The 144,179-nt window shown below is 44.6% G+C and overlaps 1 protein-coding gene and 1 long non-coding RNA gene across 2 annotated transcripts; one reads left to right on the top strand and one right to left on the bottom strand.

Moving 5' to 3' along the window:
- Positions 1-46,137: 46,137 nt before the first annotated feature.
- Positions 46,138-78,226, bottom strand: LOC146776480 (uncharacterized). The gene is made up of 3 exons (XR_014972196.1): positions 78,043-78,226; positions 47,224-47,369; positions 46,138-46,327 (listed from the first exon to the last, which is right to left on the bottom strand). It is a non-coding gene; the product is annotated as an uncharacterized LOC146776480 (long non-coding RNA).
- Positions 78,227-79,165: 939 nt separating this feature from the next.
- On the top strand, positions 79,166-101,291 carry FOXF1 (forkhead box F1). The gene is made up of 2 exons (XM_085637808.1): positions 79,166-81,060; positions 99,781-101,291. The coding sequence occupies exons 1-2, from the start codon at positions 80,088-80,090 to the stop codon at positions 99,939-99,941; spliced, it is 1,134 nt and encodes a 377-aa protein (XP_085493934.1). The 5' UTR covers positions 79,166-80,087; the 3' UTR covers positions 99,942-101,291.
- The last annotated feature ends 42,888 nt before the right edge of the window (positions 101,292-144,179 follow it).

The raw sequence follows: 144,179 nt of genomic DNA, 5'->3' as shown, positions 1-144,179 counted from the left end.
TCAGGAAACTGGAAGAGTGCAGTGTTGGCCACCAAACACTGAATTGTGATATACACACTTACAGGATGTCCACACATATTGTAATTAATCAGGCCACTCATAATGAGAACCTTAGTGTCGAAGCAAGCTTAACTATAGGCAAGTGAGTGCTGACCAATAAAGAAACAAGCATTGACAAATGCAATAGGTCTTGCATTGGACAGTCTTTTGGCTTTGACAGTGCTTTTTTGCTGTGGTTTCCGCAAAACTTAGTTGAGGAAGATGCAGGGCCCTCATCAATCTAAAAAAAAAGATGTTTAAAAGGAAAAAAATACTTGGTCTCAAAAAGCACACATCACCGTAGTCGTGTCTTGCACTTAAGGGAACTGGGATGTGCTCCTTATGCAAGGGTGTAATGATATCAGTCATAGTGTAGTCTTTGCCTATGGCTGAAGTGGGCTGAACCAATGCTGTAGGGTGTAGAAAGCAGAGGAAAAATGTGAATGGCACAATAGCAGACAAATGGAAATGGATCAAGGGGACTGGCTGAAAACCCCCTATATCATACAAATAATTTTAGTAAAATCAAAAGGTCTTGCCTAACTCCAGACCTAATCATTTTAGTGAAACCTAAAGGTCTTGTCCAAAAGCAGACCTAAATAAACACCTACCTGTTCATCCTCTTTAGAGCCCCCAAATCGACAACACATCCTTTGAAACAAGAAGCAATTGGCTGAATTTTAAACCTCTGAACTTCTTCTTTGCTGTATACGCCCTGACTGTAAGCCCCATAAAGGTCAACATTTGGTGAAAGCTAAAAGGACGTTTCTGAGGCAGAAAGAAAGGTTGTTATTCTCACAAAGACGTGCACCGGAGAGAGGAGGAAATATTACGAGGAAGAAAGTAAAATCTGGAACATCCCGTTTGACAAAAAAAGTCGCCTCCCCATTTACTTGCACGAAAGGCACATGACGAATTGCGAACAAATGTGAACATGAACAATGCAAAAATACAACAAAGCAAGGCGAAGTTGCGGTGTGCATGGACCTACACTGCATGCAGCTCTGCCACACCCAGGAATACCCTCGCCCAAAGAACAAACTGCAGGAAGAAGCTGCCTCAGACATGTCTGGAGGATGTAAGGAGGGGTCGACGGCAGGCCAGGCCTGGCCAGGCAGCCATTGTTCCAGGGTCGTCCCCTTTACATGGTGACATTTCCTTTTGATGTTCCCCACTAAACTAATTAACGGAAATACTGTAAAGGGTTTGTGGGTGAGACGCAATGGAAACTCTTATCAGCCACATCTCTGCAGCTTTAGGATGTCTTGAAGACCACCTCGTATTACCCATCTGCCCAACTGCTACTTGTGCGTTAATTAAACTCGTGAGTGGCGAACGCAGCTCTCTAAAACAGAGCCTCCCTTCTAATGCTGCCCACGTTTACAGCAAAGAAAGGTCTTCCTTACACATTTGCAATTCCGCTATTTTTAGGATATTAAGTATTTATTCCAGCGCAAACACCACAGAGCTTAGTGAAAAACATTTCCACTGCAACGCTTAGAAAGGTTATTTAAATTAAAACATGGACGAAACCTGATGAGTCTTCCGTAGAGCGCCTTGAGGCAGATGTGCCATACAGTGTGCACTACTGTGAATGTGCACTAACCTAAAAAAAAAAAATTTGTGTCACAAAACATCAGGAGCCTTAATTATCAAAATCTGCATCTGTGCAAAATTAGTTTGCGGTGTAATAGCTGTGCTCGTTTTTGTACCTGTGCCGATAATGTTTTGGGGTCCGATTTTCCCCCTTCAATTTAGGTATTTTATTTCCCTTTGGACACACTGGTCGCAAGTAATTGTGGGAAAGCACATTTGTTTAGCACATAGTAGAAGCGTTTTAATCATGCGCATATCGCGCAAGGGCACTTAAAGAAACACTCAGCTTGCATGCGCTATTGATTCTTGACACTGATTTACCCTTTTTCAATGCGAGTTCCACATTTGTTGACAACAATGTGGAAAGTTAAAAGCACCAGCCACACAATGTTCTACGCGATGGACTACATAGATTGCAGTTTGTAGCAACATTTTTCAGAATCAGTGAGAAAGGCAAATTTGTTTTTTGGTTCATCCCTAAATATCACCAACTTATCACAAAAGACTGACACAATTAGTAGGTGTCAAACACAATCAATTTTTTAGATAATAAAGAAAGCCCTTCTGAAATATGTCTTTTTATTTTTGAATAATGACGTTTTAATCGCTTTTAAATCAGGCTTCTGAGGCGATCAAAGTGTAAGACCAGGGAAGGAAGAACAAGGAAGACATTCTAAGGAAATATCAAAGCAAGGGGAGGATGGGAAAATGACGTCACTAACAATGCATTTGGCGTGAGCTGGACAGAAACCCTGCAGTGGAGAAGAGAAGGCAGAATTCACAAAGAACTTCCTAACGCAGCACTGACTTATTTATACTTATGTTTGGGTGAAGATAGAGGTATGAATTTCTGAGCTGCTTTGATAGGAGTATGTTAGGAACAACTTTCAGAATCCTGATTTACGCGAATGCAAAGGAACTCCTGAATGTGTACTTGTATGCAGTGTGCAATTAAACATGCTTCTCATGAGTACTAATGCCGACACTCTTGTTACCTTATTATGCTTTTCTCCACTTTGGAAATAGTTTTCCGTTTCTGTACACTTTTGCTTGTTCTGGAAAGTTGCACCTCATTCCCACCCTCAAATGGCATTTATCCTGCCATTGACATTAATGTAGCTCTGCCTTTTTCGAAGGAGGGGACAGAACGGAGTGGGGGGGGGGGGGGCAGAGTGGAACCAAAACAACTATCCGCAGATGTGCACAAACCTTTCAGGGCATCACCAAATCACCGCCTAGGAACTTGCACTTCCTGCCGACAGGAAGAGAAACTTCCACTCAATACAGCATCATACTTTAATTTTTATCCATTTCATGCTTAAGGTGAACTTTTAAACTCAGGCCCAAGATTTTCCAAATACTTTTGTATTCCTAATTAATGCATCTAATCAATGTTCAATTTCAAGCTTGAACTCTAAAACCCCGTACTGGGGATTCTCCTAACAGTCACTGTGTTTCTGAGGACAGAATATTCACCTACATGCACGTGGCTCAGTGAAACGTCCCCAGGGATGGTTGAAGCATGAGAGGTAAGTAATGGAGCCAGGAAGATAAAGCTGATGCTGGTGGAGACATTCTGCCAGGAGCTTCTGAGCTGCACATAACTCCACAAGTTATGTTACTGGTCGCCAATTACCAATAAAGAGAGAGTTATCAAATTCTTTCCTTAGCCCTTCTCTCTGTAGAGTCCAAGACACGTATGCCAGTGTTTTATGATGTGTCGCTGATATATTAAGCTAATTGGAAATGTTGTAGGTGACTTTTTAAAGTATTTGAAACAAAATCCTGATTTTGTTCTCGGTTCACAAACATGAAGGATGGAAACTTGGAAACCTGGATTAAACTTCTACATTTGAGGCTAATGTCTGACGTCACGAGATACAAACACGATGTCTGTGGGGCACCTGCTAATCTACCCCAGTCGAAGTTGTACAGAAGAACTCAAATAGATATTATTTGTGCATGCACAATTTAAAATAGCTTGGATTTTCCACAAATGGAAATGTGATGCAAATGTTCATTTCCACATTTAACATTTGTTTATTTCTTCAGCGAGAAAATGTTTCCCTAGAACACTGCTCCTCCTTTACCCCTCTACTGCAGGTGAGAATGTTCCCATCCTTTGCCAACCCACAGACACACTTACACCTGCCCCTGTCTTGGGTAAATGTGAAAGCCTTTCTTGGCTAAAAGGAGTATGATTATTTGCCAACTGTAGCAGTCAGGACCTTTGCAATGCCCACAAGCACACTCCTGTCCTGAACCCATGACTGTGGAAACCGTGCCATACGTGTGACATGTATGCATCCCCTAATCCCATTTGGAATAAACAGAAAGTAGATTTTGCTTGGTTTTCTTTCTAAAAAAAACACTAGGGACAAATGTATGAATTGGAGGGCACACAACAATGCATCTCAATTTGCAACAAGTATTTTGAATACAAGTCAAAAAAATTACAAACCTATCTATAGGTTGGTCTGTAAAATTACAATTCGGTGCGGGTCATAATCCGATCTACCTCATGAATTTTAATGAAATAGGTTGCAAATTGTGGCTCGCTCCAATTTTTGGCCATCACAGGGATGGCAGTCTGCTGGGGACAGTGTATCATCATGTTTGTGGTTGCCTTTAATTAAAGTAAACTTGTTTTAATGCAGTCTGTTTTCCTTAAATGAAACAGGGTTGCATTTAAAAAAAAAGTTTTCTTTTTTTTTAAATCTTTTGTTTTGAGAGATAACAGTGGTCCAGTGGAACATTGCCTAATGCCCAACTTTTTTTTTTTTTTTAAGATCACAGAGAGGAAGTGGTTGCCTGCCAGCCTGAATTCCAAAAACTTTGTTACATCTCATAATGAGTGGTCTTTGGAAGGGATGCCTAGAACAGGTTCCTTCCAAACAGCGAATAAGTATGGTCACAATCCCATTTTAGTAATTGATAAAAGTTTACCAAGTCCTAAAATAACATTGATAGATGTAAAAACCCTATTTTGCAGTGGCAGACTCCGACTCGGAGTATTTACGGCCATAAAATAAGCCAGAAACAGATTTGTTCACCCTTTTCTTACCTTTGCAATCCAGATCACATTTGCTAAATTTGTAAATATTTAAACAAAAGCTCTTGATATCGGAATATACAGCTTGACAACGTCGCCCAGTCCTTGGCTGTTCCACATAACACCAAAACCATATAGCAGATACAGAAGTTTGGAAGGCCAAAGTCGCCTGGAATCGTTTTTGTCACTTTTCTATAATTCTGATTTTGTCATGCTTTCGCTTTTCTCTGATGAAAATAGTATTATTCTGACCAACCAAATAAGTATTGCCAATCTGAGTTCCTTCTGGGAAGACTAAAAACCACAGAAGAGATGCATTGACAAAGCGTGCTGGAAAGAAAAACATCTACTCCCTTAGGCTTGCACCTGCATGTAGACTAAATGTCTGACTTTTTAGGAAATCTCTATGCATGTTAGGAGTACTACAGCAATTCTGTGTTTTTTGCATCTTCCCAAGAGTACTCACTAGTGGCGGCTCCTCCACTAAGGCGGAGGAGAGTCGCCGCACTGCTCGTTGAGCAGTGCAAAATAAAAATAAATGATAATAGCAAGAAGTTGTTATCATTTTATTTTTCGTTCCACTCAAAACCATGTTAGGTGTGGGGCGGGGCTGGGCTCCCTGCCGTCAGAGGGAGCAGGAGTGGCTTGCACTCCCTAAGTGCACATGGCGGCTTGGTCTGTCCTCTGGGCCGGCCAAACAGTAATGCTCACCTTGCATGCTGTCCACAGCCCAGTGGAAAACATGCCCAGACTCCCAGGTACTGCCTGGGCAGCCAAACAGATCACTTAGACCAATCAAGGTGCTGCTCATGCAGCGTCATGATTGGCTGGCAGAGCCCGGGGTGCTTCCGGAGCTCAGAGTGAGGACGGAGGTGTGACAGGCGGCGGCAGTGCGAAGAAGAAGGTAAGTTTATTTTTTTCATCCCTCCCCCTGCCTCACCACCCGGTTCCAAAGCAGCCACCACTGGTACTCTCATGCAAAAATATTTGCGCTTATAGAAATGTAGTTAATGTGCATTTAGACATGCAGCAATTGAACACTACCTATATTCTAGTTTAAAAGTTTAAAAAATAAATGTTCTCCATATATTTACATAAGGAGAAACCAATTCATCTATACCCACATGAGTATTTGGGTGTTGCCACCCCAATAATGCATTTACTCCTGCATTGCCAAGATTAAACAAATGAGTCCATTTGGTATCGGAAACTACATGCCAGAGATGAGTGAACTCCAACAAACACGTGAATTGTCAGGTGTTTGAAACATTTGCTATGAGACCCACCCAAGCACACCCACACACCTTCCCTGGGAACAGACATACTCCCACAGAAATCTATTGTAGTGGCAACCTTTTTAAGTCAGCAAATCTCTTTTATGAACGTAAAATCTCACCATTCCTTGTTCTCTGGATTGGGGGTGGGATTCTACCCTCGTAAATGCAGCGATTTGTTCTGTCAAGGGGCCCAAACAGTTGAACAGCACAAGGAATGGGTATTGTGTGTTGCTTTAAAAATATTATTTCGTTTCTACACCTTACTAAATTTCAGTGCTGCCATGCAACAGATTTCATATTCGTAATAAAGGCTCATATACAAAAGAACGTGGAAGCCTGCCTTGCCATGTGGTTGTCTGTAAGTTCGAGTTAATGCTAAAATAACTACCTGTTTAATATATCATTGTAATCAGTCAAAAAGGTAAATCCATAGGCATTCTTGTGAATACATTTCATTCGCGTTTACTGGAGATATTTAAGGCCCACAGCAAATAAGAGAAGTGTCAGTCTGAGGCCTGTGAGTGCTGACCGAAGTGGGTAAATTCTGGGATCCAAAAAGGCAAGAGGAGCGGTAATTATCAAAAAAATTGAACTTTATCCAACACTTTTAATCTTCAATTAGGTACCGGACAAGGGTGTCTTCTCTCCCCCCTACTATTGTTATTAACCCTGGAACCACTCCTTATACAAATTGAGAGAACCCCTCCATTCCCAGTATCCCCTTCACTGCCGGCGCTCAGAAAGTGGCTGCCTATGCAGATGGCATCCTCCTATTGTCTACACAAACAGATTTAGCTCTGCCCAACATCATGTCCACCACCATTGACTATACCTAGGTGTCAGGCTACTGCCTCCACAAAGACAAAAACGGAGGTCCTCCTTCTCAATGTCCGCTGTAACAGCTCTATTATCGGCGAACACGGTCTTAAATCAAAATACCTGGGGATCTGATTCACCCAAAACCTCAAAGATTCCACCGAACACAACAAAAAATGACATTAAACAAAGTGAACGACATCTTAGATAAATGGTCCTCCAGATTCATCACATGGTGGGAAGAATAGAAATGATGATCACCCTTCTTATTAATTTCTTAGTCAGCATGGCCCCAATATACCTCTCAGACACTTTCTTTGTCATTAGCAATGAAGGAAACACTAGATAGAGAGAAACAACAGCAAATGCTAGAACAAGCTAAAAAACAAATATAGGAAAACATAGAGCAAATAGAAAGGGAATTCAAAATGAAAAGAGAAAAGTGTTTCATATCGCAATCAGATAAAACGTCCCAAAATGAAGAAGACCTATTTTTAACAGTCCTTTTGCATAAGGCACCCCGTATAATATGGCCCGACTACCTGCACCCCGTTACCCGAACAACGGATTCCCCCACCAGTGAGGAGTGCTCCAAATGCACCTCCAGCACCTCCTCCACCTGTTTCCATTGTGCCAAATGTTATTCAGGGTAAACCTAAAACTAGGATACCTGCGAGTCCCCAGATAGGGTGAAATTGTATTAATACAGAGAGTTGGAGATTCTGTCTCCTCCTAGTCTGGTGACTTTACTCAATGGTCTCCCCTTTTTTAGTGGTCTGTAAGTAAACATAAGACACCCATGAGACTTTCCTCGTTCGATGCAGGTACACCAACGAATACCCGTGGACAACTAGATAAACACAAAAAGAGAATAATTAGGGCAATGGCTTATGAATGGATAGAAAAAGGGGTAGTAACGAAGGAAAATGCATTAAATACATTCTAAAAAATGGTGCTAAGAGATAAAAATTATGGGGCATATTATCAAGCACGGCGTTAAAATTATCGCCGCTTTAGTGGCAGAAAACTGCCGCTAAAGCGGCGATAATGAGCTTGATAATATGCCGCAGAGAATTCCAATAGAAGCCCATGTTGACACCAGAACATGGGCTTCTATGGGAATTCTCAAGGTCATATTATCAAGCCCATTATCGCCGCTTTAGCAGCAGTTTTCTGCCGCTAAAGCGGCGATAGTTTTAATGCCATTTCTTGATAATATGCCCCGATTTTCTTCAATGTGTGCATATCACCTAATTGATTTATTTAGAGAATTAGAGACAAGAAGGGGAGGTACTGAAGCAATCCCACAATAATTAAGACAATTATGGAGGAACAGTGATGTTTTCCATCATGTGAATGTGAAGATTGACTTGAGCAATGTTATGCGTGGCACGCATGTGCCTGCTGTCAACTCATGGAAATTCCAGATTTAGACTATATAGCAAGTAGGAAGATGTTAGTGCAGAATTGTTTTTGCCGATGAGGTCAATACACTCTTTACCCCCTCCGGCTTGACAAGTAAACACTGTCCCACAGTTTTTTCATGCATCTTGGACAAAGGCAGAATTTATGGCAATGAAAAGGATCTCCCAAAGACCCCAAGGGATTCTTTGACAATTTGGAACAAGCCACTAATCTTGCCCCCATGACCCACAAAGATATTGATATGTTGTTTGGTTACGTCGTCACTCTGGAAATATGGGATGAGGTGAGACGGAATGACCTTGAACAACTGAACGTAGTTTGGACTAACTTAGAACAAGATGATAGAAATAGACACGCAGGAGATTTGCCCCACAAAGTATCTTACGGTTTCCCCAACTATTGATTACGAGATTGCAATTGATTTTGCCCAGAGAAAAGGTTGATTGGGATAAATTAACAGCATGTAAACAAAAGGAGAGTGAAGATGTAACAGATTTCTTAAGTAGACTTGAAGAAACATTCAAGGCTCAGAGTGGGCAGGCTCTAATAACAGTAGCGGGGCAACACATATTTGCCATTCAGTTTGTTAACAATTGATTGACTGAGTTGGGAGACAGCATAAAAACATATGAGAGCACATGGACAGCAAAGAGTCCAGCAGAAATATTAACTATGGCGAGTTATTAAAAGAAAGAGAAATGCTGAGAAGGGGAAAACAGATAAGAAAATGAAAGAGTCAAAAATGAAAGCATGAATGCAGCAGGTATATCCAGAAAGAGGTAGCTTGCAGGGATGCTAGAAGTAATATGATGGCAAGAGGAAGTAGTAGCAGGAGGAGCGGAGCACAATCAGCTCCGCCGCTGCAGAGAACTGGAATACTACACAATACTTGAGTCTATTGTTTTCAAGAAGGACACTGGAAAATGAATGTCCTTCTTTTTAAGGAAGAGGACATAGGCTACAGATAGAATTAATGAGAGGCAGAGGTAGAGGCTGAGGACAGATAGGGATAGAAAATGTAGGACATGATGTGAGTGCTAATTGTTTTGATGGTTGCAACAACGCTTTTCATGCACAAGATTATTTGGCTGAGGATTAATATTGTGACTGCACCCAATAGGGAGGCCCGAGAGAGAGAGAGGAGCGAGTATCACTATCTGTAGACCAAACTGAGCCATATGTCAAGATGACAGTTGATGGTGAACAGCATTAATTTCTAATAGATATAGAGGCTACTAATACCTCTATTCCCCACCGCTCGCTCCCTCATGCATCTCTCTTGGGAAAAGTAGATAAATCATAGGTTTCTCTAATATTGTTGTGACAAGTCCCATTTCAAAACAGCTTGATTTTACTATTGGTCCTTTGATTGGACAAATGCCATTTGTATTAACAGACAAATGCTCCCTAAATCTGCTAGGATTAAAAGCGTTAAAAATGATGAATGCCACCATACATTGTTCCCCGGATGGCGTGTAGCTGACATGTAAAAAATATGCACTAAATAAGAGCTATGTGGTTACAGGGAGAAATTATTTGTGCCAAGAAATGTTGTCCATAGATCCAAAATTATGGGTTCAAGGACCTAATGGCACTGGTTATATGCAAATAGACCCAGTCCATATCCAAGTGAACAATAATGCTGTCACCTCCTGTCAAAAGGAGGGAGAAGACTGTCACCTGATCACATTAAGGTAATTCAAAACATACCTCAACCTACCACACACAAAAATGCACATTCCTTTCTAGGCATGGTCTCATTTTGTAGACAATGGGTACCAAAGTTTTCCTTGATAGCAAAGCCTTTACTGTCCCTAACACATAAAGACATATCTGAACCAGTTCCATGGCATGCTAAACATCAACATAGCTTTATCACCTTGAAAGAAGCTCTTTGGAATGCTCCTGCTTTTGGTACCCCTGATTATACTAAATGCTTTCCTTTATTTTTGCATGAAAAAGATGGCTGTATTTTGGCTGTACTAACACAAAAACAAGGAGAGAAGAATAGACGATGTGCCTATTTTTCTTCAACATTGGATCCAAGTGCAAGAGGCCTACCAAGTTGCCTCCAAAATATTGTGGCAGTGGCAGCAGCATTAAAACAGATTGATTCAATTATTTTGGGACACAAGGTTACAGTATATGTACCTCTTTCAGTAGATGTACTATTGAATAAAACAAAAAATGCAATATTTAACTAATGTCAGATTGAAGCAATATTAACTGACACTGATGGCCCCAAATGTCACTCTGGAATGATGGAACTCAATAAACCCAGCCACTCTGATGCATCTTCCTTTGGAACAAGATGAAGTACAACATCACTGTGTGATTGTTACTGAAACTGAAACAAAGGGTCAAGTGGACCTGGTGGATGTATCAATGCCAATTGTTAATGGCAATTTATTTGTAGACGGCTCTTGTCTAAAGAAGCTTGATGGGACTATCTCAGCTGCCAATGCAATTGCCACTAATTACACTGTAGTTGAGACATGTAGAATAGAACAAACATCTGCACACGTCACAGAGTTGACAGCACTAACGAGAGCATATGAATTGTCAGAAGGGCTAAAAGTTAATATATACACTGATAGCCAGTATACCTTTGGCGTGGCTCTTAATTTGAGCTTCCTACGGGCTGAAAGAGGATCTATTACCTCTAGTGGAGCTAAGATACAGCATGGACATCTCATTTCTAGACTTCTGAATGCTATCACTCTCCCAAAAAGATTAGCTATCATTAAATGCAGTGCACACGAGAAAGTAACAAATGAGGTGGGACAAGGAGATGCTTTTGCAGATGAGATAGCTTGAACTACAGCCTTGGCAGAACAGTCAATAATGTACATGGTAGTGAGGACTGATAGTGAAGGAGAAGTGTATGACCCTTATGCAGAAATAAAAGAAGTGCAACATTTGGCAAATGAGGAATAAAAGAAAAGATGGCAGGAAAAAGGAGATGTGTTTGATCAACACTTTGAGGCATGGATGAAAGGTCCAAATGGACATAGATGGATTCTACTAGACAGTTTTGCTTTACCTATGGTCCAAATGGCACATGGACCTGCACATATTGGAGCAGATGAGATAGCAAACACAATTTCAAGAATATGGGAAAACAATACGGCCAGAAAGGTGCCTATAAATATTTGGAAAAATGGTATCTTTTGTGCTCAGCATAATATGGTAAAAGAAATGTCAGTAGAATCAGGTCATTTTCGTATGTCAGAATATCCCTTTGAATGCTTGCAGATGGATGTTATCCAAATGCCTCCAAACAATGGGAAGCATTATGTTCTAGTTGTGATATGCAGTTTTAGCAATTGGGTTGAGGCATTTCCTTTAAAAGACAAACAGCTTTTAGTATGGCAAAAGTATTACTAAAGGAATATTTTCCAAGGTTTGGCTTGCCCTGGAACATTTGAAGTGACAAGGGAGTACAATTTTCAAATTAAATAATGGACTTGGTATGTAAAGGTTTAGATATAATGCAGCTGCAGGTTTAATTGAATGGTGTAACAGAGCACTGAAAAACAAGTTGTCAAAAACATGTGCATCTAGTTAATTGAGTTAGGTAGATGCACTACCCTTAGCCTTGTTCTCCATGAGGATGACACTAACATCTAAGAATAAATTATCACCATATGAATTGGTGATGGGTAGGCTGGCAAATGTCCACGGGTTTGCATCTCTTTTGAAATTATGTGATATGCCACATCCTATATTGCTGGATTATTGTAAAGAACTAACTAACAAACTATCCGAAATCCACCAACAGGTCAGAGACACCTGCTCTCCACCCCTGGAAGGACAAATTCATGTAATCAAGCCTGGGGACTGGGTGTTGACTAAGAACGTCTTGAGAAAAAACAGTTTGCAACCCCGGTGAAAAGGCCCAGTCCAGGTCTTTCTGACAACTCAAACTGCAGTGTGGTGCGGTGGACACAAAGACTGGATCCACCTTTCCCATGTCAAAAGGGCACCACTATTCTGACAGGAGCAGCCTTTGGAAAGAGATGGTTTAAGTCTCAGGAGAGTGTCAATTCCTGGAATAACAGACAATGCACTTACTGCACCACGCTACAATCTGCATCCAAGAAGACTGAAGGATTAGATAGGAAAGTGCTTAGGACGGAACAAGCACCAACTGCCAGGTGCACAAGAGTGCCATCTTTAAGAGACTAACTTACGCAGTGAAGTAAGTAAAATAATGAAAATGTAGACTATGGTTCGCTTGGAGATGTATCCCTTTGGCTGACCAGTCAATAATATTGATCTAGAGAAAGAAAACATGTTAGGAACTACTGAAGAAGAAAATCTAAAGAAGAAAAATAAATTGACAGTTGTTTTAAAGTATTGATTATCTGCATTATGACATTTGCCTTAAACTGGTATCCCGATATTTACCTCCCAGTACAAGTGATAATGGCTAAAACTACTTCTGCACCTACTCTCCACCCGTTAGATCATCAACATAATTTTTTTCTGAATTTTATGACAGTGTAGTTATTCAGATGGCTCACACCAATTACAAATGAATATCTCACAAAAATGTTGGGTATGCATGAAACTTCTAGCGCATACTGCAACAGGTATGCCATTTCTGTCACTGTCATTGACTTATAATGATTCCTGTTTTATTATTTTTCGGACAGTAGAGCAGTGGTACATTGCAGATGGAATAGATTTCATGCATTATTTTAGAGATAATATTATGGCCCCTGCATCCTGTAATATTAGCGGAAATAATTCACCTTCTAAAACCCTTTTTAATAATTCCTTCATGTCCTACCAATATATGAAATTCCTTACTAGACTGAACACTACTGCTCCACCCCCTGGTTTAGCAATTTCCTCACCACCCTCTCTCCAGGTAAAAATATCACCTGGGTAAATATGCCTACAATCTAATTGTTCCCTGTTTTTAGGTAGTAGTATTTGAAAGGTAAATATTTCAATGGCTCGTGTATCTAATATTCATTATGCCCTCACGCCATGTGAAGGGATACATTTTATATGTGGTTCCAAAGCTTACTTATCGCTTCCACCAGGGTGGAGGGATCCTGCTATTTGGGTTTGGCTCTTCCTCACATTCGAGCCATTCCCTCTGACCTTGGCTTTGCTAAATTACAAGCTTCTTGTGATCACCACAAAAGTGGCACCTCAAACATTTTCTTAGTAGATCAGGCAGATACTACTAGGCAACAAGCGTATGACTTTGGATTAGACATACTACCTATACTTTAGATATCTACAAATTCCCGTCGTATTAAGAGATTGTGATAGCTATTGAAGGCTACTATAAACAAAACAATGTCAGCCTTAGATAATATAGGAGTAGAAATGGCGGCTATGCATTCTGTACTTTTACAAAACCACATGGTCCTTGATATGCTACTCGCAGAACATTGAGGAGTAAATAGGGTTTTGCATACCGAATGTTCCATGTTTATACCGGGCAATTTCAAAAACATACATCAGGCCATTGAGAACATGCATAGCATTGCCCAACAGGTACATGCATATGTCAATGAAGACATTTCCTCCCTTTGGGATCGTATTACCTCAATCTTCACTAGCTGGGGCTGAAAAGTATTGATGGTAGTGGTTGTAATAGGGAGTATGGCATTAAAATGTTGCCTCTGCGTACAATGCTTGCCAATGTGCTGGGGTATACTGGCAGCAACTTGCCGCCCTTCCCCCACACTTATGCGGCAGGCAAACGCAGCAATGATTCAACAGGAGGAAGACTTTATGTTAATTCAAATAGATGAAAAAGTATTCTCCAGCGAAACTTGTGAACAATTCAACTAAGCACACACTGATAGTTTGGGTTGGATGATACTGAAATGTTCAGAACTAATGTTCTAAGCGTCGATTGTGAAAAACGTATTTTTCTTTATTAATCTGAACATCAGCTCTTCCATTTTGAATTACACGAGATGATGAAATTATGAACTTTGGTGCCATTCTATTTTGCTTCAAATCAGCACAAACTGACATGTTTTTGATCATGTCTTCTCCACACCAGGTGTTGACCTACCTGCTCTTCGCCCGCCTAGGGCTTAGCAATGTTCACATGTAATGTTTACATTGTGATTGTTTGATTGTCTGTCACTGTATGAGAAGGGACAAGCAGTGTCCATGTGCAATGTGTACAGTCCTTTGTTTGATTGTCCATCTATGTATGCATAGGAACTTGCAATGCCTACTTGCAACTCGTTTCTACGAATGTCTGTCAGGAACAAGCCATACCCTTGTTACCTAATCAGGATTGTTCCTTCTGTAAATATTATACACACCCACAGCATGTGCATCCTGTATAAATAACATTGCAGATCTTTATACGATATCCACTCTTGTCATAGCCATCTTAGAGCTGTGATTCTGTGCAACCGCACAAATTGTATTAAATGCGAGTTACTTTGGCAGACCTCTGACTACTGGTCTCTTTGTTTGTAAAGTGGAGACTAAAGTAATGCAATTTCCACATGTCTTCAAACTTGGTAAAGAGACAGATCTGACTCTCCAGAGCTGAGGTACCTCTTCTGGTTTGGGTACGTAGCGGGTTTGGTTCCTGCGGGAATGATACCTTCACTCAAAGGGAGGTTCTTGGCAATTTCTAGAAGACTGGAGTTCTCTGAGGTTTTCAGAGTTCCCACAGGTCCAGAACGAGACTGTACAACCATGATTGTGAAGTCCTTGAGGCAGCAGGAAGGGTTGGCACCAATTTCTCTGCTTTTTTGCACGCCTCACGAGGCAGGAAATCCAATTATCCCGGAGTCTCGTAATTGGTATCAGGTGAGACTTCCTAGTTTTTTTCCCTCCCCACCATCAGTACTTAAGCAGTACGTTTACTAGTGACTCCTTAGATCAAGCGGTGGGTAGACCGAGAGGCCATTCCTTCAGAACCCAGTATATACGATCGATCTTTACGTTGCTAAGTACGTTTTTTTGAGTATCCTTACTGTACGGTAGATGGTGAATTTTACAATCTGATAGCTGGCATAGCTGTTACCTACTAGCACGTGTTTTTCTATATTCTTCCAATATACTAGCTGTTGTTAGCATAAATCAGGATAGGCTCATTGTAGGCTGTTCTTGTTTTGGAATACTGACCTGGCCCTAGATTCTACCCAATATATAAAGGGATTCTCTTTTTGAGTTCCCGTTATAGTAAGAGGGAGGGCTCTAACTATGCGTACTTAGCGATATACATCTTGTAGAAAATAAATACACTATAGGCTTCCTTATCGCTTTAGGGTCGTATATCCCAGAACTGCTTAGTTCTTTGTTATATTAGCCTGTGGATAATATTAGATTAAACTGAAGTTCTGCTTGCATAACAAACTCGCCCTCTACTCTAGCTTTGGGTTATCAGTTCCCCCTGTACCATTAAGGATTATTGTCGCGCTTCTCTCTATAGATCTTCTTGAACAAAGACTGAACTTTGATTAGAATCATAGCAAGACGGCTTGTACTTATGCCATTAGCATTCTGACTCTGCGAGCAGGAGCTTTTACCATCATGAGAACCACACCAGTGTACCATGTAAGTTTCATGTATCCGTTCACAACCTCTATCATATGTCTCAAACTATTAGGATAACTTGATTAGATCACACCCTTACCTTTAAGTTCAATTATTTACAAAGGTCTTCCTAGGCTTATTGATCTTTTTCCTTCTCAGCCCTTGGAAATACACTGTTGAACAGGAACCAGTTCTGGGATCTCAAAGCTTCGCATTTTGTACCCGAGTGTACCGTGATTTTGGGAATTTCTTCACCTATCCCCCACCCCTTGGCCATTTTGATCACGAGACTTCTTTTGATGATAACAAGTGTGTATTATGCTTACATTATTCATTCCTTTTTAGGGGTCACATGTCCAGGTGTTTCTATATTTTTCCTTGCTTTTCACTTATGGTTTATGATTTTTAATATATCTTTTTAGTTATTCGTCTTTATCTTCCTTTTCTGTTTTTTATATAAAAAAATTCTTTATTTTTTCTTATCTTTCTATTCCTTTTTTCTCCAACTCTCCCTTGATTTTGGCATCCCTGAAGTACTTTGGCATTATTTTATTATGTATTTTATAATTGGATTACATAGGTATCTCTTCTTCCACAGATAAGATTGACGAGGCATGAAAGCTAATTTATGTTAGCCATCTCTGATCAATATGTCGATTTATTGTATTACTTTGTATTTATTTTTGCCTTTTGAAATGCCATCAATGCCCTGAGGAAGGAAGACTCCGAAACGCGCGTCGGCGCATTTGTTGGTTGGCTCATTTGTTCGTTTGTTTCTTATGTTTTTACACTGTATTGTGTATATATTTGTATGTGATTATTTTCTATAAACTGCACTGATTGTTACGGTTTATATGTTATTCTGTTTCTGTAATTTGTATTGCTTCGTCGATTCTAGCCTGATGAATAGCTGGTTATAAGTGAATATTTTTGAACAAAAAATGGAATGATTTATTCGAAAAAAAGAAAAATTGATTAATAACTCTATAACTTTATATTTTTATAATAAAAAACGAAAAAAATGTTATAAAGTACTGTTTCTTTTCTGTGGTTTTGAGAGGTTATCTTTCTAATAGGGGTACTTCTTTTGTATTTTGAATTGTGTATTCCCTGCTACCTCACCCCGATATTTCTGAGTACAGGGACCTTCTGATGTTTTCATTGTCTCATTCACCAATTTCTCTGCAACTGGGCTTTAGTTCTCGGGCAGCAGCAAGTCTTTGTCAGTGTCATCTTCTTGTCTGTTGAATGTAAAGTTCAAGGTCCAGGGATGGCTCCTAAATACTGAATTTAGGGGTGTTTAAGGAGGAGACAGGTGGTAGCCAATGGGCTACCTACCTTTAGGGTGCCTACACCCTCTAGGTGACCAATTTCTCTGGGAAGAGGCACGACCCTAGGCTAGATATGTTGCTTTCCCACCATCTCAAGATGGTGGATTTTCAGAAGGGGGGTCAACATTGCCTGCCACACCTTAAGGATGATGCTGGCTGACTATGGGCACACCTTCTCATCTAACTATTTTTCCCACCCTTCCTCCTACCAAAAGTGGAGCAGGAAAGGTGGGTTGGCATCCTCCACTATCTGGAGATACTTGGGTTGCATTTCACAGGTGGCTTCCCTATTCAAGCTTCCCGCTTCGAAGGTCATCCTGTGCTGGGGAGGTGTGAAGCACCTCATCCCAGATCAGACTGAGAGCACTGCCCCTCTCCCCATGAGGTTAGAAACATGTCTGGTGGTGGCAGTCTGGCTGAAACTAGATGAGACCAGTGCTTGGTAGGTTTTATGGGGACCCTCTAAAGGATCTCCTGTGTACATTTACTAATAAATCCAACACTGACATCAGTGAGGATTTATCAAGCCAAGATGTTTGGTAACAAACATCCTAGGGTACAGTGAAGTCATCATGGGGCTAGGAAACTAGTAGTGACAATTATCCAGCCCATGCACTCTCTATGGTTTCCCTGTTCACTTACAATATCCAAGACTAGACTTAATATTTGGTAGGGTCATATCAGCTCAGGCAGATAGGTCCACACATGGGATATAGTGTACCCTGCCATAGGGCTGTGAGGCCTGCAGCAGGGGTGACTTACCTAAACCTCATGCAGTGTATGGGGACATGGCACATAGGGCTGTATGCTATGTCAACTCATCGGTTCTCTGCACCAAGACATGCACCTTTCAGTGGCAGTTTTCATGGTTTTGGTGAGGGGTCTTTAGGGTTCCACACTTTGTGCTGTAGCCCTAGTGAACCCTCTTCAATCCCAAAGCCCTATGTACCAGGGGTACCATTTACTAGGGACTTATTGGGGTAGCTGAAGTGGTGACAGTTGTGGTACATTTTTAGGGGAAAAACACTGGTAATGGGAGCCTGGTTGGCAGTGACCCGGTATACCTCCGTCAAAGTTGCATCAAACACCAGGCAAAGAGTGGGGGACTACAACAGCCACCCAGTTTCTCACAATGACCCACTCAGACACTGATGCACCCACTCACAGGCCCACTGAAAGACTCATGCACCCAGTCAGACACCCACTCAGAGGCGGATGGCCCACTGACAGACCCACTCACAGATTCATGTACCCACTCACATACCCAGACCAACTTTCATGCAATCACTCATAGACCCACTCACAGATTCACACACCCAATCACAGAACCACTCAGATACTGATGCATACACTCACAGATCCACTCAAACACTCATGCACTCACTCAGAGACCCACTCGCATTCTCATGCACTCATTCAGAGACCCATACAGACACCCAGGCAGTCACTCACAGACCCACTCAAACAGTCATACACCCTCAGAGACCCACTGAGAGACTTGTGGGCCCACTCACAGACCCTGTAAGAGACTGAGATACCCTCTCACAGACCCACTCAGATACTGATGCACCCAGTCACAGGCCCACTCAGAAACTCATGCACCCAGTCACATACCCACTCAGTGATGGACACGCCCACTGATGGACCAACTCAGATGCTGATTCACCTACTCACAGACCCTGTCATATGTTCACACACCTATTCACAGACCAACTCAGAAACGTATGCACCCAATCAAAGACTCATTCAGAGACTCTCACACACACCCACAGACCTACTCTGACTTTAATGCACCCACTCACAGACTCACTCACTCAGAGATTCCTACTCATGGATCCACTCACAGGCCCTCTCAAAACACATACACCCACTCAAAGAGGCACTGAGAGACTCATGCAGAAACTCACAAACCCACTCAGAGAATAACACACCCACTCAGAGACAGACATGCCCAATGACAGACCCACTCAGAATCTCATGTACCTACTCACAGATTTTCTCAGAGACTCATGTACCCACTCACATACCCTGTAAGACATTCATGCACCCACTCACAGACCCACTCAGAGATTCACACACCCACTCACAGACCCATTCAGAGACTGACTCATCCAATCACAGATCCACTCAGACACTCATGCACTCACTCAGGGCCCCACTCAGATTCTTATGCACTCACTCAGAGATGCATACAGACACTCATGCAGTCACTCATAGACTCATTGATATTCTGATGCAGTCACTCACACACCAACTCAGATACTCACAGCCACTGAGAGATCCACTGAGAGACTCAATAATCCACTCACAGACCCAATCAGAGACTCATGTACCCACTCATGGACCCAGTCAGGCACTCAAGAACCCACTCACAGACCTGCTCAGAGATTCAAAAACCCAATCACAGATCCACAGAGAGACTGATGCATCCACTCATAAATCTACTCAGACATTCCTACACTCACACAGAGCCCCATTCATATTCTCAACCAGAGACCCATGCAGACACTCACACAATCACTCACAGAACAATGAATATTCTGACACAGTTACTCAGAGACCCACTCAGACACTATCATACACAAGCTAAGAGACCTACTTAGAGACTCATGCATCCACTCACAGACCCTGCCAGAGACTGAGACACCTTCTCACAGACCCACTCAGACAGTGATGCACCCACTCGCAGGCCCACTCAGAGACTCATGTACCCAGTCACACACCCACTCAGAGACAGACGCACTCACTGAAAGACCCACTCGGACACTAACTCAACTATTCACAGACCCATTCATACACTCACAGACCCCCTCACTGACCCACACAGCCACCCACACACCCGCTCTCAAAGGTGATATGTTAAAGTTTGGATAAAAAAGTTTAAAAAACATAGAAATTCACTGAAAAAACAAAGAATGGAGGGACATTATAGTTAGGAAATAGTAATAAAGAAACCATAGAAATTCTCTGAAAAAAACAAAGGTTTCAGGAACGTTATAGTTAGGCTCAGATTTTACTCATGCAAAACCAAAGAAATTCAGCAGTTATAGTTACGTGAGCTAACTATAATTTATGCCCCAGCAATTTACTACTTATTAATCAATCAATCAATCATCTTGTAAAGCGTGACTACTCACCTGCAAGGGTTTCAAGGCACTGTGGGCTATTGCTGACCTGTCAAAGGCACTGTGGTTCAGTGAATAGAGACAGGTGTTCTGGTCCTTCCTGAATTGAGGCAGTGACAGTGATTGTCTGAGGTGGAGAGGCAGGGTGTTCTAGGTCTTTGCTGTGAGGTAGGAGAAGGATCTTCCTCTGTCTGTGGTCTTGTGAATTCGTGGGACGATGGTCAGGGCTAGTTGGGCGTAGCAAAGGTCTCTGGTGGGTGCGTTGAATGTGAGGCGTTGGTTCAGGTATGCAGGTTCCATGTCGTGCAGGGCATTTTAGGTGTGTGTGAGGTCTCACAGGTGGCCACTGATGTGGCTATGGTGGGGGATGTTGAGGACAAATCTGGGGGATGTGTTCTCAATGTTCAACAGTTTCTTGAGGAATTTCTGGGTGATGCCAGTTAAGAGTGCATTGACATAGTCGATTCTGCTGCTGGTGGGTGCATGGGTGACCATCTTTCTGGACTCGGTAAGGATCCACTTAAAGATCTTTTGGAGCAGGTGTAGCGTGTGGAGCAGGATGATGAGAAGACATTGATCTGGCGGTTCATGGTGTGAGAAGTTGGCCTGGTATATGCTGGTCACTAGTTATAGTGGCCACCTTGCACCAGTCCAATTCGACTCTTGGTAGATAGGTTTAAAGACAACCTTTTAAAGAAAGCTATCCTAGTGGTAGCTGTGGAGAGCAGCCTTCAGGCTAAGTCTCTGAGGAATGTAAAGCAGCTTGTTTTACCTTATAATCTCTTGAATTACCAAATGAAAAGACACCACACAGGTATATATATCAAATATATATGTATTTATTTCTAAATATACTCTACTAATCTCTTTATGAGATTAGAGCCAGGTAAACATTCAAAAGATCAACAGTTCTCAATAAATTAAGCACAAATATGGCTGTAGCCCTAGGGGCGTACCAGACCATATACTAAAATAGTGGTTTAAAAATCTCGACTTGCAAAAGTAAGAGGCCTAGGGCCTTGGGAATCGCTGGGGCTTCACTTCTGCAGTGTTAGTAGGTAAGTAATCAGCCCACAGGAAACGCGTGCAGTGTCTAAACACACACGCGGGTTTTCAATGCGTTTCAATGGTAAATGCCGCGGTTTGTATTTTACAGTTCTAGGGCACTTCGGAGTGGACAACAAGCAAACAACTTACAGGGTAAGTACTTCGAGAGCCAATGCACACTTGGGCACCATAATGAAAGAGTTACCTCACCCAGGGAAGCCGGGTGCATACGTGTCCTTTGGTGTCGAGTCGCGATGCTGTTTTCAATGGAGATCGCTGAAGACTTGCTGCTTGCGTCGTCGAGAGAAGTGTCTGCTGGAATCTGAAGATGGATTGGAGTTGCAGAAGACCTAGAAATTGAGGGGACAGAGTTTAAAGTCACTTGCCAGTGACCGGTGGCCAGCAAGATGGATGACCACAGCTGTTGCGTCTCTTCAGGTTGCTGATGTCGTTTTGTCTCTTCACTCACGAGCACCAGGAGGGATTGAGGAAGACCAGCAGCTGGATTCTGAGGGTCCCACAACGTCTGCAGCTGTTGACAGTGTCGGCACTCGGTTTGGAGCTAACAAGCCTTGGCAACTGCAAGTCTCGTGTGGATGGAAGATTGTCAATGGAGTAGACCAGCAAGGTCTGATGGACTTACCCAGCAAGGGTAAGTGAGGGCAGGCCCAGAGCAACCAGGCGAGCCCTTGAAGGTGATGTGGAAGTCTTCTGGAGAGGCACTAGCCAACGGGCAAGCAACCGCAAAGATGCCTTTGCAGGAAAAGTTCACCAACAGCCCACGGTCACTCGGGAAGGGGTAGGTCGCTGATCTTCAGTACTAGACCTGCTTGGGACTTGGACAACAAGTGGTCCAAAGCACAATTTTGTTGGACGTAGTTTAGGGCTTGCACTTGAAATCAGTGCACGGTTCCCTGGTATTGCTGTTCCTCATCACTCGTGGGGTCCAGATGCCACAGCTTCGCTGGGGACTCAAAATGGGCATCGAGAGGTCAGGAAATCCCCTTCAGGGGATGCAGGGACTTCGGGCTCCGGCGGGAGCGGTAAAGTTTGCAACCGTAGTTCAGTAGTTTTGGTGCCTGCCAAGCAGGGGAGTCACTCCTTGACTCCAAGGGAGATCCTTTGGTCTTCTAGAGATAGTAGAAAGTTGAAGGGCCAGGATTCTTCTTCGTAGAGCGTCGTCCAGGTGTAATCTAAATTGCATTGGCAATGTGTGGTATCTTATTGTGAAAAGATGGGAGGGACTAGCTCTATGACCACTCCTCTAGGAGGGTCAGGGTAGTGGGTGGTTACACCCACTTCCCTTTCTCCAGTTTCACGCCAGAGCAGGGGCAGGTAGCCCCTGAACCGGTTTGAGCTGGCATATGCACAGAGGAGCCTACTGCTCCCCCAGTGCAGGACTTCAAAGCACTCTAAGAGTGCACCCACCCAGCTCCAATACACTAAATCCTGTCTGGGAGGTGGTGACACCTCCCTGTGATAGTAAACCCTTTGTTGAGCTCCCTCCACTGCGAGTTTCGGTCAGCAGCAGGAGGGCAGCCCGGTGTCTGTGCTGGTGGCATCCATTTTGTGATGCCAGGGCTCTAGATGATTTCTACTGTGTAGTACAGTGTGTACATGTCGTCCCCTCTAGAAGGGTGGGATCCTACTCCCACACCAGTTACTGGTGTGGGGGTAGGATTCCAAGGTGTTTGACACCAAACACAACATGTTTTGATGCAGTCATCGGACCAGATTGCCTCAACTCTCGACTGTCCTTCTACACCCCCTCCCGCCAACTACGGTCTTCCAGCCAAGCCCTCGCCACTGTACCTCGCATCAACAAGACCACCATGGGAGGCAGATCCTTTTCATACCTGGCTGCTAAAACATGGAACTCACTCCCCGCTTACCTTCGCCTCACCCAGAACCACCTAGCGTTCAGAAAGCAGCTTAAAACGTGGATATTTGACAAATAATCCTCCTCCCCTTCCTAAGCGCCTTGAAACCCTCTGGGTATGTAGTGCGCTATACAAATTTTATGACTTTATGACTTTAGTCATTCCAAAGTTAGCATTTACCACGAGGTTATAATGCATGTAAGAGTATATGGTTTAACCGCATCCACAAACAGCAGCAGAGAATAGACTCTGCCAGCTGCAGAGGGGTCCTGCTCAGGCAGAAGCACCCCCTCACATGGTAAACCATGCACCCTGCCCTTGGGATTGATAGGGCCTACCATAGGGGTGACTGATAGGTTTATATGTGTGTGTATGGTGAGATATAGGAACTTATACCTCTGTGAGGAGTGCTAACACTACCTCACACAGGCTGCAGTAGCAGGCCTGTGCTGTCAGATTGTGAATGCTTCCCAGGGGTGGCATAATACATGCTGCAGCCCCTGGTAGGCCTGTGAAGTACCAATGCCCTAGGTACCTAAGGTACCATATACTAGGGGCTCATAAGGTACCACAGTATCCAATCACTAGTGCATCTAATATGCACACCAATCATTTAAGGGAGTAAGCAGATAGGCCGGGGTCCTGGATAGCAGGATCCCAGCCAGACTAGTCAAAAACCATTCAAACACCAGGAAAAAAGTGGGGGCAACCATATAGTCAGATTCCACCTTCCTACACATGGTGAGAGAGGAATCCAGGTTGATGCCAAGGTTTCATGTGTGGTCTTTGGGGGTTGGGGAGTTCCAAGTGCTGTGGGCCACCAGGAGTCATCCCAAGTGGAGGGGGTGAAACCCAGGATGAGGATTTCGGTCTTCTCTGAGTTGTGCTTGAGGCAGCTGTTCTTCATCCAGGTGGTGACAGACTTCATCCCATCATGGAAGGTGTTCTTGGTGACTGTGGGTTTGTTGGTGGGGGAGATAATCATCTGGGTGTAGTATGCATAAGAGACAATGTTGAGTCCATGGTTCCTGACAATGGCTGCGAGCAGGGCCATGTAGATGCTGAAGAGAGTGGGGCTAAGGGAGGAGCCCTGAACATTACCACAGCTGATGTAGGTTCAGAGTGAACAGTGGTAATCCGACTCTCTCTGTTCGGCCAGTGAGGAAGCAGCGGATCAATTGCAAGACTTTGTCACGGATACCAGCGTCGTGGAGTCTTGCGCATAGGGTGTGGTGGGAGACGTATCAAAGGTGGCCGAGAGGTCCAGGAGGATGAGGGCTGCTGTTTCACCTTAGTTGAGAAGTGTGCGAATATCATCTGTGTCACTGAGTAGTGCAATCTCAGTGCTGTGGTTGCTTTGGTAGCTGGATTGGGAGAGTTCGAGGAAGTGGTTTGCTTCGATGAACTCAGAAAGTTAGATTCTGGATGACCTTGGCTGGTAAGGAAAGCAGAGAGATGAGTCTTAAGTTCTTGAGGTACGTTGGGTTGGCAGAGGGTTTCTTCTGCAAGGGGTTGATCTCTGCATGTTTCTAGTCTTCTGGGAAGGTGGTGCAGTTGATAGAGCAGTTTAAGGGGTGGTAGAGTTAAGTGATGGAGGAGAAGATGTGATGTGGGCAGGGCTTCAAGGGTGTTCATGGTCTTGAAGGTGTTGTCAGTGGTGAGGAGCGTCCAGCTTAGTAGAGTCTGCCCCCCGTCCTGGCCAGCACTCCTCCCCAGCAGCTCCGACTAGCAGCTGGTCCTTCCAGAGCCCGTCTTCAGCAGGGTTCGAGCCGGCAGCCCGCCCCTGCGTATCAGATTCTCCTTGCTTGCCGTTCCGTTTCCAAATAGTAATTTTTCTCCTTGTGCCGTCCGTCTTTATTTGCCAAATTTTTGCCTAATTCTTGTCTATTATGTTTATTTTGTTGTACTTCTCTGTACTACTGTGAGTTTTTCTCCCACTGTTCCCGCCGCTGCTGCCCCTGTGGCCCTGCCCACTGTTCCTGCCCCCCTCCCCTACTAAATGGCGCCCGATGTCGCCTTCTTCACGGAAACCTGGACCAACGCCACCTCTGGCCCCAACATCGCCACAGCCATCCCCGATGGCTACAAGATCCCGAGAAAGGCCCACCCGCACTGCCCAGGAGGAAGACTCGCCATCGTACACAAGACCCACCTCCGACTCTACCTCCCAGGAACTCTGCGACAAACTCAGCTCCTACTTCCATCTGAAGATCAAGGTCCTCTACGACAACTTCAGCGAACCAGCACCGGACACCACCACCCTACCCACTGCCACTGATAAGCCGACCATCACTTCCTGGGACCCCGCTACAGTCGAACTCATCACTGTGACCATGAAGAAAACTTACTCAGGAGCCCCAATGGACCCCTGCCCACCGCACATCTTCCACAGGGCCGCCACCGTCATTGCACCTGAACTAGGACAGACGATCAACGCCTCCCTCAGACCTGGCATCTGCCCTGATGACTGGAAATGGGCGGAAGTGAAACCCCTCCTCAAGAAACCTACGGCCGACCCAACGGACCTGAAAAACTACCGACCCATCTCTCTCCTCCCCTTTGCGGCCAAAGTCAACGAGAGACTCGTGAATGCCCAGCTGACCACCTTCATCGAAGAGAACTCCATACTAGACTCCTCCCATTCTGGATTCTGCAGCAACCACAGCACTGAGACCACCCTCCTCGCCGCCACTGATGACATCTGCATGCTACTAGACCAGGGACAAACTGCGGCCCTCATCCTTCTAGACCTCTCCACAGCCTTCAATGCCATCTCACATCACACGCTCACAGCCAGACTTCACGATGCGGGATACAAGGAGCTGCCCTCAACTGGATCCACTCCTTCCTCGCCGGCAGCACCCAGAGGATTCGACTCCCTCCCTTCCTCTCTGAACCCACAGAAATCAACTGCGGAGTACCCCAGGGATCATCACTCAGCTCCACGCTCTTCAACATCTACATGGCCCCCCTTGCCGCCATCATCAGACAGCGTGGGCTCAGCATCGTATCCTACGCTGATGACACACAGTTCATCCTCTCACTCACGAAAAATCCCGAAGACACCAGACTCTGCTTCCAGGAAGGAATGAAGAACATGGCAGCCTGGATGAAGGACAGTTGCTTGAAGCTCAACTCAGAGAAGACCGAGGTCCTCATCCTTGTACTCGGCACCTCCGCCTGGGACAACACCTGGTGGCCCTCTGCCCTCGGGAACCCACCCACCCCTACAGACAACGCTCGGAACCTCAGCATCATCCTTGACTCCTTCCTCTCCATGGACCGCCAGATCAACACCGTCGCCTCCACTAGCTTCAACTGCCTTCGCATCCTCCGCAAGACCTTCAAATGGATCCTCCCTGACTGCAGAAGGACCGTCACCCACGCACTCATAACCAGCAGACTGGACTATGGCAATGCCCTCTACACCCGAATCAACAGAACTCTTCTACACAAACTCCAAATCATCCAGAACGCCGCAGCCAGACTCGTCCTTGGGACACCGTGTCACGAGTACATGACCCAACACCTACGAGGCCTCCACTGGGTCCCTGTTTAGAAGAGGGTCACCTTCAAATTCCTCACCCACACCTACAAATCCCTCAACAACATCGGACCCAAATACCTCAACGAGAGAGTATCCTTCCACGTACACAAGAGGAACCTCCGCTCCATCGACCTCGCCCTGGCAGAGGTCCCCCGCAACAGAACCGGTGGGAGAGCTTTCTCCTACATCACAGCCAGAACCTGGAACAAGCTCCCTGTGAACATCAGACGCTCCCCGACCCTGCACACGTTCAGGAAGTACCTCAAGACCTGGCTCTTCAACTGATCCGGAGCCGCTCCCCCCCCCCCCAGCGCCTTGAGACCCTCACGGGTGAGTAGTGCGCTTTACAACCCCTGATTGATTGATTGATTGATTGATTGATTGATTGATTGATTGGGGTCCGGTGTCTTCAGGTATGTTGCAGAGGTCTTAGGAAGGTGGGATGTCTGCTGTCTCTGTGATGGGTTTGACTATTTCTTTGATAATGGCTAGGCCTGGGCGGCAAATTCCGTTCCGCTCGCGGAATTTGCGGAATTTGCGTAATTTCGCATTCCGCGGAGAACGCGAAATTGCTCAAAAGTCTGCTTTCCGCGATTTCGCGAAATTTTTGCTTGTTCGCGTTCTCAAAATGCATGTTCGCAAGATGTTTCTCCTCGAGCACGCAAACAGCAATTGCGAACAGGAAAAAAGCATCGCGAACAAGCAATTCCGCGTGTTCGCGGAATTTCTGCGTGTTCACGGAGATTTTTTACCGTTTCGCGGAGATTTGCGTAGCGCAATTACGCAAATTCCACCCACCCCTAATAATGGCAAAAAGTTCTTTACTATTGAGTGCATTGCTGTTGATCCTTTCTTGTAAGGGCACTTTTGTTGTTGTTCCAATGAGGTGGTGGTGTATTGTGACAGAGGTTTTGAAGGCTGAGTGGTCATCTGGGGTCTTGCATCTCCTCCATCCCTTCTCGAAGCCCAGGTGCGTCTGGACTCGTGAAGGGCGGGGGAGAACCAACTGGCTTTCTTGGAGTGTCGCTTGGCGAGGGCTTTCCTCAGGGGAGCCAGTGTGTCAGAGCAGTTGGAGATCCTTCAGTGGAGGTTGCATGCTGAGGGATTAGCGTCTGTGGATGTCAGTGGAGGGGTTTTGCTGAGGAAGGTGGTGAGCTGTTCTTCAGCAACCTTATTCCAACTTCTGTGAGGGTAGGGGTGGGTATGGTGGTATACAGTGTGTTTGGTGAAGGAGAGGTGGATGCAGTGGTGATCGGCCCACAGGAGCTCAGAGGTGTGGCTGAAGGCAATGTTGTCGCTGGCAGAGAAGATGGGTTAGAGCGTGTGTCCTTCTGAGTGGGTTGGGGAGGTGACCAGTTGTTTGAGTCCCATGGTGGCGAGGTTCTCCAGCAGGGATGAGGTTGTCCAGGTGAAACTTGAGGTCACCAAGGACGATGTCGTCTGTGGAGGTGAGAGAGTGGGGTGCGATGGAGTCAATGATGGAATCACTGAAGGGTGGGGGGGGTCCAGGAGGCTGTAGATGAGGGTGCTGCAGAGGGTGGTGCTTGGGTTGGTCTGGACCTGGAAGTAGAGTTGCTTCATGTTGGTCGAGTGGGTGTCCAAGTGGGTGGTGAGGCAACGGGCGCTTTTGTGTACAATGGTGATGCCTTCACCCGTTTTTTTGATGCAGTCCTTGTCAATGATCTTGTAGTCATCCAGGATGACAGTGGTAATGTCTGGGGCAGAGGTGGAGTTCATTCAGGTTTCCAAGAGGAAAGCAAATTCGGGGAACATTGAGTTGAGTAGGTCCCAGATCTCCATGGCGTGTTTGTGGAGGGAGCATGTGTTGAGCAGGATGCAGCTGGTGGTTGCAAGGCATGCAGTAGGTGGGACTGGTGTGTGGTGGAAGGCGAAGGTGCATCTGCAATTACTGCAGGAAAAATGGCCCTGGGTGTCATTCAGCAATGCCCGATGGCAGGCGCTGTGGTGTGTGGTGTCTGGTGGTGAGAGCATGGAGGAGACTGGTGTCATCGCAGTGGATGATCTGAGAACCAGGGTCTGTGTCACTGGGCACGGAAGGGTGCAGACAGGCTTGCCTTTGGCACACTTCGGCATGCCAGAAGCACGGGTCGCACAGCAGCTGCCATTAAGTAGTGTGAGGGGAGGGCTGGACAGCTGGGAGGTGGGAAAGTGGGAAGCAGGAAAGCGGTGCTGGAGGAGGGCAGAGACGAGCAGCGGCAGGGACACAGAGGAAAAAAGGCACAAAAGGTGAAAAGAGGCAAGAGTGATAAAAATAGGGACAAAAAGTGACAAAGAGCAAAGAAAGATGAAAGGAAAGAAAAAGAGATTAGATAGGCATAAAGCAGGGAAAAAGAGAGCAGAGTAGCAGCGGAGCAGAGATGCTTCCCACAGGACCAACAGGGATGATGTGCAGGTGGGTGCCTTCAAATGGAGGGGGGCCTTGAACTCAGACCAGCAAGTGTCAAAGGCAGCAGCTCCCTAGTGTGCAGGAAGGGAAGCAGTTCACTGACACGGCGTATGACCTCACATATTACATCACTCATGACAAGGTCAGTGACATCACTGATGGCATCACTAATGACATCTCAAATGACATCACTAATGACATCATCCACAGAACCACTCATACACCCACTTACACCCCCATACAATGACTCATACACCCACTCCTCCTCCCACACAACCACTCACATACCCATTCACAAACCCATACAAATACCCGTCCACCCACTCACTCATGCATAGAGCCACTCAGACACCCACTCACTAGTACAGACACACACATAACCACTCACTCACCCATACAGATACTCAAACACCCATTCACTTATTCATACAGATACTAACACATACTTAGTCATCTAAACTGTCACTGGGACAACCACATACTCTCCCATAGAGCCTTGCTCATACTCCCTTACTCACTCATACTGCCAGCCACACAACCACTCATTCACCTATACAGTCACTCACATACCCACTTACTCACCCATATAGCCACACATGTATCTTCACAATCACCAATACAGACACTCATATGCCTGCTTACTCACTTACACAACCACTTACATACCAATTCACACATCCATGAAACCACTAGCACACCTACTTACTCACTCTTATACCCAGTCACATACATATGCACACTCCAATACAGGTACTCACACCCATTCACTTGATTATATACACACTCAAACTACTCAGTAACCCATACAACCACTCAAACACCCACTGCCTTACCTATACAGCCACACACAGACTCACAAAGTCACCCATACAGCTGCTCACACACCCATCCACACACCTATGCAGTCACAACTGGTTTATTCATGAAACATGCATCTTTCCATCTCGACGTATAATCCCTCGGCCATGCGCGTTTCGAAGCCTTCGTGCTTCTCTTCAGAGGCCACCGTGAACCTACCTGACAGCGGAGTGCGGCCTCGTATCTGAGCACATTTTGGATAAATTGTTATCACAGCAGCTCCGGCCGTGGGGGCTACGCACCGCCTAGAAAACAACTGAAGGTCCGTAAGAGTAATAAAGATCCTTTCTGTATCGGCGCTGCAGGTGAAAGCATTTCAAACAAGCATAGTTTCATCTGGGGCCCACTGGAGGGCTGCAAAATCTATCCCAAACTAAACACGCAAGAATCAAACCCACTGGAGGGTTAAATGATGCAAAATTATCTACATGCCCCAGCATGCATTGTGAAAATTAATTGACTGTAAGGGCACACTGGAGGCCAATGAAAGTAACTTAAGAGCATGCAGAGGGGATATGGAGGCAATGATTCCTTGATTCCTGACGGTGGCCTCTGAAGAGAAGCACGAAGGCTTCGAAACGCGTAAGGCCGAGGGATTATACCACGAGATGGAAAGATGCATGTTTCATGAATAAACCGGTTGTGAACCTAACTGACAGCGGAGTGCAGCCTCGTATCTGAGCACCCTTAATATAAAATATAAATATATATATATATATATAAATATATATATTTCATCACCAATATCCAACAGGATTTAACAACGCACTCCACGGACTCTCTTTCTTCAAACGTTTCATTTATTAAGGGCAGACCGGTTTCGGCTTTCCGCCTTCATCAATGCCTCATTTGCATGTCAATCACAAAGCCCCCATTTAAATATCCATGTGTATTATCCTATTGGTCAGGAAAATACGGAGAGTGATGACGGACTCCAATGCAGATAGTCTTGCTTGATTAATGTTCCGTCTTACATATCAGCATGTTTGATCTTGATACACTCTAAGTGAGAAAGTCTGTATGTTGAAACAGGTCGTAGATCATCACGCTGCGTTTCACTCACCATGGGGGCTGTTTGAAAATCATTCCTCGCCCTGCCGTTCTCCACTTAGGCACAGGGGTAAGTTCACAGCTATCAGTTTTGTAACCAAATTGCTCCATTTCTTGTAAACGGCGACTCAGTGTCGATGAGGATCACCTTCCTGGTAAGTGGCGGCGGTTCTGGCAGGCATTTAAATACTCGTCACCAAATGCCACTTCCTGCCGAACAACTTGCGGGCGGGTGCCGTTGGCGCGACAGTGACATTCACGCATAATAATTCATCACCAATATCCAACAGGATTTAACAACGCACTCCACGGACTCTATTTCTTCAAACGTTTCATTTATTAAGGGCAGACCGGTTTCGGCTTTCCGCCTTCATCAATACCTCATTTGCATGTCAATCACAAAGCCCCCATTTAAATATCCATGTGTATTATCCTATTGGTCAGGAAAATACGGAGAGTGATGACGGACTCCAATGCAGATAGTCTTACTTGATTAATGTTCCGTCTTACATATCAGCATGTTTGATCTTGATACACTCTAAGTGAGAAAGTCTGTATGTTGAAACAGGTCGTAGATCATCACGCTGCGTTTCACTCACCATGGGGGCTGTTTGAAAATCATTCCTCGCCCTGCCGTTCTCCACTTAGGCAGAGGGGTAAGTTCACAGCTATCAGTTTTGTAACCAAATTGCTCCATTTCTTGTAAACGGCGACTCAGTGTCGATGAGGATCACCTTCCTGGTAAGTGGCGGCGGTTCTGGCAGGCATTTAAATACTCGTCACCAAATGCCACTTCCTGCCGAACAACTTGCGGGCGGGTGCCGTTGGCGCGACAGTGGCATTCACGCATAATAATTCATCACCAATATCCAACAGGATTTAACAACGCACTCCACGGACTCTCTTTCTTCAAACGTTTCATTTATTAAGGGCAGACCGGTTTCGGCTTTCCGCCTTCATCAATGCCTCATTTGCATGTCAATCACAAAGCCCCCATTTAAATATCCATGTGTATTATCCTATTGGTCAGGAAAATACGGAGAGTGATGACGGACTCCAATGCAGATAGTCTTACTTGATTAATGTTCCGTCTTACATATCAGCATGTTTGATCTTGATACACTCTAAGTGAGAAAGTCTGTATATTGAAACAGGTCGTAGATCATCACGCTGCTTTTCACTCACCATGGAGGCTGTTTGAAAATCATTCCTCGCCCTGCCGTTCTCCACTTAGGCACAGGGGTAAGTTCACAGCTATCAGTTTTGTAACCAAATTGCTCCATTTCTTGTAAACGGCGACTCAGTGTCGATGAGGATCACCTTCCTGGTAAGTGGCGGCGGTTCTGGCAGGCATTTAAATACTCTGCCCTTAATAAATGAAACGTTTGAAGAAAGAGAGTCCGTGGAGTGCGTTGTTAAATCCTGTTGGATATTGGTTCCTGAGAAAATAGCATTTAAATCAATATATATATCTGTGGCAGCGCTCCGTGCGCTTACCGTGCGCTTACGGTAAGCTTACCGTACGCGTACGGTGCCGTGCGTGAGCGCGTTTCTGATTGGTTGTTAGATCAAAGTAAACATTCGAATTGGTCGAAACCAGGCAGTGACGGCCGCCATTTTCTCTCTCGCACTCTGAGGTGGGGAGGAAAAACAAAGTTGGATAACATGAAAAGGGGCAGGCTAGACAGCTCCTAACCACCTAGCCATGGTTAGGATGTCCCAGAAGGACCCCCAAGGCCAAAAATTATTATTTTTTTTTTTTGAAAAAACGCCGAATGCGCTTACCGTACGCGTACGGCAAAAAATTAATTAAAAAAAAACAAACTCCACATATTCCCCCCCCCGTGTGCAAAAGGTGCCCTCAGGGCACGTTTTGTCCATGGCATATCAAAAAATTTGATCATTTAATAGATAACCTTTCACAACAAAGCGCATAATATGTCCTCCGTGTGCGGACGGTGCGCGAAGCGCATCGTGCATACATGGCCCACCGTGCGTGCACGGCACTAACTGCGTAAAGTGGGCGCGCGGTGCGCGAAGCGCACCGTGCGCGCACGGAACGAACTGCGTGAAGTGGGCGCGCACGGCACGAACGGCGTAAAGTAACTTAGCATTTAAAAAACCGTACAAATTCACTGAAATAACCATAGGTTTCACACACGTTATAGTTAGGAATTAGCATTTAAAAAACCTTGCAAATTCACTGAAAAAACCATAGGTTTCACACAAGTTATAGTTAGCTGTACATTTCACTCGTAAAAAACCAATGAAATTCCACGTTATAGTTAGTGCAGGCAACTATAACTCACGCGACCGCAATCCTCTGCTGATGCTAATACTGTATTTAGACACTTATTTGCCCATGTCTTCTTCCATTAAATTTTAGCTATACATATATTACAAATATTTTTTTTTCATAAAGACACATATGTCATCAGCAGAGGATTGCGGTCGCGTGAGTTATAGTTGCCTGCACTAACTATAACGTGGAATTTCATTGGTTTTTTACGAGTGAAATGTACAGCTAACTATAACTTGTGTGAAACCTATGGTTTTTTCAGTGAATATATATATATATATATATATACATCAAAGAAACACGCATCCAACGCCGATCAGCGCACAAACAGATGCAACGGACTCCGGAGTTGTGCTGTGCCAAGATATTTGTAAGTTTAATCTGTGCTCGTGCTGCCCATGACGCGTTTCGGCCAAACAATGGCCTTGATCACATTATATATATATATATATACATATATATATATATATATATATATATATATATATATATATATCTCTTCGCAAATTTTTATATATATATATATATCCACCAAAAAGAAGCACCCAACATTTGAAGGCCTCACACCGGCGTGACTTGTATAACTAATTTATTTGCAGGCAGCATTCCAACAAGTCTCGTGCAGCACAGCTCAGTAAAAACAGCCACCAATTCGTCAAACGTTTCAGGCATCATCGCCCTTGCTCACTGACACGGCTGAATGTGGAAAAAGCGGCACATCTTGCTTTGTTAAATATACTGATGATGTCCCGCCCATCGGGCGTTATCGCAAAGTGCATTATGGTTCTTGAAGTTTAGATCACAATATTTTCATTTCAGGTGCCGCTCAACCAACTCTTTCTTAAAGTTTTTAAAGACCACAGTGGGTCGCTGGGCAACTTACGAAGCTGTGGGAATGCTGACTTTTGCCTGACGAAACGTAGCACGTCATTCCACCTGTGCCGCTTTAGTAACAGCACTGGACCCGCTCTTCCGCGGGGGGGGCCTTCCCGACCTGGCGCAGGCCATAATAAATATATATATATGTATATATAGTGCTACCAGTTCCACCGGGTAATCATACCCATCAAGGATGACAGCACTCAAGGGGGTGAGTTCCAAAGATTTATTCACAAGTGAACTCAGGGCATACAGACACGTTTCGGCAATCCGCCTTCGTCAATGTTTGCACGAAGCGCCGGCGCCGCCATTTCTTTTTTATATGCATTTCCTATACACAAGCATATTGTCAATTTCCGGGTAAAACAAAACTGTGAAAGGTCTAGTCCACATCACATTGCATTATAACCAGCGAACGTGCCACCATCTTGTAATAGCTATGCTGAAACTGCGGTGTGGTACATATATATATGATAATGACCCACCCGATGAATTTCACTCGTCAAATGGCTTATACAATTCATGTAATTCATATGGTTTTTATAATACATATAAACAGCACTCAAATTAATGCACTGAATGGGCCTTCAATTCTAGGAACAAAATGTATCTACTCATTTCATAAATTTCGCCAAGATGGGCCACGTTCCCAAATCATTTTTCCCCGATGCAAATATTGTGTATAGCATCATACTTCAATTGAATCACATACTTCAACCCCATAGGCATGTGCCACCGGGAAATCATAGAATTCAACAATGAAAAAACATGTTTGATTCATTAATGATACATGCCCAGAACAGAAAGATTAAAAAAGGATTTGTAAAGATATATCAGGTTACAAAAGTAACCAAAAACTTTAAAGTTGGTAAACCAGACAATCAATCTCCCAAATGTATAGCTAATTCTTCGCTACTATTAAGGCCATAAGGACTCTTACTCTGTAGATCTATTGTGTAGCGTGATTCTAGGCGTCTCAACCTCTGTATCCTATCCCCTCCCCTGGGATTCACTGGGACATGATCCAGGCAATAATATGTCAGAAAATCCCTGTTGCGATTATGTTCTTTATTAAAATGTCCCGCTACAGGGTAGGACTCATCAGCATTGGCAATTGCCCTCATGTGTTCCAGTATTCGTATTTCACTGGATGGATCGTGCTCCCAATATATTGGAGCCCACAAGGACATGTTAGACAATAAACCATGTAAGGAGTGGTACAGGTGAGAACTGTCATGATTTTCTTGGATTTACTTAAACCTGGAACAGTATAAGAAAAAACTTGTTACTTTTTTGCAAGCCTTGCACTTGCCACACGGAAAAAATCTGTTGAGTGTTTCGAGGCTGTTCTAGTTATTTCTACATTATGATAATTGTGGACCAAGTTGTCTCTTAAAGACCTGGCTTCAGTTGACCTGCATTGTCCGAGAAAGTAGTAATTATCCTGAAAGTGCCATTGTTGGACCTTCTGGCATTATGATTGCTACCATTATGTTGATCGAACAACAATACCTCTCTTTCGATAGAGTTTACTCTTTGTAAGGCATGTAAAAGGACTGCTTCGCTGTAACCTCTTACTCTAAAACGTTCCATACTGGATTTCGCTGCCTTTTGAAATTCTAAATCATTGGCATTATTCCTCTTAAGTCTTAACAGTTCCCCATACAGGATGCTGTTAATTAGTTTCTTCGGATGACTACTTGAGGCATAAAGGATAGAGTTCCCTGTGGTAAGTTTTCTATAGAGTATAGTGTGCAGTTGTCCTTCTTCTATATACACTGTAAGATCTAAATAGTTAACTTCCTTTGTGCTCACTTCACCTGTAAATTTCAAATCGATGTTATTACAGTTCAGTACCTCTAAGTATGATTTTGCCAGCTCTGATGAACCATTAAACAAAATAAAAAGATCATTAATATAGCGGTGCCATGCTACTATCCTTTTGTTCCAAGTCTGGATGGGTCCCGCCCAGGCCACCTGCTCCTCCCACCAGCCCACAAAAAGATTACTGTAGCTGGGGGCGAAGCAGGTGCCCATCGCGGTTCCTGATACCTGTCTAAATAGTTGATTCTGGAACAAAAAAATATTATTCTTCAAGAAAAAATAAATTAATTCAAGTAGCATACGGTTATGTTCAGAAAACTTCAGTGCGTGAAACTCTAAAAAGAACTGTACAGCTTTCAGACCATCAGCATGTACGATACAGGTATAAAGACTGGTGATGTCTAATACTACCAGGCAGAAGCCCTCCTCCCACTGAATGTTGTCAATACATGTAAGGAAATATTTTGTATCCTTCAGATAAGATTTTAATTTTATCACATGTTGGGAGAGAAAGAAGTCAATGTACATAGACAAATGTTCAGCCAGACTGCCCTGTGAGGCAACAATCAGTCTTCCAGGAGGGTTCGTAATGTCTTTATGAACCTTGGGCAGGTAAATGAATGTGGGGATTACAGGGTTCAAACATCTTAGGAATAAGTGTTCCTCTGACATAAGATGATAATCAGTAATGCTCTTATTATATGTTTGTTCGTTCATCCTTTCATAACAACTAACGTCCTCAAGTTGACAACACACTTCTGTCTTGTACTGCTCTTGTGTCAACAGAACGATATTGCCCCCTTTATCCGAAGGTTTACAGACAAGGGAGCTGTCTTTACATAAATCATTCAACGCTAGTTGTTGTTGTTTAGAAAAAATTGTTATTTTCTTATGGTATTTACTATCGTTACCGAAGCGTATCAGGTCCTTTATGATAGTTTCCGAAAAAGTATCGATAGTATCTGTTGCCATCTGCGGAAGAAATACAGAGGCAGGTTTAAATGGACTCAGGCCCCCGCTTTGTTGAATTTCCAATTTGGCCATCAGTTGAGTAGGGCCCATAGTCTGATCATCCGTCTCTGTTGCCTCAGACCTTAAACTTACAAGTGTTTTTAAGGTCTGAAAGTCTTTGCCTATTAAATTGTCTGTCTCAGTTCTTATGGGACCTAAGTTTTCTGATTTTGTTGTCGATGGTTTCAACTTAAAATATTTATGTAGTTTCAACTTACGAGTAAACTTGAAAAGATCAATGCGAGTTTGTTTAAGTTCCATATTCTTCTGTGGACAGAATGACAAACCAAGTTTCAAGACTGATTCTTCATCCGTAGTCAAGACTCTAGGTGTTAGATTTATTATAGTTAAATTGTCTTCTTCTTTTATTTCCTTTTGTTGAAGGACTTCTTGCTGCGGGTTACGGGTGGTGAGCACTCGGTTTTTGCAGCCCCCGCATCGTCTTCCTCTTGCTGCCCATTCCGGAGGCTTGCCCCTGCCTCCCTGTAATTTTTGTTTCCTGATGAGTCTGAATTCCTCGTAAAAAGGAGGTGTGGTCGCTAACGACCCACTGTCACCTTCCTCACTTGATGATTCTCCCCCTGTTACCTCTGATTCTGAGGTATTCTGGACATCTGTCAACAACTTCATTGTTTTTTGTCGTAGTTCTTTTCTGGAGTTGTCGTATTTCCTGGCGAAAGTCAATACCCTGCCTTGGCTGTAATCTTTCTAGTCGCGATCAAATTTCTGCTCCTTCCACTGCTTGATCTTTTGTTCATAGTTTTTTAATCTTTTTTTCATCTGTTCCCATTTTTCTTCCAGTTTTGTTCGATCTTCTTCTTTTAGTAATTCTTCTTCCAATTCCTTAATCTTTTCCAAAGCCTTCTCACGGTCACTCCATGCGAACTTTATGAGTATCTCCAACATCCCCTTACAGGATTGGGAGGGTGTTCTGCCCATGCATCCAGCAACAGGGGATCAGGGTTTTCTTAAGCAGGGACAGTGTATATACGAAAGCCTATGGGGACTCTACCGACCTCTATGTAGAGAGGTCGCTTGACACCATTTTCTAATTTCCCCGCTCATAGAGGCGTCCTAGAGCGGACAATTTTGAGGCCAAATTAGATGTCACCAAAGTCCCTTCGCTGTTATCCGTCTTATTAGTACCATTCTGTTTTTTGAAGATGTTCTGTGCTGCCTCCCGGCGTTCCGACTCGCAGAACATAGTGGCAGTTCTTGTGGCTGTGTAAACACAGCTCCGATGATATTAGCCCTTCTCCCCCTTCGTTCTGTGGTTATGCGTTTAAATGCTAATGGGAGTTCAATGTGCCACCGGTACCTTACCGGGATCTCACTTTGCTGCTCGGACCTTCTGCCACACCAACCCGACAGCGACCTCCCAGCATCAAGGATGTCGATTTTTATCTCCGGTTTTTGATCTTCAATGTTATACACCATCCACAACCACGGTGCAGCAGGAAATAAATCAATTACAGCTCACTGTACACAAACTTGCTGCACTCGTAAACGGGTGCCTGTCAGGCGGGGGTGTTCCTGCCTTAGTATTGAGCTACCGATTCCACCGGGTAATCATACCCATCAAGGATGACAACACTCACGGGGGTGAGTTCCAAAGATTTATTCACAAGTGAACTCAGGGCATACAGACGCATTTCGGCAATCCGCCTTCGTCAATGTTTGCACGAAGCGCCGGCGCCGCCATTTCTTTTTTATATGCATTTCCTATACACAAGCATATCGTCAAATTCCGGGTAAAACAAAACTGTGAAAGGACTAGTCCACATCACATTGCATTATAACCAGCGAACGTTCCACCATCTTGTAATAGCTATGCTGAAACTGCGGTGTGGTACATATATATGATAATGACCCACCCGATGAATTTCACTTGTGAAATGGCTTATACAATTCATGTAATTCATTTGGCTTATATAATACATATAAAAAAGCACTCAAATGTATTATTTTTTTCAAAACTCCTCCACATCACGGACAGGTACGCTTGCCTAACGCATTTCGATGTAACAACATCTTTCTCACAGGCTTGGTTGAAAACAAGTGGCAGAACAGGCTCATTTTTAATTGAACAATTTGAATAGTTCATACCCACAGTGGGTGTGGTTCATACCAATGCTCTTACAAAGTCTTTTGGGATTTGTAGTTTCCCTGGAGCCATTTGTGTCATACCGTTGTAGGTTTCTGCCCTCGTTTTAATTGTAACCGCTTTTTTTTCTCCTTTTTAGGATTCACGGTGTTTCGGAGCCACACTTTACTTCTGGCATCTCGCACAGTACAGTTAAGGGAAATCCCTTCCACAGCCCCTTCTCATGGAGGTAGTTCACCCACCCACAGCAGGGCAGCCGCGTAGAAAATTAATATACAATCAATCGCCCAAAAGCATTGGCGGGGAACTCGGCGAGTTGTCGTCACACAGGACCTTCTTTTTCGAAACTCCTCCACATCACGGACAGGTACGCTTGCCTGACGCGTTGCAATTAAACAACATCTTTCTCACAGGCTTAGTTGAAAACGAGTGGCAGAACAGACTCGTTTTTATTTGAATAATTTGAATAGTTCCTACCCACAGTGGGTGTGGCTCATACCAATGCTCTTACAAAGTCTTATGGGATTTGGAGCTTTCCTGGAGCCATTTGTGGCATACATTTGTAGGATTCTGCCCTCATTTTAATTGTTACCGCTTTTTACTCTCCTTTGTAGGAACCGCGGTGTTTTGGAGCCACACTTTACTTCTGGCATCTCGTGCTGCACGGTTAAGAGAAATCCCTTCCACAGCCCCTCTTCATAGAGGTGTTTCACCCACCCACAGCAGGGATGCCGTGTCGAAAATTAATATACAATCAATCGCCGAATGCATTGGCGCGGAACTCGGCGAGTTGCCATCACACAGGACCTTCGTTTTCAAAACTCCTCCACATCACAGACAGGTACGCTTGCCTGACGCATTTCGATGTAACAACATTTTCTCACAGGCTTGGTTGAAAATGAGTGGCAGAACAGGCTCGTTTTTATTTGATTAATGTGAATAGTTCCTACGCAGAGTGGGTGTGGTTCATACCAATGCTCTAACAAAGTCTTTTGGGATATGTAGTTTCCCTGCCATTTGTGTCATACCTTTGTAGGTTTCTGCCCTCGTTTTAATCGTAACCGCTTTTTTCTCTCCTTTGTAGAATCTGCGGTGTTTCGGAGCCACACTTTACTTCTGTCATCTCGCACAGCGCGGTTAAGGGAAATCCCTTTCACAGCCCCTCTTCATGGAGGTGGTTCACCCACCCACGGCAGGGCAGCTGTGTAGAAAATGAATATACAATCAACCGCCCGAAAGCATTGGCAGGGAACTCAGCGAGTTGCCGTCACACAGGACCTTCTTTTTCAAAACTCTTCCACATCACGGACAGGTACGCCTGCCTGATGCGTTTCGATGTAACAACATCTTTCTCGCAGGCTTGGTTGAAAACGAGTGGCAGAACAGGCTCGTTTTTTAAAAAATAATTTGAATAGTTCCTACCCACAGTGGGTGTGGTTCATACCAGTGCTCTTACAAAGTCTTTTGGGATTTGTAGTTTCCCTGGAGCCATTTGTGTCATACCTTTGTAGGTTTCTGCCCTCGTTTTAATTGTAATCGCTTTTTTCTCTGCTTTGTAGGATCCGCGGTGTTTTGGAGCCACACTTTACTTCTGGCATCCCGCACTGCACGGTTAAGGAAAATCCCTTCCACAGCCCCTCTTTATGGAGGTAGTTCACCCAACCACGGCAGGGCATCCATGTAGAAAATTAATATACAATCAATCGCCTGAAAGCATTGTCGGGGAACTCGACGAGTTGCCGACACACAGGACCTTTTTTTCAAAACTCCTCCACATCACAGTCAGGTACGCTTGCCTGACGCGTTTCGATGTAACAATATCTTTCTCACTGGCTTGGTTGAAAACGAGTGGCAGAACAGGCTTGTTTTTATTTGAATAATTTAAATAGATCCCACCCATTCTGACATACGGATCTGGCAAAGGAATTGACAACATTAATATTCAAAGTATTGAGTATCCCAATACCTCTGACTATGTTGCACTTTTTGTAGAAAATTCTATTTGATTAAGCCCTGTATAAGCGGTGCTTAATAACTCTTGCGTGAAGGAATTCATGATGATGCCTACAGAGATTGTAAACATCATATAGATCTATTTCAATGTACAGTACAAATCTAGTGAAAACCTCATATAAGGTGCATATGCTTCCTATCTTTTCTCAAGCATCATTAGATAACGGAAAATAACATCCTAAGAATTCAAACACAGCCCCAATGATAAGTAAAAATGAAGAAAAATAAACTAAGTGTGCTACCCTAACTGGTCACGATTTTTATTTTAGGAGTTTTATATAGCGCTGGCCAGGCCCGAGGGTATTGAAGTGCTTTACAACAGATTATAATGCAGGAGTACCAAAATAAGGCATAGGTATACATATTGGTTCTTAAAGTCCCGGCGTGTGGTGCGACAAAGGAGGTAAGGCAGTCCTGGGAGCCTTGCACCCTGTCTTGAGCGGGACCATTTACAGGGAGGAGGGTATCAGGGAGGGTGTAGTGGCACTTGGAGGAGGTAGTTGATGGTGACAATGTGGCATGGTGCTGCAGAAAGTCGGCAAGTGCCCAACAGTGAGGGTTAACTGTTCGGGAAGGCACGGTTGAGGAAGACGTCTTTTAGGAGTTTTTTTAATTTTACAAAGGACGGGATAGTCCTAATGTGAGCTGGGATGGAGTTGCAGATTTTGGGTGCATTTCCAGCGAAGGATCGTGCTGCAGTTTTTTGTTTGCGTGTTTTCATAGGGATGAGCAGTAGGGAGCTGGAGCTCCCGAGGTTCCTTGTCTGGCCGGCCTTTTTGAGTTTGGAAGCCAGGTATTCCGGTTTCCCTATGTGGAGGGCTTTGTGCACGAGGCAGGCAGTTATGAAGCTGGCACCCATCTCTACTGGGAGCCATTTTAGTTATTTGAGTGCAGGTGCAATGAGCTCAAATTTCCTGACTCCAGTGACCATTCTGGCTTCTACGTTTAGAGTAGTTTTGAGTGGGATTTCGCTGTACCAGTGAGGATAGCATTTCCATAGTCGAGTCTGGATATCACCAGGGATTGGGTGGCTTGTTTGAGGTCTTTGGGTTGGATGAAGGGTTTTATTTTGTTGAGAAGCTTCAGATTGAGGAAGGCACTCTTCGCGGAGTTTTTGATGTGTCTGTCCATGTCCAGTTTAGGGTCTAGGGTGATTCCTAATGATTTTATGGAGTTGGCCGGAGTGAGCTTACCGTTGAGAGCATCAATTGCTTTGATCCATTCCATGGTTTGGGGATTTTCTTCTTTGTTGGAGATGAGGAGTAATTCGGTTTTGTCTTGGTTGAGTTTGCGGTGGTTTATGGCTAGCCAATGCTGGACTTCTTTGAGAGTATTGTTTAATCTCTGAATATCTTCAAAAGAGGAGGTTTCCAGATAGATCTGGGTGTTGTCTACATATAGGTGGAAGGTGATGTTGGCTTTTTTAAGAATGGCGGTGATGGGCTCCATATAAATGTTGAACACTTGAGGGGAGAGCACTGATCCTTGTGGGATACCTCTGTTGACAGGGTGTGAGTCGGATGTGAAGGTTTTGAGTTGTTTTATTGGGAGCGTTTTTGTAAGAAGGAGGAGAACCATTTTAGGACCACCTCTTCAGCTCCTACTCTGTCTTGCAAAGCCTTGATGAGTAGATTATGATCCACCGTATCAAAGGCTGCCGATAAGTCCAGGAGGATGAGTAGGCAGCATTTGTTGGTATCTAGGGATTTGTGCATGTCATCCACGATGTTTAGGATCGTGGTCTCAATGCTTTAGCCTTTTTGGAATCCCGATTGGTGGGGATCTAGTAGGTTGTGGATGTCAATGTGCTGAGTTAGTTGTCAAAGAACGTATTTTTCAAGGATTTTTGCAAGGAGGGGAGGTTGGAAACGGGTCTGAAGTTGTTCAAATCATTGGTGTCAAGGCCAGGTTTTTTCAGGAGAGGTGTGACTTGGCCGACTTTGAAGAGTGACGCCGGAACTCAAGGAGCTGTTAATGATCTTGCACCAGAATGGAGCTATGGAGAGTTGCAGATTTTTAGTCAGTTGGGTGGGTGAGATGCGGGTTTGGAGGTGGCGATCAGTTTGAGAATCTCGTTTTCAGGTATGGGGTTGAAGGATTTCCAGGATTTTGTGGGGTGTTTGCATGTGTTGCCTTTGGTTTCTGGGGGTGGGTTAGTGCATGAGGGGTTAAGGTTGATGTCAAGTGAGAGCTCAATATTGAAGATTTTGGGGCAGATTTATGTTCCCTGGCGCATCCCTGCAAATCAGCATGGATGCGCCAGGGAAGATGCGTCATGCAAGTTTGCCCTTGCGCCACCGCAGATGCGCCGCATTTACAATGCGGTGCATCGTGGCGCAAGGACAAGCAGATGCTTGACGTATCTTCCGGCGTAAGGTTGGCACAGTGCTGAAGTTGTGTCGCAAGCGCGACACAACTTCAGCACTGTTCCAACCTACCCCATACCTAACATGGTGCATCAAGCCTTACGCCTGCTTCAAGCAGGCGCAGGGTTTTGACGCATCAGCGTTGGGAAAGTGATTCTTATCTTATAGATTTCACTGAGTCACTTTTCAGGGGTTTCCTGCAACGGAACGCCCCCCCCCCCCTGCGTGGAAACGCTCACATGAAACCTGACGCAGGTTTCATGTGGCGCAGGGCTTTACACCGTGACGCATCTCCATAGATGCGTCACGATGTAAATAGGGCACAACGTAGCGCAGGGTTTACGCCGCCGCTGCGTCACAAAAGTGACGCAACGGCGGCGTAAAAGTGGCGCAACTCCAACATAGATCTGCCCCTTTGTCTTTCAAGAAGTTGCATATATATGTTAACTTATATGAACCCACATTTCTTCTTCACTGTTCAGACTGTGTGGGGTAAGGGTCCTCAACTCTATAATATATATAGATTCCAATTGGAGTAAAATACTCACCCTACCCCCTCCTCTCTCTGAAATAGGCATGTGATCAATACAGTAGAAAACTTCATTGAAAAAGCTATTTCAGGGAACAGTTAAGGTGATCCTCAAGAACCAACATATATTTTAATAGGGAATAAATTAGCAGCTTTAAGAACCCTACATTTACTACACGGTTTTCCAGCAACATTTTCAGATGACTCAGCAGAATGTGGTCTACAGTTTTTAGAAAAAATTGATATTATCCAGAAAAGCGCAGAAGGTCAGTTCAAAATTAGGTCAAAATTCATCCCCAAAGCCTCATTTGACATGATCGACAGCCATGTCATTTGAGAAGTCATCAGTGATGTCATCAGTGATGTCACTAACCGTATCATGAGTGATGTAATATGTGAGGTCATGAGCGGTGCATTGCGGGGGCGTGAGTTTTAGTTAGCTGAGCTAACTATAAGTGCTGAATTTCTATGGTTTTGTATGAGTGAAACCTAAGCCTAACTATAACGTCTCTCCAACCTTTGGTTTTTGACTGAATTTCTATGTTTTTTTAATTCCATTTCCTAACTATAACATCCCTGTAACCTTTGGTTTCGTCAGTGAATTTCTAAATTTTTTAAATGCTAATTACTAACTATAATGTCCCTGTAGCCTTTGTTTTTTTTTCAGTGACTTTCTAAGGTTTTTTAAATAATATTTTACAATTATAACGACTCAACAAACTTTATTTTTTAGTGATTTTTTCATTTTTTTAAATAGTAATTCCTAACTATAACATCCATATAACTTTTGATGTTTTATGTTAATTTCTAAGGTGTTTTAAATTCTGTCCCTAACTACAACATTACTGTAACTTATGAGTTTTTTATAGTATTTTAAGTTTTTTAGTTTATTTTTTTCTATCTATAGTGGGTCTTTAACATGTATTTTTATAACCTTGTATTTTCTTTAGTGGCGTAATATGTGTTTTTTGTCCTTTAATTTTTTATATGCACAAAGACATCACGAAAACCGCGGTGGCAATGCAAAAGTCGCATATTATTGAAAACGTATTAAACATATACATAGACAGAGTTTACTTAATATCATACACTAGTTGTTCATTACTGTAGAGTTTAAATTTGAGTTTGTTTGATGCTTTAATGAAAAAAAACCACTTTGAAGTGGTGTTTTATATATTCGCGGTGAATCCAGAGACCACAGCACTATCTGTAGTCAAGAAGTGTGCATGATTATTTAAAACTTAGAAACACACACTTACACATATTTTAATTATTATTTGAAACAAGTTTATTAGTGTACTCTTTAACTTTTATTAGAATTTTTCAATTAAATGCCTTTTACTTGGTGTTTTGCATGATCGCAGCGACGCCGGAAGTCACAATGACTTCGGTAACCTCGAAGAACAAGTTTTGTGGTGAAGTCCATAACACATAATTATACATATTACATTGTATAATCTACATTTGGGGTTTAATATCAGTCGATTAACCTTTATGTTTGACTACTTATTTTAAATGAAATATTATTGTGTTCAATTTCCGGTCTTCAGGATGATGCTGATCATCAAGATGATCATGTGACCGGGAAACAAAGAAATATGATGGGATGCTACACTTTTCAACTATAACATTGGGAAGAATACACCCATATACCTTTCTGGTTTATTCTCTGAGAGCCCTTCAGTGAGACAAGGTGTCTGCAATTTTCTGGTGTAATTTTGACAACTTTATTAAACGAATGGCAACTTAGACAACAGAACAACAACAGGTGGAAGACCACGAACAACAGGAAGTCCAGGAAGTCCAGGAAGTGGATTCTGAAGAGTCTGAAGATGAGTGGCCTCCACAGAAAGAAAAGCAGCATCGCATGAGAGTTCTTTGCAATTCCTTCTGGAGAATCGAAAACTGAGGCAAAAATTGTGCAATGCACAATTTGTGATAAGAAGTTAAAAAATACTCTTGTGGAACAACTTCAATACTCTACCCTCTGAAAACTTTCCACAACAACCGATTGAAAGCTGCAAAGAGACAACAAGAGGCTGAACGTCCATCTACATCTTTAGTATGTGCAACAACCCCTGGACAAAGAGTACCTTCTAGAGTTCAACAACACCCTCAAGAAATCGCACCTGAAAGTAGCCGGGTGGCTACTTATATGGACTGTGGAGCTGTGGTTAGTACTGGTGAGCAGAGCATAACACCTTTCCGCAACAGTTGCAAGACTCAAAAATGTTGATTTTGTACTTGGGTCCTTGCAGTATTCTCATGTTTTAGAGAGCTTCTTCAAGTTTTTCTACTGCCAGTGGCAGTAAATTTATGCTTCAAAAAAGAAAACAAAATTAATAAGTTGAAATATCACCAAAATAAAACTCCCCAAAAAAACATTTTTCAGTTATAAAAAAAAACTGAATGAGTGTATAGGTATCTCTATATTATTTGAAATAGTGAATGACTGGATGGGTGGCGTATTGAAGAATGAGCGAATGCAAGAGTGGTACATGGGTAATGGAATGAGTGCATGGGTAGTGCTTGAGTGAATAGATGAGTGCATGGGTGGTACCTGGTTGATTCGATGAATGTCTGAGTAGTGCCTGGGTGATTGAATGAGTGTAAGAGTAGTGCCTTAGTGAATGGATGAGTGCATGGGTAGTGCCTGAGTGAATGGATCACTGCATGAGTAGTGCCTGAGTGAATGCATGAATGTATGACTAGTGAGTAGGTGATTGGATGAGTGCATGAGTAGTGCTCGAGTGAATGGATGAGTGTATGGGTGGTGCATGGGTGAATGTATTAGTGCATGAGTAGTGCCTGAGTGAATGGATGAGTACATACTTAATGCCTTAGTGAATGGATGAGTACATGAATACTCCCTGAGTGAATGAATGAGTGCAAGGATACTGCCCGGGTGATTTGAGAAGTGCATGGATACTGCCTGAGTGAGGATGAGATTATGGGTAGTGCATGGTGATTGGATGAGTGCATGGGTAGTGTATCAGTGAATGGATGAGTACAGGAGTATTACCCGAGTGAATGGAAGAGTGCATGAGTAGTGCCTGAGTGAGTGCATTAGTGCAAGGGTACTGTCTGGGTAATTGAATAAGTGCATGTACAGTGTCCACTCTTATTGTTTCTCATAGTCATAATTGTATTTTCTTTATTTTGTAATCTTCGCAAATGTCCACATATATTTTTAAGAAGTGACTTTGTCCTCTTACCAGTAGCTCTTTTTTCTTTCATAACTTTTTCTGCATTTTGCTCCTTTTGTAACTCATTTCTGCAGAGATACTGTAGTTGCTTCTGTTACTTTGTCCTCCGAGCTTTTGTAAGCATTCTAATGGTGTGTCGTTATGTAGATGTTGTTCTGTAGAAACAAAACAAGTATCTTTAAATTGTTATGGGAAACAATCTTTACTATGCAGTTTTTACATGGCAATACCATCACAACGCGGTTGTTACATCGACCGTGTTGTTACCAGGCAGTGCCATTACAACACAAGTCGTTACAACAACTTGCGCTAGATGGCACTCTAGACTAAGGAATAGTATGATTTACTATTACAACACCTTGCCTAGTGTTGCACACACTGGAGTTGGAATAGTATATCATACTATTCCTAATTCCAACACGCCATCGTTGTAACGACTTGGTTGTAATGGCACTGCATGGTTAACAATGCGGTTGATGTAACGACCGCGTTGTGATGGTATTGCAGTGTAAAAACCACGTAGTAAAAGTATATATTCAATTTTTACCCTAGCCAACATACCTCGGAAGCGTGCTGGCTGGTTATGTTCTATGATGCTGAGAGTTTTCAAAGAAATACAGCAGGCTAGCTCCTCAAATTAATAGGGTCCTGAAGAAAGCCAAAAGAAATAGATGGAGCTGGCTGAATCATGCAGACAACTTCACCCTTTTAGGATGTGAGAGACCGTCACTTCTCTTCCACGTCCATCATTAATTTTTAATCCTGCTCCAGGAACCCTATAAATAAAATTTGATTAACACCAATTGTACTGGTATCCTGGAGGTAGTTTTAAGGTTTTCACTCACTCACCTCACCTCCTCACTTCAAAACCAAACCCACTGTGCTGTAATCAGGTGTTTACCTAGGAGGCACTCGGCGCCCTAGGAAGGGAACCCATTGATGAAGCAGGCCACCAACTAGGTTGATGGGTCAGGGTTCTTTTAAAAACCTTATTGGTTTTTCCACAAGGGAGACTACCTCTATAATACAAAACTAATCATCTTACCACCACAAGCTTGATTACTAGGTTTGGCAAAGAGGGTTGAAGTTTCATCAGTTGCTGGCTTTGGTTAAATAAATTGTGGATTCCTGAGCTCCTCACCTCATGATTGTGTGCTGTGGTGGCAATGACTTAGGCATATTGACTGGGGTAGGGCTAGAATTCCAAATAAAAGAGAAACCTTTTCAGAACTGATGTCGCTTTTCCCTCATACTGTCTTGGTGTATTCTAATATATGCCATAGATGGAAATGGAAATGGTCAAAACAATTCTGTCCACAGATTGACAAAGCCAGGAAACATGTTAATAAAACTGTTTCTGCATTCCTCCGAGACCATCGCATGGGCTGTATCTATAAAAACATTCTGCGTTTGGACATGCATGTAAATTATAGAAATGATGGAGTGCACTATACAGATGAAGGTAAAAAGGGTGTTTCTAAGTAACCTGAAACTCTGCATCTGGTCTTAAGTGTAGCAGCCATATACACACAACCAACACAATGGCTCTTGTCAGAGCCACCCTAGTACCCGAAATATTGTGAAGTTTTTTTCTAAAGGTTTTTTTTTTAGTTTTGACAATCTTCGTGACGGTGTCGCGATCGTCACAAATAAATTGCAAAAATAGAAAACAAAAGCAGACATTCAATGGCCACCAACACATCCAAAAATAATATGTAAAAAAATCCTTTCTCAACATTGCACTACACATATTGCTATATACATACATCTTTTAAAGCATGTTTAAAAACCATCTTTCAGACCTATTTTCCATTTTTGAGGTTAATTGGGATGTCGCGATGACGTCGTTAACTGTGATTATTGTGCCTTTTCCATAAAGTCTAAAACACATTTATCCACACATATTACAGTATTTTACACACTAGGGGTTTCTTACAGTATTCTCCATAGTCATGTTTTTCTAAAGAGTTTCTATAGAAACCATCTCTAAAACCTACTTTCTGTTTCCGCGGTGATGCCGGAGATTGTGATGACGTTTGAGCCTGCGATCATTGCGGATACGTTATGAAAATGCAAAGCAAAAGCAGCAATTCAATAGCCACCACTACATTCATAAATTATAACCATCTTACTAATTCTAACCATCACACTGGATAAATCACTATCTAATTAACTCTATAAAAACATTTATCACTATCTCACTATCTCTATACCATTCTGCATTAATGATTCACTCTGCTATGTAAGTGCATGCATAAGTCTCTGAATGGGTCTGTCACTGCATATATAAGTCGGATATCAGAGTAGACTCATGAGTCTTTCAGTAAGTGTGTCACTGGCTGCATAAGTCTCTGAGTGCATCTCTCTATCAGTGAATGTATGAGTGGAAGTATAAGTCTCTTAGTGACTGTGAGTCAGTATGTGATTGTCAGACTGGATCTGTTACTGGGTCCATCAATTTCTCAGTGGGTCTCAGAGTGGAACCATGAGTCTCTCGGTGTGTCTGTGAGTCAATACAAGGATGTCTGAGTGAGTCTTTGACTGGGAGTGTGAATGTCTGAGTAGGTGTTTGAGTGGGTCCATGAGTGTCTGAATAGGTCTGTTTAGTGGGTGTAGGAGTCTCTGACTGCTTATGTGAATGGGTACATCAGCCTGCGACTGGATCTATTAGTTGGTGCATAAGTGTCTGAGTGGGTTTTACTATCAGTGGGTGTGTCAGTGGAAGCAAAAGTCTCACACTGGATCTGGAAGTGGGTGTATGAGTGTCTGAGTGGGTCTGTACATGGGTGCATCACTCTCCAAGTGAATCTGTAAGTGTGTGCATGAGTACCTGAATGCATATGACAGTAGGTACATCATTATATAAGTGGGTATGTTACTGGATATATAAGTGTGTGAGTGGGTAGGTGAATGGGTGTATAAGTGTATGAGTGAATATATGAGTAGCTACAAATGTGTGTGACAGTCACCGGCTAGTGTGTACAAATTAAAATATATACTTCTTTTATATTCACCACCAATATTCGTGATGACTTCGGTAGTAGCCACGACCATGCAATGTAACACGGGGGTCATGCTGGCAGTTATGTTGTCATCACAAATATGGTGTTTGATTAAAATAATCAATTTTGGACACATAACTTGTGTCACTATCACTAGGCCTGGGCGGTAAATTCCATTCCGCTCGTGGAATGTGTGTAATTTTTCGCGTTCCACTGAAAACGCGGAATTGCCAAAAATTCCGCAATCCGCGGCTTCGTGGACTTTTTGCTTGTTCGCGCTTTCAAAATGCGTGTTCGTGATATATTCCCCCCACCCCGAGCACGCAAACAGCGTTCGCGAACAGGAAAAAAGCATTGCAAACGGGCGGAAAAAGCAATTCCATGTGTTCGCGGAATTTCTGCGTGGTCGCGGAGATTTTTTACTGTTTCGCGGAGCTTTGCTTAGCGCGACTACGCAAATTCCGCCCACCCCAAACTAACACCCCCTTTTCTCAAACATGGGGTCAGAGCATCTCCACTCTGATCCCTTAAGTTAACTTTTTCATAAATTTTCAGCCCCGATAACTGTTCCCGATCAATAAAATGGTGGCCGCAACTTTCTTTTCAGGTTCCGTCCAGCCTATCAGAGCATTCCCGCACAGAATTGTCGTGAAATATCCACAATATAGCCTTAGGGAAACACCCAATAAACCCTTGAGGGCTTGGGCAGATTTGATTGAAAAAGTAGTGTGCCAACAAGGGATTTTGTTTGGAAAGGTTAGGTTGTTTTGTAGATTATGGAAAATTAATTTTTAAATGAGTTCAAAGCTGATACTCAACCACATATTATTTAGCTGAAATAATCAAAGATATACAACACACACGGGGTATCTTTTTCGTGAAAAAATCACTGATTTTTTTATATAAACAATCAATAAAAAGGAGTACAAATAAACAATTGAATGTGCAGTGTAACATGAAAAGAGAAAGACTACATTATCCATTTCCACAACATCTATGTACAGTTGATTGCTCTCCTAATATGAGATAGATCTCTGTGTTCTTTATTGGATTGGATATTTTGTTTCATGAACTGTGGATAACATTCAATTCTTTCTCTTTTCATGTTACACTGCACATTCAATTGTTTATTTGTACTCCTTTTTATTGATTGTTTATCTAAAAAAATCAGTGATTTTTTCACGAAAAAGATACCCCGTGTGTGTTGTATATCTTTGATTATTTCAGCTAAATAATATGTGGTTGAGTATCAGCTTTGAACTCATTTAAAAATTAATTTTCCATAATCTACAAAACAACCTAACCTTTCCAAACAAAATCCCTTGGTGAAATATCCACAGCCAGAAATATCACTATAATTTGTGGCATACATTTCCCAAAAAGTACTGAACAATTCTACACCAAATAGACAAAGCACACTTCCTTGAACCAACATCTAACTGTCTGCCACATTTGGTGTAAATCAGTTCAGCAGTTTGGGCTGTAGGTGTGGCTAAAGTTTCCTATAGGAATTAACATTACAACGCACCCTTATTTCATGCCCCAAATTTTCAGTCCCCACTGCATAGATCACCCCTAACCTTTCCAGGACAACCAGAACCTACCTTGATACTTTTTAGGGAAAGTTTTACATAGTCATTTCCCGAGTAAAACCATAGAGAAACCAAAAGTAATGTTTTTTTTCCCCTTGTATGAAATGCAAAGCATGCAGAAGAACTGTTAAAATCAAGGACTACCCAGCCCCGGGCAGAGATACCAGAAAACCCATAACCAAGTTGCTCAACTTTAATACCTGCAAGCAATTACCAACCAAGACAACAGTTATCCAGTTGTAAGACATTTTGCGTCCCTCCACAAGAGCAACAGCAATCTCTTACGTTTTTATTGCATTGATCAAGTACCTATTCCCGAAAAAGGAGGGGATAGGTTGAGGATTTTACATCAACTAGAATCTAAATATATTATAGAGTTGAGGACCCTACCACACATGGGCTAAACAGTAAGGAGGAAATGTGGGTCCAAATAGGTTAATGAACACAACTATAATTCCACTTGTCTCACTTCCCACAAACAATTACTTTTACTGTAGAAGGTTTTTTCTGATTTGTGTGTAATATTAGATTGGGAGAAAGGGACGCGCACGTTACAGTAGACAATCACAGGATTTGTATGATACAATGAAAAAGTTGTAACCCTTGTATATTTCAGAATTGGAGCAGGTACTTTTAGGAATGTCATCATGTAAGAACCATCAAGCATTGCCCGTTCAGGGCTTAATTAAATATAATTATTGATTACAAAAGCACAGCAGTTAGAGTCTATGCAATCTCAGATATAAAATAACCGGATGGTATGAGCTGCTGCTGTGTGCGCCCCCAAAGCTTTAGCATTTTGTTGGAACATATTCATTCACGGTTGGCCTTGACCGTGGGGGGTAGAACCATCCTGCGACTACTGAAGGAGGCTGCGGATTGGAACTGTTCCTCCCTATATTGCAGCACAGCAACTCAAAGTGTGTGCGCCCCCAAAGCTTTGGCATTTTGTTGGAACATATTCATTCAAGGTTGGCCTTGACCGTGGGGGGTAGCACCCTCCTGTTAGTACTGAAGGAGGCTGTGGATTGGAACTGTTCTTCCCTATATTGCAGCACAGCAACTCAAGGTGATTGTAACTTGCGGAATGTTTGGGATATATTGTGGACATTAGAAAATGCTTTTAAAACTATAGTTGCACTCACGGACCTACTTAAGGAAGATTAAAGTGCTCTGTATGGGACTACAGTACCCAGCATGCAATAGACACTCATGCACTCAGCGTAGCCCACTTGGGGCAGTATTTTAATAAAGAGCATGCTTGAAATCAATGTTCACGAAACTTCCTGTGAGTGCTAACATGACCTTTGATAAAGAGGTGTTTACCTTGAAACGCGTCAGGTCGGAAGCGCAAATCCTGAATAGAGAAGCAAGTTAGCTTATAAAATAACCGGATGGTGGTACGAGCTGCTGCTGTGTGTGCCCCCATAGCTTTGTCATTTTGTTGCAACATATATATATATATATATATCTATATATATATAGATATATTCCATTCAACCTTTTTTCCATTGGATTCAGGTGAGACACGAATCCGAAAACAGGAACGGACACCTCTTATTTAGTGCAATTTGTTTTATTTTTGCTTGATGCGCTATGCCGCCATGACGCGTTTCGGTCCCCCAGGACCTTGATCACATGACGCGCTGACAACACTCCCCCATTTTTAAAGTGCTAGTGCAATAAACATAGATATATATAAATATATTTTCATTGTTGCGCAAAAAGCCGTACAGGCTAGGTTAGGGATCCTCAAAGTACGGCCCAGGGGGCCACATCGAAGACTCCTGACCTTTAAATGTGGCCCCCTAGTGAACAGCAGCATTTGGCAGCTGTTTACTTGCCAGAGTACGAACATTCAGAAAGCTGGACAAGCATTTATTTGCACATTGAATAAAGTATAGGAAAAGAAGCAAAAAGGGTGTCCTGCACAACTTATCTTCAGGAATACCTTTAATTTTACAGTCATCTTGCACTAAACATGTAAAAATGTCATTAACATGCAGTAGTGTTTCACCTTAGTATATCAGATTATATCACTGCTTTGAAAGGCATTTATTATAAGCAATAATTTTCAAACATGAACTTAGAAACATTCATGACTCCCCTTCTGACAACAATGCCTTTACTAAACCAAGATGTGTCATTTGTTAGGTGCACCCTCTGCGTTGTTTAGTTTCTTATTATAATTGAAGCAACAATATAGTTTATTAAACGAACCAGAAGAGATGGTTTTGTACCGCACACATCCTCAACTCAAAGTGCTCTCTTATGTGGTAATGAAGAAAAAACAGGCAAAGTGAAATAAAATAATTGCCTTATGATCGCACGATTTGGTAAAGTGGGGAAGCCGGAATTGATAAACAGAATTTCTAGTTTCACATTGTACAATTGAGCCACTAGATGAGTATCTATTTTCTTATTATGTTTTACATCAAAAGTTAATCATTTGTATTTAATTCTTGGCACATGAGGTAAGAGTGTGGGTGGCAGATAGAAGCCACATGAAACCTCAGTTTTGTTGTCCACCCATGAAGATGCTTTGTTTCACTTTACGTCCATGTTACCCACCCAACCCACACCTTGCTGGTAACAATGTGGCCCTCAGTCATGCCACACACCATACTTTTAGCCCCTGGGGAAATCTTTGCAAGTATCCATGGGGTAGATATAGATGTAAGATTAAAGACTTTAGTCCTACTTTTATTTCTGGCCTGTCCCGGTTTTTGGCTCCCAAAATCTGGTCACCCTACTCTTTTACCTCATCACTTTTTTACCTCAACCCTTAACTTTGGACAATATTTTTAGGTCATGTATATCTTTTTCAGAAAAGTTTTCATGGGTGGTTCACAGCTGTAAGCTATCAATGTTTACTCCTATAATGGAAGTGAAGATTACAACAGAACCGCACTATTGCTACTACCACTGACTAATATTTTATATACACTAGTTTCAAGCAGGCAAAACAATCACAGTTAAAATTTCCTGCATCCCATAAAAAACCCTTTCTGGGATTGGTCTTATCATTACTTTTGTTGTTTAAAGCATGCACTCCTTCCACGTCAATAACACTTGAGGGCCTAAATTATTTGATAGCACATTCTCTAAACATACATTTCTGATGTAACATACGATCTGGTGTCCGGGATTCCCTGCTATGGAATCGGATCCCAGTGAAACTGAAGCATTGCGTTGTATGAAAAACTTTTGCTTTTGTGTCCAGGACTCCTTGCCCTTTAATCACTCAGTGGAATTGAAACATAATGTAATATAAACATAATATGAGAAAATTATATTTTGCTTCTATTGTTACATTTCAAGTGATGACATTCACAAATCATTCCCTTTTCTGGCTTATTACGTCACCAGAGTCCCACCCCTAGTATCCAATTGCCATTAATCAATCAAAGTCACTAATTAACTTTCAGTGCCCCCTATGAATATGTTTTAATGGCTAAAGTTATATTAAGGCTGCTACATAATAAAATGTAATTCAGCCAAACTATGGGGCCCATTACAATGGCGTAACAAACACGACCGTTACGTCATCGTAACGTGAATTACCCACCGCCATATTATTATGGTGGTGGGTATCGCGGCAGACGGAAAGCCTGTCCGCCTCTTTTCCGCTGGTCAGCAATCGTTACGATTGCCGGCCGGGCAGAGCAGGGGCTAATATATGGTGGCGGTGCTTAGCAGGCACCGCCAGCCATATTAGGATGTAGAGATTTTAAGGCCTTTCCATGGCAGCGATGCCGTCATGGAAAGGCTGGCAGGGATTTGCTTTGGGGGCCCGTTGCGGGCCCCCGTGGAGGTGCACTTGGGGGGTACCTATGATACCCCCCGACATGTCCATGCACAAGGTGTCAGGCACCGCGCGGTGCCTGCCACGTTGTGAATGGAAATGCACAACAAGGCATTTTACCATTGCGGTGGGTGCTGCTGCCAGCAGCACCCGTCACAATGATAAAATGCCAGATGCGACCGCCGCGGTGGCGGTCACATCATAATAAGTGGTGCGGGACCGCCGCATGGCAAGCGGGCAGTCCCGTTCCCGCTCAGGTCCGCCCGCCATCCTAATAGGCCCCTAATTGTTAGGAGGGTAAGCAAGCTCCAGGCGCCCCTAGTGAGACAAAGATGATGAGGCTATACAGGGTGTAGGAAGGTGGATATCTGACTATGGTTACCCCCAAATTTTTGCCTAGTGTCTAGCTGGTTTTTCGACTTAGTTGGCCTGAGATCCTGCCATTCAGGGTCTCAGGCTGTCTGCTCTCTCCTTAAAATGGACTCCATGTACCCTAGGTGCATACACAATTGGTAAGGATCACCTTATTGGACCCTGTACAGTGTACCCTAGGTACCCAGGGCATAGGTGTACCCTAGGCCTCCCAGGGGCTGCAGCATGTATTATGCCACCCCTGGTCTGGCCTTCCCATCAGACACAACTGGCTGATCACTCAGCTGGGGCAAGGTCGTGTAATCACCCCTTGGTTAGATATAGTATATCTATATCTACCTTATATATAGACACATGTGTACCTATCAGCCACTCCTATGGCAGGCCTTAACAATCCTGGAGGCAGAGTGCTTGGTAACATGTGAGATGGTGCTCTAGCATGAGCTGAGCCTGTCTGCAGCTTTCGGAACCATGTCCTTATAGCTGTTCTATGATATAGCCTACCATATACTCTTAAAGTGCCTTATAATCTTAAACGGTTATGGTAACTATGGTTTGGCTGTATCAAAACATGTTGTGTAAGGTGTCTAACACTTTGGAATAATACCCCCATACCATTTCTGGTGATGAGGATATTATTCCTCCCTTCTAGAGGGAGAGACATGTTAAAATCCTACTTTGCTGTTTAACTCTAACCAAAGCCTCAGCATCACAAAATGGATGCTGCTGCCACAGACACAAGTCTGACCTCCTGCTGCTGGGAGTTATCCCGGCAAGGGAGGCTTAGACAATAGGTTTCCTGCTTGGGGAGGTGCTAGCACCTCCCCAGACAGACTTTAGTGTATTGGGGCAGGGAGGGCTGAAAGGAATGAGACATGCCTGGGGCACACAAGGTGTCCCATGCATAGCCCAGTTCAAACCGGTGCTGGGGCACTCCAGCCCCAGTCCTGGCGCGAAACTGGACAAAGGGAAGGGGGTGTAACCACCCCCCTCCCAGGTCCCACCCATAAGGCGTGACCTAGCAGGTATCCCAGCCCCCCAGATTAGTATAAGAGTGGGAGTTGGGCCTCAAGACTTTAGATTATCCTGAACCTGCAACTTGAACAGAAACTCTGGACCTTTGACATTCGACGAAAGAAGAAGACTGAAGAATCTCCCTTGTGGCCAAGGAGTGGCTACCCTGTGCAAACAGGCACCATCAAGAGACTACCCTTTGCTTTGCTCCAGTGCTACGAGGGACCGACTGCAGAGCCCGACCAGAGCCTTGACTTCCAGACTTCTCCGACCCTGATCCACATCCACAGCCGTGCTAAGATCCGTGGAGGCGACGAGAGACGTGGGACCGGCTACCTGGGAAAAGTGGCTAGTATCTTCAAGCGCAGCTTCTGAGGCACCCTCGAAGTTGTGCACCGGGGATTGAGAAGCCCCAACCCCAAGCACCATCTGCACCGAAGATCAGCCCCCCACACTCCACGAGTCCTGCGTGGGGCCCTTCTGCATTTTCCTGCTTGCCGCGTCTGTCCGGTTGCTTGCCCGCTGGCTAGTGGCCTTTGAGACAACGCACCCTGAAATCTTCAGCGCTGGTTTGCCTCCTCCAGACTGGCTCCCACTTCTCTGCAAAGAAGAAGCACCCCAGACCTTCCTGGTCTGCACCAGAAGCAAGTCCTCCGTTCTTCGTGGGTTCCGCTTGCCAAGGCTTGGTGAGTCCTAGTCCAACTTCGACGCCGCCGACAGCAAGAGCCTTTGTGGGACAGCTCGCCTCCTGGTCCTGGTCATCCTCGACGTTCCCTGGTCCTCGTGGCTGCAGCGACAAGCTTCACCTTCACCTGCAAATCTTCACGACATCATCTGGTTCCTTCCTGGTTCCACGTGGTCACTGGCTAGTGACCTTGACTCTGTCCCTTCTGCTTGCAGGTATCCTTTCTTCCTGATCCCGGCCTTGGGATCCACCGGACACTCTTCACTGACTGCCTGTCAGCATCTTTCTTCAGGCATCCATAGGAGTCGACGACGAAACCCGACGCAACTTCACCCCTATGCACCCGCAGCCTGTGGGCTAGGTAACTTGGGTACTCCGGTGCTCATCAGGATAGTGACTATCCTAGTGTCTAGTTTTGCAGTCTCGACTTCCTAGCTACTCCGGAAGTGTCCTAAATCTATTTAATTCAAAACTGTACTATTTCTATCGATTATACGCATTACGCGTGAGTGTTTCCACTCTGCACCTGAATCCCGTGGGCCTCCCACTTCCTAACCTTTGGTAGTCTAGTGTAGCCCCAGCGATTCCCTAGGCCTAGGCCTATCCTATTTCCGTGACAGTGGTCCTTATACCACTTACTTAGTATATGGTTTGCGTGGCCCCTAGGGCCTAACTGTATTACTTACCTGTGTGACTTAATGTATGCATAAATAAGACTGTGTTGTACTTACCTCTAATCTCATAAGGAGTGCTGAGGGTTTGTCTAGAATAAATACACTTTATTTTATATATATATCTGTTGTGGTGTCCTTTCATTTGGTATTCAAGGGATTATATATGGTATCACAGCTGGCTTCACATGCCATTCAGAGTTTAGCCTAAGACTGCTCTTGTCCATGCTACCACTAGGATAGCTGGTCTATAAGGTTGACTTTACAACCAATCACCATAAGTGTATTTGGACTGATATAAGGTGTACACTAGAACTAGTGACATCATACATCAGGCCAACTTCTCACATTGGTGAGCAGCGGTTGGGATCTGAGCTTGCTGTTGTAATACCATTGTAATCTTGAGATACTAAATTGAAAGATCACACAGATATTGTTTAGGTACATATAACATAGATTATAATACTTAAGTCCTTCTGGACTTAGTGGTTGTAGGTTGAAGGGAGTAACACACCCTGACTACAACTACTAGAGAGGTTTAGTAGATACAACTAGTGTAGGTAGGTGTACACACCACACCCTCACTAGAATCATGCCCCTGGATGGAGATCACACTGATGCTCCCTCAGGAGAGGAGAATCCTAGACAGGTTCCCTCTAGGTATGATGCATTCACTTTCCAGGAGATGAGACAACTGTGTACCTCCAGGAGATTAAAACAGGGTTCCAACCCTACCCTTAAACAGCTAGTGGAGCTTCTGGAGGCCTATGATGCTGAAAGAGCTGCCCAGGATGGGACCATAGCTATAGATAAGGGTCTACCCACCACAGAGGAGTCAGATGGGGCTTCAGATGGAGAGGTAGACAGCCAGGGCCAAGTAGGAAGACTTAGCCAGGCTAACCTAAGTTTACATGGGAGTTTGCATGGGATCCCCCCATACAGACCCCCAAGTGGGCTTAACCAGAGAAACAGGAGGGACAGATCCCCTTCAAGGGAATCTGTCCACTCCCATGTCTCTAGCATCTCTAATGTTTCCTCTCACAGGGGAATGACTTCCCCTGAGAGAAGGGAGCATGAAGCCAGAATGAGGGAAGCTAATCTGAGGATTCAGAGGGAAGAACTTGCCCTTGCCAAAGAGAAGCTTGCTCTGGCTAGAGAACAAAAGTTAAGTGGGTTAGAACCCACTGGTGGCAGCAACATTCCTAGAGATAGGGATAGGTCTTATGACCATAGAAACCTAAGCAAGATAGTCCCCCCATATCAGAATGGGGATGACATCCACAAGTGGATGACTGCTTTGGAGAGGGCCTGCAAAGTACAGCAGGTACCCCAGAGTCAGTGGGCAGCTATCTTGTGGCTCTCCTTTTCTGACAAAGGTAGAGACAAGCTCCTCACAGTCAGTGATGAGGATGCTAACAATTACAAAGTCCTGAAGAGTGCTCTGATAGATGGGTTTGGCTTAACCACTGAGCAATATAGGTTGTTGTTCAGAGACACCCAGAAGACACAGACACAGGACTGGTCTGATTTTGTGGATTGTGCCACTAAGGCTTTGGAAGGATGGTTGACTGGCAGCAAGGTGCAGGACTATACCGGATTGTACAACTTGATTATGAGGGAGCAGATCCTTAGTAATTGTCAGAACCAGCTTCTCCATCAACACCTGGTAGACTCAGATTTGACCTCTCCCCAAGAATTGGGAAGAGGGCAGATAAATGGGTCAGGACCAGGATTAGGCCTAAAAATCAGGGTGGTGACCAAAAGAAAGATACCACCAAGCCTCAAGAGAAGGGTGGGGATAAAACAAAAGAGAAATCTTCCTCAGGGCCCCAAAAGTCCACACAGGGTGGTGGGTCCCAAGCTCCCTCCTCTACCACAGTTAAAAAGCCTTATTGCCATGAGTGTAAAACTCCTGGGCATTAGAAAACTGACAGCAGTTGCCCAAAGGCTAAAAACAAAACTGTTCCTCCAACTACTCCTGTCACACCACCTATTACTGTCAGCAGTAATCCCCAAGGTGGTGGGAGTGCCCCCAAAAATTTGGTTGGGTTTTCTTGGGGAACACAGGGGGACCCTGGCTTAGCCAATTCCCCTACAGCAGCTACTCTTGTCTGTGATGGTGGCATGGGGTTTGCCAACTTCACTGCCTGTCCCAACACTTTGGGTAGGTACAGAGAGGAACCCTACATCAATGGTAGAAAAGCTGAGGCCTACAGAGACACTGGAGCTAGCATCACTATGGTGGCCCATAGGCTAGTTCCCTCTGAGCAGCTTTTGCCTGGTTTCTCATACCAGGTAACTAACATTGATGGCAAACAGAACAGTCATCCCATGGCAGAGGTATGTCTCAGCTGGGGAGGTGTCACTGGCCCTAAAAGGGTGGCAGTGTCTCCAACCTTGCCTGTGGACTGCTTACTGGGGAATGACTTAGAACTCTCAGCTTGGGCTGGAGTTGAACAAGACACCCATACTAAAATGGTAGGCCTTTCAAAAAAGGGTAGTGGGGTTGTGCCAGTCACAACCCCTGTCCAAGTAGATTTCCTCCCTGAAAAGGTTGGAAGGGCAGTGGTAGCCACAGCCCAGGCAAAGACAGACTTCCCTGTAGAGATTGGCAGAGCTGTGACAGTCACAGCTCAAACCCAAACTGAGTGCCTCCCTGAAAAGGTTGGCAAGGCTGTAATGGTCTCAGCCCATACTCAGACTGACATAGGTGTAGTGAAGCCTGAAACTATGGATCACTCCACACAAACAGAGAGTAGTGGGGAGGAAGAAAAGTCTCCCTCTCCCCAGACATTAGGAAAAGGTCAGCCTCCTCAGGGATCTGACCTCACCCCTTGTGAAGGAACTGCCCCAGAGGTAGCCAGGCCTGGCCTGGCAGAGCCTCTGATGTCAGTGGCCCCTTCCAAGGTGGGACCCAGTCTGGTGCAGGTAGCCTGCCTCTCTCTACCCTGCCTCAGTCAGCCCAGGGCTGCAGAGGTCAGGGAGGCCAGTGGACCCCAAGAGGGCCCCTGTCCACAAGAACCCCCCCCATCAAAAGAATGAGAATTGCCTGGTTAGTTGCCCTAGCCAGGTGATGGGTAAAAACATTCCTGAGGGATCCCCTTTACAGGTAGTTAGGGACCTCCCCCAGAGGGATTCTGTTGGGCACAGGCAAACATGGGACCTTAGGGCCCCAAACCTGACCTGTCCCTCCAGTAAGCCCACAAAAGGGACCCAGCCTCCAGCTTTAGGTAGCCAGAGGCTGACCCTGAGGGCACAGTGCAACTCTGTTACAGAAAGAAAGGCATCCATGGTGGAGGATGATTGGAGGAAGCTGAGGCCTCACTTTGAGGACACTCACTTCAGTACTCCATCTCAACACCAGCCTTTTACTTTGCAAAGACACACCCAAGGTAGAGATTCCCTATGGTGGAGACCCTATGATACCTTTAGGATGAGGGATTGCTTAGTGGACCATGAGACAGGGGGTAACCATGCCAGTGCTGGTTCTTCCTTATATGGCCACTTAGGCAATAGAGGCTTACCTTGTCAAGGCCAGCCTTATCTCCTTTCGTTTGGGGGGGGGGGGGTTGTGTAGGAAGGTGGATATCTGACTATGGTTACCCCCAAATTTTTGCCTAGTGTCTAGCTGGTTTTTCGACTTAGTTGGCCTGAGATCCTGCCATTCAGGGTCTCAGGCTGTCTGCTCTCTCCTTAAAATGGACTCCATGTACCCTAGGTGCATACACAATTGGTAAGGATCACCTTATTGGACCCTGTACAGTGTACCCTAGGTACCCAGGGCATAGGTGTACCCTAGGCCTCCCAGGGGCTGCAGCATGTATTATGCCACCCCTGGTCTGGCCTTCCCATCAGACACAACTGGCTGATCACTCAGCTGGGGCAAGGTCGTGTAATCACCCCTTGCTTAGATATAGTATATATATATCTACCTTATATATAGACACATGTGTACCTATCAGCCACTCCTATGGCAGGCCTTAACAATCCTGGAGGCAGAGTGCTTGGTAACATGTGAGATGGTGCTCTAGCATGATATGAGCCTGTCTGCAGCTTTCGGAACCATGTCCTTATAGCTGTTCTATGATATAGCCTACCATATACTCTTAAAGTGCCTTATAATCTTAAACGGTTATGGTAACTATGGTTTGGCTGTATCAAAACATGTCGTGTGAGGTGTCTAACACTTTGGAATAATACCCCCATACCATTTCTGGTGATTAGGATATTATTCCTCCCTTCTAGAGGGAGAGACATGTTAAAATCCTACTTTGCTGTTTAACTCTAACCAAAGCCTCAGCATCACAAAATGGATGCTGCTGCCACAGACACAAGTCTGACCTCCTGCTGCTGGGAGTGATCCCAGCAAGGGAGGCTTGGACAATAGGTTTCCTGCTTGGGGAGGTGCTAGCACCTCCCCAGACAGACTTTAGTGTATTGGGGCAGGGAGGGCTGAAAGGAATGAGACATGCCTGGGGCACACAAGGTGTCCCATGCATAGCCCAGTTCAAACCGGTGCTGGGGCACTCCAGCCCCAGTCCTGGCGCGAAACTGGACAAAGGGAAGGGGGTGTAACCACCCCCCTCCCAGGTCCCACCCATAAGGCGTGACCTAGCAGGTATCCCAGCCCCCCAGATTAGTATAAGAGTGGGAGTTGGGCCTCAAGACTTTAGATTATCCTGAACCTGCAACTTGAACAGAAACTCCGGACCTTTGACATTCGACGAAAGAAGAAGACTGAAGAATCTCCCTTGTGGCCAAGGAGTGGCTACCCTGTGCAAACAGGCACCATCAAGAGACTACCCTTTGCTTTGCTCCAGTTCTACAAGGGACCGACAGCAGAGCCCGACCAGAGCCGTGACTTCCAGACTTCTCCGACCCTGATCCACATCCACAGCCGTGCTGAGATCCGTGGAGGCGACGAGAGACGTGGGACCGGCTACCTGGGAAAAGTGGCTAGTATCTTCAAGCGCAGCTTCTGAGGCACCCTCGAAGTTGTGCACCGGGGATTGAGAAGCCCCAACCCCAAGCACCATCTGCACCGAAGATCAGCCCCCCACACTCCACGAGTCCTGCGTGGGGCCCTTCTGCATTTTCCTGCTTGCCGCGTCTGTCCGGTTGCTTGCCCGCTGGCTAGTGGCCTTTGAGACAACGCACCCTGAAATCTTCAGCGCTGGTTTGGCTCCTCCAGACTGGCTCCCGCTTCTCTGCAAAGAAGAAGCACCCCAGACCTTCCTGGTCTGCACCAGAAGCAAGTCCTCCGTTCTTCGTGGGTTCCGCTTGCCAAGGCTTGGTGAGTCCTAGTCCAACTTCGACGCCGCCGACAGCAAGAGCCTTCGTGGGACAGCTCGCCTCCTGGTCCTGGTTGTCCTCGACGTTCCATGGTCCTCGTGGCTGCAGCGACAAGCTTCACCTTCACCTGCAAATCTTCACGACATCGTCTGGTTCCTTCCTGGTTCCACGTGGTCACTGGCTAGTGACCTTGACTCTGTCCCTTCTGCTTGCAGGTATCCTTTCTTCCTGATCCCGGCCTTGGGATCCACCGGACTCTTCACTGACTGCCTGTCAGCATCTTTCTTCAGGCATCCATAGGAGTCGACGACGAAACCCGACGCAACTTCACCCCTATGCACCCGCAACCTGTGGGCTAGGTAACTTGGGTACTCCGGTGCTCATCAGGATAGTGACTATCCTAGTGTCTAGTTTTCCAGTCTCGACTTCCTAGCTACTCCGGAAGTGTCCTAAATCTATTTAATTCAAAACTGTACTATTTCTATCGATTATACGCATTACGCGTGAGTGTTTCCACTCTGCACCTGAATCCCGTGGGCCTCCCACTTCCTAACCTCTGGTAGTCTACTGTAGCCCCAGCGATTCCCTAGGCCTAGGCCTATCCTATTTCCGTGACAGTGGTCCTTATACCACTTACTTAGTATATGGTTTGCGTGGCCCCTAGGGCCTAACTGTATTACTTACCTGTGTGACTTAATGTATGCATAAATAAGACTGTGTTGTATGTACCTCTAATCTCATAAAGAGTGCTGAGGGTTTGTCTAGAATAAATACACTTTTTTTATATATATATCTGTTGTGGTGTCCTTTCATTTGGTATTCAAGGGATTATATATGGTATCACAGCTGGCTTCACATGCCATTCAGAGTTTAGCCTAAGACTGCTCTTGTCCATGCTACCACTAGGATAGCTGGTCTATAAGGTTGACTTTACAACCAATCACCATAAGGGTATTTGGACTGATATAAGGTGTACACTAGAACTAGTGACATCATACATCAGGCCAACTTCTCACACAGGGCACATTTGATGAGAATGCTGGGAAAATGCAAAATTACTTCAGAAATCATATCACTATTAACAAGAAAGATCACTGGAAAAACAAAATGGTTAGTATCAACGGTATAATTGTTTTCTTATACCATTATGATGAACCAGTAATTCATAATAATACAACTATTGCATTGTGTGATATGTTGCATATTTAGATACACTCATGGGCTTTGAAATAAATTGCAAATTGCCGGGTATGTAAAGAAAAGACGTGTGAAATGATAGGTGCAATCCAGATGATCATATTTCCCACTGTGGCTATCTGCTCTTGATGCCATCAGAATGCCAGGATCCAGAGGCATAATGCCATTAAGGGTAAAGGTGGGCTCTGTTACAGGCAAACATGGCGGCTGTCCAAGGATTTTGGGTTGTATTTTTAGAGTTATATAGTTTCGTGTTGCCCCTAATACCTCAAGATATTTGAGAAAATGTTCTACGGACATGGACATGGTACAAGACTTCATCAGTGGCACAAATGAAAACTTTGTAATCAAATGACCATTTCCTTTTGCAGGTTCTTTATGTATCACATATATGTTCTGTTGCACACAGACATATCTTTGAACTATCAGCATGCATAGGAAATAGTCTTACTGTTCAAGTCATGTTTATAGAAAGTATTCCGCTCTCTATGCAGAAACAAACAAAGGTTTGCGTACACTTGCTTTGTCATTCTCGCACATACAAAAGTGGGGTGTTGTTCCTACCCATTGTAAAAGTGTGTTATTGCTAATAGTGATTAGTTGTATTTTTCATTATATATTTTATCTATTTCTCATTCTATTGGGGCATTTGTAAAGCACAGAGAGGCGAGCAGCATGCAGTACATATTGTTTACTTAAGCCAACATATGAGAATACAGTGACATGAAGGCATGTTTACAATTTGAACTTAGTAAAATAAGCATGTACCGAAGAGAACAGAAACATAGCATATCAGTGGGTGAGATGGGGATGGGTAGGGACACAGCCTGGATGGTAGGAAAATTGTGAAGAAGTGGGTTTGGGTTTTGAAATGTTGTCAGAATTGTACCAGTAATGGAGGAAGGCTAAGGCGAAAAAGGGGGTTGTTGATTTTTTTTTTCTTAAATAATTTCTCCTACTTAAGAAATAAATTGTGAATGTGTGGTACCTGACATTAAGTTTGCTGCCTTTTGTGGGGGGTTTTTCTTACAATTTAGCTGGGCGCCCAAAGAATTATTGGTGAATCTAAGTCTAGAAACAATTGTGTCTGTCATGTTACTGGAATAAATATAAATATATATGTATATATATATATATATATATATATATATATATATATATATATATATATATATATATATATATATATATATATATATATATATATATATATATATATATATATATATATATATATATATATATATATATATATTTCCACAGACTAACCCCAGTCCATAAGTTGTATATCCACACAAATTGCTCTAAAGTTGCATTCATATGAAACCATTGTACTGAGCAACATACATAAATAAGCAAGTACATCCGCAAGTATATAAATAGGTGTGCAGTGTAATATGCTCTGTATTACCATTTTTGAGCACAGGGAGTGGCATGAACCAGGAGAGTAATCAAAAATAACAAGGGAGTTACCCCGATGTGACACACACAAGGGACGGGGTATCGATATTCAGCAAAACACAAATGTCCCTATCAGAAAAGGCCTACGGGGTTGTCCTCAGCCAAGTGTCTAAATGTTCACAGACTCAATAAATTATCTCAGAAAAAAGGTTTGCCCTCCGACCTGTACACAGTAACTTGTATATGCACTGAAGAAAGCCTTTTAGAAAAACGTATTCTTTAAAATCAAAATTATTTATTATTTTTTTTAAAAAGCCAAAATGAATCATATAAAATATCTTTCCCTCCCAAAATGGGTTACAATCTTTAATGAGTACAATTAATCACAATAAAATTAGTCATCATGAATAAAAAGTCGACGCAGCGTTTCGGTGATTTCTTAATCTTTCACCTTCTTCAGGACTAAAACAGTTTCATCAAATCTCATTTGTTTTTAAAAAAGGGGGAATAGACGTTTGAATAGACTATCCAAGGGGAATGACCCTTCAAATTGGTAGTTTCTGCCTGCTGATTATTCAGCCTTATTATTAGTTTAATTCAAATATTTTATCCGCAAGAGCCACCGTAAATGTATTCGTTTGTCGAGAAAAGAACACTCTAAATCTTTTAGGGACTGTTTTCTCGCAATGCTCGGGGACGTGTAAATCCTTTTCTTTTCTTCAATTCTTGTCATGTAATAAGGAAGTTACATCTGATAGGTCTAAGGGAGTGATTATTCTCAATTTTTCACTTTCCTGTAATCGATCCTTTTAAAACAAAATCGGCCTCCCTGTTCTTGCGGACCCTTCGATAATGGCAGGAGAGGCCAAGCCTCAAATAGGCTATTCTGATTCTTCCCTCCCTCAACAATGGTAATAACCTGCATGTTACACTCTGGCATCTTCATAAATGTTTTATACCATGGTGTTTTTCAATCTGCCAATGATATTGCGTTATTTAACCAAAACTAGGGTGCACTGGCTTAAAGTTGTGTACGGAATTAATTAAAGAGGACGCATGGCTATTAGCAGAGCTCTTTCTCAATGCAAAGTGATTGCTCCATGCAATATGTGAGTCAGTTTAACTGTACTGCAGTAATAACATGACATTTGTAATAAGATCAAGCCTCTATAAATGCAGACATTTTTCCCTCTTTTATCCCTCAACTATCCTTCTCAATCCAAAAATAACTAACATAGCCACCACTCAAATTACCTTCATATTTTCACTATACTAATTCACCACTAATCCTTTATGGGTTCTGGAGTAGCGTGCTACTCGCCGAAAAAGCACGTTCACGCCTCATCAGGGGTAGTAAGAGCTATATAAATGCAATTACAATCCAATACAATATGTACCATGATGGAATCTACTGCTGAAAACACAATAATTCAATAAGAATTGAACTTATACCCGTGCCTTCTTGGTCTGGCTTTGAGAATTTGGAACCTCCCAAAATCAGATCTAACCCCTCGATTGGCACATTGAAAAAAGAAATCAAAGGATTTCTCCTGAATTACCTGCAACCATAGACCTGAAGCCACCGGAACTAACGTCTACTTCTGTTCTACAGCTTTCTTTTGGATGTTCAGAGATGCATTTGTGCTGCTGTATACCTTCTACTGTCTGGAGTAGATAGTGCTTTCTGGCGTTACCATTTACCTGATTACTTACATGTTGAACTTGCTACCTTTCCTGCTCATGTTGCATGCTTTGTGTACAGCGCTCTGACACCCAGACGGGCCATTTTCGCGCTTTATTAAACCTTTCAAATAAATAAATATTGGTTTGGTGACATGCTTCCATCGCACCGTGCATCCATGGTGTCGTGTGGTGCGCAGAGCAGCAGGAGTCTGGCAGCGTCATTGCCGTGTTGAGTCCCCGCGCCCGCCCCTCCCTCAGAGGGCGCCCCCTGTCAGCACCCACGGGTAGCATCAATCACGTGTTAACGCGGTGCCAGCCTCCCTCGTCCTTTCGCCGAGTGGCCGGAGTGGGCCTTCCCCCCCAAGCCCTCCGGCCTAATGTAAACGTTTGGGGATCGGTTTTCGGGGGAGGGGTGTCATTCGGGGAAGGGGGCGAGGGTCTGGAGTGAAGTCACACTCGTGTTAATTAAAAGCAGGACTGGCAGAGGGGCGCACGCCTGTCTGCCCCCTCCCTGGGTGGTCCGAGCTCTGATAAACACAGGGGCCGCTCCCAGGGCGCCCCCTCGGCCCCCCTGGATACATTTCATGCTCACATTACAGCCTCGGCTGCAGCAGAGTCTCTTTCACTTAAGCAATTAGCCAGTAAAAATACTTTGCTCAGGGAGAGGAAGAAGAGCCGCATTTGTCTGTTTTTACACGAGACGCTGGACTTTTATTGGAGGGAAAATAACTGCATTAGACTAGAGAGCGAGCCGGGGCATTATCTGCTCAGCTCCAGCCCAGGGATTGGGATCCAGGGGGGCTTCCACAGATACCCGCGCGCTGACCTCTGAACTCACGTTATCGGTACGTGGCGCGTGAACGAGAGCCTCGGATCGCAGAGGGCTGACTAGGCATCTCCAGATTAAAAGATTCCAGTATTCCTGATCCGTAAATCTCACGCACGGTCCGTTCTGCACTGGGAGGTATCCGTGCGCTAAGGTAGTCCTTTAGGCGCTAGAGTGTTTGAAAACATATATGGTGTTTGTCATGCCTACGAATAATTTCATGAAAAGACACAATAAACTCGTGTTCAAATCGGAGAGGTCTGTTTATCAGCTTTTTAAAATAATTTTGTTCAGAATACAGACAATTACATTAGCAGAATCCTGTAGTAACAGAAACGCGAGGCAACGTATGGCAGAGTGTGTCAGAAGTAAGTACAGCGAAAAGAAACAAACATTGTCAAATTCAATAGCAAACAGTAGTGAGCAGCACTTGATACAGAATAACTGCAAATGTAAGCATGGCCCAAGGAAACAAGCACTCTCCTAGCAGAAAAAATGTTCCAGTAGAATAAACAGGCAGACCAGAGCGAAGTCTGAGGAAGGAGACATCTTGTTTTAATCTAATATGACATAATTCCTAAAGATATCAGGTTATGAATGAATGAAATGTATTGTTCAGTTAGTAACAATTTGCAATATGACGCATTTATACACACTTCATATGTATTATCATTGTTAAACAAAAAAACTGACCTATCAGGTATTATAGCCTAGCAGCGAATTGTTATGCTTTCGGGGCATCTATACACAATTCTGCAAGTGGGCTCAATTTTTATAATCAATAAAAGAAGGTGGCCAGTTATGCATCATTTAATTTTGAGTTTCTATTGGTGGATGGTTATAACCTACTAACACAGTCCTCTGTCTTTGTATTTTCCTGTTGTAGGGTCTATTTCTCTGTCTGTATTAGTCAGGCAGTCTATCTATCTTCACCTACATCCTCCATTCAACTGGACAACTAAGCTTACGCTGCTCCTAGAATCCTGAAAAGGTTGCAGTGCTGGCTCCAGAATGCACTAAACACAAATGGACGTCTGTGTGTGTGCGCGTGCCTGCTGGTCTCAGAGTGTATTTAATTACATTGTTGATATCTTTATATAAATGTATATGATCTAGCAAATATAGTGCATGCATGTCACCTATCTTTAATACCGATTCGGTACATATCTATCGTTGCATGGAAAATAGATGGACGGACGGAAGTGGGTGTTGAACAGACAGTGGGCTGGTAAATGGACGGACGGATAAAGGTGGTTGTTGGAAGGACAGAGTGTCGGTGGACCTACTGAGAAAAGGTTTTTTTTAGAAAGACAGAGGGTGGTTGTACCAACTGAAGGAAGTGGTTTTTGCATGGACAGAGGGTGGGTAGATGGGCTGACAGGCGAGGTGGGTGTTGGAAGGAAAGTGGGTGGGTGGAAGGAAGGAGGTGTGTGTTGGAAGGAAAGTGGGTGGATGGAGGTAGGTGTCAGAAGGATAGTGGGAGAGTGGATGTACAGACGGACGGAGGTGGATGTTGGATGGACAATGAGTGGGTACACGGATAGGCGAAGGGGGGTCTTGTAAGGACAGAGGGTTGGCAGATGGATAAGTGGGTGAATAGATGGATAATATATGCCACAAATCATAACATAAAGTGTGTGTGTGTGTGTGTGTGTGTGCATGTGTGTTTGTGTGTCTCACTATATACACTTGACATTCCTTTGTTGCATGTAACAGCAGGTACTGCCTCTATTTCACATTCATGTGCTATTTCGTGTTATTGCACCTGCTTCGCGAGCTAGCATGGTCCATACCCATGATAGTGTGTGCCCTACATACATATGATGCTGGGAGGAGAAGGTGCTTATGACATATGATCAATGCGTACCGTTTGCCTCTCTAGAATCTGAGGGTCCACAACCGGCATGCTGACTCTGCGGACTCCCTGCTGCAGGGAGCAGTGAGATATGGGGCAGCATCAGATTGGTAGGGTGGGCACTCGGGCAATGCCCGAGGGGCCGGTTTCCAAATTCCAGCTGTGCCCTGGTTTTTTGAGCAGCCTGGGGGGCCGATTTGGGCGGTTTCTGCGTTGTACTATGCTGCCAGCAGCCCAGTGGGTGCCTGAGTTGCCTTTCTGGAGGTCGATGGGCATCCATGACCTCCTTTTTATCAACTGCAGAGGTGTAACTGGGCCAGCCCATTTATGCATGTTGAGCGGGAGCAGGGGACCTGAGCAGAAGTGGCCTCACTTGTTTTCAGGTGTGTTTCACCACTGTAAACTAATCTTTGCATTTTTTTTAACGCTCCCCCCCCCCCATTTTTTTAATAAAATTTCACCGAAGCAATGTTTCGCAGAAAGGCAATATGCAAATGTAGGCCACCATTTTTGAGTGTGCCCGGTCTGATTTTTAATCCCAATCCAACCCTGGGTGTTGGCACATATTGCACAGTGAAATGCTGGTCTGTCTTCAGTCCCTCGGACCCATGATGTGGGCCTTGAAAACCATTGCAGAAGCCTGTCCTGCGGTACTGTCACTGGCTTAGCATCTGCATGCATTTTACCAAAGGGCTAGAGGTCAAGATGGCATGACTTCATAAAAGTATAGAGTAAGGTACAAAACAAAGCGGGGAGAATTCGAAAAAATATATATAACATGAGAATAAAACAAGAACATATAGAAAAGGCAAGGAGCATGAGGAGGCTGACATTTGGAGTATTAGACAAAAGGCACGTAAAGTAGAAAACAGAGAAGACGCACACATAGAAAAATGGGAAAAGATGGGCAGAAGGCAGGACGGGAACAGAGACAGAGAGGTCATTGGTCACCAAAGGTAGGCAGAAAAAGTTAAGATAGATAGAAAATGAGAAAAGACAGACAGAAAGCAATGGTAAGAAGGGATACACGCATATAAAAAAAATGAAAATTACAACAAGGGGACAGTTACAGTCAGCTGTGGCTAAAGTGGAGGCAGGCAGATAGGAAAAAGGCAAAAGGATGAACAAATATTCAGAGGGACAGGTGCCATGCGACAAAGAGTCAGAAAGGCAGATACATGGCGGAGAAAAGCTAGCTACGGAAAAAGTAAAAGTAAACAGAGAATGACAACAAGGCGGACAGACAGTTAAAGAAGGGATACACACAAGTAAACCGAGAGGGTGAAATGCAGAAAGGCACGATAAGGGACCGATACAGTAATATAAAAAAAAAGCAGGCAGGTAAAAAAGCAAAAAAATACGTTTAAGCAGTCAGACAAAGAATAAGACAAAGGCGAAAGACAAACTGAAAAGTAAAACAACAATTAAGCGAAATGACAGGGAATGGGCAAATGTCACACAAACACAAAAGGGTAAAAAAAGAAATTCGGTAAAAGAGAGATGGAATGGCAAGCGTACCCGCACAAAGGCAGAAAATGGCAAGCACACATTCAGGCAGCCATGCACACCTTGGACAGAGAAGAGTCGGGCAGACTGAGAGAAAACACAGAAAACCAGATAGAAAATATCGGAAAGACAAGCCTAATGATGGGCAGCGGATGATAAAATGGGGAAAGATAGGTCGGTTAAAAGACTTAAAAAGCAAAAAAGCAAAAGACAAGCTTCTAGATCGAGGAGAGGGCAAATGGATTGAAAAAAGTTAGCAGACAGTGGATGGCAGAAAGACAGTTACTAGCATAAAAGGGAAATTGAATAAAACCAGACTGAGATGATAACAGAAAGGCCGGTGTGATGTGACTAACAAAAAATACTCCTAGAAAGAAAAAGACAGACAGAAAGAAAAACAACCGAGCACTGTAAGAAACAAAAGTACATTTTGCAAAGAATGAACGAGTTGTGTGTAAAATACCAAATACACACCCTACTCTCAAATCACTCTAGATTTAGAATACAGAAACTTTATCAAAAAAAGATTAAAGTCCCTACTGAAAATATTGTGCCACGGCAAAAGGTGTGGGTGAGTTTTTCGCCTTCTCATTCTTTGATGCAGACATGGTGTGCCTTCTGTCCCCCTACACATTCTGACCTCTGGATATTTTTTTGCTTCAGTCATGAAAAGAATGCAGCATTTCATAATGTGGGTAATATATATATATATATGTATGTATGTATGCGCCACGGTTTCTTCCATTTGATTGACAATCATAGCATATGAAGGAGTCTATGGAAAGCTATGGAATACTAGTAGATGTAATGCCCCTGCGCCCTCCGAGCAGCTGCTAGTGTGCGGCGCGCGGTGCTGCACTGATAATGCAGGGGTACTGCCATGTGACACGTATCACACGGCGCGTGGGGGCGAAGGGAGCAGCTCGAGGAAAATCAGTGAGCTCAAGTGCGGTCAAAACTACCGCGAGTTTGGGGGAAAGTAATAAAGTAAACACTTTAAATGAAGAACAACAAGCACAGAATAGTGAAAGCAGTATTTACAGAGTAGTAAAAGGGGTCGGAAATACAGGGGAATAGAAATTGGATAGCCGCTACGGAAGTTAAAGAGGGAGTTTGCGTCTAACATGTCAATAAGTGATTGCACAAAACATGGGGTAGAGTGGACTTCATCATCGGATTTAACATTTAGCTAAATCATTGGCTGGTTTCATTTAATATTTTACATTTTAATGTATGCAGCCATACAAGGGGCATTCTACATATTTTAAAACAATTTCCCTCAATGGCTTAGTGTGCGGCATAAATTGTACAAGAAAAGAGGAGGCAACCCGGGCTTGTCCCCAAGTTTCAGGTGAAAAGAAATATATATATATATATATATATATATATATATACACGCACACCCATGTATATATTTATGTTTATATATTTCATTTTTCTATTTAGACATCTAGATTAAAAATAACCTTTCTTTCCCTCCACTCTCTGACTCACTCCAAACCTTTCTGTTATATATGGCCTTCCAAATATGCTTCCCAAACTTTTCCCTCTTTTCTATCCAATTCATCCCAATAACAGGCACACATGTTCACCACTCCTAATAACATCTCACGTCTTCCCTATGAAAGACTCAAGAGTGAATGTATGAGATCGCACGAACACGAACTTAAACTTTCCAAACTTAACATACAAGGAAAGGGAATCCCATATTATTAACACACGTGTAACTTTGGGTTCTGGAGAAGCGACTGTGCGCTGGAGTAGTAAGCGCTACATAACTACAATTACATTAATATAAAAAAGTTGTGAGCCAAAAAAAATGATTAACCCCAGATAGGTAGCACAAAGCCGCACATGTCTTTTGCCTGCAGACCCTCGACCCCGTACGCTGCTCCCTGGAGGAATTCCACTTGACTAGGACTACAAACGCTGCGTTATCTGAGGAAAATGTTTACGGCAGCAGTAGCGCCCTGAAGCCGGATTCAGCTACGTCTGTGTGAGCTATGCCAAGGGAAGCTCTGATTCTGCTGTCCAAGGAGGTCTATAAGAGTGTCATTACTAGACAATAGGATACTACTCTCATTAAACTGTCTGTGGCCTATTGGGGACCCACGGCCCGTGGGTCACGGGGTGACCCCTTACTCTCTGTTCTAGGAACCGCCATAGAGAGAGTCTTGGGAGAGGCCCCTGGTGCGACATCTTACCTAGTGTGCGAGGGAGCGTCCACTGTCAGCTCCAAACAGGGGGAGACCCACATAGTCTCTGTTCTATGAACCGTCCACTGGGACAGAGTTAAGGGATGTCGCGGTGCGACTATAGTAGGGACTATTCACCCTCAACTCCATACAGGGTGGCCCTGGGGTGACTCTTATTGTCTATTCTCAGAATTATTCCCTGAGGGAGCCTTACTGGAGGTCCCTGGTGCGACCTCCTACCTAGTGTGCTAGGGACCGTCCACTATCAGATCCAAAATGGGGGGCGGTTCTAGTGTGAACCCATAATCTCTTTTCTAGGAACCGTCCACTGAGCTAGCCTTGCGGATGTCTCCGATGCGACCTATAGCAGGGACAGTCCATTGTCAGCTCCATACAGGGTGGTCCTGACCTGGTGACTCCTACTCTCTGTTCTAGGAACCATCCACTGAGAGACCCTTACTGGAGGTTCCTGGTGCGACCTCTTACATTCCATTGTAGGAACCGTCCACAGTAAACGCATACAGGGGAGACCTGTGGTGACCTCTTATTGTCTCTGCTAGGAACTGCCCACTGTCGGTGCCATATAGGGGGGCCCTGTGGTGACCTCTTACTCTCTCTGCTAGGAGCTGCCCACTGTCTGTGCGGGGGGGCTTCTTCCGCCAGGAACCCTGCACTGAGAGAGCCTTGCTGGAGGCCCAGGGGCCGTTCGATACGAGTGGGGCTCGGGCAGCCTCTAACCTAGGAAACCAGGAACAATCCACTGACATTGCCTTACAGGGGGAGCCCTGTGGTAACCACTTTCTCTCCATTCTAGGAATGCCCCACAGCCAGCGCCACACCGGAGGGATGGAAGGGGGTATAGGGTAACTTCTCAAGCGCTACACTAGGAAATGCCCACTATTAATGCCTTGCAGGACTCGGGCCCTGGGATGACATTTTACTCCCCGTGCTTGGATCTCTCCACTATCAATATGGGATTTCCTGGGGTCACCTTTAACTCCAAATACTTCGAAGTGTTCACTGATACTGCGATGGGGGGAGGGGGTGTCCTCTCACTACTCTCTGTACTAGGAACCCCCACTGAGAGAGCCTTCCTGGAGGATCCCGGGGTGAACTCTTACCTAGTGAACAATGGACTGTCCCCTCTCAGTGACATATATGGGGCCCCTGTGAGGAACTCTTACTCTCAGTGCGAGGGCTCCTGGAGTGGAAGATCCTTACAGGTGACCCCGGGGTGAACTCTCAATGTCACCAATAGGAACACTCCACTGTCGTTGTTGCACAGGCGAGCCACGGGCGACATCTTACTTTCTGCACTAGGAACCCTCCATTGAGAGTAGTTTACTAGTGCCCCCTGGGTGACCTTTCACGTTTTTTTGTTGTTGTTTTTAGTAGCAAATTGGACTCAACCTGAAGGTATTGGAGCGCTTTAAATGAGCCCCAGTTACCTTTCACAGAGATACAATTATTTTTCGTAGGCGCGGGGAGATTAAGTAATTTGCCCAGAATCACACGATACTGAGCCGACGCGAAGCCTCGAACCTGGTTCCTCAGCTCCAAAATCGGAAGCTCTGGTCCTAAGGCCACATCCTCTCCTTCGAGGAATGCTCCACTGTCGCAGTCGTTAGGGGGGTGGGGGCATGTGGCGATCTCTTACTCTGTATATCAGGGCACCCCTCCCCGCTCTATACTGGGAGTACTCATCGTCCTGTGCCTCACGGAGAGCCCTCACGGGACCTCTTATTCTCATGCCAGAATCCCTCCACTATCAATGCTCTGACTTTCGGTGCATGATGGAGAACCCCTTGTGTGTCCCATGCCATGTCCCATGCCATTATGTGCCTCACTAAGAACCCCTAAAGATACCGCTCATTTTCTGACCCTTACTGGAAGCCCCCCTCCCCACCTCTCAATACCGTTCTATGAGCACCCTGTTTTATTGGTTTAAGGGGAGGGGGGCTGGAATGCCTCTCACTTCCCGAGGGAGACCCTGATATGTCTGGTACGAGTCAGCCCCTCCCGCCCAACCAAGAGATGTGTCTTGCTAGGTATACATACACCCCACCCCCTCCAAACAGACACATACTCCCTTTCTATGGATTCGAGGGAGGACAGGGACCCTTGTCCAAACCCCCGTCAACCCACCCTGCCCCCAACACACAAACACTCTCATCCCCCAAAGGAACTGACAGGTGGGTTCCCCTATATATTTGGTAAGAACGAACCCCTTCTTGGTCAGTTTAACCCAGCCCTGCAACCCCAACGCCCTACACCCACGCACCCTCAGCACACTTAGTATCACCCAGACACCCAGAATTCCGCTTCAGCGCGCCGGATGCGAACTTCTGCCGATCAGCAGCGAGTCCTGTCCGGTGTCGAGACCCGTTCGGTGGACAGAACAGACGTACACATAAAATATATGCGCCCGGCGATTGACTACAATAAATCTATGGATTGTGTATATTAACATATTACCCCTCAGACCCAGAAAGCCCGGTGGCATGCTTCTGCGGCGTGTCGCAAAAGCGCTTCACCTCCTCGTCCTGAGTAGTGGGCGCTATATATTATCAATACAACTCGATACCGTTTTTGGAAATGAGCGAACCCCTCTGGTTGTGTGAGGTGTGCTGGGCGCTCGCGGGGCCAGCGGTGCAAGGCTGCGAGGCAGCTTAACTCGCGAATCCGCTCTTAATATCCTGGCTGTCTTTACAGAGCAGGTTATCACGGCACCATTAGACAGAAAGACCATAGTTGTAATTGTTTCGGATGGGGGGACGAGCTCTCCATCCGCTATTTCTACGCATTGATATACTGCACCCCTCCGAGTAAAGACCAGTAGCTGTATGGCGGCCAATATGAGCGCCTAAGAGGTGTGAAAGGACGAGGCATTTCCAGATTTTTTTAAAATATATATATATCGGAATTTTTCAACGCTGCTTCCGTGCATAGGGGAGTTTGTGCTCTGGGGGTGTAGCGGACGCAACTGTGCCGCGCTAGGGTCGACAAAGCGCTATACAACAAAACAACCCTTTTTGTTTTAATTGTCCACCCGTGTGCATTGTGACGCAGAACGGAAACATGACATTGGCTGATTTTGAAAGGGAAGGCGCCTTATGAGTGTAGAAGTAAACAGGCGCTCAGTAATGCAATTTTAACTAACACGAGCGGAGTCTGTTTTCTAGTTTACAGATGTGGATGTGCTGCCTTGGGCGCAATATGCCATCACTACGTCACCAATACAAACATATACGCAAAACCCAAGTGAAGCCCCTGACAGGATGGCAGATGTTGTCAGACTGTCGGACACGGCTGAAAAACCTTGGTAAATCTAGGCAAAGATGGGACGATATGTTTTTTTTTTCTGTGGAGGGTGAAATAAGGGATCACATACATAAAATAAGAATTTACCCTCACGCGGTTTTTCCGTTTGTGCATAAAAAGAAGCACTTTTATGTGCTAAGATCTGAAAAAAAAGTTTGGGATGGGCAGGATAGATAGAATGCATTTATGTAACTGTTGCTCATATAAAGCGCCCCAATACTTTCGGGTCGAGTTCGCGCTATAGAAAACTGGAGAAAAAAAAGTCAATCGGACGTCTGGGGAAGGGGTGCGTGGGGTGTATCTCGTCAGTATCATCCAGTGAGATTCTGAATCACGACCCCAACCCTCTCCCTGCCACCTCCCTCCATCGTGTGTCCAAATGCCACCAGTGCACAGTCCCGCCAGACTTACCGTGCTAGAAGCGCACAGACACCATGCCCAGGATCAAGCGCGCGTGTGAGGCTCTGCCGACCCTTCGATACTGGTGCCACGGTGTGTGGTGAGCCCGGAGTGGGTGGCAGCGAGTTGTCTGCAGTGCTAGTCCGGGCAGCCTTTATTTACATGTGTAAAATGTAAACAAGCAGCAGGCAGTCTGGAGGGCTATTTTACACGGAGCAGAACAGGGCACTATACGGTCTAGCTGGGGCTTTAGCTGTGTTTTTTTTTTATTAAAGAACAGCAGAGAATATGTTTACATTTTACTGTGTAAACATCCCGCCCGTGTCCCTGCCTGCTTTGCTCCGAAACCAGAAAGTGTAGTTTAAACGGGCAGACACCCCTCCTGCTGAACCAGAACAGGGGCAGCATTACGCAGGGGGAAATTGTGTAAAAATGTGTAAAATTGCGATCTGAATATCACAAATACTCGAAACTGTTGGAATATGGCACGTGTATATCTGGCTCTATCTGTGGTAAGCAAGAAATATATTTTTACATTAAATAGGCAGAACATTTAATTTTACACGATGCAGTCTAACCAGAAATGTATATTTTGAGAAACAGCTACAAAGAAAAGCAAAACAGTAAAAATAGGTGCAAATTGTAGTGTATCGACCCCAGATATGTTTTTGCAGGGAGGGCGTCCTCTCTAGAATGTGCATAGTAAACTGACGGGCGGAATTAAAATAATATATATATATATACAGAATTAAAAAAGTAAAAAATACCCACAAAACACGCGCACTTTTGTTTAATGTGCTAAACAAGTGCACTTTTATTAATAATACTGAGATGAACAGGTTGCGTTGGAGTGGTATTTGGCTAAATAATGCCAATACCTTACAGCTGATTTTAAGGTTCCCATTCGAAACGCTATTAAGAAACATAGCACCGAAAATTCACAGATTATGGGTTTTCGATGTCTGTAGGTGGTGTATAGAAATGAAAGCCCCCGTCCACCCACCCCAGTGGTGCGCTCCGTGTGCGAGGCCCCTTTAAGTGGCCACCAGGGCTGCGGAGGGGGCGTGGAGAGGGAATGGGGCGGGACGGGCGAGAGCTGGGCCCGGGACTCCTCTCTCCCCACGTCCTGGCTGTCAGAAGCCTCAGTCGTCGCTGACACGAGATAAGTAAAGGCGGTCCTCCCCGGGCGGGGGCAGAAAGGCGCGCCTCTGGGATGAGGAACATCTGCCCACATCTGCAGCATCTCAGAAACGGGGGCCGAGCCTGCGGAGAGGGTCCGAGGACTGTCCAGTGAAGGCCAGCGCGGACCGCCTCTGTTAACCGGGGCAGAGAGCAGCGGTGCCCGGCCGAGAGGAGCTCAGTCAAGCAGAACTCAAAGGAGAGGAGCTCGCGTGAGGAGCCCTGAAAAGAGGTGCTCAGTCCAGGAGCTCAACTGAGAGGATTCCTGTCCGGAGGAACTCAGTCAATAGGAGCCCAGTCAAGAAGCGCTAGATCAAGAAGAGTTCAGTCAAAAGGCGTTGAGCCTACAGGAGCTCAGTCAACAGGAGAGCAACAGGACAGCAAAGCTCAGCCAAAGAGTTCTAGCAAAGCAGCGCCAACACATGGAAGAAACTACTTCCACAGCGACCTGAAAGCTCAAAAACGCAGTCAAGAGGAACACAGCAGAACGAACAGCTCGGCAAAGGCCAGCAGAGCTGGGGTTTATCGGAGGAACCCCGAAACGAGTTCAGCCAAGTGGACTCCATCCAGTCCATCAAAGTGCAACGAGTCCAGGGGAGGAGGCCGAGCCCTGTCCAGCAGAGCCCAGCCTAGCAACGGAGCCCAGCCTAGCAACGGAGCCCAGCCAAGCACCAGGAGCTGAGCCAATCCTAGCACCCAGGACCTAAGCCCACCCTAGCACCAAGGACGTGAGCAGACATAGTACTCAGGATCTGAGCGCAGCCCGTGCCAGCCCCAATTCAGGCCACCCACCTGTGGTGATCGCAGACCCCCTGAACCCCGGGTCAGACTGGTCCAGACCCACGTCAGACGCACAGGGGCACCCCACAACCCACCCAATGACGGCCGAGATCCAGCAGCCCTCGGCGCAGCCCCCGGCCCAGAGCAGCCCCATGTCCGCTGCTCCCGACAAGCACCCGGGGGGGCCGGCCCCCGCCCTGGAGGCCGCCTCGTCCGGCGCCGCCAAGGCCAAGAAGAGCAGCGCCGGCATCCGGCGGCCCGAGAAGCCGCCCTACTCCTACATCGCGCTGATCGTCATGGCCATCCAGAGCTCGCCCAGCAAGCGGCTGACGCTGAGCGAGATCTACCAGTTCCTGCAGTCGCGCTTCCCCTTCTTCCGCGGCTCCTACCAGGGCTGGAAGAACTCGGTGCGCCACAACCTGTCGCTCAACGAGTGCTTCATCAAGCTGCCCAAGGGCCTGGGCCGGCCCGGCAAGGGCCACTACTGGACCATCGACCCGGCCTCCGAGTTCATGTTCGAGGAGGGCTCCTTCCGCCGGCGGCCCCGCGGCTTCCGCCGCAAGTGCCAGGCGCTCAAGCCCATGTACAGCATGATGAACGGCCTGGGCTTCAACCACATCCCGGACTCGTACAGCTTCCAGGGCTCGGCCGGGGGCCTGGCCTGCGCCCCCAACGGCCTGGGCCTGGACGGCGGCATGGGCATGATGAACGGCCACCTGTCTGGCAACGTGGACGGCATGGGCCTGGGGGGCCACTCGGTGTCCCACCTCACCTCCAACGGGGGCCACTCCTACATGGGCGGGTGCACGGGGGGCTCCGGGGGAGACTACTCCCACCACGACACAGGCTCCCCCCTGCTCACCGGCGGAGGGGTGATGGAGCCCCACTCTGTCTACTCCAGCTCGGCCTCTAGCTGGGGGCCCTCGGCCGCCGGCGGACTGTCTGGGGGCCCTCCCTACATCAAGCAGCAACCCCTGTCTCCCTGCAACTCGGGGAGCAACCCTCTGTCCTCGCACCCCTTGGAGCAGCCCTACCTTCACCAGAGCAGCCACAGCACGGCGGACCTGCAAGGTAAGATGCCCGCCTCATGCCAGCCTGTGCCGCCCCCTCTTCCTCATATCAGGCAGTATGGTCCCGTTGGGACATCCCTGCACCTCTCTGTGCCACTCACATTAAGCCAACATGTGCTACCTTCACGTACAGTCAGGCAGTGACATCCCATCTCTATACCTCTGTGTGCCATCCACCTTATGCCAGCCTGTGGTACCTCCATATCCTACTGCCAGGCAGTGGTTCCTAATTGTTACACCCCTATCACCCTCTGTCCGTCTCCTTCACTTTATGCCAACCTGTTTGTCCTGAACATAACATTATCAGGCGGTGGTTCCCAATTGCTACAAGCTATGCTAACCTGTACTATCTCCGCCCTCGCATCCAAGGGTAAGGCAGTGGTACCACATCGCTAGGGCCAAACTGGGACATAAAATGAGCCAGGGCACCACCATTAAATTGGCACCCGTTAGCGAACCAGATAGCTAGAAATGGGGCCCATATTTGCAAATGGGGCACACGTTGAACTTGGAAAGGCACTCTGGGAGTATTTTGCAAGGTGTGGGAGGCTGCATGCAGGTATGTTTGCTGCAGGCACTGTTTGTTGTAACATCAGGTAAAACAACAGTAAAAACCAGCCCACCTGGACATAAAAAGCCCTCCAAACAGCCAAAAGCACAGCCCACACTGACCTGCAGACCAGCTCATTGGGCACTGCCTCATTGCCCAGTAGGCCATCCGACCCTGTCCATTGCTCCATCTCTTTACACCAACGCCGGTATGCTAAACTACCTCACAAATGATGCCACACTCCTGATGGTGAATAGGCCTACCCCATATATCTCATCTCAACTTGCGCTGCCATATGCTATCTGCTCTATGCCAACCAGTGCTACCCCCATTCTTATGTAAGGCCTTGCAACCCCATTCATACTTCAATTTCTGCCACCATAGATACCAACCAATGCTGTCATTAGACTCACAGACGTCACGTTGTACAGCTCTTCTGCGTACTCTACCCCATGCTGTTTACCTTATGCATTCCCGAACTACAAGGCACTCTGTACATCAGGCTGCGAGACCGCATCCGAGCTCCGCAGGAGGCGACCCATCTAATGCCAGCACACCCAACTACTAGCACGTGGATCAACAACTTTACTCATACCACCCCATGCTGCCCACTTTACCTTAACAGGTACTGCCTGCCCACTCTGGCCGAGTTACATCGCCCACATCTCTGCTGTGTGGGAAACCGTGCTACCTATACCTATCACAACCCTTTTACTTCTAGGTTATGAAAAACGAGTTCACGTCCATCCATGTCACAAACAAGGCTAACAGTTTACCACCTCCATCCATGTAACAAACAAGGTTAACAGTTTACCACCTCCATCCACGTCACAAAGGTTACGAAATGCATAACAAACATTGTAACCTCCATCCGTGTAATAAACAAGATTAGCTGCAACCATACTGCAAACAAGGTTAACAGTTTACCACCAACCACGTAACAAAAAACAACCTTATCTCCATCCATATAACAAACACGGTTACATGAATGCACGAAACAAACTCAATTACTGCCTTAAGCCGCCATCCATATAACAAACAAGTTTACCTCCATGTAACAAACCAGTTTACCTCCATGTAACAAACAAGATTACCTCCATGTAACAAACCAGTTTACCTCCATGTAACAAACAAGATTACCCCCATGTAACAAACCAGTTTACCTCCATGTAACAAACAAGTTTACCTCCATGTAACAAACAAGATTACCTCCATGTAACAAACCAGTTTACCTCCATGTAACAAACAAGATTACCTCCATGTAACAAACAAGATTACCTCCATGTAACAAACCAGTTTACCTCCATGTAACAAACAAGATTACCTCCATGTAACACACCAGTTTACCTCCATGCATAATGAGTACTGTTACCTCTTTCCTCATAACTATGCTACCCCTCCTTGTACCAATGTTACCTCCATCCCAACAAGGAATGTATACCCTAACCACGTCACGTCCATCCTACAACAAGCAATGTTGCTCTCCTCCTTGATACTATGGCCCTGCTGTCCTCATAGCACGCACTGGTGCTGTTATCATTCTAACAGGGTTTCCGCCACTGTATACCAGAGTGCGTCACCGCCATGAATACCAGGCAATCCTCCACGTTTAGAACTAGCAGCGATTCCGCCATCTTTGTAACAACGTCACTCCGGTTCTTTTGACAAGCAGGGTGACGTCCACCGTGCAATCATGTCACCCATCACTACAGCACACAATGTCACTTCCACCCATTACAATAAAGACTGGCTCTCTCTTACCTCCTCCTTAGAACGATATTACCTCCATCCTTGTAACAAAAAGGGCATCTGTAACATGATTCACTCTCATCCTGATAATAAACTATGTTACCAGCGTACTTACTCCATACAAGGTTCTCTCATCCGTATAACAATGTTGTCCACGCGGGAAATCATGCTAACCCACCATTTCAACACTGTTACACCATCCATGCAGCAGTATTACCTCCATATTTGTGACAAAAAGGACACCTGACACATTATGACCTTTCCTCTCACCCTTATAATAAACTCTGTTACCACTAGTGTCCTCGCTACAACGCTACCTCATCCTTATAACAATGTTACCTCCGTCTATAAGAAGCAATGCTATCTTGTCCCATACGACGATGGTACACCACTCTTGTAACATTCTTACCTACGCCCTTGTAACTAAAGGTCACCTCCAACATTATAGCAAGTTACTCACATTGTTATAACAAACCACGTTACCAATGTACTTATTACAGTGTTACCCAGGCCTTCTAACAATGTTACATCCATCTATAAGGAGTAACGTTATCTCCACCCTTACAACACCACCCTTATAAGTAGGGCCACTGGACAGTGTAGACTACAATATGTGGCAAGGAAAGACAAATTATATGGCATAATGTGGCACATTTGTTGCTCTTATTTCTTCATTATTTTGTCACTCTTATAGATGATAGTACTGTCTGGGCAAAGATTTCACCTCATTGGTACCAGTTTAACAACCAAATACAGACATAGGCAGCTGAAAGATGACCAGTTAGCCTTTTTAAAGGGTCTTCATCTGTGAGCAAACGCGTCACCACATTTTTAGTAACTTTTGAGCCGTTTGAACTAGAAACATTTTTGGTTTAAATCTGCAGATTAATATGCAGCAGATGATGGATTGTGTGGGAAATGTGGGACAGTTACAATTATTTTTTTTACAAAAAAGCCGCAGATGCAGAATCGCAACACTCCAGGGGCCCTGCTTATAACCATTGGTTGAAATTGAATTATGGGAGTGCAGATTATCCCGGCCCCTAAGCACCTGTGGGCTACTGAAAAGTGTTGGCACTTTCCCATTCAAAGCATCGATCCCTGCAGAAAAGTGCAGCTACTCCCCCGTTCAAAGTGGAGAAAGGCCCATTTAAAGCGGTGCTTATGACCATCTTACCTCCATCCTTCCAAAGAACAGGACACTTCCAGCATTATGACAAGGTGACTCACATCCTTAATAAAAATCAAGTTTCCGGTGTACCTACTACAATATCATCTCATCCTTACAACCTTGTTACCTCCAGCTACAGAAAGCAACATTACGCCCACCCTTACAACAATGTTACATACACCATCTTTATTAAAAATGTTCCGTCTAATCTTACCACGGCGTTATAAACACAAAGTTACTCCGGTGGGTGGCAAGCGGTGCTACCCACACCCTATACCCGGTATCAAAGTCCCTATGGCCCTACTGCCCTGTCCTATCATACAAGCTTCATTTAATCCACCTGGTAAATAAGAATCCAGCCGCGCTATCCTCTTCCGCACCTCGATCGGCCCTTCTCATCCGCATTTCAAGCGAGGCTGCTGCCCCGCATGCGTGCCAGCTCCTAGCGACCAGTTCTATGGGCCTTGGTACCCACTTTACGACACACTGTACTGTCCGTCCCTCTGGCTTGAAGTGTGTCTCGTCCCTATATGGAGGTATGCAGCCGTCACTCACTCTTTAACCCATGGACCCTTCATCTAACGTAGCCGTATAGAACCGTTATGGGCCTTTCCATATGTAAACGTATGCAACCCACCCTTATATAACCCCGGGTGCCCCAATCTTATGCTAAGATGCCCTTCCAGTTTAACACTAGCTACACATTATTACGTCACGATATGCCGCCATGTCCGTTTATTAGCCAGAGCACCCCATTCTTCCATTAAAATATGGCCTCTCGTGCCTATATAACCTCATGTACCCATCCGACTCCCCCCATACAATTCAATTTACCCGATCCTCACGTTAAGACATACGGTCTCATCCAGATGTAAATCTTTGTGCCTCGTCCTTGCATCTATCCCGCCATATAAAGTAGACCAGACCACAAACGCTCTCCTTTCCAGGGCGTTGTGTACCCCTCTAACCCGCACACACACACACACACACACATTCTCCCACTTCCCACGCTATCGCGCACAGGCCATTTATAAATTTCGAGAAGCGACAAAGAGTGAGGCAGTTTCAAGCAGAAAACCTGGAATTTAAATGGCCATTCGCATGTTTACCCTTTGAGTTATTGCCATTTAAAAAACTCGATTAACATTGGATTTGTTTTTAATTACCAGACTGACGTAAATCAATCTATCTATCTATCTATCTATCTATCTATCTATCTATCTATCTATCTATATATATATCCTACTACCACCACCTCCCAACACACACGTGCATTCGAAACATGCACGTGTTCATGTGCTTACACACACTTAAAATATTTTTATACAGCTATACGAATTTGTGCAGGTAATCGCTTGATATCAGATATGTAATATCAGATATATGATGCGCACCTTAATGAAAAATCGCATACAGATATTCGTGTGAATACATGCCCATGCGTGTTATACGAACAGTATGCCTACATTTGTGTGTGAGCCTGTGTGTAGTACCCTCTCGTAGTGTGGGTTTTTATAAACGTGTTAAAAAGTTTATACACAAATACTGACATTTAAATACGTCAATTATTTGCCATTCGGGGCTGCGTTATACACACGGCGTCTGCATATTTGTGTGGCAGTGTGTAGTGTGACATGCTCCTGGAATACATATTTACATACCCCGGGTTACATGTTAGGCATGCAGATTTGAACATGCGATGTTATAAAAGTGTAAAAGTTCATATAAAGAAATGAAAGTGGGGATCTGCGACTCTGTAATGCACTTTTCAAACTTTGTTTTCCGTGTTTTGACTCACGCCTGTCCAGATCTGTGGCCTGTACCAAGGGTAAAGTAGAGCACATTTAATGCGGGGCTGCGAGGCAGGAAGGCATTAGGCTGGAGTCATCTGCCCCGCGGTCTCGGACACCGAGCCTGGGAACGGAGCAGCAAGCGGGACTCCTCGCCGGATTACATCAGAGTGTCTCGGGCCGAGACGGCCCGTCTGCGGCTCCCGGAGGCCCTGGAAGTGTCCGGCAGTTACAGTGGAGCCAGCGGGACGGGGCGTGGGAGGAGGCCGTCTGCAGGCCGGAGGCGGCCGGGGTCCCAGCTCCACAGGGACCGGAGATCTGTCCCCGTCCACCGGATGGCGCGGGTTCCCAGAGCCTCACCAAACACACACCTATATTCACATTCCCCAAGCCTCACAAACCCCATACATCTGCACTCGCACCTACACACACGCACAAACACAGACGCTCACTCACAAACTCACACACTAACACACCAGCAACATAAACTTACTTTCACAACGAAAGAGGCACTAAAATGCCCACACACAATCGATAGAAACAACGTTGCATATCCAGGTGCATACTCTACAATTCGGCGGTCGCACGCCAAACTGGACAGGAAGTACACTGCCCGAGACACACACAGACCACACACATAACACGGTCGTTCATAAAAAAACGCACCGCACACACATTCATCCTCACACACAGACAAACGTGTGCACAGATACACAAGTCTTACCACACATCAAACAAGGCCACACACACACGTTCACGCATGCGCACACGAACACAAAATCATCTCGCGCAGAGAAACTGCCACAACCCCCTAAAACACACACACCTCCACACACACACCAAAAACCAATAAACCCAGGGGTATTTTTCTATTCTGACCTCAGTTAGGGGTGGGAGAAAATTCCCCTTCCTAGAGCGGTCCTTTGTGGACGAAAAGTACCCCTGGCTCTGTTGACATCGAACCTGTCTAAGCCCCGGGCGAGGGGGAGGGGATGAGCGTCGAGCTTCCGGTTGGGTCAGGCTGACCCCTCGTGCAGGGGCAGCTACATCCAGAGTGAGTTGATCGACTATTTCTCTGATCCTTTAGAAAAGCGTCCATGTCTTTTCATATCTGACCGAGGCCCGAAAAAATGTCATTTAATATCTCACTCAGAAGGACTAGAACGTCTGAATTATAAAGTCTAACCCTGAACCGTGTGTGAGGCTATCGCTTTATAGCTAATGCTAACACACTGGAAAACCTGACTCTTAGCTTGAATTATTATCCCCTGGAAACACTGACATTTACATCTAACTCCGAGATGCCGAGTGCCTGACCATTAACACCTCAATTTGAACCACTGAAGTATCCGTCGTTTTACATCTGACACCGAAACCCCGAGGAAGCTGCCAATGACGCATTGAAACACTGAAAATCTGTACTTTAAAATCTCACCGTGACCACTGGCGAGGCTGACATTTTATTTCAATTGTGAAAGGCCGGGAAAGGTGACGCTTAGCATCTCAAATCGAGCACCGTAAACGCTGACGTTTTACATCTCCCCTGCGGAACGTCGGGAAGGCCCGCGAGCTCTGGCTTATGTCAGCGGGTCTGCTGGAAACGCCAGCATTTGTTTGACATCTCTCGGGGGAGACATACTGCAAATGCTGGCCTTCCCTGCTACATCTCGCGCTGGTCAAGTGAAAAGGACGGGCCCCGCTGCAGGCTGACCTGGGGATCCGGCCTGCCCGTGCCCGCAGAGGCTACGCTCATTCGGGTATCAATAAAGATGTGTTTAATGCTTCCCTTGTGACTGGGCACACAGATCGCACGTCACATTGCTTTACTTTGATAAATGGCTGTTCATTAAAAAATGCAGAGAACACATTCCGTAATAGCAGCGCGTGCAATCTAGAGTAACCCCAGCTATCTGCAGCGCTTAGAAACTGTGGAGGAGCGGCGCTATAAAATATGTTTTAACACACAGCTATACAAACTCCTTCAGCGGGGGAGTTAGGGGGCTGACGTCTGGGTCCCTCTGCGCTAGCATAAACTGCAGGAGCCTAAATTACGCCACTGGCCAGAGGTCACTCCAGGTCGTGGTGGAATAGGAGCCGCAGGAAACGGCCATCACGATGTCAGGGCACTTTGTACTCCTTGTAAGACACAGAAAACAGACGCGTGAGGGGGCCCCGGGGAGCCATAATGCAGAACAAGCAAGAGCTGGAACCGGGGTACGGCCTGTAACTTAGGAGAAACAAGAGATAAACAGAGCGAGTGTGGGACGGCTCCCCCCTGACCCCCCAAATTGGGGTCCTCAGACAGGGATATGTATCTTGAACATTAGATGCCTTTATGGGTGTGACCATTAAAATGGCTGACATGACGGTATACACTGCCTCTAAAATAATATAATTAAAACGGATATGTGTGCTTATTTCCCTGCGTTGGGGACCCACCCCGGGCCCACCTTGAGCTCCCCGCACCCTCCCCCGGACGTGTAATGTTATTGGGTGAGAAACACTGCGCAAGTTCGAGCTCTTAATAAAGGCGAGGCTTCTGGTCACACGCTGATGGCATCGACTCCAGAATAGGGCACAGGCGGCGCTTTGCGGAACATAGCTCCTCGCCGGCCAGAGGATAGGAAACAGACAGCGCTATGTGGAACATTGTTCCTATCGCGTGCCAGGAAAGGGCAAAGAGGCTGCACAGGCGGCGCTTTGCGGAACATAGCTCCTCACCGCCCAGAGGATAGGACTCAGACAGCGCTATGTGGAACATTGTTCCTATCGCGTGCCAGGAAAGGGCAAAGAGGCTGCACAGACGGCGCTATTGAGAACATAGCTCATCGCCATCTCATGATGGGTTTCACGCGGCGCTATGTAAAACATAGCGCCTCGTCTGCATAAGGATAAGGCAGCGCTTTAAATGAAAATACAGAAGCGCTGGTACTCGGTGTATAGGGTAGTTTCCTCCTAAAAAGGGATGGTACTCTTCCACCAAATATATTGTGCTGAGAAGTGCAGTAACTCTCCCATTCCAATTCAAGTGTGCAGGCAGCAGAACCGGAGAATACCTGCCCATTTATAGTACTGGGATAGGGCTCACAGACGGCGCTATGTGGAACATTGCTCCGCGCCGGCCTCGGTATGAGGTGCTATGTCGAACATGTACGTGTGCCCCAGGATAGCAGGGCCCAGACTGCGCTATGAGGAACAATTCTGCTTGTCGGGCTTTGTGGAACATACTTAGCTCCTCACCAGCCCCTGATTGTGCACAGTCGGCGCTATTTGGAACATTGCTCCTGGCCAGATAGGGTACAACGGGCGCTACATGGAATGAAGGTCTTTTCCGCCCTCGCCTTCTCCGCATAAGGCACACGGATCGCTCTATTAAACGCTTCCCCAGCTCTGCGGTGCCGGAGCCGAGCTTCGTTGGGGGCCGCGGCCCCGGGCTCCACATCTGCTTCGGATTTGCGATGTGATGGGCGCAGCTCAGCACAACAGCGCTTGTGTCTGGAGCTCAGTGGCCCACCGCGGCGGATTCCAGTCAGGGTCGGGTCTGACGTCAGCAGGCAGACACTGACCCATCTGCTGCGTCCTGTTCCCGTCTTTAGCGGCGGTCGGGGCTTCGGGGCGCTTGGGTCACTCACTGCCTGCTTCACGCAAAATAACGACCCACAAGTAAAATGCAAACAAGCGTGTCCATAAATAAATCGCAGCTCAAATGAACCCTTACCACCTCTGCCCACTAAACGGGTCACTAATCTTTTAAAGAAACCGGCTACAGAGTCTAGCCCAAGCGATACCAACCAAAAACCACAAAAGAACAGTTCACTATTCCAGGCTGGTTTCAGGTTTAGAAACTCCTGTTCTACGCCACGCATGATGTGTGAAACATCGCATTAATACCAAGAACAATATATATATATATATATATATATATATATAATGCCCTGTTTAATGTATGTTGGCATGTAAAATATTAACATAATAAATTAACACAGTGAATAGATTGTTATTATCAGTTCTTTAAATTTAAATAGTGCTAGATAAAGCAACACCCATTGCCAAAAGTAGGGCGTTGGTGTTTTACAAAAGCAGTGACATGCATGTAAAAAGAGAAAAGTGGCTGAAGTTTGACCAAACACTTTAAATGCCAATACCCTACGAACATTCTTAATAAAAAAAATGCCAAAGAGTCCACTAGCTCATCTAACTATAAAACAAGCTTTATGTTTACTTCTAAATATTTCAATTGCGCTATGGCCATGTGGACGATAGCGACATAAACCTTCCGTTTGCGTCTTTGAATAAAATATTGTAAAAACGTGTCTTTAAAAAATCACATTGTTGTGGATTGTGAATTATGCACATTTCAGGCTTCCCACTTTGGCTGCCTTATTTGCAAATCCCACGTACAGATGCCTGTTGTTGCTTTCGCCTCCTGAAGCCGTTGCCCCGGTTGTTTCTGTCCGTTCCTGTCTCCTCCCGGAAGTGGGGGTTGGGCAGGTAAATACAGAGCCCTGCGCGGCAGTGGCGCTGTCAGAGCAGCCAAACTGCTGCGATGCAGAGACAACTCATCCAATATTCCAAGTTCAGTCCTAGGATATTCGGGGGAAGTGCAACTTTCCCCAAAATAGTCAAGGCCGCGTTGTTTATGTTGTAAAATCTGTCCTGTAAAATGAAGTGGGGAAAGGTTAGAAAATACACAAATACTGGATAACCGGATTGAAAATTATTTGGCACCTAAGGTCCGTCCTTTGAACATCTACCCCAGGTTGCAGCGGATGCCAACAAACTGCCCAGCTCAGGGATACTCCTTTCATCTGCACTGATAAAAAGCGTGACCCTTCTCGGGATTCGAACCTGCGACGTGTAAATTGCAGCCAGATTTCAACGGCAACTGTTCAAACGCAGCCCTGTATTGTTGTTCTGGTCTGTGATGCGCATGTACATAACCTCCACTGGCAGCCACTATTACATGTAATTTACCTCATACATACTCGTCAGGGATACCCCGAAAGTGTGACTGGATTTCCCTGTTTTGCGAGTAATAAGCCCAGTTCTGTGGCTTGTTTTGCATTGCATGTATTCAAGTTGTACATATTTTCTGTTTCGTTGGTATGTTGGTGGTCGCGTTTGTAGAAGCAGGTCAACATCCGGCAAACCGAACCGTTATCACCCCCCACGTCCACACACGCGCGCGCGCACACAACCACGAGGGAAACAAAAGTGCGTTTCCAAAAGCCACCAATTGATAACTCAACATTGATACCCGCGCATTCAAAAGGGGTGCTTTATCCAGCCCTATGTCTGCACGTTAAGACATAAAGCAAGACACACACTTAATAAACAAAGTGTTTCTAATTCTGTCAAGTCTAAACAATACAATTTCCACATCTTCTTATGTAAGAGATATTCCTAAAATGGCGCCCATCATACAAAGTTAATAATGTTTACAACTACTGCTTTAACATGGCAGCTCGCGCACCGCGCAGCGCTAGCTAGGCCCATCATATCATCATAGTTAGGCCCAGCTGTCCTCGTCAGGAACACGTTGCTGGGTTGATACCTTGCTTTGCCGCCCCGCAATTTAAATATTTATATCCCATACAAATATATAACACTTGAACAATGAACGCATGCCTTTAAAGGCGTTCCATCGCTCCCCTGTCTTTTCTGTGCATGCAATAATCCCTCCCTTTATAAATCACGTCTGTACTTGCCCTGATACTACCCTACTGGGATTAATTCGTCCCGTTGGTTGCGGGTGGTGGGCAGCGGCATTATTTCTGGGCACAGGGACTTATTTTTCACCATCAGACTTTGACTTGGCAAGAGGGAGCAAGGTGGAAAACTAAGAAAGAGGGAGCAAGGGAAAGGGAAACCGTGACCGGCAAAAAATGAGTTAGAGAGACAAGAAGTGTTGAGAGCTGGAATAAAGAGACCTGAGGTGGAATTAAAGCTCGGCAGACTTCACACTCAGCAAGCCCGACATTTGGCATCGCTAATATAAATATATATTTTTTAAAATAGGCGCTACTTAATGCGGAAGTTTAACAGCGCGCGCAGTGCACTGTAACCAGTGAGCCCGAGACGGGGGAGAGCTCTCAAGGCGAAGAACCACAGCAGCCAAATTTGACTTCAAATGTGCCCCGAGTTCTGTTCCAAAAACATCTGCGACCTCAGGGGTGCGGCCTTGCCTGTGCGCACGCACCCACGCCGGCCCACACAATACCCCAGTCAATTTCTGTCGATTTATTTATCCACTGATGATTCATTAAAACCATTATAACGTAAAATGCCATTTAAAAAAACGGTTTTTATTAAACCAGGATGATTAAACTTGTATCCTGGCAGTCCGGGGACATTTTCAGAGCATCCTGGCTTCGCGTCCCTGCCGACGGGCGCTGCTCGACGTGTCCCGGATCTGCGCACTGAGGCGAGGGCCGCCCGAGCGCTCCTCTCTCTCGGGAAGGAGGCCTGGCCGAGCGCGCGCACAGGCACCAGATTTGGCCGATGAAGACTTTGGTTTTTCGAGCCGGGTGAGTGGCCCCGCAGTGGCCACAGCTGGCTGGGGTTCTGTCCCTGCTGTTTGTTTTCAGAACTGGATAAATGTTTCTGCAGTGACCAGAGTGGTCTGAGGGTTCTGTCACGGAATGAAAGGAGGTGTGGTGAAATTCAACATGGCCAGGCCACTAGAACTATGCGGCAGGGGAGGGTTAAATTGTGCACCAGGGTTGTCCAAATTATGCGCAACTAAGGCAAATTACAGGCAAATTATACAGCATAATGCTTACATTTTGTGCTGGTGTTACTTTATTATCTATACTTTTTTTATTTCATATATTATCTTTTTTTAAATGTTCACACAGCCTCAGCAAATCTTTGACCTCATTTGTAACAGTTTAATATTCAAACACATCAATATTTAAAGGACAGGTGGCTAGTCAAACTTTGCGAAAGGCCTTCCTCTGCAGGCAACACCTGCCGCTGCGTTTTTAGTAACTTTTTAACCATTTGAGCTAGGAATATTTTCCTTCCTAAAATCTGCAGATTATGCAGCAAATTATAGGATTATGTGGCAAATGCAACAAATCCATAACGATGCAGAAAACGCTGCGGCCGCAAAATCACATATTTTCAGTATCCCTGCTGATAGGGACAGTTAGAGCTGGCTAATGTTTGTCTTTGTAAGGTTACTTAGAGGTCGGCCAAGTTCTTTTTGTTTTTTAATTTCTAGAGCAATTAGAGTTGACTGAGTGTTCATGCTGTGACCCGTGCTGGCCAACTTCTCTTTGGAATGACAGGGCTGGTCACTCAATCTTGGATTAGAATTACTAGAGCTCTGTAGGCCGGTAAGTGTTTATGAGGTAAGTACAACCTAGTGGTATTTGCATGGCCAGTGGTTTCTGAAGCTCTGGAGCTGGCCAAGTTCTCAGGGAATGGCCTTGGCTGGCTGATTGTGCCTGGAAGAGCATCTTCAGTGTTCGTGGACTGGCCCGGCGCTCTAGAACTGGGCAAGTGTTCGAGAACTGGCCAGGGCTTGCCTTTTGAGAATGCTTAGAGCTGGACTGGTGTCCCTGCGGATGTTGGAGCTGTCGAACTCTCACCTGGCACTGTGTTTTTGGAATGACCAAGTCTGGCTAACCATTCTGGGCATTTCTAGAGCACTAGCACTGACTAGGTGTTTGTGAATTTCCAGAGCAGGCTGACTGTTCTCGTAATCGCGAGAGCTCTAGACGTGGCCAAGTGTTCCTGGAGCGGACAGGGCTGTTACATCATTCTAGGAATTGCGAGAGCTCTTGAGCTGACATGTTCACGGAGTGCCAAAGGCTGCATGACTGCTCAGTGAGTTTCCAGAGCTACAGAGCTGGCTCAGTGCCCATGGCTTGGCCATGCTGGCGAACTGTTCTTGGACTTTCTAGAGAACTTGATAGAGCACTAGATCTGGTCAAGTGTTCATGGCATGGCCAATGCTTTCTAACCATTCTAGGAATTTCTAGTGCACTGGATCTGGCCAAGGGTTCTTGGAATGGCATCTCTGGACAACTATTCTCAGAATTTCTAGAGCAACTGCTGGAGCATTAGATTTGGCCAAATATTCTTGGAACGGCCAACCCTGGCTAACCGTTCTTGGAATTTCTAGAGCACTAGATCTGGCCAAGTGCTCTTTGAATGGTCAACGTTTGCTTACAGTTCTTGCAATTTTTAGAGCACTGGGTCTGTCCAAGTGTTCCATTGTTGGAATTTCTAAAGCACTAAGGGGTAGATTTATGTTTCCTGGCGCATCCCTGCAAATCAGCAGGGATGCGCCAGGAAAGATGCGTCACGCAAGTTTACCCTTGCGCCACCACAGATGCGCCGCATTTACAATGCAGCACATCATGGCGCACGGATAAACAGATGTGTGACGCATCTAATGGCATAAGGGCGGCGCATTGCTGGAGTCGTGTCGCAAGCACAACGCAACTCCAGCAATGCTCAGGGGCTGCCCATACCGAACATGCTGCGTCATGCCTTACGCCTGCTTCAAGCAGGCGCAGGGTTTTGACGCAGCAGCGTCGGAAAAGTGACTCAGTGAAATCTTGTAGATTTCACTGCGTCACTTTTCCGAGGCTTTTCCCCGACGGAACGCCCACCCTGCATACATTAAACCTGACGCAGGTTTAATGTAGCGCATGGCTTTACAACGTGACTCATCTCCCTAGATGCGTCACGTTGTAAATAAGGCGCAACATGGCGCATGGTTTACGCCGCCGCTTCGTCACAGAAGTGACGCAACGGCGGTATAAATGTCTCGCAAGGGGCTTGTAAATCTGCCCCTGAATCTGGCCAAGTGTTCTTGGAATGGCCATAGCTGGCTAAACGTTATTGTAATTTCTAGAGCACTAGATCCGGCCATGGGTTCTTGGAATAGCAACTCTGGCTAACCGTTCTTGGCATTTCTAGAGCACCTGCCAGAGCATCAGATCTGGCTCACCATTCTTGAGATTTCTTGAGTACTAGATCTGGTCAAATGTGCATGGCATGGCCAAGGCTGGCTAACCATTCTTGGAATTTCTTGAGTACTAGATCTGGCCAAATATTCTTGGAATGGCCAACCCTGGCTCACCATTCTTGAGATTTCTTGAGTACTAGATCTGGTCAAATGTTCATGGCATGGCCAATGCCGGTTAACCATTCTTGGAATTTCTAGAGCACTAGATCTGGGCAAGTGGTCTTGGAATGACGAAGGCTGCCTCACCGTTCTTGGAATTTTTATAGCACTTTCTAGAGCACTAGATCTGGCAAAGTGTTCTCAGAATGGCAATGCTGGATAACCGTTCTAGGAATTTCTAGCGCACTGGAGTTGGCTAAGTGCTTGTGGAATTGCCAGAGCTAAATGATTGGTCTCAAAATCACTAGAGCGCTTCAGCTTATTCGTTCTCATTATGCGAAAGGTTGGCTGATTGCTCAATTGCCAGAGGCCTAGAACTAACTGAGTGTTCATGGCATGGCCGACACTGGTCAACCATTCTTAGAATTTCCAGAGCAGATCCGGCCAAGAGTTCTTGGGATGGTAGAGCTCCGGAGTTGGTTGAGAGTTCTTGGGATGGTAGAGCTCCGGAGTTGGTTGAGAGTTCTTGGGATGGTAGAGCTCCGGAGTTGGTTGAGAGTTCTTGGGATGGTAGAGCTCCGGAGTTGGTTGAGAGTTCTTGGGATGGTAGAGCTCCGGAGTTGGTTGAGAGTTCTTGGGATGGTAGAGCTCCGGAGTTGGTTGAGAGTTCTTGGGATGGTAGAGCTCCGGAGTTGGTTGAGTGTTCATGGAATGGCGAGGTGGGCCCTTCTGAGCATGGATAGACCTGGATAGGTGTTTCCTTCTGAAGGCTGGAGTGGGCTGAAGCGTAAAGCAAAGAGCCCTGGCACATGGGCCCTGCCCCTGCAACGAATGACTATAGCTGGATAGTGATACTTGCAACTGGATCATAGTTCTGAGAGTCATGTGTCAGCTGGGGTGACTAGAGGACATCTCTGCCATGGTGGCTATGGGTAAGTGTCTTCTCTGGTCTCTTACTTAGTAGTGGCTCCTGGAGGGAGTGCTGTGGGGTGGTGGGGCGGGGGAAGTAAACTCCGGCATACGGCCGAACGGAGGTAAGTACATAAATAAATAAATGAAACAAATTACATTGCGCACGCAGCAACCCCACATGGCGATGCAGAGTGTGCAATGTAATTTGTTTTATTTATTAATTAACTTACCTCTGTTCGGCCGTATGCTGAAGTTTACTACCCCCCACCCTGCCCCTCCCCCACCGTGCCTCACCGCCCCGCAGCACTCCCTCCAGGAGCCGCTACTGCTGTACTGCTGTGAGTGGTGGTCAATATATTTCTTGTGTTCCACACCTGCCACCAAAAGTTTAGTTGAATGTTCTCTCTGTTCTGTCCCTTCTGTGGACAGACGGGGCACTGGGAGTGGCGGAGGGTAGTGCTGGAATGGTGTTCTGTAGAGTTTCTTGGCTGGGGCTGAGGGGTTACTGTATCCTGCTGTCTGAAGCTCAGAGTTCTCTGAATTTCGATGACCTGGCTTCGTGTTCTCTGGCGTGGAGGTTGAAGGAGCCACGTTTTTCCCATATTTGTCTTGCAGGTGCTAAGTGGTCTCTGTAATGTAATGTCCGGGGCTACCTGGGTGTTATGCACGCTCTCTGCATTATGGGGACTTCATCTTCTCTATACCCTTGTGGTGGGTTGTGTTATTTATGTTTGGGTGGTTTTGGTGAAGTAATCTCCATATTCAGAGAGCTGGGGTCACCTATTCTGTATATTCATATGGCTGAGGCTCGTACTGTCTGTCGTCTAATGGCTGGGCCGAGAGCTTCATATATCAACTCATGCGTGTGGCGCAGTGCTCTCTAGACTGATGGCTGGGGTTCAGTGCTCTCTAGACTGATAGTTGGGGCTCAGTGCTCTCTATCATCTAATGGCAGGGACTCCGCTCTCTCTATGCTGATGGCTGGGGCACAGTACTCTCTATCACCTGATGGTGGCTGGGACTCAGTGCTCTCTATCATCTAATGGCTGGGACTCAGTGCTCTCTATGCTGATGGCTGTGGCACATTACTCTCTACCACCTGATGGTGGCTGGGGCTCAGTGCTTTCTCTGCTGATAGCTGGGGCACAGTACTCTCTATCATCTGATGGTGGCTGGGGCTCAGTGCTTTCTGTGCTGATGGCTGGGGCACATTACTCTCTATCATCTGATGGTGGCTGGGGCTCAGTGCTTTCTCTGCTGATGGCTGGGGCACAGTACTCTCTACCACCTGATGGTGGCTGGGGCTCAGTGTTTTCTCTGCTGGTGGCTGGGGCACAGCACTCTCTATCACCTGATGGTGGCTGGGGCTCAGTGCTTTCTCTGCTGATGGCTGGGGCACAGCACACTCTATCACCTGATGGTGGCTGGGGCTCAGTGCTTTCTCTGCTGATGGCTGGGGCACAGTACTCTCTACCACCTGATGGTGGCTGGGGCTCAGTGCTTTCTCTGCTGATGGCTGGGGCACAGTACTCTCTATCATCTGATGCCTGGGGTTCAGTGCTCTCGATCATCCGATGGCTGGGGTTTAGTGCTCTCTATCATCCGATGGCTGGGGTTCAGTGCTCTCTATCATCTGATGGTGGCTGGTGCTCAGTGCTCTCTATCATCTATGGCTGGGTCTCAGCGCTCTCTATCATCCAATGCCTGGGGTTCAGTGCTCTCTATCATCTGATGGCTGGAGTTCAGTGCTCTCTATCATCTGATGGTGGCTGGTGCTCAGTGCTCTCTATCATCTATGGCTGGGGCTCAGTGCTCTCTATCATCCAATGCCTGGGGTTCAGTGCTCTCTATCATCCGATGGCTGGGGTTTAGTGCTCTCTATCATCTGGTGGTGTCTGGGGTTCAGTGGTCTCTGTGATCTGATGGTGGCCGGTGCTAAGTGCTCTCTATCATCTATGGCTGGGGCTCAGTGCTCTCTATCATCCAATGCCTGGGGTTCAGTGCTCTCTATCATCCGATGGCTGGGGTTTAGTGCTCTCTGTGATCTGATGGTGTCTGGGGCTCAGTGCTCCCTGTGATCCGATGGCTGGGGTTTAGTGCTCTCTGTGATCTGATGGTGTCTGGGGCTCAGTGCTCTCTGTGATCTGGTGGTGTCTGGGGTTCAGTGCTCTCTGTGATCTGATGGTGTCTGGGCCTCAGTGCTCTCTGTGATCTGATGGTGTCTGGGGTTCAGTGCTCTCTGTGATCTGATGGTGTCTGGGCCTCAGTGCTCTCTGTGATCTGATGGTGTCTGGGGCTCAGTGCTCTCTGTGATCTGATGGTGTCTGGGGTTCAGTGCTCTCTGTGATCTGATGGTGTCTGGGGTTCAGTGCTCTCTATCATCCGATGGCTGGGGTTTAGTGCTCTCTGTGATCTGGTGGTGTCTGGGGCTCAGTGCTCTCTGTGATCTGATGGTGTCTGGGGCTCAGTGCTCTCTGTGATCTGGTGGTGTCTGGGGCTCAGTGCTCTCTGTGATCTGGTGGTGTCTGGGGCTCAGTGCTCTCTGTGATCTGATGGTGTCTGGGGCTCAGTGCTCTCTGTCATCTGGTGGTGTCTGGGGTTCAGTGCTCTCTGTGATCTGGTGGTGTCTGGGGCTCAGTGCTCTCTGTGATCTGATGGTGTCTGGGGCTCAGTGCTCTCTATCATCTGGTGGTGTCTGGGGCTCAGTGCTCTCTGTGATCTGGTGGTGTCTGGGGCTCAGTGCTCTCTGTGATCTGATGGTGTCTGGGGTTCAGTGCTCTCTGTGATCTGATGGTGTCTGGGGCTCAGTGCTCTCTGTGATCTGGTGGTGTCTGGGGCTCAGTGCTCTCTGTGATCTGATGGTGTCTGGGGCTCAGTGCTCTCTGTGATCTGATGGTGTCTGGGGCTAAGTGCTCTCTATCAGCCGATGGCTGGGGTCAGTGCTCTCTATATTATATGTGTAAGATGTATGTACTCTGCATTCGGATATCTAGGGTTCATTGCGTCCTTTGTTCTGATTGATGCTGCTATGTGCTGCATATTTTAAATGTTGTCGGTTTCTGTTCTTTGTATGGTGCTCCTGCTGTGAGTAGACCGTGTACTGTTTCTTGTAAATTTTTTAAGGATCTGAGGATTTTTTTTACAAACCTCTATTGAAATCCCAACATTTTAGACAATTTAGGTCGACATATTTATATTTTCAATCACTTCCAAATGTGTACTCATGTGTGGTATTAGCTCGATTCTTGTGGGCTGCTATTTTCAGAAGGAAGTCGCTAACTGCTTTATGCTAAATTGCACATGCTTTTTATCTGTACTTATATCTTTTAAAAAACATTTTTTTAAATTCTTTTAAATGTACTGTTATGTACAATTTTATGATTCATCACTCTGAATCGAATACAGATGATTATGATATGAAATATGAGTAGAAAGTGATGCGTGTCCTTTCTCTCTTTCTTGTGCAGGAATCCCGCGGTACCACACACAATCGCCCAGCCTGTGCGACCGGAAAGAGTTCGTCTTTTCTTTCAACACTATGGCCTCGTCGGCCATGCACCCGGCCAACAGCGGTTCCTATTACCACCAGCAGGTGACATACCAGGACATCAAGCCCTGCGTCATGTGATGCCTTAGCGGGCGCATTGGGACAGCCACCCAGGACACGCAAGGACCTGGGCTATAGGAAGCTAGGACCCTCCACGGTAGGGTCCAGCCACCTCCACATCCGGGGATCTAGACCCTTCCAGACCCCTCCACAGCCAGGGCACAGCCCCGCCCCAGCCCATCTCCCCTTGAGGTATATAACCAGGCGGCCCAGAGCAGACTGTGGAATATCTTTGAACCTTGATGGCTCTGTCCTTGGCCCGAAGGAGGTTGGTGAACACACGGAGCGGTGTTTTTTATTTTCAAAAATGTAACTGTGCCAGTTGAACAAATCACCACAAAAATGATCTTTCCTTTTTCTTTGCTACAAAAACGAGTCGTTATTGTATGAGTGAGGATGCTGTGCACCTAAGAGATATATCTTAAAAAATACTTTTGCGCATTGTTTTATGTTTTTTTTCTGATGGGAAAAAAACAGAACGCCTGAATTTAAGAAACCCGGATAGTGTAACTAAATGATGATTTAAACACAGAGTTAGATTTATGATAACTACTATAATATCTATTTTTTTTCTAAATCATTGCCCAACAAATGTGGTGACGCAAAGTCACTTATTTCTACATGCGTGATGCCAACAGTGCCTTAATATTCTAAACATCTCCAGTGCCCTGTTTTAGAAAAAGCAAATTATTAATTTTAAATGCCGGAAAATAAGAAGTTATAATCAATGCACCTGTGTTCCTCTAAAGCATTTTTTCTTCTTTTTGGAGTAACATGTTTGCCACTTAGAACGGTTTCTTATCATTATTATGCAGACAGGTATTCCTTCTTACTGTTCACCTCGGACACATATGAGGCCAGCCAAGTGTCATTTTAGCTCCAGAAACAGTTGGGACGTTACTGTACTTAAACACACGGTTTCGGGGTAGCTCCTTGCAGAGATATTACAGCACTTTTTACATCAAGGCGCTTCCTGTTATTTATTGTACTATTTTTATTCTTTCTCCTATCGAGAGACACCTCATAGCCTCATTTTATCAGTATTACAGCGGTGTACTTTGTTGGCAATATTTGCCGTGAAGAACTTTTTAGATAGCAAATGTAAATATAAAATAAAACCAGAACAGTGTAAAAACAAGCAATTCTGTATGTTTTATATAAATGTACATACGACGGACTTACTTTTTTCATTGTTGTTTTTTTAAATGTTTAAAATTTTGGATGTGACACATTTTTAATTTCCTTCTGCACTGTAAAAAAAATGACAAATATGTTTTCACCGTTGTGTATTTTTTTAAAGGACAAAAAATAACGCCTGTATAACACAGTCTACATAGAAAAGTGTAATAAAAGCAATTGGTGTAAACTGTTCACATAAGACTCTATTATGATTTATTAAATATTCAGGAATAATGTTGGAACTACCACTCTACCTCCCACTGCACACTGTATAATACATAACAGAAAACAGGCCCGGGCTCCAAAATAAAAGTGGCCCCATTAGTGAATTAAATCCTAAAACTGTTTGCAAATTGGGTCAGGTTTGAACTGCTAAAGAAACGCTATATACGTGTTTTGCAGGATATGGAAGACGGCATGGATTTGAGCTCACTGCAGGTAATGTTTGTTTTAATATCAGGGAAATCAACAGTAAAAACCTGCCTAGCAGATAATAAAAAACAGGACAACAAACGCCCAAAAACCCATTCCACCCTCCGACCTCTCTGACCAGCCCATGGGCACAGCCTGATAGCCCGCCCTACTCACCAGATGACCCTTAGAATGTAGAGTTGGAAAAAAGGTGGTTTGCAGGGGCCTATAAGCGGCCAGTTCATCTTCATCATCAAAATCCATTATTCGATCAATTACAAAATGATCATAAAAGTATAAGCGGCCAGTTAAATAATCTACTAAGGAAAATTGATAATAAAAAAAAACAACCTTTGGAACCTTTTAATAAGATGAGAACCGTAAAATTATGTTTTTAAATATTTGCCGACAATATTGCCTACTATATTACAGCAATGTGAAATTGCAAAAAATGTATAATACATTTGCTATGGTACCACAGTATTGTAGAATAAATATAGTTTGACAAACTCAATAAATATCATTAACAAAATTAGCACCCTATATTATAAAATCTACAATCCACTCCTACAATATTTAGGTAAATTATAATTTGGACACAGTATTTACGTCAGGCGATATTTTTTTAAACTACATTCTGACATACACACTCTGCAGTTGCACCTCTGTGTTGAGATTCAGTCTTGAGTCCCAGAGAAAGACATATAATATGTTATTTGAAATGTTGGCCTTTGGCAAAAACACAATCCACAACCCACTCATAATGTAATGGGGTTTTTGTAGGGTCTGGATTCCTTGGGACTTTACAGAGAGCATGTTCCCCCTGGGTCCCCAACCCATGGGGGGCTCTGGAATTATCAGGTACCCTTTGATGTGATCTATGTTTTCACTGTCAGTTTACCTCAGTCCAAACATTTAATTGAAAAGGAACTCACTGAAAAATAATACACCAACATTTAGATGAAAAAAGAATAAGAGTGTAGGTTGGGACTACGGTTATCCCACATGCTCATAGTCCAGCACTGCTATGGCTAGGCTAGGGTTCAAAGGTGAGCCAGGTAAGATCAGAGGTAGGGTCAATAGTAGATTGTTGTGGTGAAAGTAGGAGAAAGGTAAGGGTCACGATTTGTACTTGGGTCTGGTTTAGAGGTGGGATTATGTTACTAAGCACATTAAACTAATGCTACATAATTGCAAAGGAGTGGGGTATTTTAATTGACAAATCAGTACTGTTTTTCATTGTGAAAATTTCGGAAGACTTATTTTTCAACTACAGGGCTGTTTGAGTGCAAAGCATATCATAAGAGTCCCATATTGTGATGTAGATTAAGGATTACAGGCCATTGTTGGAAAGATTAGTATAATGCTGCTTACAGAGTACCTCGCGCCTTCAATGTTTGTCACAACAGCGACATTAATTGTTCATGTGCGGGATGAAATAAATGTATTCTGTAAAGATACGACACTTATGAGGCATAATTATAAACTGCGTTATATTGTTTCAACATAACAGGGAAATGGGAGATTGTGTTAATCCCTGCATCCTGTGACAGGTACCACAAGGTGCCTGCCACTGGGTTTAGGGATTAACAGGGGCGCATCATAGGTGTCCCCTCGGCCCCTTACTGGAGGCTGCAAAGGAAAGGGGACCCTGCAAGGGACCCCCATAAACAAACACTCTTTCCGAGAGGGTTTCTATGCCGGAAAGGCCAGCATGGAAACTCTGCCGAAAACCGCGCATCGTAATCCTTACAGCGTAATATGATCTCCATATGGATTACGGGCCAGGTCCGACTGGCCGATGAGATCCATGAGCCCATTGGAAGCCAGCCGAAATGAGCGGCTGGTTTCAATTCTGACCGGCTGTATCATAATCAGCAGGTCTGAATTGAAACCAACGATGCCGGTCGTAAAGCCTCCGACATAAGGTTAGAGGCTTTACAACCGACATCATAATCGGCCCCATAGAAGATTAACATTTGTGACTATAAATCTGATAAGAAATTATCTATTGTTGACAAAAAATAATCTAGTGGCAACTGTGATTAATTTATCATTAAAAATAACAATTTTAGATCCTGGTGCCCAATCAGTGAATTCCAATTAGGGAGGCTTGACATAAGTATAAAGATCTGTGTAAGCAAATTAAAACGTCTATAATCCCCAAGTATGGCCATTTCAATGCACTCCACAACTGTACAGGGTTTGTGTACGTATTTTGTTGAATTTGCGAGTGCTAAGGTAACCACTGTCAATTCGCAGCGCAAGAGAAATAGAAGAGGTATTGCAATCGATCAGAAAAAGAGAATGGAGTCAACTGGTAAGCGAATCAAAGCAGTAGAGCAGTAGAAAGAAGGTGTGAATACTCCAATAGGCCTAAATCTTAAATAAAAAGAGAGGTGGTGGTCTTGAATTCTGGTCATGCGTTAGTGCATCTTGGTAGTGGAAGGATTTGAAGCTTTTATGAAAGCCACAAAGCAGGCATCATCAAAGATGTACAAGATGTGCACAGGTAAGTTCCAAAGAAGGGCCTCATTTTCTCCACCATGTTTTTAGGTCTGTCGTGAGCCAAGACCTTTTGATTTTCCTAAAAGTATAATGTATTTATTTATAGAGGCTTTCACTCAACCCTTGTCATCTATTGGTATGTTGTGCCATTAACATTTTTCAGCTGCCCACTATAGCATGGGGCAGTGGGTCATTCTCATCAGCCATTGGCTAACTTCCCTGTGAGTGATGGCATTCTTCACTTTCACAAGGAGGCCATATGCACAGTGACAGGGACTGCTAAGGCATTGTGTGTTTTTTGAGACCAAAACAATATTTTTGCTTTTAAAGGATGCTTTTTTAATTCGGTGGCGCCTGGGAGCTCCTCCATGTAATAGGGTTCTACAAAAAATAATGTCAAAACATAACAAGCACTGACAAAACCAAAAGGCTGGCAATCAACGTAATACCTGTTGGCTTTGTCAGTGTTTGTTTTTTAAGTACACGTGGGGAGATTTCAGTTTGCATTTGCTTTGCTAGATGTGAGGTCTCAGAACGGGTTGTACGGGAGGCAAATAAGTCAGAGGTGCTTGGGGGTTTCTCCCCCGTTTGTAACAAAACATAGGACTTTTAATTGTGCTCGTTGTTCAACTGGGAATCATTAAGTTTTCAGTTATGGGGTGATTTGGTCCATTTGCCTCAGCAGACACATTACCCTACTGTGCTATCTAGCTGGCAACAGACAATTGTAATATAGAATTATGGAATTTGAGCACAGCTGTAAACTCCAGGAAGCTGATGAGCAGCATTTTGTACTTTACAGCAGGATTATTCTTCTAATATGGTGCTGAGGATTCTGTAGTCTACCTTTCTATGGATTTTGTCATCTCTATTTCTTATGGAAGGATGATTTAGGCTAACGCTGCCCCTCCAAAATAATGCATTTAAGGATGTTACTCATAAGGTTCCCACTTCCAACCAATAGTCACTCTCTGGTGTTCTCATTCCCTTGAAGAACTCAACTATCTCTGTCCGGTGCCCATGTTCCTCTTTCTCCCTTGAATGCCTATTTAAGCTCTTTGCCTCCCCTCTGCTGGCTGATCTCAAGTCGTACATTATCACCTGGTGTCAAAGGCTCTGCCCACCCAGAAGGCATCTCTAGACCTCAATGTTTACAGAGAAGGTTTACCACTGGATTTAGCTAACTTGATTATGACACCAAGCACACTGGGTACGCACAGACAGGACAGTCTAAATATCGCAATCACCCACCAGCCAATATACCCGTCACCCACCCGATATAATAAGTAATATATGTAGGCTACAACCCTACTACACAAGATTGTGGCATCAATGAAAAACAGTAGTAATGGTATTATTATTATTATTGTTATTATTATTATTATTATTAACCCCTTCGCCGCGGTGCGAATTCTGCTGTGGCGCTGGGGGGGGTGCGGGGTGAGCGCGGCGCCGCCATGCTCGTGACGGAACCACTCCGTCATGAGTCACGGGCGAGCTGTGCTCATGACGGAGTGGTTCCGTCACGACTCCGCCCACTCGTTAATTCGCCCGCACAGGTGGGGAATCAGCGACGCGTGGGCGGAGCGGCCGCAGCATGACGGAACCACTCTGTCATGAGCACACGCCGCCCGTGGCTCATGACAGAGTGGTTCCGTCATGAGCACGCAAGGGGTTAAAGCAAGCAGCCCACATCTGGGCACACCCATGGCCACTTAGCTTATTACATTAAGCCCAAACAAAATGATGGAAGGGTTTTTGCAATAAGTCTAACCACTGGCAATAACTCAGGGTAGCATTCCAACCCCTCTTTTTTTTGCCCACCATGCCACCTCAAATTAGAGCCAGCCATATTCAAATCAGTCTTGGTCCTGCTTCAATAGGAACGGTCCAGCCCAAACTCCCAAGCCAGGTCACCTTGAGTCTTTTAAATGTACCTCGAGGACACTTCACTGATGCCCATCAGAATATCAGAGACTTCAAGTTCTTCCACATCAGGGGCGAGTGTCAGCAGTTCTCGTTCGGATATGCATTGTTTTTGTTATTATCATAATTTTTTCATTTTGTATCTGACCTTGCATATTTTTGCACCAAAGTGCAACAGATTGCTTTACAGAAAACACTTAATTGTACAACAGCATCCCTTACAAGACATGCTGCATGAAGTGTTTGGCCTCTGGAGTTTGTCTGAGACCAGGTAACAGAGATCAGGATGAGGAGGAAGCTCCCGGGGCATGAGAAATGGGACAGTACTGGAGAGAAAACTGAAGTTGTGTTTATCCACATGAATATTACACATGCTAGTAACGGTGATCTTCCATTACAAATGCAGGGCGTTCAGTACCAAAATGCGAAGAAAGACCCCTGATTAAATAGTGAACATGACAAACTGCAACTTCAGTGCTGTGGGGTAAAGATTCCTGGAGAGGAGCCATGATTGTTACAATATATAAAAAAGGTGATGCATGCACGCCTTCACACTATAGGCAAATCAACCTAATCGATAATGCTCAAAAGATTTTTGCTAAGCAAATCCTTGACAAATTGTTACATTGGGTAACAATATTATGTCAGCCCTCTAAGCTGGGTTTCGCTCAAAGACGAGTACCTCTGATAAAGTTTTTAGATTTGCCACATTATATTGGAAATATATCTCACTGAGTCATCAGAAACTTTATGTGGCTTTTATTGATCTTAGAGCCACTTTTGATCTTATTCCACATACTAATCTGTGGTTTGTTTTAAATAAGATGGGGGTCCCCGGGACTTTGATTAATCTTATATCTCAACTGTACAGTAACAATGTTGCTCATGACGGTGCGGCCACACGGGAGAATTAACCGAATGCATTCCTATCAAGCGGGGTGCATGGCAAGGGTGCATTCCTGCACCCACGCTCTTCGCCCTTTATTTAAATGACGTGGTTAATATTCTGATGAACTGCAGAAATGTCTCCCCTGTTCAGAACAGCAATAAGGTACCGATTCTCTTATGCGCAGATGACTCCCTTCTCATTTCTAAGACACCGATGGGGCTCCAGCTTCTTGCTGACAAATTCACAGACTTTTGTGTGTCAAGGGGCTTGGGAGCTCAATGTTAATAAGACCATATATCTGGTGTTTGGAAAGGGAGTGGTCAAACATTCCTTTCTATGAGTTGCTTGAGAAGCCCTAGAAAGGATGAAGAGTTTTCATTACCTAGGAGTCAAAGTAATGGAGAACTTAAAGTGGAAAGATCAACTAAGCAAACGCACGCTATTAGTTGAGCACAGAGCAAATGCTATTAATAGGCTGCATAGGCAAATGATCTCTTGTGCGGTCTCACCGGCCCTTGAAGTATATCGTGGTAAGGCCCAAGGGGCCGCTCTTTATGGTGCTGAGGCTTGGGGTTGTACTGATGTTTCTCCACTTACCATTGCAGAAAATAAATTCGTCAGTCAGCTGGTTTCCATTCCTAATAGTACACCGGTTAACTCCCCTATTCTTTGATTTAGGATTAAAAAGAATTGCAGATCTTGCGCTCTCAGACCACTTGTTTATTGGGTTCATTTATGGGTTACACCTGAGCTAAGAGAGTCCAGAGACTGCCTTGTTGACTTGCTTACTGCAAGAGGTGCTAAACCAGTACCCTGGGTTGAACTTGTTTCTGATTGGCTAAGCAAACTGGGACTGCAAATGCTATGGGCCAATCCGGAAATAATGTGTAAGCTGATTTTAACATTTTAAAATCCAGTTACTTGATTTATATCCAACATGGCTATATTAATAACCAGTCAATTGGGCCATTGACAAATAGATTTTTAGATATTAAACCATTTCCCCGTTTCGAGGAATTTTGAGCTGTTGTTTCCTCCTCCTTAGTGAAAAGCCTTTATACCCGCTTTCGAATAGGCACTTTACATCTGAGGTGCTTCGCTAATAAAAGAAAAGAAATAATGACTCAGTTTCCAGTATTTTTCCGTCCTGTGGCTTGGAAAACGAAGAAGAGACACATATGCTATTCTTTTGTCCTGGTTATCTAGGCCCGCGCCGGAAATGCATTATCCCTTTATGCCTAACCTGGAGGCGACCAGATATTCAGTGGCTTTTAGAATCTTAAAGAGTGATACAACTCCCATAATTGTCATTGCTATCAGCAAATGTTTACAAGCAGTCCGGTTCAAACGTGGTAGATTACAGACTGTGACTGTCAGTCATTAAGATATCTTTTAAATATTACCTAATTTTAACTACATCTTTTTATATATAAAAAAAAAATCCCTGGACTTTCTTTGCTGTCTGTTGCTTGCTTTGCACACAGCCCTTGCTCAAACTTTGCACTTTATTCTGTACACAAGTAATGATTGCAGGGACGATTTCGCAATAGCATCTGTTTTTTACTACAAACCTGAGCAATGTGATGTTTTTAAATTTTATTTTGATGTATTGATTGTATTATTTTGAGTATGTACACTTTGAAGGTACTTGGATACCGAATAAAGAATTTTACTACTACTACAGCAGCTGTACATCAGATGGGCTATGTACTGTAGAAACATCAGTAATGAAGCAAGTAGGCTGTTTCTTGAGTTCCCCATCGCATCTATGCAGATCATTACTAAGGAGGTCAGTGAGCAGATTAAGAATCCAGGCTAATCAAAGTGTTTGACTGACTCCACTGGAAGTGTCTCTCAGCAGAAGGTCACTCAGTCCACCTGCCTGCGTCAGTCAACACTGCATTTAAGGATCACCTCAGTTTACAGGAATCCACTTACCTGAGCCTATTTTCAAATTAGTCTATTCTGTAAGTGTAACTGTGGATATGTGTATATATGATAAATGTATGCAATGTGCAATTATCATTCATCATTCAATATAAGCCACTCCCATCACTATAGACCCCAAACCTGCTGTATGTCCGGTGTACCAATTTACTACCGGCCTGCACAGCATTACTTGTCCAAAGGCTTGGTGTTGTGTAAATAAGTAAATACAAGTTTGAGACTGTCTATGATGCTGCAGGTGAACTGTTATAAGCGCCCACCTGTAATACAAGTGGCATGAGTGCACATTACACACCTGTGCAATGCAAGGGGTGCACACCCCTCATTTGCATAAGGTTGTGGCCAATTGTAATTTAGAAAATGCTTGCCCATGCACCTCCTCCACCTTAGTCTCAAAGAGCAACGTCACAAGCATCTTCTGGTCCTTGGTAGCTGTAGCTGGTGCACAGTTAATGCACCCCAAAAATGCCCTAAGAGAAAGGCAAGGGCAAGGTAGAGGAGACCCAACAACAAGAGCACTTAACCACATTTGTTCTCCCCACCAAGAACTCAGTCAGATCCATCATTGTTCGATATGATAATCAAATTCTCAGGCCGAATGTATTTAGAAACCAGATTAAATATCAGTAATTCCATCATAAGATTCAAAACGTTATATACATCAATTATTGGAGGAAAACTAGACATTAGATAACTTGAACAGTGACTTCTCCAGGGTAATGGTTAAGTAACTAGGTGGCTCTTCAAAAACCAGCTAATCTCTATCTCTACCCCTGGAATCCCTCTTGGATTTCTCACAAAACAATCTCACCTGCTCCCCAGCATGAAGGGAGATGTTAACTGAGCCACTGAATAACACCATGCCAAGGCTAACCATAAAGGAGTATCCTCCCTGACACCCATTGGGAGATGGACCTGGGCAACCAGGCCATCACTTGGACCCTTCGCATAAGCATCATCTCACCAACTGCCCTATGGCAGTGCCAAGGAGAACCCATGAAGGGTTAGAGGCCATCACCACCCTCCTCTGACCACTGCAGTACTCCTGCTCTTGCTTGCAGTAATATTTAAACCAAATCCAGAATTCCCCTGACTTTTGAATGTCTGATGCCAAGTTGTTTACTTGCTTTTTGGCACACTACAAGTCTACCCCTTGACAATTTCAGAAAATTAGCTGACAATCTTGTCTCTGCGAGATCTTCTTTGCAAGCTGGTAAAACATTATACACTGCAAAGGCTAATAGTGAGTCCACAAATAACTCATTACTCTGGGGGACAAGTACACACTACCTCTGTGAAAATACCATCTAGCTCTAAGGCAGCAATGAGGTACAGTCTGTAGTATGGACATACTAAGCAATCTTTTGAAGCAACTGTTTGCGCTCCTAGGTGATTCACTGAGGCCCGTGGAAGAGGAGCTCATCCTCCATACTCCTCGAGGTATGATATGTGACCACAAAACAACTGCACCAGGATACCTCTTTGCCTTTCATGAACTCTCAATCACGAGAAGCTCAAACAAGACCAGCCTGCCCAAAACTGCAAGGTTATCACCACCAGCATGCTGGATGATGAGTGCAGGCTGCTGTAGCCCACTGCTTGTTGTCTTATCAGCCAGATGGCTCAGACTGTCGAGGTGAAGCCCCCCGATACTGGCCCCATGCATTCACAGACCAGCCTTCGCTGCCCACCATCAGAAATCACACTGGTTGCATGCAAGCCCTGCTCTTCTCACAATGTAATGTGCAGGAACCCAAAGGCTGTCTGGAGCCATGCAACCTAATGCACAGAATCGAGGAGGGAGAAGGGGTAATCAATTAAATAAGTCCATTATGTCATGCTGTTCTTCCTCCCCTTCAGTGGACTGGATAAGAGTAAGGCAAACATAGTGGCTCTAGCAGTCTGACTCCATCTCCCAATCCTTTTGCATGTACCTGCCTCAAGGCCCAATGCTGCAGTGGAAGTGAATGCCTAAATCCTGAATGAGTGGGACCTGAAGTCAGAATCAGCTGTCCCCACAACCTGCAGTGCCAAGGACAAAACTGTTGAACTGAAATCTGGTGAGCAGCACCCCACTAGTAGGAGCTAAACTGAACTGCTTTCCTAGCAGATATCCTAGAGGACTCTTCCGGCTAGATTGGCTATAACAAAGTAAATAACAGGGAATTTGTAAACACATTAAATGCAACTGACTAAAATTATATGCAACAGATTCTTGGTTACGCTACATGAGGACTCTGGTCTGCTGCTGGATTCTGACCCACCTGCTGGATGCTACAGCTACATCCCATCCTGATAAATTCACAGTCTAAGCACTAGCTGTGGAGGGATGTAATCGGAAACAGGTGTTGGTAATACTGAAATAAACTTAAGAGCATCATGAGATCGTGATGTCAAGTCCTTACTACTTGCTATGCAAAAAACTTGACCAACAAAGATGGTAAAATTGACTAGCTCACCATTCCGATTGATCGCATGAAAGTCAATAAAAAACCACGTGGAATGACATGGTTGAGTGCAGCATCTCTGATATCAAGGGGGACATCACAATGAGAAACTACTGGAGATGGAAAAAGTGCTTAATGTTATAATAGCCAAGAATGAAGACCTAGAAGCAAAATGATGAAGAAATAATATACTCATCATTGGAAATGTGAAGATCACTGTATCAGGAAAGATAGAGACCTGCATAGAACAACTGTTAGCTGCCAAAGGGCCAGATGTATGTAGATAGCATTTTGCGATTCCCTAATTGCGAATCACAAGGATTCGATATTATGAAATCGTAAAGTGCAATGTAGCAATGTATGAAGGTGTATAATATACTTTTTGCGATTCCTAGGGGGTCGCAAATGACCTGCCTCATGAACATTAATGAGGTAGGTCGCAATTTGCGACCCCCTAGGAATCGCACAAATCATGGGGATGGTGGCCTGCTGAGATCAGCAGACCACCATGTCCGTGATTGCTTTTCAATAAAGCAATCTATTTTTTTGGAAAGCAGCCCGTTTTCCTTAAAGGAACACGAGATGCTTTACAAAACAAAAAATGAAATGTTTTCTTTTTATTTTTTAAGAGCAGGCAGTGGTCCGTGGGACCACTGCCTGCTCTTAAAAATGGTTTTACAAACATTCACAAAGGGGAAGGGGTCCCTTGGGGACCCCTTCCCATTTGCGAATGGGTTACCACCTACTTGAAGTAGGTGGGAAAATGCTAATGTTTAGCGAGGGAAACAACCATTACAACGCAGTCATTACAATGCACTAACCTTACAACGCAGTCATTACAACATAACATCCTTTACATCACATGCCATTACAACGCATGTTACTACAACGCATGCCATTGCAACACATGCCACTACAACGTATGCCATTACAATGCATTATAAGGTAAGTAATAGGAAATAGTAATTTTTACCCCTTACACTATTCAACACTTACCCTTCTGTTGCACTCACTGGAGTGGGAATAGTAATTTTTACCCCTTCATTATCCAACAGTTACACTACTGTTGCCCTAAAAGTATCATGCGTTGTAATGGAATGTGTTGTAATGGAATGTGTTGTAAGTGTAGTTTCTAAAATGCATTGTGATGGCATGCGTTGTAAAATCATGCGTTGTAATGGATGTTGCGATGTTAAGGCTGCGTTGTAAAGGCGTGCGTTGTAAAAGTTTGCGTTATAACGTGTCCTATTTGTTTTGCGACCGCAATTGCGGTCACAAAACATTTATACATATCGATGCACTTCGGTATAAGAAAGACACACCCTAAACACTCCCCTTCTTAATATCGAATTGCAAACCCATTTTGCGATTGGGTAACAGTTTGCCGAATCGCAAAATTAGGTTTGCTGCATCGGAAAAGCAATTTTTGCATTTGCAAATGGGCAGATTCTGTGAATCAGCCCATTTGCAAACGCAAAAATGCTTGATACATCTGGCCCATAGTTGGTAGAGCCTACATTTCATTCTTATTACTGGTACAGCAAGCACATTGATCTTTGACTTAGAAGCCTACTCTGTGAGCCCCTGCAATGCCTCTCACAGCCTGTTTCAGAAACTATAAGGAACGGTATACTGCCTTGCATCTCACTTGTGGGAAAAGCACGCTAAACCATGGTGGAAATTTGTTCACAATTATTCTTGATTTCACCATAGCAGTTCAAGAGCTACAAAACCAGTGAAAAAAAGCATTGACAGTTAAGCATAGCTTATGTGATGCTTTACCCTACTAGGTTCAAAATATGATAGACGGAAGAGTGTGAGACTTCAACAACCCAGGATATTCTAAAGCAGCAGGAAAATGGAAAATCCCTCATATGCCAGCAGAAGCCTCCTCCAAGCTGAGTTAAACATAGTAATGATGGATATAGACATTGAGAGCACAATAATTACTATTACACTAAGGCTGTGATTGCTGTTTGGACAAATAATAGCATTTTTTAATATCATGATGCATAAATATTTTGTCAAAAATGTAATTAGTACAGAAATATCATATCAAAGAATATCGCTGTCAAGAATATCATTGTTTGTGTCCTGTAATTTGTAATTTAAAATGTTATTTTTTTTTTATTAAGCCAGTAATTTATAATGTAGTAGGGGGTGTTTTGTGGGGGAGCAGGGCGGGAAGTAGGATACAATTATAATTAATTGTATTTTATTGCTAACTAATTATGTATTGTAAATTGTATATTTAATTGGTTAATAACTATTAAGATGTTTGCATTGTTTAATAGTTTTTTAATGTTAATAATTGTATTGTTAATGTATATTTACAGTTTTACATTCTCATTATTCGATTTTTATTAATTATTATTATTATTTTATTTTAATGCAATTTAATATTATAATTGTTAAATAGTCAATCAGAATAACTTTATTCGGTTCATAAGGACCATAAAGGTTTAACATACATACATAGAACTGTAAAAGAATTTCATATCCAATATGTATAATAAAATGACTAAGATCACTAAAAGCCTAGAGCCAAAATATTTGATTCAATTTACAAATTTCTTAAAAAACTAAGGGGTCTATTAGGATGGCAGTCAGAAAATAACCCCGACCGCCATGGTAGCGGGAAAAGACCACCCGCAAGGACTGTGGCATGACCGTCGGTCCAATTAGTATGCTCTGCAGTCGAAATCCGACCGCGGCAGTACGATCGCTGCCTTTAACATTGCGGCGGTTGCTGCTGCTAGCAGCACCGCCGTGATGTGAAAAGGAGCATGTCCTGCATATCCCTGCACAGTGCCTGCCACCTGGTACAGGGACATGTAGGGGGTACCATGGGTACCCCCCCCAGTGCCCCCACACATTGGGGGCCCGCAATGGGCCCCCAGAGATATTTTCCTCATGCCTTTCCATGGCGGCTCCACGGTCACAGAAAGGCTGACTAACACCGGCATCATAATCATGCCGGCGGAGCCTGGCCCTGCACCGGCACCATTGTAGCGGTCCAGTTCTGCCTGCCAGGCAGGCGTGCGGACTGCTACCGGCGGAAAAGTGGCAGGTGGAAAATGTCACAGCTGCGGTCGTCACCGCCATGCTAATGGGACCAGCGGTTTTCTGGGTTGCGATCGCAGGCAGATGTCCACCGCCGGCCTGGCGGTTACCACCGCCGGCCCAGCGGCGGACATCCGCCCACCATCCTAATAGACCTCTAAATGTCTAGCTCCCACATGCTCACAATTCTACACTACAGGCTTTAGTTCCTCCTGCCACATTCCATCATATCAGTACTTAATAAAAGTGTAAAAAACAATTAAAACACTGATTTATCTATTACAGTTCATAACATTTTCTTATTGTCAATGCAATTCTGATATAATTAGATACAGCAGTGCAAATAGGAACGGTAGACAAGGAGTGTAAGACATGAAAGCCCTCCTACTAAGTACAAGGGCGGATTTCTCTCAAGATTGGGTTTAGGAATCGCACCCATGGCTCTTTATAGAGTGTGCAAAACAGCATAAAGTGCACCGTTCTCTATGAAGATAATTTGTCGCATGGACAGTCAGTGAGTTCATCACTCAAGCGTGACTGTTTGGGGAAAGCCGCTAGAAAGTGCAATGTGCAAAGACGAAATCTAGTCATAAGAAAACAAATCTGTACATTAATAGTAAAAGATAAATAACATTTATGTTGTGTGGGGGACAGAACTGAGTAACATTGCGTTCTCAAGTGCTGGCGACGCATAATTTGCTTTGGCATAATATGCTTCTTTCATAAACATTTTCTTATTTGTATGAATGCTAGTAGGGTTGTCAAAATAGTGCCCTAGACCAATCCCATTGAATTTTTCTTTAACAAAACGAAACCATGGTATCGCTGGGGCATTATCAAGGTTCATGCAGTCCCGGATGGTCCTCAGATGTCCAAATTTTAGACCAAAGAACCAGTGGGGCGATATTAATACGGTCCTCTATCTAATCTAGCCCTACCTCGGAATGACAAAAGGCTGTGGGGGCACTTTTTGGGGTCATCAAAAGTCTTTTTATAAATTTATTTTCTAAAATTTGTAACTGAGTGCTTTTATGATGTCCTCACACTCCTGCCCCATAGGATGCGACAGATAGGCATTTCGATTTATATAAGGTAATCAATTCTGTAACCGGCTTATGACCTAATTTACAGGCAAAGCGGAATAGACCCTCCACTACCCGGCTATTAAGCTGTGCCCTAGCTGTAGCAAGGGGGGTCCGAATTCAATTTGTAATTAAACATTCCCCAAATACATAAAGTTAGACACCTTATCGATGGTCTTACCCTTTACAGTACATTTCTTTTGTTTTGTTTTGATTAGGGCCACACACCATGATATAAGACTTGCTAAAATTAACTTTTAGGTCCATTGCTGACATAAACTCAGTAAAAGCATTCAATGATTTTTGAAGACTATTGGCTGTTAAAGCCGTTAAAACAGTATCATCTGCATATGACAGCAAAGGGACTGAGTTTCCTGCTATTCTGGGAAAGTCAAGTGCCTTCTCTGTTCAAAATGCCTCTAGGCCATTTGTGTATAATAAAAAAAGGAATGGGGTAGGATGCACCCCTGCCGAACACCTTCTGTGGAGTCAATGGGTTCAGTCTTCTGCCCCCTAGGGCAATATCGTATGGCAACACTGGTTGATGCATGCAGCCTCCGCAGGAGGGAGATAAGAGCTTCTTCAGTACCCAATTTCTCCATCTGAGCCTACAATTTCTCTTGATTGACCGTATCAAAATCACTGGATAAGTCCATGATAGCCAGGTGGATAGACCTCTTCCTAGCCTTCATGTACTTCCCCATAATCAAGGACAAGTTTAGACATTGTTGATCTGTCCCCATCTCCCTCCTAAAACCATATTGTGTCTGGAACATAATCCCAGAATTACCTGCCCAGGTCTTGAGACACGCAAGAATAACCCTCCCCAACACCTTTACGGTGGCATCAATTAATGAAATAGGCCTGTATCAGGCGGGGTCGTTCTTATTACCCTTTTTGTATACTGGTACCACTATGGCCTCATTCCAAGATGTTGGGATGGGGCCAGTTATCGCTACCCTGAAGACGCTTGTCAACAGGGGCGCCCAAAGCTGGGGATTGCTTTTAAAGAGGTCTAAAGGAACCCCATCCGGGCCTGGGGTTTACAGACAGATGTTACAACAAACAAATGATGGACGGAATGCTGACAATGCAGACATTCTCCCCCAGTCAAGAGATCTGGGTTAAATCCATCGTTCTTTTGCCCACTACGCCACCCCAGTTTAGACATGGCCATATGCAAATCAGTCTTGACCCTGTGCCTCATGGGAACAGTCCAGCCCGAACTGCCAAGCCATGTCTTCCCTGGACCGGAATCAAGCATCCTAGGACCGGTTTCTGGCTATCAGCCGTCATCAGCCAGGATAGCTTGACTCCAGTGGCGTAGTGAGCACGGGTCCCACGTCTGGGAATACCCATCCCACTTACGGCGAAAAGCGTTACAACAAACAAATGATGGACGGAATGCTGACAATGCAGACATTCTCCCCCAGTCAAGAGATCTGGGTTAAATCCATCGTTCTTTTGCCCACTACGCCACCCCAGTTTAGACATGGCCATATGCAAATCAGTCTTGACCCTGTGCCTCATGGGAACAGTCCAGCCCGAACTGCCAAGCCATGTCTTCCCTGGACCGGAATCAAGCATCCTAGGACTGGTTTCTGGCTATCAGCCGTCATCAGCCAGGATAGCTTGACTCCAGTGGCGTAGTGAGCACGGGTCCCACGTCTGGGAATACCCATCCCACTTAGGGCGAAAAGCGTTACAACAAACAAATGATGGACGGAATGCTGACAATGCAGACATTCTCCCCCAGTCAAGAGATCTGGGTTAAATCCATCGTTCTTTTGCCCACTACGCCACCCCAGTTCAGACATGGCCATATGCAAATCAGTCTTGACCCTGTGCCTCATGGGAACAGTCCAGCCCGAACTGCCAAGCCATGTCTTCCCTGGACCGGAATCAAGCATCCTAGGACCGGTTTCTGGCTATCAGCCGTCATCAGCCAGGATAGCTTGACTCCAGTGGCGTAGTGAGCACGGGTCCCACGTCTGGGAATACCCATCCCACTTAGGGCGAAAAGCGTTACAACAAACAAATGATGGACGGAATGCTGACAATGCAGACATTCTCCCCCAGTCAAGAGATCTGGGTGAATGTATGACATTGTTCTGCATTCTGTCCATCAATTGTTGTTTTTGCATTTGTCACCCCGAGTGGGAAGGGTATGCTCAGACGTGAGTCCCTTGCTCTCCATGCCACTGGAATCAGGCTATCCTGGCTGACGAGGGCTGAAAGCCCGAAACCGGTCCTAGGATGCTTGTTTCCAGTCCAGGGAGGACCTGGCTTGGCAGTTCGGGCTGGACTGTTCCCATGGGGCACAGGGTCAAGACTGATTTGCATATGGCTGGGTTCAAACTGGAATGGCATGGTGAGCAAAAAAACGATGGATTTAGGCCCAGATCTCTGTACTGGGGTGAATGTATGACATTGTTCTGCATTCTGTCCATCAATTGTTGTTTTTGCATTTGTCACCCCGAGTGGGAAGGGTATGCTCAGACGTGAGTCCCTTGCTCTCCATGCCACTGGAATCAGGCTATCCTGGCTGACGAGGGCTGAAAGCCCGAAACCGGTCCTAGGATGCTTGTTTCCAGTCCAGGGAGGACCTGGCTTGGCAGTTCGGGCTGGACTGTTCCCATGGGGCACAGGGTCAAGACTGATTTGCATATGGCTGGGTTCAAACTGGAATGGCATGGTGAGCAAAAAAACGATGGATTTAGGCCCAGATCTCTGTACTGGGGTGAATGTATGACATTGTTCTGCATTCTGTCCATCAATTGTTGTTTTTGCATTTGTCACCCCGAGTGGGAAGGGTATGCTCAGACGTGAGTCCCTTGCTCTCCATGCCACTGGAATCAGGCTATCCTGGCTGACGAGGGCTGAAAGCCCGAAACCGGTCCTAGGATGCTTGTTTCCAGTCCAGGGAGGACCTGGCTTGGCAGTTCGGGCTGGACTGTTCCCATGGGGCACAGGGTCAAGACTGATTTGCATATGGCTGGGTTCAAACTGGAATGGCATGGTGAGCAAAAAAACGATGGATTTAGGCCCAGATCTATGTACTGGGGTGAATGTATGACATTGTTCTGCATTCTGTCCATCAATTGTTGTTTTTGCATTTGTCACCCCGAGTGGGAAGGGTATGCTCAGACGTGAGTCCCTTGCTCTCCATGCCACTGGAATCAGGCTATCCTGGCTGACGAGGGCTGAAAGCCCGAAACCGGCCCTAGGATGCTTGTTTCCAGTCCAGGGAGGGCCTGGCTTGGCAGTTCGGGCTGGACTGTTCCCATGGGGCACAGGGTCAAGACTGATTTGCATATGGCTGGGTTCAAACTGGAATGGCATGGTGAGCAAAAAAACGATGGATTTAGGCCCAGATCTCTGTACTGGGGTGAATGTATGACATTGTTCTGCATTCTGTCCATCAATTGTTGTTTTTGCATTTGTCACCCCGAGTGGGAAGGGTATGCTCAGACGTGAGTCCCTTGCTCTCCATGCCACTGGAATCAGGCTATCCTGGCTGACGAGGGCTGAAAGCCCGAAACCGGTCCTAGGATGCTTGTTTCCAGTCCAGGGAGGGCCTGGCTTGGCAGTTCGGGCTGGACTGTTCCCATGGGGCACAGGGTCAAGACTGATTTGCATATGGCTGGGTTCAAACTGGAATGGCATGGTGAGCAAAAAAAAAAACGATGGATTTAGGCCCAGATCTCTGTACTGGGGTGAATGTATGACATTGTTCTGCATTCTGTCCATCAATTGTTGTTTTTGCATTTGTCACCCCGAGTGGGAAGGGTATGCTCAGACGTGAGTCCCTTGCTCTCCATGCCACTGGAATCAGGCTATCCTGGCTGACGAGGGCTGAAAGCCCGAAACCGGTCCTAGGATGCTTGTTTCCAGTCCAGGGAGGGCCTGGCTTGGCAGTTCGGGCTGGACTGTTCCCATGGGGCACAGGGTCAAGACTGATTTGCATATGGCTGGGTTCAAACTGGAATGGCATGGTGAGCAAAAAAATCGATGGATTTAGGCCCAGATCTCTGTACTGGGGTGAATGTATGACATTGTTCTGCATTCTGTCCATCAATTGTTGTTTTTGCGTTTACAGACAGATGCCATTCGCTAGGGCATCCTCAACCTCAATAACTGTAAGGGAAGAGCTAAGTTGGTGAGCCGAGATTGGATCTATTGGCGCCTCTTCTCTTAGCTCCTGGGGTCAAATACCATTTGGGCTAAATATGTTTGAGAAATGAGATTCCCAAACTTCCCCCATTATCGTTGATTACATGCCCCTGGCAATCGCTGAGAAAAGGGGCGATTAATGACCGCCCAAAAGCTCTTGGCGTCTTTAAGTGAGCTAGCTCTCTGGAGGTCTTCCCAGACTAACCTCCTCAGTTTGTCTTTCCTTTGATTGATGGTATTTTTATAAACCTGTCTCGCATTTTTATTTGGATTTTGTCACGAGGTATTACGTGCAGTGCCTTTTTGAGATCATTTTGGTCTCTTGAATACTCAACGCTAAACCATCTAATTTCCTGGGTTTCCCTTTTCCGTACTGATCTAATCAAACATTTGGCTACATCCATGCAAATTAATTGAAAACCCTATATTTCCTTATCTGGGGGAGAATCAGGTTGTAAACATTTCTGGATAGAGCTTAGGTTTGCCTTAACGCTTTTCTCCTCAAATTGGCTTGGATTTATTTGACCCCATTTCAGACTCACCTCTTGGTTGGTACTGTACTGAATGGGGCCATCCCCACCTTTCCCCACTTAGGCTATTATACATAGGGAGGCAATGAGGGGGTTGTGTTCACTTGTATTATTCGGCTCCACCTCATAACTACTAACAAGGGAGGCATACTTTCTTGATATAAATATAAAATAAATTACACTTTCCCTACCTCTTCCAACATAGGCGGGGCACTGTGTTAAGGGGCTACTAACCAGGGTATCAATCAGGCACAGATTGTTTACAACAATGATGGCATTTAAGGCCTCGCCCTGCGGTGTGTGTATAAAATGTGACAGCAGTTGGCCCTCTGTGTCCAGCATCCCGCACGCTCGATTTAAACTATGCAAACAAAAGGTGCAATTAAAATCCCCCACCCAAAGAATACACAGGGGCTGACACTTCCCTGCTATCTTGTCGATTTCCGCCCTATGGTTTTCAATCACCTCACAACTACTTTGATCAAAGATATTATAATACCAGTTGATCAGTAATAGCTTAACCTGAATCAGGTTGGAGATCAAAGTTAGTTGATACCAGGGGGAGTCAATTATAACCTCTGCTTGGATAGACCCATATTTAACTGAAATAAATGTCACCAGCCCTCCTTTTGCCCTCCCTGCCGGTGAAGGGGTTGCCTGGACATTAAGGGACTAATAACCATCCAAGCCGATGTCATCCTTATACCAAGTTTCCTGAATACAAATGACATCAAAGACCTTAACATAGTCTAACCAGGCCTCGCCCGATAATTTCGGGTGGATGCCTGCAATGTTCCAGGAAATGATTCTAAAAAGACAGATTTTATGGTCCCTACTCACTGTGTCCATCCGATTACGATTAGCGGCAAACCCAGCAGGCGTGGTGACCGAGTCAAATCCCTCCCCTCCCCTCCCCTCCCCTCCCCTCCTGAATTGTTGGTGGGGGTGAAATAGGCAAGTAGGTGCCGGGCTCAGATACGTTTGCAATACTGTACGTATTTATAGTGCCAAACAATGAAGGACCCAAGGAATTATCACCCAGCCTATTCCCAGTTATACTAGCAGCTACATTAGGGTCTCTCCCTGGTCTGATATTTGTTTTCTCCAGTTCGAATAGTCTGCTCGGTTGGCCGGGTAGTCAATCTATTTGTGTTAAACCCAAGAGCACCTCAAAGCAGTTAGGATGAATATATAAAGGGGGCTGGGGGCGAGAATATCTATTCTTGGGTGTCTGCCAGGACTGCTGGCTTGTAAAAGTCCCCTGTTGTGGGGATAAATAAAATACAAGGGACAAGCCTGTATCTGCTCAGTGGGGGGGTCTCTAAGTTGTTTCAAAGCAAGGACAGTGCACATCCTATCATTAAAAGTCAGCACTACACAGTCCCCTTCTGTATTTTTAGGTGTTTTGCCCAGCCAACTCACCCACCTTGCCATAATAATGTGTTTGGGCCAATTTATCTGTGACTGGATGTTGCTGGCGCACCAGTGGGCTGATTTATTAATGAGACTCTGGCAGCTTTCCTGTTGTCCAGGTGGGAGATTCGGAACCCCTGTCAAGATCTGAGTATAGGGTGTACACTCCAGGGGTAGATTTAAGATGTTGATCTCGCCCTGCCTGCTTAACAGATCAGGCGCAAGACCATATGTATGCATATTTTCTTTTAACCGATTTGACCCCCTATGGGGGTCGGCTTTCCCATGATTAGCGATCCCTTGCTCCCCACTGGTAGTCCCATCTTGTACCGGTGCCCTCACTGGCGGTGCCGTTAAATGATTAGTGCAATTATCCGAGATTGAAGGGAATTCAGGTTGTGTTAGCGCACTATGAGTGTTTATTGGCCCACTTTTTGTAACCCACCCGCCCTCAGGGATGCTAGAGAAAGCGTTGGCTCCAGTACCACTAGATGTAATGGTCTCGCCATTTTGCTTTTTTTGTGCAGCTGGTTTCCCTATGGTCAGCAATAGTAGATCAAGCTGCTCCTCTATACAACCTTACAACCTACAACCTAGGCGGGATAAAATGAGTTCCAAAGACACTAACACCACTTAACTGATTTGGTTGGTCAATATGTCCATTTCAGTCCATGACATGATATTTTCTCCTCCGCTACGGGATCTACCAGTGGTTCCAGGTAGCTTTTGCTTTGTTCTTTTGACTCTAGGCGACTGGCCCCTTGCTTGATGGTCGATCCCTGCCAGTTCAGTGCTCTTCCTTTTGCACCTTGCTGCGCTCTGGACCCCTATTTTCCCCTTAGATGAGCGTGTGGCAACTTCCACTCCCTCTGATACTGCGCCTGGATCATCCTGGCTCAGTATTATCACAGTGGGTAAGGTTGGGGGAGGTTGTGCCGCTGAATCCGAAGATGTTACCGGTGTGACTGGGTTGAGGACCCCAGTGGCAGAGACAGGTTGAGCAATCAGATCAGCGGGTGGGGGTAGTGGAACTAGTGAGAGTCTACGTTTGGCAATTTAAATTTCCTTATTAAGGCCCCCCACTGCTTTCTGTAAAAAGCCATCCAGCGTTGCATCGGTGCTTTTGGCAGCTGGTTTGACTTTTCTATTCCCCATTATATCAAAATAAATAAAAGGTCTTGTATGCACGGAATTAAAAACTAATTTGTCTGTTTACCGTGACGCCCCTCTTCCCAGCTGGGGCTTGGCTTGACCCTTGACTCTTTACCCAAGGTGTCGACCGGTAAGACCAAGAGGGGTGCCCAGCCCAGCCTACTCCGGGCTCGGACAGGTGCAGACGGGTCTGTCCTTGGCCCGGGCTTTGTCCGGGCGTGGCCCTGGCACACCCGCGCACGTCCCACAATGCAGGAGCCTGCGGCCGGTTTTCTAATGCCTCCTGGCACTGGTGCGGTGATGTGGGCGGCTAGCGGCACAAGGAATGCTGATGGTCATGGTGCTCCCCCCGGTCTCCGGTTCAGGAAGAGACTTTCAAGCAGAAAGCAGGTCCTGCGTTGTGAGAGCCCACGGCTGGTTTTCTAGCTCCTCCTGGTGCTGGCACGGTGACGTGGGTGGCTGCACGCTGCAAGGAATGCTGGTGGTCGTGGTCCTCCCCCCGGTCACGGTCCAGGAAGAGATATTCAAGCAGAAAGCAGGTCCCTCGCTATGGGACCTCGCAGGCGGTTTTCTAGCACCTCCTGGTGCTGGCACGGTGACGTGGGCGGCTGGCACTGTGAGGAATGCTGGTGTTCATGGTGCTCCCGCTGGTCTCCTGTCCAGGAAGAGACCTTCAAGCAGAAAGCAGGTCCCACACTGCGGGAGCCCACAGCTGGTTTTCTACTGCTCCTGGTGCTGGCGTGGTGACGTGGGTGGCTGTACGCCACAAGGAATGCTGATGGTCATGGTCCTCCACCCGGTCTCCGGTCCAGGAAGAGATATTCAAGCACAAAGCAGGTCCCGCGCTGCGGAAGCTCACGGCCGGTTTTCTAGCGCCTCCTGGTGCTGGCACAGTGACATGGAGGGCTGCGCGCCACAAGGAATGCTGGTGGTCGTGGTGCTCCCCCTGGTCTCCGATCCAGGAAGAGACCTTCAAGAAGAAAGCTATTTATGCAATTGATCATTACTTATTTTAATGTTTTATTTTTTTGACTGTGGCATTAATATTTTATTTTTAAAACTTTTAAAGTATATTCAAACATTTATTTGTGTTGCCAATGTATACTTTAGTGGTAATTTGTTGGTTTAGTAGGGGAATAGAGTGAGAAGTTAATAAAAGTACAGATACAAGTACAGATATAAAACAAATAATTTTATTTTAAGGCTATTTAATTTTTAGTTGTTAATTTTACAGTATATTTAAATGATTACATTTTTGATAGTAATGTAAACTTTAGTAGCAGGTTGTCATTTTATAGGTAAATAGGGTGTGAATGTATTGAAATTATGATAAATTAATTGTTAGTAATATTTAACTGATTAATTAATAATTATTTATATATTTTCGAATGTTGGAAATATTACGTACATTATTTGTTTGGCTTAGTAATTTAGTGCTCAGTGTTTTTAAATAAGGTTTGTAGATTGTTTAAATATTCTTTTTGTTTTTGTTAAAGTAATATTTAAAACCAGTTATATTAATTATGTATTTTTAGTATGATTTATACTTATTGATTTTTGTGGTAGGGAAGTAAATGTTATCTATTTTGTTTACTATTTTTAATTTTAATGTGTAATTTTCTTACTATTATACGATATGTATTATGTATTGTTTATTCATAATGGAATTTTTTTCTTTTTTTTCTTTTGGATAGTTACCTATTTTGTACAAAATAATTAGGCAGCGGAAAGTTACTTGTAATTACCCCAAAGTCCTACATTTATTTTCTCTACCATTTGTTATACTGTAGTATGATTAGTAAATCATACACACCTTTGCCTAATGTTGTATAGATTGGAGTGGGAATACTGAATGTAACCCCTATTATTGCTCACTCTAGAGTGAGAATAGTAAAACTAGCTCCTTCAGAGTCCAGTACTTTTTCTACTGCTGCTTTGACTGGAGTAACAATAGTAAATCTAACCCCTCTGGAGTCCAACATTTACCCTGCTGTTGCCTAGTCTTAATGGGAATAGTAAATCTAACCACCCCGGATTCCAATGTTTTTTCTACTGTTGCATAGACTGGAATGGAAATAGTAAATATGACCCCTCTGGAGTCCAACGCTTTTCCTACGGTTGTGTAGACTGGAGTATGACTAGTAAATCTAACCCCTCAGAAGTCCAACACTTTCCCTACTCTCAATTAGACTGGACTCGGATTAGTAAATGTAACGCCTTCCGAGTCCAACACTTTCCCTACTGTTTCTTAGACTAGAATGGGAATAGTAATTCTAACCCCTCAGAAGTGAAAACATGTTCGTACTGTTGCTTAGATTGGAGTGAGAATAGTAAATGTTACCTCTTAGGAGTCCCACACTTTCCCTACTGTTGCATAGATTGGAGTGAGAATAGTAAATCTAACCCGCTCCGATGTCCAACACTTTCTCTACTGTTGGTTAGATTTGACTGGGAATAGTACATGTAACTCCTGCGAAGTCAAATAATGTTCCTACTGTTGCTTACATTGGAGTGGGAATAGTAAATGTCACCTCTCTAACTCTGCAGAAGTTCAACACTTTCTCTACTGCTGCTTAGACTGGCATGGGAATAGTAAATCTAACCCCTCAGGAGTCCAACACTGTTCCTACTTTTGCTTAGATTGGAGTGGGAATAGTAAATGTTACCTCTCCAGAGTCCAACACTTTCCCTACTGTTGCATAGATTGGAGTGAGAATAGTAAATCTACCCCCTCCGAAGTCCAATACTTTTTCTTCTGTTGGTTATATTGGACTGGGAATAGTAAATCTATTTCACAAAAAAATCTGTAAATATAAGATCCAAAAAACCTAACCAAGGGAATGTGAATTCCGCTGACTGTGCTAAAAAACAAGACCCCTGTCCAAAGAAAAGAAAATTATTTTCTTGAGTCCCCTCACTCACCCAGGGTTGCCCCTAAGTGACATGCTTCATCATTGGGGCCATCCCAAACAGCTGCTGCTTGGGGCATGCTGCGACTTACGGAACAACGTAGGAACACTTTTCTGTGAAGAAATGTGTAGTGCAGTGTTCGTGAAGTTTTGAAAGTGATGGTAAAAATACCTAACTAGTGAGCTAATATTTTATTCTCGCTCCTAGTTGGTATGGATAAAAAGGGGGTTAAATAGTAGGGAAAATATATAACTATTATGTGTATAGAGTCCCAAATATTCGGTCGACATGTTTCGAGGTATCCCCTAAACCTCTTCTTCAGGACCACACTGGGACCAGCCCCATGCATGCCACTCCTTGTGAAAACCTATAATAAAGTGCGAATGCACACCTAATGTGTGAGCACCTGATTCAAAATACATAAGGTTTAGTCTTTGACTCGTCGTATTTACTGGAGTGGGAAAAGTAAATCTAACCCCTCCAATTGCTGCTTCGATCGGAGAAAGAATAGTAAATCTAAGCCCTCCCAAGTCCAACACTTTCCCTACTGTTGCTTAATTTGGAGTGGGAATAGTAAATGTTATCGCTCTGGAGTCCAACACTTTCCTTACTGTTGAGTAGATTGGAGTGGAAATAGTAAATCTAACCACTCTGGAGTCCAGCACTATATTTACTGTTGTGTAGATTGGAGCGGCAATAGTAAATCTAATCCCTAAGAACTCAAACACTTTCCTACAGTTGCTTAGACTGGAGTGGATAACCCCTCTGAAGTCCAACACTTACCTTACTGTTCTATAGGATGGAGTGGGAATGGTAAAATAATTCTTTGGAAATAAAATAATTTATGTAATGTTTGTTAATCTGCATTTATAGTATTTCTATTGCTTTTAATAATGTATAATGTTTTTTAATTCTTTCTATTTGTTAGAGTTTACATTAGTTTCATAAAATATTTTTAAATGTTGTTTATATTTTTTATATTAGTTAATAAATTGTTATATTTTGTTGTATATGTTGTTAAAATTAGTTTGCTCTTAGGAATAATGTTGGATTTTTTAATATTGGAAATATGTTGATAACATTTTTTAATTGAAATAACCCTCTCTACCTTTCTAGATTTCCCTCTGTCTCCTGGTGTCCTTCATGCCCTCGAAATCTAGTCTATTAGAGAACCCCTCATTTAACATTGATCATTATTTATGAGCTCATGTAGAAGCATGCAGCTCATACATCAGCAACACTAAGGACTTCTTAAATAAAATCGAGAATGTGCATTGGGAACAAGACTATCTTCTAGTTGCTGGTGAAGTTACCAGCTTTCACTAGTATAAGGCATGAGGAGGCATTTAAACGTTTCTTACAAACAAGATCACTTTTTTGCTATGAACATAGCATGATGTTACTAGGCATGATCAACTATTGTCTTTAATGGCTAATATTATAGACAAAAAGAGAGGAACGGCAATCGGCACCTGCTTCGCCCCAGCTTTGTGAACGATTCATGGGCTGGTGGGAGGAGCAGGTGATCAGGTTCAAGACCATGATGAGATGGATAGATCATGCGGTAATATGGCATTGATACTTTGGTGATCTTGTCCTGATTTTGAAGGGATCAGGGAAACTGCTATAGGCATCTGTTGTTGTCCTCAATCTAAATTTAGGCCTTAAAACACAAATAAACAATAAGAAACAATATAGAAATTGAGTATCTAGGTCTGTCAATATGAGAGAAGGATAAGAATAAAAAAAGGCCAAACTCCAAAGAAAGCCCACAGCAGGGAATACCATTGTACAAGAAGGAGTTCACAGGCAAAAAAATGAAAAGGAGCATTCCCTATGGGGAGTTGTTACAAGTAAGTAGAACGTGCTTGAAAAGGAAGACTATGAACATATAAAGAATGACATGATAATGTTATGTTATGTTATTTAAATCTTGATAGAGCGCACAACTCATCCCCGAAGTGACATCTCAGCACCGGTGCTGAATCGGCAGGTAGGTGTGAAAGAGGCAGTATTTATAACAAGTTTCAAGGTGTCTTTTTTAATTCTGCAAGACTAGGGCGTATGCGAATGAACAAAGGGAGTTTGTTCTAGTGGAGCGGAGCCAGATAGGAGAAGGCTCGGCCTCTGTATTTGGTGATGCGAATCCATAGGGGGCATAGAAGAAACTGATTGCCTGATCGCAGGTTCCTGCTTGGTGCATAAGAGATGAGCCTGTTCTGAAGGTATTTTGGGCCTAACCCTGATAGTGATGTATGTGTTAGGCAGAGCAGTTTAAACAGTGCTCTCTTACAAATGGGGAGCCAGTGTAGTGCTCTAAGTATGGGGACTGACGAGGACCTTTGAGGCAGGTTGTTTACCATTCGTGCGGCGATATTTTGAACAACTTATAGTTTTGACAGAAAAGATTCTTTAGAGGCAAGGAACAGTGCATTGCCATAATCAAGACGGCTGATTACTAGTGCCTGGGTGAGTGTTTTGCATGAGCTCAGTGGAAGCCAGCAGAAGATTTTTTTGAGTAGACGCATGATGCCAAAACAGGGACCACATGTGGAGGCAATCTGGCCGCACATTGATATCTAATCGTCTAAAATTATGTCAAGGGTTTTTGCAGTTCTTGTGGGCAAAGGAGCAAGACCCAGTTCTGCTGGCCACCAATCCTCTGTCCAGAAACTCTGAGCTTTGCCAAACAATAGTATTTTTGTCTTGCCCCTGTTGAGTTTGAGACGGTTGCGAGACATCCAGATGGCAATCTCCTTCATGCAGATAGAAATTCTCTGTTTGATGTTTTCGAAGTCCCGCCCAAATTAGATGACCAATTGGATGTCATCTGTGTATAAAAATGTCTCAAACCCAAAGGATTTAATTATTTGGGGTTAGGGGGGCTACATAGACATTAACAAGTTGAGGGCTAAAGGAGGAGCCCTAATGGACTCCTGTGTTCAGGGAAATGGACCTATAATTGGAATGTACTCATGGAAACTGTTTAGACCCTATCTTTGAGGAAGTCTACTAACCAATCTAAAGTTGATTTCTGGATTCCTATCTGTTGACGGCGCTGCACCAGGATTGAGTGCGAGTTGGTATTGAAGGCAGCCGATAGCTCAAGCAGAACTGGTTGTTGATCATCCCCAAGCATAGCTGGTTGTTGATCATGCAGGGATGGTGTCAACTACTGCAAGCAGAGCAGTGTCTGTGAGTGAGAAGGTCTAAAGCCTGACTAAGAGATGTCTAATAGGCTCTTGCTCTCTAGGTAGCCCATGAGCTGTTTGTTAAGATGGATCTCCAGGATCTTTCCCAGCATGGGCATGACATGAGAGATATGGGATGGTAATTCGTAGGGTCGTTGAGGTCGGCGTTTGGTGTCTTCAAAATGGGTGTAACCTGAGCTGGATTCCATTGTTTCGGGACCATGGGTACGGTTAGTGATTTGTTACATAATTCAGTAATGGTTGTGGCAAGAAGTGGGGCAAGGCGTGTGATAATTTTTGGGAGGAAGGGTTCGGCAGGGGATCCAATTTTACTTTGGCTAGTGAGTCCAGCATCTGTGTTAGTAAAATAGGCTTGAAACTATCTAGTACTGCTGAACTGGGGTTATGTGGTATAACTATGGATGAGTTGGTTGTGGATTGAAAGCTATGATAGATAATATGAATTCTAGTTTGAAATTGAGTAGCCAATGTGTCGCAGAATGTTTGGGAGGCTGAGGTGTTAGAGGAACATGTCTGTGATTTGATAAAGGTTTTTACCATTTTGAATAGTTCCTTAGAGGAGTTGCCTGCCTGAGCTATTTTATTAACAATATGTTGTCTGCGTGCGGACTTAATTTTGGCATTACATGTGCATGAGGCATCTTTAAATAGTTGTTTATCTGTACTTCTTTTGGACATCCTCCAGTTGCGCGAGAGCGTTCGACAGTGGGACTTATCAGTTTTCAGTTCAGCCGTGTATCAGGGTCCATTGGGTCTGAGATATTTCCTTGGTAGAGGTATGGAGGGAGACACAATGTCAAATGCATGGGAGAGTCATTGAACTGTGCCAGTGTTGAATTATGTCATGGGAGTTGTCTTGGATAAAATTGGGGAAAGCAGCTTGAAATGCATCTAGAGTGATCTGTTTCCAACATCTTGCTGTAGCTTGGATATCGTCCTTGCGTCTGTCAGGAAAAATCATGATTGGAATTCAGAAACTGATGAAGAAGTTATCTGTCCACGTTAGTGGCAGTGGGTTGTCAATTTGTGGGAGCTTGGCAGTGGAAAAGATGACGTCTAGCATATGCCCAGCAGAGTGAGTGGGACCAGTTTTTATGAGATGCAGGTTTAACATTTTGAGATTTGCTAGCAGAGTAGGGACGTTGGGTCAGTGGTAACATCGGCCTAGTAGTTTAAGTCTCCAATCAAGAGTATGTCTTATGTGGCTAGAGTGTATGATGCTAGTCGCTCTGTTAGGTTGGGGCTGATATCCTTTTTTTGTCCTTGAGGGTGATAGACAAGCACACTGTTCCAGGAGAGGCTATTTGGGGGATATCATTTAAATACGATCATCTTGACCCAATCAGTGAGTAGTGAGTCAATTATTTTGACTCTCAGGGAAGCTACAGCTATATCCCCTTTCTGGTTAATGTTCCCTGTCGTGTCTAATTAATTTGTAGTTGCCTGGGAATGCTTTGGGGCACATGGGTAATGTTGACTGGTGTAGCCATGTTTCATAATAATGCTGTTCAGAGAAAGAGGATATGCTAAGTGGATGCTAAGAGAAGCAGACATCCAAGCCAATAACCTTACATGCAGACATCATGATTGACAAAACTAACAATGGGAAACCTGAAAAGAATACCAATGGCATAGCAAGATTTATTAAACAGTACAGCACACACATATCCAAACTGATACAAATACTATATAGAAAGTGGAGAATCCTTAAACTGGCCTGGTACTGGGGGACTCTTACCAGAACACCCCATGGTAACATATCCAAAGGTGTTATCATTAAAAGACCATTTAACACAGAATTATTACATGGAGGGGACATAAAGAACATGGGTGGCTGAGAAGAGCAAAAGAGTAGGTTTCCAGATATGCTCTAAATGCAAGGCCTGCAAGAATGTCAGAAATGTAATGGAATATAAGGTCCCCTACACTGATGACCCACGTAAAATAACCAAACTGGCTACATGTACATCAGACTTTACTGTCTACATACTTGTCTGCAAATGTGACAGAAGATACGTAGAGAGTACTAATCATCCTCCAAAGAAAAGAATATTGGAATACCTCAAAGCAATCTCAAGGAATGCTCCATTGTATCCAGTAGGAAGATATTTTAGAGAAAAATGACAGCACTAAAAACCTGCTACAATTCTATGGCATAGATAGGGTACTCCAAGAAGAAAGAGGAGGTGATAGAATCATGGCTCTCAGGATCCTGGAATCCAGATGTATCATAGATCTGCAGATCAAGTCCCCAGAAAGACTGACTTCTGATGAGGAATTAGCGGTATGCATCTAAAATCAAAAGAAGCAGCTTTAATCTACAAACACCTAATAGCATCTAGGTGTTTGCACACATTTACTTCATTTGGCAGGATTACACATTATGGTGTACAGAAGATCATTTTAGGTAGTACAGGTAGATAGGGTCAGTATGTCTTAAGTTATAAGGCATTTAAACTTACTGATATCAGTAGTCGCTGAACTGTCAAAAACGTTTGTGGTATTTCATAACAGTACCACGATACATAGTAATAACAAGTCATTATGTGATTGGCTAGTGACTGCCTTTACAAAAGTTGAAGCAAAAGACACACAATTGATGGACGGAATGCAGAACAAATCAAAACATTCACCCCAGTCAAGATATTTGGGTTAAATCCATCATTCTTTTGCTCACCATGCCACCCCAGTTTAGACCTGGCCATATGCAAATCAGTCTTCTCCCTGTGCCTCATGGGAACAGTCCAGCCTGAACTGCCAAGCCAGGTCCTCCCTGGACTGGAAACACGCACCCTAGGACCGGTTTCGGGGTTTCATCGCTAATCAGCTAGGATAGCTTGAATCCAGTGGCACAGTGAGCCCGGACCCACGTCTGGGCATACCTGGCACACTTTGGCTGAGGAAGCAAAAGACACACAATTGATTGACAGAAGGCAGAGCAAATCAAAACATTCACCCCCAGTCAAGAGATCTGGATTAAATCCATCATTTGTTTGCTCACCATGCCACCCCAGTTTAAACCTGGCCATATGCAAATCAGTCTGGACCCTGTGCCTCATGGGAACAGTCCAGCCTGAACTGCCAAGCCAGGTCCTGCCTGGACCAGAAACAAGCGTCCTAGCACCGGTTTCGGGGTTTCACCCCTCATCAGCCAGGATAGCTTGAATCCAGTTGCACAGTGAGCCCAGGATCCATGTCTGGACATACCCGACGCACTTCGGGCGAGGAAGGAAAAGACACACAATTGATGGACGGAATGCAGAACAGGGTGATGCCCTGAACCCGGTCCCAGGATGCTTGTTTCAGGTCCAGGGAGGACCTGGCTTGGCAGTTCGGGCTGTACTGTTCCTACAAGGCACAGGGTCAAGTCTGATTTGCATATGGCTGGGTCCAAACTGGGGAGGTGTGGTGAGCAAAGGAATGATGAATTTAACCCAGATCCTTGTGACTGGGGATGAATGTTTGCATTGTCCAGCATTCCGTCTATCAATTGTTTCTTTTGCATATGTCACCTTAAGTGGGAAGGGTATGCCCAGACTTGGGTCCCGTGCTCACGACACCACTGAATTCAAGATAGCCTGGCTGATGAAGGTTGATGCCCTGAAACTGGTCCCAGGATGCTTATTTCTGGTCCAGGAAGGACCTGGCTTGACAGTTCGGGCTGGACTGTTCCCTCAAGGAACAGGGTCAAGACTGATTTGCATATGGCTGGGTCCAAACTGGGGTGGCGTGGTGAGCAAAATAATGATGGATTTAACCCAAATACTTGTGACTGGGGGTGAATGTTTGCATTGTCCAGCATTCCGTCCATCAATTGTTTCTTTTGCATATTTACAAAAGTTGAAGGCAGCCATGTTGGTTTTCGGTACACTTTAACTGTGTTCTGTGTTACACCTTTAGATATAGGTAAGTATTAAGTCTGATATTTTCCCCTACCTACCGTTATAAGCTTCTATATAATTTTTTTTAAATGTACATAGTACCGCAGTACTACCTCAGGAGTACTGCGGTACTTAAAGTACATTTTAATAAAGAAATATGTTAAAACATTATTAATAAATTATAATAAACTATATTTTACAAATATAGGGCCAGATGTAGGTAAAATCAAATGTACGATTCCTTAATAGCGAATTTTACTGATTCGCTATTAAGGACTCGCAAAATTGAATGTAGGTAGGAATCGCTAAATTATTAGCGATTCCTTAATATTCCTTAATAACGAATTGCAAATTGAGATTAGCTAATAAGGAATACCTACCCATTCATTCCTACGGGCTAGGAGGCACATAGGAATGAATGGGAAGATATTCACTATTTGCGATTCGCTATTAAAGATTGGCAAATAGCAGGCGCTATTTCAAGGGTGCCAGGGTGTCAAAAAGACACCCTGTTGCACCCCTGAAATGTGCATGTGTGCACATGAGGCGCACATAAATGCCCTAAGGGCATGAATGTGTGCCACGTGGCACTTTAAAAAAAACTGAAAAGTGCTTTTTTAAAGGAAATCGCTAATTACCACCAACTTGAAGTTGGTGGTAATTAGCGATTCCTTAAGGCTAAAGTGCACTCTCTTTTGTGCTACTTACATTGCATTTAAGGAATCGCAATTTCTGATTCCTTAAATGCAAGATCAAAATAAGGAATCACAATTTTGCGATTCCTTATTTTGCTAGTAGGTTTAAACTCACCTACATTGCTGGCAGCCAAATAGCGATCGCAAACCCTGAAATTCTTCTAATTTCAGCGTTACCGATCGCTATTTGGCCACCTACATCTGGCCCATAGTGTACTGCAGTGTATTTTCTATTTTTTGCATATTTAAATATGCAAAACATGTCATTGTGGTACTGCAGTAACAACTATAAATTACCATGCTCCTTAAAATCTTTTTTTAAATGCGCAGTTCTCCCTAATCTTCTAGAAGAGAGATCTTCAAACTTTTGGGTGCCGAGACCCCCCTGTCAACATTTTCAGTCGTAAGGACACCCTCCTGACAAACATTTCTAAACCTGTAGGCAGGGCTTCTGGAATTACGAGGCAGGTGAGGACCAAATTACACGACAGGCTTGACTAAATTACGTGGGAAGAAAATTTAAATATTATTATGTGATGCCGCGTTATTTTGGGATAGAATTGCTTCATTATTTTGACATTTTTTGCACACAGTAACACTGAGGAAAGATTTCACCCCATCAGTACCAGTTTATAACCAAAATACAGCAATTAACATCAGAAAGATGTCTAGTCAACCTTTGTGATGGGCCTTCCACTCAGCAGGAATACGTGCTGCCACGTTAGAAGCTCACCTGGCCCTGGCCGGGAGCAGCAGGGGTCCCTTAAAACCCTGGCAGTCTTGTGCAGAGTTAAGAAATATACCCATGCCGCTTTCCTCTCACCCCTCCCTTCCATCCCTCTCTCCTCTCCCAATCCCAGATCCCTCTCTCACTTTGCAGGCCATTTTCTTTCACCCCTTTTTACAACTTCTGAACTCTCCCCATTCAACTTCTAACTTTACCCTTAATCACCTCTTGCCATTCTGTCTTTTAACTGCCCTCATCTCTAACAGTTTCTTGCATTTATCTCATGGCCTCTCTGGCCCGTCACTTCCCCTACCCATCTGCACTTCTCATTCCCCTCAAGTCTCTCCATTCAAATTGTTGTCTATTTGTATCTTACACCTCTCCAGTCCCCCAATTCATCATTCATATCTCTCCTTTGTTTTTAAACACCTTCTTCAACAAATGTCCCTCTCCCCTGTTACCTCAGCACCAGTGCTTAATTTGAGCAGGTGGTGTCCGGTGCTCCGCACTGGCACCTGATTGTGCACACTGGCACTATGACCGTCTGCCACATGGTGGCTCTGTCTGTGTAATTTAGAGATGTGCAGAACAGCTGTTTATTAATTCAATATACATTAAAAACGATAAACTCCTGACATCCATGCCATTCTTACAGCTTTGGGGGCTTGAAATAGTCACACTTGTACAGTGTTATGGTTGGTAGTTGCATAGGTATTGTCATTGGCCGCACACGCAAGGCAATGGGTGGGTGGTTAAAGTTGCAGTGGCCTACTGGTGAGGTCCCTGGCAAATGTTTTATTACAAATTAATCACTGCTCAGCACCCACCCCAGTACTCCCTCTCTTCCCCTATCGCTGCTGTCCCTCACCCCTGTCGCATCAAATTACTTTTTAGGTCACAGATTATCTCTCAGCTATCTTCTCTCACAGTCTGACAGCAGCCCTCCTCTGTGCCCTCAACTTTCCCTCACACTCACTTCTTGCGTGTCCGCACTTCCCTTCGGCACTTCACATTTTTCCTCATCCCTGACCTCTTCAATCAAATTCTCTCCCTCCCTTGCTGTCCTTTCTCATCCTCTCATCTCTCCACACCGAGCACACAGGTTGGACCCGTATGCTCCTCTTGGCCTGTGCCACTCTGCTTATTGTTCCCTAATTCAGGAAGGCATGAATTGTCTGTCTTGCTGTTTTGGTGCAGGCTACACAGTTATGGAACGTGCACCCTCCTTTGCTTCGCTCCACCAAGAATCTATTATCCTTTAGGAAGATATGAAAACCTGCCTCTATACTCTGTAGGTCACCCCATTTGGCTGGTTCTCCTTCCCCTTCTGTACGTTTCTTATTTGCCTTCAGCCAGCAGATGGCTATTAGCCCCAGCACACCTTTTGGTAACATTAGCGCACTACAAATGTAAATAATAATAGTAATAGGCAGAAGCATGGGAGCCACTAGACCCAACCTTCGCGGGGGGCCTACACTCCCAGGCAGGGCTGGCCATAGCACTGGTCACACACGGCGCAACAGTCTTTTTTGGTGCCCTATCCCATGTTTACTCCTTCTCCATAAATTCCCTCACTACCACACACCAACAAAACACCTCATCTCTCTGTAGCACCTTTCTGACAAACATTTTTTTTATAGTTCTACTCATAGTATACTCACACTAAGTTCTGTGATCTGCATAGTACATGTTCTTTGTAGCAGGCACATTAACCCTCTGCACTCTGTGGATGAGAAGTGTGCCCATGTAAGTGCACGGTGAGCGATGCAACAGTGTGAGAGTAGGGAAAGAGGAGTGACTGCAGGATGAGTGAGGTGAACATATGAATTTGGGTGCGGATGTAAGTGCAGAGTGGGACAAATGAATGCATGGTTAATTATGGGCTTGTTTGAGCGAGTCGCAAATTGAGCAGTGAGGGAGCAGGTGAATGAGGTGTCACATAAGTGCAGATGAGTAGTGTGACTGCAGGCTGAGGTACAGGGTGAACAACGCAAGTGCATTGTGATTGCAGAGTGATCACTGTGAGTGCAGGGTGAGAGGGTGAATAATGTGAGTGCATGGTGATCAGTGTGAGTGCATTGTGATCGCTGTGAGTGCAGGGTGAGCGTGAAAGTGAAGTGTGAGAATGAGAAGTGAGTTCTCTGAATGCAGGGTGCATTCCCAGACACTTGAAGTAACTCAGCATATAATTAATGGCAGCGTTGGGCTTAAAGATATAAGTTAAACTATTGCTATTATGACATTAATCAAGGATCGAGGGTGGAGGAAATAAATAATATGCTGATCCTGCAGCAAACTTCCAGTCCTATGGTTAGGGTTGCCTGCTCATTATTTTGATGTCTCAGACGGTACAAAAATAAGAAGTCACCTAAAGCTGTATATTTCAGCACTCATCTGTGCGTACTTGGAACACCAAATATAAATAGTGATAATTAAAGGGAACAAAGACAGAAGAAAAGTCACACTACGAATGAATGCATATGATTTTATTTACAATCCCATTTAGTGTCAAGAGGAGGCCTTTGCAGGCTCTTTAAACATCAAATGGTTGGTATTTTCCTTCTTGCAACCCTACTTTATATTTCTTTTCATGAAAGAGTTGGGGCCCAGGGGGTACTGGAACTAGAAAAAAAAACTAAGCCTCAGTAACTAGTTTACAAAAGGTATGTAAACATGCAAATGGTCTTTAACGACCTGTGAAAAACTCAGGCCTGCTGGGCTGTGCTGGAGATAAGACTCCAGACACTGCCCAGCGGAACCCACAGCAGCTCGAGCTGAGACATACTACGGTGGAGGAGGGGGGCTGAATCCCTTGTTGTCTGATGGGCCTGGGCAGAAGTGTGACCGGGAATGCGCGACCCCCTTTCCATCACTTCACGGCCCCCCTGGGGGTCGCGCCCCACACTTTGAAGACCCCTGTTCTAGAACAATGTATCAAAAATTATAAACACATTTTGCTACCAATTACTACTTTAATAAAGTGATAATAGGTAGTGAACAACAGTAAAAACCTACTACTTACCAATATCAAAGACCAGAACACAGTGAAAAGCAGAATGCAGGATACAGCCAAACTCTGGTAAACACTGCATGGGTGCCTATTACCTTTGGTAAACACAGCCATTAGCCAATCATATACTGCCTTCTCATGTGCATATACCTCAGTATTACAGCACCCAACTCCACTCTACAACACTCTACTCTACAACACTTCACAGTATGCTATTACACTGTATGCCACTACAGTCTCCCCCTCTACATTCCTCCCCACTTCACTCTACAGCACTATACTCCTTGGCATTCCACATTACAAAACTACACTCTACACTACTCCACTGTATGCCACTCCACTCTCCACTACTCTAGTCTACACTATTCAACTGTAAGCCACTGTACTGAACCACACTCCAGTCTTTGCCACTCCACTCTGGGCCATTCCACTCTACACCACTCAACCCTATGTCACTCCTCTCTGCTCCACTCCAGTGTACACTGTTACACTATACCCCTCTCCACTTTTCGCTACTCAACTTTACACCTTTCAACTGTATGCCACTACACTGTACTTCCCTCCACTCTAGGCCTGTCCACTCTACATCACTACACTCTATGCCACTCTGCTCTATTCCACTTCACTCTACACAACTCCATTCTGCACAGTTCCACTGTATGCCAGTCCATTCTACCACACACAACTCTACACCACTACAATGTACACCACTCCACTGTACACTATTCCCCTGCATGCAGCTCTACTGTATGACAGTCCAGTTTACACCACTACAATGTACACCACTCCACTCTAGACTATTCCACTGCATGCAACTCCACTGTACGGCACTCCACTCAATGCTATCCCAGCCTATATCACTTCACTCTATACCACTCCATTGTACTTCACTCTACTATATGCTATTGCATTGTACACCATTCCACTGCATGACAATCCTTTCTACGCCACTCTATTTCACTCAACTTTACACCAATCGACTCTTAGCCACTCCACTCTATGCCACTCTACACTATGCCACTTCAGTCTACACCACTCCACTCCACCTCACCCTACTCCACTCAAACTACTCCACTCAACGCTATTCCACAGTAGGCAACTCCACTCTCGCTACTCCACTCTACCGAAATTTATTCTATGCCACTCCACTTAATTCTACTCCACTGTGCACCCCTCCACATACACTATTCCACTCTCCGACACACCACTCCTATGCCACACCATTGTGTGACATTTCATTCTACACCAATCCACTCTATGCTACTTCACTGTGTGCTATTATACTCTACTTTGCTCCACTCTACACCATTCCACTGTAAACCACTCCACTGAACACACTCCACTTTACCCCACTCTACTCTATGCCACTCCACTATCCATTATTACGCTGTATGCAACTACACTCTATGCCTGTGGTTCCTAAACCTCTGTTCCAGGGACCCCTGGGGGCCCATGAAGCCTACTCAGGGGGTCCGCAACTGCATAGAAAATTAAGTAGCATTAACAGATTAATTAAGTGTATATAAATAAACAAACAAAATGTAGTAGAAATGAAAAATTGAAAACAAATTAAATGTAAATGTGAAGGAATTTGAATCTGGAGGCAACACATTATGTTAGTATCCACAGATTGATTTGTGGGAGCAATGCAAGTCCTTTAAATGAAATATAGTATTGACAATGAGTGACCTCAATTGAATTTCAAAAAGCTCCAACCTACCCATTAATATACATATATTTTTTATATTTGTTTGTGAATATTTCATAATTTGTGCTTTTTTCAATGATTGCTTGTTTCTGTATTTTTAGTATATTATTTTGCATTTCAAATTATCTAATATGCTTAGGCCAGGGCATCCTATTTCCAGTAAATGCTTATTAGGGGCTCCACTCTATGTCACTCCAGTCTACACCACTCTACTGCACTCTACTCCACTCAATGCTATTGAATAGTAGGCAACTCCATTCTCGCTACTCCACTCTATCAAAACCTTACTCAACTCCACTCTATGCTAATCCACTGTATGGCACTACACTTTAACGCTATTCTACTCTACACCTCTCTATGCTACACCACTCCATTGTATGCTATTCCACTGTATGGTACTCCACTGTACCCCACTTAACTCTATGTCACTACACTCTACGTGAATCCACTGTACGCACTGTAGTCTACAACACTCCACTGTACGTTACTCCACTCTACTCCAATCCTTTCTATGTAATTCTACTGTATGGAACTCAAACTCTAAGCTGCTCCACTCTACCCTACTCTACTGTATACCACTACAGTGTATGCCACTACAGAGTACTCCACTTGACTGTATGCTACTCCACTGTACACTATTCCACTATACTGCAGTGCAGTGTATGCCACTCCAATCTATGCTAATCCATTGTATGTTACTCCAATATACACAATTCCACTTATGGCACTCCATTGTTTGCTAGAATGATCTACCCCACTCCACTGTATGCCAATCCAGTTAATGACACTCTGCTATATGCAGCTTCACTATACACTACTGCACTCTATGCCACTCCACTGCATACTATTTCATTGGACGCCACTCCACTCTACAACACTCTACAACATGCCACTCTACACTATTCCACTGTATGCTGCTGCACTCAATGGTACTGTATGCCACTACATACTACAACACTATGTGCCACTCACTAGCACAATGTACCACACTCTCCTCTACTCTCCCTCACTCCATTGTACAGAACCACACTCCACGTTATGCCTCTACACTGTACTTCACTCTACGACAGTTTCACACAGTCTACAACACAACATACCACTTCACTGTATGACATGCCACTCCCCTCTACGACACTTTACTCCACTGTATGCTAAGCCACTAGTGTAGTACACTCCACAGCACTGTACTGTACGACTTGCAACTCCACCGTATGACACTTTAGCCCACTCTATGCTGTGCCATTCCACTGGACCACGCTGTATGACAGTTTAGGCCGCTCTATGACACTGTAGTATACTCCAATGTATGCCACTCAAATCTACAACGCTTGACTGTACTCTATAAAACACTACACTATGGGCCATATGTAGGTAAATTACATTTACCGATTCTTAAATACCGAATTTTACCGATTCGGTATTTATGAATCGGTAAATGTAATGTAGGTAAATAAATACCGACTCGGTATATGTCGGTATTCTAGAATCGGTATTTACCGATTCGGTAATGGCAACTGGCTTCCCATTCATTCCTATGGGCCTGGAGGCCCATAGGAATGAATGGGAAGCCAGTTGCCATTACCGAATCGGTAAATACCGAATCGGTAATGGGGGAGGCATCATCATGGATGGCAGGGTGTCACATTGACACCCTGTTGCACCCCTGATTCGTCCATGTGTGCACATGTGGCGCACATACATGCCCTAAGGGCATCTATGTCTGCCACATTGCACACTTCAAATTGCAAAAAAATGCTTTTTTCCAGGTATTCGTCATTTACCACCAACTTTTAGTTGGTGGTAAATAACGAATCCCCACACCAACGACACACTCCCCCTACATATCATTTCAGGATTCTGTATTTACCGAATCGGTAAAATTACCGATTCGGTAATTTTACCGATTCGGTAAATTACCGAATCCTGAAATATGCCCCCTACATACCAAAAGCCTAAATACCGGTCGGTAACGGGATATTTACCGAAAATCGGCCGTTACCGACCGGTATTAGGCTTCCTACATATGGCCCTTTCTGTCACTGTATGACAGTGAACTGCTCTGTATGCCCCTACACAGCACTGTACAGCACTCTATTCCACTTCCATTCTACGGCACTCGATTCAACTCTATGCTGCCCGAAAACACTCCACTCTAAGACACTCAACTCCACAACACTACAGTCAAAGATACTCCACTGTACAACATTCAACTGTACTGTACGACAAGTCACGCTACTGCACTACATGTCACTACACTCTACAATACTCCACTCCACTATACAACACACCACGCCACTCCACTATATACCATTTTACTCCACTATATGCAATGCCACTGCACTCTACTCCACTCCACTGTATTGTACTCCTCAGCACTAGATTCTATGGGCGAGTTACACAAAGCTTTTTTCAGCTCACAACCAGCCCAGTTCGCAGAATCAGGCTCTTTGCAACCTGAAGAAAACACTTTTAAATGTACAAAGCCCAATTTGCGATTCTGTAGACTATTGCTGAATCGCAAATTGGTTTTGCTAGTCGCTATTAGTAAGGGGCGTGCCAAGGGCGTCCCTTCCTAACAGCGAGTCGCACTGGAATGTAGGAATGTTTTGTGACAGGGAATGTAGTAGCAAAACATTTGCAGTAACCCATTTGCAAATGGGAACGGGTCCCCGAAGGGACCCTTTACCTTTTGTGAATGTGGAGGTCAACATTTTTTGAGAGAAGGCAGTGGTCCCATGGCCTTTTTCTTTTTTAAATGCATCTCATTTTCCTTCAAGGAAAATAGTCTGCATTTTACAATAAAAAACTGCTTTATTTAAAAAGCAGTCACAGACATGGTGGCCTGCTGATCCCATCAGGCCACCATCTCTGTGAGCGCCAGCCATTCTCAATAGGTCACAAATTGTGACCTACCTCATTAATATTAATGAGACAGGTCCCTTGCGACCAATTGGGAATCACAAACAGTTTGAAACACAGTTTTGTACATAACCGTTTGCAATTTTTTATTAGCGAAACACAAAAATTTGCTATTAGGGAAATCACAAACAGAAAGGTTGGTACATGTGGCCCTTTGACACTACAAGGGGACACTGTCCTTTACTATTCTCTATGACACTGCACTTAACAACACTCAGTTAAATGACACTCGAAACTATGATTTGAAACACATTTTTATTACAAAATAAACAACATTTAAGTATAATGAAAAAACAAAGGTTAAAGCTAAGTTATAGGTAGGAAAATGTCATTTTTTATATACAAGCCCAACTGTAACTATACAAGCAATAGAAAAATAAAAGTTATAGTTGTAACCTAAATTTAGAATTTATGCACCACCTTCAAATTAGTATAAGTCTGCACCTTCATACACAGAAGTGTTGTGGCATCACTCGCCATACTACATTAACTATAACTCACCCCTTTCCCATGCACTAGTTATACTCTTGCATATTACATTACTTATACCATGTGAAATCATAGCATTCATAATGACACCTTAAATGACACGATTTATGTATAAATATATATAACGGTATATATATGTATATCTAAATATATTCATTCACTCCGTCAAACCTATGTGTGTCCGACCAAAGACGAGTGCACTCACAGTTAATAGATTGCAAAGTGCTTTAATGTGCGAGCCTTAAAAGCACTGATAGACCCATTTCGACAAAACACCTTTTTCAATGTCAGTTTGCATCTTTTTTTCAACCATTTTATAATCCATAGCATAAATTCATCAAAAGAAAAGAAGGCCTGCAAGTGTTTATCATTCACTGGTTAAAATAGTGGCCATCTTATAACATGCAAAAGAACCAAACATGTATTAGTGATATATGTTAAAAAACAACTTTGAAATCAATTAATCAATGAAGAGGGAGGGAATAATAACACATGGGGGAAGAGAATCACATCATGATTAATAAAAATGTAATAAATATATATCTCCCTTGAATTTCATCAGTTCGTATTAATACAAAATATCTAATTCATCCCACTCTGTTAGCCAATCAAGCCCTAGATGGGCAATGATAATCCATAGTGTAACAGAGACACACTGTGAAAGTATATATTCACAAACACATAAAGATCCAACTTCAGATTCTGAAATAATATGTGCGCAGGAAGGCAATATATGGTCCTGATACTTCCTAATGTTCTCAAAAACTTTGTAGAAATACAGTACTGCTATCCCTATATGTTAAAAACCTATCCAGTTTATTCTAGGTGAATCCAAAGCTCCTCTTCATTATTCGTTTTACAGATCTATGATATATTTGGACTCTAATGTGATTAGCTTCCTAACCCTGTCTCCCCCTCTCTCAATTTTCAGAACCTGATTGATACAAAAGAATTTAAGAAGATCACAATTGTGATTGTGAACAGCTTCGAAATGACGGGCTAATGGATAACTTTGGTCCTTCTTGGTAATAGCTTGCATATGTTCTAAAAATGTTTTGGGGATGGGGTGAATAGTGCTTCCTATATAGCGTTTAGAACTAGGACGCCCCCTCCAATTTTTAAAGTAGCACAAGGGAGGTTTCCTGCTCTCCCTTCCATAAAGAAAAGCAGTGTTTGAACTTAGCCCCGGGGAGGAGGCAGTCCCCAGGGCTGCGGGGAGCAACATGCCCCCCACATTTAACATACAAAGCAGGCAGGAGCCCCCCACACATTTATTTATCATTATAGCCCCAGGGAGGTGGCCGTACCCAGGGCTGCAGAGGGCTCATAGCCCCCCTGCATTCAATGAATAAGCCCAGAGGAGGTGGCAGTCCTCAGGGGTGTGGGGGCCCTCACATCTAATTTTTTAATTTCCCCCAGGATCTGGCCCATCCGGGGGCTTAAAGGAAACAAAGTGTGGGAACCACAGCTTCATTTGAAAAAAATGTTTCCGCCGGATTCACAGATGAAATGTGAATCCTGCCAATTTTTTTTTTTTTTAAATCTATTTTTCGGGCCCTGGGGGTCCTTGATGTAATATGTGACGTCATCAGCAGTGCATTGCGGGGGTGCAAGTTATAGTTAGCTGAACTAACTATAACGGTGGAATTTCTATGGTTTTGTAGGAGTGAAATATCCAACTAACTATAATGTCCCTGAAACCTATGGTTTTTTCAGTGAATTTCTAAGATTTTTTAAAGCAAATTTCTAACTATAACGTACCTGAAACCTATGGATTTTTCAGTGAATTTCAATGTTTTTTTAAATGCTAATTTCTAACTATAACGTCCCTGAAACCTATGGTTTTTTCAGTGAATTTTCAATGGTTTCTTAAACAAAAATTTCTAATTATAATGTGCCTCAATCCTATGTATTTTTAGTTAATTTCTAAGGTTTTATAAATGCTAATTTCTAACTATGACTTCCCTATTAAGTCCCCTTGAATCCTG

Source organism: Triturus cristatus, chromosome 12 (genome assembly GCF_964204655.1).
Source record: "Triturus cristatus chromosome 12, aTriCri1.1, whole genome shotgun sequence".
NCBI classification, from domain to species: Eukaryota; Metazoa; Chordata; class Amphibia; order Caudata; family Salamandridae; genus Triturus; species Triturus cristatus.
The sequence above is the reverse complement of the archived record's forward strand: the minus strand, read 5'-3'. Positions and strand labels throughout refer to the sequence as shown.

What these genes read in the sequence shown, in the direction of transcription:
- FOXF1 (XM_085637808.1), top strand. Translation starts at nt 80,088, where the DNA reads ATGACGGCCGAGATCCAGCAGCCCTCGGCGCAGCCCCCGGCCCAGAGC. An exon ending in CAGCACGGCGGACCTGCAAG is followed by an intron (nt 81,061 to 99,780) that starts GTAAGATGCCCG and finishes TTTCTTGTGCAG; the next exon opens with GAATCCCGCGGTACCACACA.